This window comes from Lepeophtheirus salmonis, chromosome 12 (assembly GCF_016086655.4).
Source record: "Lepeophtheirus salmonis chromosome 12, UVic_Lsal_1.4, whole genome shotgun sequence".
Taxonomy (NCBI): domain Eukaryota; kingdom Metazoa; phylum Arthropoda; class Copepoda; order Siphonostomatoida; family Caligidae; genus Lepeophtheirus; species Lepeophtheirus salmonis.
This window is the reverse complement of record NC_052142.2, coordinates 6603046-6722778: the sequence shown is the minus strand read 5'-3', so window position 1 is coordinate 6722778 and position 119733 is coordinate 6603046. Positions and strand designations below refer to the sequence as shown.

General features: G+C 31.7%; 1 protein-coding gene and 2 long non-coding RNA genes across 16 annotated transcripts; 2 read left to right on the top strand and 1 right to left on the bottom strand.

The window, feature by feature from the left end:
- Positions 1-28313: 28313 nt before the first annotated feature.
- Camta (Calmodulin-binding transcription activator) lies at positions 28314-105601 on the bottom strand. Of its 14 annotated transcripts, XM_071891936.1 has the most exons (16): positions 105328-105550; positions 101984-102092; positions 101801-101921; positions 85093-85184; positions 77172-77375; positions 64459-64530; positions 55886-56027; positions 50852-50898; positions 50626-50799; positions 50467-50574; positions 50322-50411; positions 49983-50272; positions 42828-43257; positions 41512-41630; positions 34593-34634; positions 28314-28962 (listed from the first exon to the last, which is right to left on the bottom strand). In XM_071891936.1, the coding sequence occupies exons 5-16, from the start codon at positions 77361-77363 to the stop codon at positions 28959-28961; spliced, it is 1710 nt and encodes a 569-aa protein (XP_071748037.1). In that variant the 5' UTR covers positions 77364-77375; positions 85093-85184; positions 101801-101921; positions 101984-102092; positions 105328-105550; the 3' UTR covers positions 28314-28958. The 14 variants fall into 14 exon arrangements, 9 of the variants coding, with proteins under 9 accessions (XP_071748037.1, XP_040578006.1, XP_071748032.1 ...); XR_011782419.1 differs by lacking the exons at positions 101801-101921; positions 101984-102092 and adding an exon at positions 35898-36041 and having other exon boundaries at positions 105328-105585; XR_011782421.1 differs by lacking the exons at positions 101801-101921; positions 101984-102092 and having other exon boundaries at positions 41512-41647; positions 105328-105585.
- LOC139906682 (uncharacterized) lies at positions 59966-62520 on the top strand. The gene is made up of 2 exons (XR_011782426.1): positions 59966-61172; positions 61228-62520. It is a non-coding gene; the product is annotated as an uncharacterized lncRNA (long non-coding RNA).
- On the top strand, positions 82045-85308 carry LOC139906683 (uncharacterized). Its single transcript, XR_011782427.1, has 3 exons — positions 82045-82150; positions 82295-83984; positions 84059-85308. It is a non-coding gene; the product is annotated as an uncharacterized lncRNA (long non-coding RNA).
- Positions 105602-119733: the final 14132 nt, after the last annotated feature.

Below are 119733 nucleotides of genomic sequence, written 5' to 3'. Positions count from 1 at the left end.
GTGGTTTTTCTGTTGGCTTTAAAACTGTGAAGAACTATGTAGCATAAGCATGATCGGATGACTAATTTTATTCTATTTAATAACATCATTTAAGATGTTTAGAGCCAGCCCCTATCTGATATTATTAGAGAGATCTATTTTGACCTGTGGGTTTCCATTTAATGGGCCATTCGCCCCAACTGATCTCCAATGCACTTTGAGGATGTCGTTGGATAGCTTTAATCATTTTATGAAGATGATGTCGTTGTATTTATGAAGGTCCCTCTGAATGCTTCATGTATAATATTTTGAAGGATAATCCACAAAATTTGCTCCCTTGTACCAATAGAAAATACCAACTTCCTAGTGCAACTCTAGGTCCAACATTCCGAGTCCCCCTCCAGTCATTGGTAAGAAGAGTTTCCATTGAATGATTGATTTTGGAGTGTCCACAAACTCTACATACCTCTTCAAATCCTGGTCTTCAATTTGTCGAAAGGGGTACGTCGTAGAATACGATTTAGTCTCGAAATTATTTTCATTTTCCAAAGTTTTATTTTATCTAGAACTCCCAAGTTTTTTCTTCTAGGTTTCTATTATTGAGCGAGATATCCTCTCATTTATCCGATTTATGATCTGGAATCTACAGTCATAAAATTAAACCTAATTGACTTACCAATGCTTTTTTAACGAGATAAGTAGCACTATTTTATTTTCTTGAGTTTGTCAATATCTACATTATTATGTTTTTTATCATTACTTACCAAACCATACTATCTTCCATATTATTTTAAGAGCGTCTCCAGGCTAGCACTTTCTTTGTCAAATGTGTTGTGTCATAGTATCACCATGCAATCATCTGCAAAAAAAAACAGGTTCGTTAATTTCTCGTTTTCCAAGACGCTCTGGAGCTTTGTCATTTTTATTTGTAGGGTTCTCACTGCCTTTGAAAAGAGACTGGTACTTATGGAATCCCCTCAACGCATTCCTCTTTGCAATTCTACCAATGGGTCTCCTTCTATATGAATGACTAATTTTGTGTTGGATAATATATATTTAATTGTGTTGCAATGTAATTGAGTATTCCTATATTTTTCATCTCACTTAATATGAATGTATGTTCAATTGAATTGAAAGCTTTTGTAAAATCCAAGAAAAGAAATGAAAAACCTTGGGTTCTCTGCTCTGAGCATTCAACAATCGATTGGAGAAATATTACTTCATCTCCCGTTTGTCTGTCCTTCCTAAAGGCAAATTGAGTATTTGGGTTCCTCTTTTTGTTATTGGTTTCATATGATACGTCCGATATCCTCTGTAAATTTTAAATTATATCCCCAATATAGTTGCCTGCTTCCAGTTCAGTTTCTATTTTTTGTACATATTATTATAGGAGAAGGAGCTATGGTTCCCTTTTTCGTCCTTTCCTCAGACCCATTTCCTAAAAAAATATTCATTATATTATTCAGCCAGAAATTTGACTATTTCTGGTATCATCGATTGGATTACTACTACATCTCAAACAAATATTTATTTGCGCAATACCCGCATACTTAGTTTTAAAAGTTAATATTTAGGCTAAGGACGTTAAGGAGGAGCCCGTATGGCGTATTTTCTTAATTATTTTTATCTATACTACCATGGTAGCTATGTATATGTCCGCCTAGGTACCCAAGGGTCTTAACCTTCGATACTCATAAGCCTTTCTTCACTCTGTCTATGCAGGAATTCTTGTCATTTGAGATAATATCTTATAAATTCAAGGTTAATAAAAATAAACGTTGATACCATAATACATGTACGATTGATGTTTGACTTCCACCACGCCTTTTACTATTGACGTCATATAGTATGAATGGTTGCATATTTTGTTAAAATCTGTCTTTCTGACCAAACAGTCGGTACGATACATCAAATTGGAAATACTAGCAATCCCGATTATATAATGGTCTAACCTTGGATTTCTATAACCCTTGGTATAAATTGAAAACATCTTTATTGTTGTAATTCCACTTATAAGAAAAGTACTAAACTGCTTTTACAGAAATAGTAAGTCATTAAATGGGCACTCGAGTTTTTAAATTTTAGTGAGGTTTTTTGCTCTATATTTAACCTTTAGTTGAATACCCATGATATCGGGGATATCAATTTGTAACAACTATGATGAATAATACATTTTATAGTTCTAACATGACAGATGTCCAGTAAGAGAAAATTTCCCGAGCAAAAGTTCGAGACAGGAAAATTGTGTGATATATAATGATTACATCTTCACTTTAACGTCTTAACTACAAATTTTATTTTCATTGAGGATTTTATCCATTTTACAATTTTGTAAATTAAGTGGAAATACAAAATCTTTATAAATTTAAAAAAATCGAAATAAAATTTCCTTAATATTGCAACATACGTTGGGCTGAAGAAACCAAATATGTTTAAATACATTTATTATTATAAACATATTAACTTCATAAAATAGCACTTTGTATCATTTTAGATTAACTCATATTTTTGATAGAGTTAGCCAAAATCCTTACCTTTCCCTACAGATACATTACGTCATAAATGTGTTTGTTTATTGTAACATAGAAAACAAATTGCTCAAAAATTTAAATTACGCCCGCACGTATACATATAAACAGAAACAGTAATATTTTTATGTCCGAATATTTCAATAATATTGTTAAATTCCACGAAATTCTAAGTGAATTGAAGACTGAAGACCTTTTTTCCCGGAAAAAAGAGAAAAATATAGTTCTTAATGAGGGTGAGAGCTATATTTTAGTTATGAAACTGATTCCACGAATATCTAAAGATCACTTCATTCTTTCCTCCAGGACGAATGCTCTAAAAGTTCCAGGCTAAGAGATATTCTTAGACAACGAAATACATTCTGATTGTTCAAGGGTTTGCTCACTCTTTTTTCAGCATGTTGATTGGTCTGTGAGAGTATTAACAAATGAAGGGATTTCGAAAATACAAGATACAGCTACAGGGGATGGAAGAATAAACTGCCTGTTGCTGTTCATATCAAATCTTCCAAAATATATCTCCGTTCAGGCTCGGAAACGTTAAAGATACGCATCTAAAGCCACTACCTCTGCTAGGACATCAAGTGAAAATGAAGCCATCATTCAAACAGGGCGACTATTTGTCATAGCGCACTACGTCATTGATTTCAATAATTGTTGTTCCAATTGTCAATTAAACGCTTATTCATTCAATAATGGAACTGAAGACTTACTTTAATTTTACTACCTGTTAGAATTATCTCTAGAATTCATTCCAATTTTTTTTTTTTTTTTTTTTTTTTCAATGTTAAAAAGGATCTGTTCTTTGTATCCTAAGAGCTTCAAAATAAGCCTCATGCTTATTTATAACATTATAACAGAAAACAAGACCCAAAATTTACCGAGAAGATTTTTCCACTGCTAATAAAATTATATATATCATGGAAGAGGAAGAGTAGCATAAGAAGTTACTTTTATTGATATTTCCAGTGTGTTCGTCGTTTGTTAAACTTAATTGGACAAAACAGTGCTTTACTATTTATCCTGACCTTGAAGCGTCTTAAAACTTAATTTAGAATTAATACTCAAATGAAACAGGCGTATCAATAGTCGTCTCACCCCAGATTAGCCCTAAATACATATAATTGTATTGAATTATTATTTCTATTTTTACCTCCCCTTGCATTTACATTTAATTTTTTATTTACTCCGTGAATTATTTGACTTATATCAAAGATTTACATTTGATTTCCTATCTTATCATATTACTTCTTAACTGATTAAACAGCGAAGAAACTATGCATGTGTGCTGCACACGAAGTGAAATTCACGCACATATTATGTTCGATGAATATTCACAAAAAAAAAGAGATGCATAAACACAGAAATTAAATACATTTAATAATTAAATTAAATTAACACTTCAGCAGTCATTCTTTATTAATATTTTCTGCCCTATTTACTCTAATTCGATACCATTTTTCCTACTTTTTCTTTTCCCCACGGTATCAAACTAATCCTACTTTTCTTTGAAGTTTTAATTTGGAAATAATTTCATTGAAGAAATATAACTTGCCTGAAATAAATAATCAGATAGAACGACTACGTTGGTTACAGGTACACAAAATAATTTAAATCTAAATATTACATACTCTAACTCATCTTATTCCCTTATGTCACATGACAATTTAATTTACCAACAAAAATTCTTTCGTTACTGATATAATTTATTGTCGTGATCTCCCTATATATATTTCTTTAGGAACGCACAGACAGATCTAATAACTATCCTCCGTAAGAAGATAGAGCTAAGCTGAATGGTGAACAGTGATTTTGTGGAGTGATTTTACTCCAACGGAATACTAAAAAAAAATAGATTACATTACTAATGTTATCCTCAGAATACTTTTTAACCATAACGTACTATACCGTGATTACAACATGAAGGTGTTATACAAAATCTACTATTATATTAGTTTGTATTTGCATTTTGACTTATAACAAAATAGAAATAATATAAGAGCAAATGTTGCTCATGCCGACGGTATCCTACCGACTGCACCAATTTGTAGTGTCCTTTTATGTTCAAGAGAATTGCAATCGTCGAAATGGCTACTACAAAGTTACTTATATTTTTTAAAAGGATATCTAGTAACAAATGTCTAAGAAGTATTTTATCTTTGGATGTAAATTACGTTGGAGACTACTAACAATAGGATGTGTATTATGTGCTTAACAACCTACATTAGATTTAGATGTTTACATAGGTCTTTGTAAATAAAGCGAGGAGTTTCCTGTAGTTGTGCAATGCACTGTATATTATAATACTTTGGAGAAAATATGGTGATTACCTTAACATGAGCATGGACTCAAGAATTTATAGAGTTTGGGTATAGTACTACCTTACATATTACATTCAAGAATATTCCAGATCATATTCATCATGTGATACTCGATACGCGCACATGATAATATGGCCTCGATTCCAGATATGATTCATCTACATGATGATACAAAAACCTCTCACTCAACGATAAACCGGCCCCTTTACAGTAGTTATCATACATATATATTCAATCATTAATAATATACAATTATAGACATACATTCCTGTATTACTGAATTTAAATAGATAATATATATATATATATATACTAAGAAAATTAATTCCAGAAATATAGAAACAACAAAATAATCGATGATCCCGATTGCGACGATGCGGCGACACTACAATATACAACCAGATGTTCGTAAATAGATAGATACAAACCTTTCAACTATAGAGTAATCATACTCAATGTTATACCTTAATATAACTTATATTCGTATGTCAACCTATCACATTGAAAATATATGAAAGGAATTCCCATCAATTTTCAAATCACCTGATTTTAATACAAACGTGTTACCATATTATAACTAAAGCCTTTCTAATCTCAGGAGACTGCCCCTTGTGTTACTTATATCCATTAAAGAAGTATTTGATTTTATGCTAGTTCATTATTTATATAGTCGCCATTCATCCTTGCTCCATATGGTGCCAATGAAAAACGGATATCAGAGACCTTGTGGAGAATATCGAGTACTAAATGTGTCCGCAGTTGCAGACTGTTATCCCCTCGTTTATTATTTGGAAGAGCTACTATCTTTTTAACAGAGTTTCCAGCATTTTATTGATCATGTCCCATATGGACTTAATTTTTGTTACTCAAAAACTCAAAAAGGAACAGCTTTTCCTAGGTCAGAAGCAGTTAGGACTCCATTAAATTTCTTTTATTATATTATTGATAAGGATAATATAAGACCGGCAAGAGAAAAAGTTCAGCATAATATTTAATTTTCCTCGTCCTACATCTTTACGACAAATGCATGAGCTCATTGTTAAGATAATTTTATCAGATTATTGACCTAAAATTATGGATCATTTTTATTAAATGATAGAAATGGTGCGTCAATATACAAGGAGTATTGAACATAAATCAAGATAAGGAAAAAATCTTTGTTATTTTAATTTATCATTAGAATTTGAGTTATTGTTGTTTAAAATTGAAAACGTGTTTTTTTTTCAGAGGCTCATAGCTCCAAAAATTATATATCCAGAAAGTGTAAAAATATATCATTTGAAAAGGATAGGAAAAAAAATTGGGAGTTTCAAACCTTTTGTCGCACAAGTTGTGATAATTAATTAAATTTGGGCCTTCGACATGGGAGGAATACACCATTTGTCAGATGAAACAATTATCTTCCATTTAGATGAATCCTCTCAATTTGCCGTCGGAATCAAATCCGGAATCTGAACTACTGATCCTCCAAAACTATCATTTCTATCTTATGATTGGATATTCTCAATCAGAAGTAATTTTCTCCCATGAGTACTACCACCTCGTTTTACGAGTTCTCGCTTGAGTTCCATTACTTCTGTTTTATTTCTAATAATAACACTTATTTAAGTGATTACTATTTACTTTTCTTGTAGGTAAAACAGTAGAGTTGCTCATTTATGCCGGTGTATTTGAAAAAAAGTTGAAAATGAATATTGGCTAGATAAGAAAACTTCATGTAGTGTTCCTAAAAGACATATAACATTTCATACATGATTATTGACAAGAAATATAACAAATTTTAGTTAAATTTATCTATTAAAAGATTCAATTATTATGAAAAAAACGATTAATTTTTACTTCTTTTTGTAATTTGTATCGAAATAAAGAATGATGCTGTGCATTTAATCGTTAAGGATATAAATTATATATATTTTTTCTGTAACATAAAATTATTTTAACTATCTTTCTTAAATAAAGATTTATTTTAGAGGTTCCACTTTTAGAAACATCTGCTTAATAGATGAGATATTCAAAATCAGTATTCGAATCCTTACGTTAAAAATCCTATCACTAAGAAGAATATCAATATGAATATCCATGCTTCTATGCAAAAGAAAAAATCCTCGTTACTGAAACGTTGCAGAGCATGTTGTTTTATACCTAGGAACAACTTTTAAAAAAGTAACAGCTATTAACAAATTAAATCATAACAAAATTTATTATAATTCCATTCTATAGCAATGACTAATAAGATAGTGTTTACACTTTCTTCATGAAGTTATTATATTTACGATATATTTATTCAGTTTTCTAGGGCCCGAGTATGACACACCATCTCTTGGAATCTTTTGAATCAAGTTTTTTACATTTCACACCCCATTATATTCAAAACCTGATTACTATTCGTTAGTGCTCATAAAAAAAGTAGCGTAGCCCTGAGGATTGGTTGCGGAGTTATAATTGTAAGTCCTTCTTGGACTCAGAGTATAATTTGGCATCGACATAGAAGAAATTCTAGCAAATTTCATAATTTATATCCTTTTGCCTTGCTCCCTAGTAACAGCTGATTTTAGCTGATCTAATGAAAATGACGATATTTTGGATCATATCGGTTAATACTTCTTCTTAATTATCCCTTTCATGTCGTGGGTTCTTTTCTATAAATCAATTAAAAATATATTACTTGCGAGTTATCGATCTTTGTTTAGAAAATGAAGAAAATTTATGTCGAATATAGTTTATGATTAGTGAGCATCCCTATGCATGTAAAGTGCTCAAGGTGATTCAATAAACCTGTTTTATAGTATATATTATTCGGAGATTTTGGTTTTGTGTTCATAACTTTCATAAACTTGTTTTAATTTTGAACATACAAATTTTTTTAAAGTAAAAAGCATCATGAGCGAGATAACAGTGATTTTACTATTAAAATGAATGTTTTAAAAAATTTACACAACCGTATTAAATTTTTGTTTATACAAAATTTACAGCATCTTTATTATTGCACTTTATATTTTATATAAGGAACTCCCAATATAATTGAAGAACCATACTTTAACTGTTGATGACGATGAGGCAGGAAGATAACTTAAGGAAGGAAGCTGATTTAATATAAGAGGGCTTGAGGTAAGAAACTGTTATAGTTTGAAAGAGGGCTCGAGATAAGAAATAGATTTACTTGGCATTATTGAACATATTTATGGTATATGATTTATTTACTTTAATGACTTGGAAAAAAAACAGTCTTGAAGTCTAAATGAGAAGGGAATAAAAACGCCATGCTCATTCATGAGATTTTCAAGAAATTTATTGAAGCTTTCCCGTGACTCATGAGTATATATATTGGGTTGATTAATTGATTCTCAATAGATCTTTGTGTTCTAAAAGTAAGACCATTTTCCTGATAATGAGTAATTGCCATCATAAAAGGAAAAGTTATTTGACACACATGATTGAGATGCTTTCCTTCATTTAAGAGCTTCATCCTGTTGTATTCTTCATCAATTCAAGAAAAATGTCAAAGAACATACATTTCGAGAGAATCTTTGGAAATTGTCTCCATTTTTAGGGACTGATACCAACTAAATCATAACTTCTTGGGGAGAAACCCACTTAGAGCATGGACCTATCTTTTCACAGGATTCTTGACGCTCTAATTTACAATTGCATACGATTTCGAAAAAAAAATTAAACCTATTTCTTGCTCTTCCTCGTCCACACAATGAAGAGTCACATCATGATGAAAAGTATCTCATGTTATCCCTCAAATTTGAACATAAATCCCAAAACAGAACAAATATATACTATTTGACTGTTAATATTTATTAAATAAATAAATAAAAGGGAATTTCTCAATAACTTGACTTTTACTCAAGCGTAATTTCCACTTAACTAACAACCAGCCTTGGATATGGAATGGAAAAATGAATGGAGTGTTTGCTTTCCATTCATTTTATTGTTATTGTTTCTAATTCCTACTTTTTTTTCAAAAGATTAATACTTTTTTTATTATGGGTATAATTATTAGTATCTTTCAGGGTGTCTAAAATAAAATTATAGATCTAATTTTTGTCTAAAATTATCAATTACTTTGTAAATGCATTACTTTTTATGAAATGCCTCACAGCACACCATTAGGAAATCAGTGGACTAGGAACTGTTTTGTATAAAATAGACATTCTAGGTTGAATTAGAGTTCCATTTTCTAGATACCTATTCATTATGTTAGTAAATACTTTAATGAAATTTGAATTTTATGTAATTCACAAGGATTAATTTAGTGTAAAATCAAATACATTCACGAGGATACTTGTAAATATGTAAGGAGCAATTTTTGGTGGTTCAAAATGTTTAGTCTCAGATTATGTATCACCAGGGCCGTGATGTTAGTACCAAGTAGGGCGAAATTAATAAGGTCTCGAATTTTTTAAATGATATCATAGATTATTTTTCGTTCCTTTAATTCCGCAAGTGGTACCATTTCTGCGGTACCAAATACAACAAATTTCGAGATAGAGTAGCTATGGCACTCTTAGACACGGCTGGATTGATTACCTAATACTGCATGGATCACATTCGAATACAAATAATCCCAAGGAGCATCCACAGCAAACATACAAAAGTAAAATATAACTTCTCACTCTGATATTTAGTATAAATGGTAACAGGTGACAAAGATAAGATATTGTGATGTGCAAAATAATTTCTTTGACTAAATACAAAAGTTTCAACATCTAGCATACCTTGCACACTGAACCAGGGCACTTGAGGCTAAAATCCTTGTTTCTGAGGCCGTCTAAATACAACACGCACAGTTAAGAGACTTTCTAGTAATCCTCACGCTTATTGTTGTGTAGAGACTTTGGCAAACTGAATTGCTTCATTTCTCCTTTATTGGTGACATCCCCGATATAAACCAGCAAGTCAATTAAAACGTAGCATTGATTTTTTTCTGTAATGAAATAGTTGAATCTTCGTTCCACCAATTTTATTTCTATCATCGAGTGAGACTTTTATTGTTGATGGGGGAGAGTATAACTACTTATGGATTTAACATAACCATCAAGGCGTCAGACTGGCTCATTATTCTTACGAATTAAAGGAGAGAGTGATTTTTATGTGGAGGATATAGTAGCAAAGACTCACGATTATTTACTCTTGTAGATCAAAAAGAACTCTCTTCCTGCAGGTCTAAATAAAACAATCTTGAGATACATAAAAACAATGCAAATTTTATAATTGAATTTATAAAGGGACTTTTACCCATCTATGGAATAACTTTTAAATCTTCAATGATTTTAAAGATAACTTGAGAAAACTCTATCTTTTTTTCTTTATCTTTTGTAATTTAAATTAGTTATCTTTAGTGGGATATTTTGTATACGTGAAATAGTAATAATAATTAAAAAAATGTGATGTTGCAAGATAGACTGTACGATTATGTGGTTTCTTCTGTGGATATCCAGGTGTGACCAAATTTTCTTACCCAATATAATGTTCTTCATGAATGGATTCACTGTCAATCCGCTGAACAGTTTTACTGCCTGTTTCTCTTTCCTTTTCAGCCTTCTCTTGGATTTTTTTTATAATTAGCAATCGTAATTCTTCGCAATAGATTTGGGATACCAGAGGCCGATCAAAAACACCATATGATGAAATTCCATCTTTTTTCATTGACTGAAGTAATTTATTATCTTCTTGGCTTTTCACAGCATGTTCTATATTTTTTGTCCTAAGAGGAAAACTTATCTGCAGATCCATTTGAAGGTCCTCCAATTTCGAAAAAATATAATAACACTATTAAACACATAATTCTTGAAAATGCAAAATTGAATACTTTTATCGTAACGCCAAGGCATTTATTTATACTTGTGGTTCCCATGCATCCTAATATACAAATATATATACAATTATGATTTTACAAGTTGCAATATCTGTAAAAGTGCAACTTGTATAAGCAAATTGTAAAAGTTGAAATTTCTTCGTCTTAAAATGCATTATTTGTTTAAAACATAGATAATTCTAATTACCAACTATTAATTGATACTATTTTGTTTCGATAAATTAAAATTACACGGTTATTATGTAATTATGAGGATTTTAGGGGAAAAATAGAATAGTAAAAATGGTAAAGAAAAAAAAAAGGAAGAGTGACAAGGTGGAAAACATATTATGGCATTGATTGTTCGTCAATTCATGAGTCTTGTCTATTATGAATCATTCAGTATGTCTTATGATATTATGATTGGTAATGGAGACTAAAGTGATTAGTACTTCTTTCATTCGAACCGCTATCGTGTTTGTTTATTTATCTTTCATCTTAATGTATATTATATTGGTGATAGGTATTATATTTGCCATTTTTTCTACTTTTTTTTTCTAGCCGTTTATTTCCAATCATATATTTCATTGACTTTTTTTTTTGACACCATTATGAATAATTTAACTGTGGGCATTTGAACTGAAATAGGTAGATTGTGCAATGATGTGCGCCAAGTATATACTTTATCTTAAATCTTCTCCTTTTCTTAATTGTAATTTCGTTTAGAATAATTGTTCTTAGAAGTTCCCTTGAAATTTTAACACAACCCCTCATTTATTCATAATTTTGAGGGGAAGAAGAAGAGAGTGTGTGCAGAATCATGATTAAGTTGCTTCAACTTATTTCAACAGTCCGGAGAAGTGAGTTTGGATCTCTGCAAATTAGTCTTACGTATACAGAGATTTTTTAAAGTATAGCTGAAAAGAAAAGTTCGATACATATAAAAAAAAAGCATTTCATAACTTTTGAATCTGACATATTCAAATATAAGCATTGGATGATTTTAGTTTTAATTAATGATGCCTTTTTGTTGGGATAAACGTCGTAAAAACGGAAGATGTCAAAAATATATTCATAACTTAAATCTGCATTGTGGTTCATATTCGAATGCAATCACTCACTATGAAAGCTACAGATATATTAGTATCATTTTCCGATTGGCTGTGATCAGTCAATTCTTATTATGGGCTTTGTGTAACTGAAACAAATGTAAAAAAAAAAAGCTCTCAGTAATCCTAAAATAATGGAAAAGGGAAAGAAAATCGTCATTTATTATAGTAAATACAATTATGCTTCTATCATCAAAAATGAAAGCTCTATTGAATAAATCTATGTTCTTAAAAAAGTTAAAAACTACCTACTACCTACCCTTATAATTTATCCAAAGTGTTTTGTTTATTAACTTAACAATGAACGATGCTAAAAAGTTGAAAGATTTTTAGGGCATTATATTTATTATTGGGCATTGGTTTTATGAGGAAAACTGCCTTCTTTAATAGAGTTTTTGCGATGAGGAGAATAGTTAAATTTGTTTATGATTTCATATAATTTTGTATCGAATTTTTACGTAAAATTGTAAATGGTTATGTATTGGAAGAAATAGTGTAAGTACAAAGTAAATCCAGCAGTGATGTCTCATATGCCAAAATGGTTGGCCATACCTACAAGTAACTTTTGGTACTACCAGGCGAATGATAAATATTTGTGCATCGATTAATCATATGGTTTTATTAATCTAAACTTAAGAATACAGGGATATTCTTGCTCAGATTTAGGTTCAGGGATGTTTAGTTCATTGTCTCCGTGTTGATTAAAATTCAATTTTAAAGAAGAAGATCAAAATATGGAATTGATAGTAATACTTAATCATTCTGGTATACAAATGGGTCTTGAATAAAAAATCTTGATCTTTTCCTCGATTTACTGGAGTGCAACCCATGAAGTGAATATTTTCTTTGATAATATTTGATGTTGGCCTACCGATGAAATGAATCTAAGAATCATCTCCTTGATCACATCTTCAGATACTCATAGCCAATGGTGAAAATCAGGTTTAGAATGGGCATGTTAAAAAAAAAGAAACCGAAAATCAACTTGGTAATTCTGGCAATTTGTAGAACGTTTTGGAGGAGAGAAAGAATAATCTTCATGGCGCTTTTTTGGAGCAGCTACAATCCGCTGTCACAAGAAAGGAAGGAGAAAAGGATATACACAAGGACATTTGCTAGAATTACTCGGATGTCGATCCCCAATTCTATTATGAGTCCAACAAGGACTTACAATTATAACTATGCAACAAATCCTGAGGGTTACACTTTGTATTTTATGAGCACACACGAACGTTCAAACAGGCTTTAAATATAATTGAATCAATTTAGGAAAGGTATTTAAATAATAATGACAATTGCTAAGGAAAATAAAATTACTTCTGTGTACAGCCAATTATATATTAAAAGGCCAGCAAAACAAAAAAAAAAACCGCTAGATTTATCTGCTTGCTCATACCAAAAATTTAATGTCCATTGTGAATGGTAATATCGCATCGTTGCTCTATCTTTCCTTGTCTCCAGTTCCTTTTTTTAAATTATGAAGTTTATATACTTTTCCAAGGAATGAATGAAATATTTATGAACGCCATTCGATTGCCTGCCAAGTCCCTTAATCAAAGTATATCATAAAATCACACTTGGTTATACTATCAATTTCTGACGAATATCGAAGATTATCTAAAGAAAAAGTTATATTTACTCTAAATCCTTCGGCCAATCTCTTTCTTGAACCTAATAAAATCCTCATAAGCCTCTGAATATTTCTTGTGTTCCCGTGTATATAGTTAAGTTGAAGCATCCCAATACAAAGATGATAATCTCTGAGTATCTATCAAATAAATAAGGCTTCTGAATCTTTTCATTCTATTGGGGCCAAAAGATAGGCTGATTGTATCTATAAGAGGTCATGGAAAACCTGCAAGATAATTTATGAATTTTTTTGTGTGTATCTCAGATGAAGGATTTTAGATATATATTTAATAAGAAATTAAAAGAAATAAAATATAGAAATTATGTTTGAAATTGTTTTCCTTCTTTACAACTGGTAGAAGTAAAGCTTTAATTAGTTCTTTAGTTTTAGAATCATTGATAGGAAGATACTCATGTCATATATATCTCGCCATTGGAGGGAATAGTCCTATGAAAAATCCGCCTACTGTATACAAAATGTAAAACTAATCAGTCTTCAATTATATTAAAAAAATATTTAAATAATTTATTGACAATTTGCAATTTTAATTTATTTATAAAATGGTTTACTACTAATTTTATGTTGCTTTTTTTATTATTAGCTTGGATATATCTTGCAGCACTATTTACTTTATCTATTTGGAATTTACATTAAAAAATTATACGGTAACTTTTCCCGGGGAAAATTCTTTATATGTAGCCTGTAAGGGAAACTTCGTGCACACCACTAATCAAATTTGATTGGGAAGCTTGGTAAAAGAAAACAAATATCTAGAAGTGATATTGGCATACAATGGGAGCAAGTGGATCATTTCAAAAAAACACAAAGGTCAAAATTAACTTATTTAAGGAGATACGTAGGAATTGAGGCCTTGATGATATAATTTATGTCTTGAACTGCAATGAAACAACTCCTTTTGTGATAGCAACGCTGAAGCGGTGCCTTCAGCTCTCCTTGAACCCAAAAAAAAGACCAAACCCAATAAATATAGATATAGTGGAGCTATGATATTGGGGACGTCACAGCCTATTTCTAAGCCGACAATAAAACCAGTTGTTGTTTTTTCTCCACCTCCCCCCCCCCTTTTTTTTTAAATGAGAGCGATGCCAGGGATGGCACGTGAGATCCCTGACGTTCCTTCCGGTACGTCTATGCCTATGAACATAGTCATATTCTGATCCATCAGATAGCATAAGAGTGCTTTAGCAAGCTGTTATTTTTGGAGTTTTAGGTTCTCAATTGTGTTCATTCCCCTTGAAATCATTAAAACGATTAGATTTCAGTAATATGGGAATGGGGATTTGGGATATGGGGTATATAATTGTACATTATTAATGATTGAATATATATGTATGATAATTACTGTAAAGGGTAGGTAAATCGCTGACTGAGAGATTTTTGTATCATCATGTAGATGAATCATATCTACAATCGAGTCCATATTATTATGTGCACGTATCGCGTGTTACATCATGAATATGGTCTGAAATAATCTAGAATGTAGTAAGTAAGGCAGTGCTAGAACCCAAACTCTATAAATACTTGGGTCCATGCTATGGTAATCACCATATTACCTCCAAAGTTCTGTAATATAAAGTACATCACACATCTACAGGAATCTCTTCGCTTTATTCACAAAGGCCTATGTAAACATCTAAATCTAAGGTAGGCTCCTAAGCACATAATACACATCCTAATATTAGTAGTTTCCAACATAAGTATATCTAAAATTGAAATACTTCTTAGACATTTGTTACTAGATATCCTTTAGAAAAATATAAGTAACTTCATACTAGCCTTTTCCACAATTGCAATTAACTATAATATTGAAATGCCTTATGAAATTTGCTCCAACAATTGAATGATAAATATCCTTAATAAGAAATATTCAAATAAGAGTACAACGCAGCCCAAAGTCTAAATTTATTGAACGCTGCCCATAGGGTATCCACAAGAAATTGATCTTTGAATACAAGGTCTGTAATAAAGAAAAGGTGATGACAATAATCAAGTCGACGTTAGTTGTCATTACATCTCGTGTTGTCGTTTCTTGACCAAGAACATGGATCATAACACTTATGAGCCGTAGTTACAAAATTTGTTTCATAAAAACAAAGTCCAGACAATAAATTTTGATCTCTTGATTGGCTATTTTTTTTTCTAAATTCATTATTTGGTTTATATATTATATAGAACATACATAAATAAACAAACCGGAGCAATTGCTTAAAAAGAACATAGATAAACATTATAGTTTATAATTAATAATCCGGTGTAGAATTTCAACTAATATTCTAAAAATCCACATTCAAATTAAGAATCATGATAAATATTTGTTCAAATATCTTAACATCCTTTTTGAAATACTTATATGATTCCGTGAAGTCGATGGACGGTACTGGATTTCTTCTCCTGCAAAATTCCATGACTCACATCCTGATTTAGAAATGTTTATTGTGAGAGACACATAGTGGGATGAAGCTGCAAAGATGAAACCTCTCAACTCATCCTCCCGAGTAGGCTGATTGTTAGTTAGTCGGGTGGCGATGAGGGCTTTACAATTAAGAATTTCAAAGTCCAGAGCCTTTGTTACCTCAGAAGTTCCACCCTTCTTCTTTGAAATTACAAAAAGAACAACACCTTTACAAAAAAAGATTCGCTGTTCGTCACCCCTTGTATATTTGTGGATAGAAAATATTTAAGGATATAGATGGCAGAGCAGTCCACAAACGCATGCAGTGTGTTGTTATATAGTTTTCCACAGTTTTGCAGGCCCTAATATATTTAATACAATCTGTGGCGATTTGTATCTGTACGGTAAACTTTTTATTATCATTTATTCCCCTCATAGAAGACATTATTTTTATTTTCCAAGCCATAGGGAGTCCCAAACGTTTACTATACAGCTTGCAGTGACCATTCACAACTGTACAAAGCTTTAGGGGGACTCTGTACCTCTTTTTAAAACATAAAACGAGTTTTTTGATTTGCAGCTATGAAAAGAAGTGGAGCCGAGGGGCATCCCTGACAACAGCTCTTTTCTAAAAAGACCTTCCTGGCTCGCTAGTCCATCCAATGATATTGTCGAAGTGCCGTTATATAGCAAGGCACGTACGGTGTTAAAAAACGTTTTGGAACAAACTTTTTTACAGATCTAGGAATTTGCCTATGTGAAATAGAGTCGAATGCCTTGCAGAAGTCTATTGCCATTATTGGTCTAAACTTCTTCCTACTTTCCACTGTGTCAATTGCAGCTTGAATATTGCGTGAAACATTGGAAATTTTCCTATTTTTAAAAAACCTTTATGTTCAATCCCAATTTTTTTGTTAAGAATTGGTTGCATCTGTTTAGCCAATACTCCAAAGAGAATCCTAACTAAGTTTCATACATTGAATTGACATCAGCGTGATGGAGATAAGTGATTTATTGGTTTTGTATATCTAGGACACTGAATTACTCAAATCAATAAAATAGTTTTCTTGGCATAGAAAACAAAGTACAGTTGATTTGATTACAGATAAGCTCTAGAATTTTAATCAAAAATCTGTGATAGAGAATAAAAGCACTCTCTCGATGTTCCTTTTATTCAAATATTATCGCTTTTTATTGAAATAGAGAGTTCTTATGGTTGTAGTTGGAGTATAAGATTATTCTAGACAACATCAGGAGCAACTGATGTATTATTGAGATAATGAACGATGATCCACGAAGTCAGAAGTCACCGATACAGACATTGACGGGAATGGGCATCCATACAATGAACATTCTTTCTATTAAAGAAAATGAGATCAGCAGAGTGATACATAAGAACGATAAGAACCTCGTCCAAAGGAGTAGATTCCAGAACATTAAGTTTATTGTATTAAACGTGTGCTGAAAATATCCAAATGGGTGCAAAGTTGAATAGAGATTATCTTGTTACTTCTATTTGTTTCTTTTTTAGTCACCAGGATTATGACCAAAGTAAAAGATTTATATTGATAAAAACTTTGTAAGAACATTAGATATAGTCACAGTAAGAGGCCATGAAATTTTGAGAGGTCAATGTAAAAAATATATAACCGAACATAACTTTACAATAAATTAAGTTGCAGAACTCAATTTAAAAAAAAAATGAAACAAACATATTTTTGGAATAATTAATAAGAACAATCATATTTTGCTCTTACAATCATATCTTTTTTTTTTTTAAATTACGCTCACTGCAATTTAGTCTATATTCATATCCCTAACAATATCATAACTAAAGACGTAAATAAAAACTTCCTTCCGATACTGAATCATTTTTATCAATCACTTCAATCGGTTTTTGGGCTTCTCTTAGATTTTTCATTCTTTTAATAGTAAGGGAGATTCCATTGGCTATCTCTAATCTAGCAACCACATCTGAAAAGACACTCTTAATTTACGATCATTTACTCTTTGCAAGTCATCTTTACTAAGGGATAGTTACACACTTTTTTTTAGTTTTTTAATTCTAAATAGAATCGTTTAAATGTATTTTTATCTGATCTGAGTAAATATTTCCTAGAGATAGGATCTGTAAGAATTTTATGCCTACTTGGAATATCCCACTTTATTTCATAAAAATAGGACTCTTCATTATTTTATTGTAATATACACCTTGCTTATCTGGTCCATCTTTATTTAAAAATTTTGTCTTTCCTTCATTGCCTTCCTACACTCCTTCATCCCTCTGATCAGTCAGTTTATCTTTTGGGAATGCTGTCCTTCTTTTTAAGTAAAGAGAATACTTGCTGATACTGTTTCATTTACACGATAATCTCAATAAAGTAAATTTAAATATTACTTAATGTATTACATTGAAATCCTTTCTAGCACTCAGTTTCAGATATGTTCACACATCCTTTAATTACGATGAAACTGTAGTATAAGATGGTGAAATAAATATCAGAAGTAGATTTGGTCGAGTTTGTTTACCTTCAATATCCAATTTCACTACAATTAACCATTAAGACAATGTATAATTAATTTTTTGACGACGACAAAAATTATTAACATTTTCTGTGGCAATACAATTAATTACGATTAGAGACTTCTAAATTTGATTATCCATCTCAAGAGGTGCTCTAATTGGGAACTTTGTATTATACAAGGGACGACTACCAGGCTTCATGAGAGAGTGGACTCTTTCATTAGGAAGGATTTAAAGAAATTGAAACTGAGTAAAATATAAAATAATATAAAAAATCTGTGATCTGTCTCTTTGTAAATATGTTGAACGAATTGAAAAAAAAAATGACGTTAATTCCAATGATGGGAAAGTTATTGAGAACCTTCTGGAAGTATTAGGAGCTATCCATTCTATCACAGTAGAGGTAAGTAACGAAAAGAAAGTTAACGTGTGTATCATTTTGGACACTCAAATCTGTCATTTAAGCGGTACAAAGTCTTATGTGTCGATGCCTTTTTTCCTTAAGAATCATAAATCGGAAAGCTTGTGCGTAATACTTTTATGAGTATAGAAAAACATTTTCCAAATATGGAAATCAATGCTACTCTCAGTAGAGTTTTGATATTCGATCTGAGATTAAGTGGTTTTGAAAAGACTTTCCATTATGTCAGTCAGTTGGAAAAAAAAAAATTCTGAAAGCAAAAACTTAAATAAGTTACTTCTATAAAAAAAAAATTGCAATTATATTGACGTATTAACGTTTGGGTAGATTTTCCCCAAAGAGATACTTTTCTTCAAAATGAAACAAGAATCAAAGTTAAAAAGGAGCGGCTAAACTACATCATCAAGCCTTAAGTTAATTAATATGAATTTTCAATTGTACAGTAGATCACAAACGCAAACGTCATATGTGTTTTTCCATCATAAAAACAATCTAAAAAAAAATTAAACAAGGAAAAAATATCTTTTTTTTTACTTCATATAAATTTACATAAAGGCCAATATTTTAGACATATGTGAGTCAATTATTGGATTTGTATTCAAATTTGTAGAATGAATTAAGACACTTCTTAATTTTACATGTGGTTGAAAAACTTTATTTGATATAAGAGACTTATATTACCCCCGATATGGCCTTTCAAATATATTCTGTCAGTTTCTCATTTTTTATTGTGGCGATAAACTTTGGATAATTTAAATGTCATTTTAAGTTAAAATTTTGTAACATTTATTATAGCATCTGTAAAAGAAAATCAAATGTTTAAAAGGTAAAACTTCTAAGCCTATTATACCTATTAAATCGGTTGTCAAATTTTATTTTAAGACGCATATTACGTCTTCATAGAAGAAATACTTAACAATTTGAGACTTTTTTAATAGTTTTCTATAATTATTTAAGAACAAGAGTACAAAGTGTAGTTTAAGTATGTTCTTTAATCTGATGAACAGTGAAGTAAATCACTATAAATTTATAAGGTGACTCGTTTTTTGGATTTGGTAATCTAAAGAATGAATTTTCTTTTCCTTAGCAGTTGCCTTTATTATTTAATTCCTCATTAGTGAATATCCTATCTTAAATAGATTAAATTATATTCGAGCCCTGATATAACATTCTTGTGTGCATATAAAAGACGGAGCATACACCTAAATATTTGTTGCAGGGTTATTATTGTAAGTCTTTCTGGACTCAAAGTAGAATTGGGGATCGATATTGTAGTAATTGTAGCAAATATCTGTTTATTTTTTGCTCTTCTTCCTCCCATGTTAGAGCGGAATATTGCTGATGTAATGAAACGTCATGAGTCTTATTCTTTTTTTCCTGCAAAACACTCGTCAAATTTTAAGGGTTAATATACTGATTTTCCTTTGTACACAAGATTTTCATCACTGCCAATGAATCTCCTTCCCTTTCCTTTTTCTATTTTATTATTATGATCTTAATACGTTTATGTAGGGAGAGAAGCAGAATGCACTTTTTTTCTTTTTTTGATATTTTTCATGCTGTTATACAAAAAATATTAATAAACGCATTTCCACTCCATCGGATTGAATGAAAATTGATTGTATTGACATAACATTCTATGATATTCGGGAAAAACTAGTTTGTTTATCACTAAAAAAAATATATGCATAAACAATTGAAGTTTTAACTAATTATGATATAAATAATGCAGAAAAATGTGTCCAAATCCCAACAATTTTATGCACTACTTGACTATAATTCGTATTTATAAAGTATTCATTTTATAAGTATGAATATATGAATATTGAACGTCCCTCATGCAAAAATTAAAAGAAACAAACAATTTATATTGAAGTATCCAAGACAGAAAAATTGCATAATATCTACAAGCTCAACAGCCTTTTGAATAATGTTTTTAAAAAATTCTACTTGCTTGTTATACATTTATGTTCCGATATGAAACGCCAAATATGAAAAGATATGAAATAATTTTTTAGATATAAGCAAGAGAGAACAACGAACCAATCAACTCCAATCATCAATATAATATATTCAAATAATGTCTAGACTTAGACTTTATTAAACTAAAGTTAGTGACCGATACATGGTCTTAAATATTACAATTATAGATCCGACTTATTGGAATATCAAATATATAAAAAGGTGTACAGCAACACCTTTTTCTAATAAAATACAAACTTTGTCATAATGAAATTCTTTAATAGCAATGGAGTTCCTATTAGCAAAAAACAAAATCAAAATACAATGCAAAGTTCCAATGTGATATTTTTCTACATCATTTTGTTTAAGAATTTCATTAAGAATAACAAAACGAAATTAATTTGTAAAAGGATAAGTAAAAATATAGATTTTATAGATAATGTTAAGGTGCAGCTTTTAAAAAAATTTAAATAATCTAAAGAAATATGGATGACAGTTATTTATAGCAATTTTTAATATATATTAATTAAAACTGCGATGATTTGTAATTATAAGTGTAAAAGCCAGGAACTATTATTTCGCGTTTTCCAATATATTTCAAGATATGTTGATAATGAAAATGCTCAGGAGTTGATGATTGAATCACTGGAATTCTAAATTGGAATGTCTTATTGGTTGACATTATCATGGATAGATAACCTGAACATAAAACCAACCACGACCATATATATTTTCGAAAAAGTATCAGTTGCGTTATCCAATATATACACTAGCCTCTGAGAGGTTTGGACTACCTTCGATCATGGCGTTAAACTGTCTCAAGATATTATCAATAAAAAAGCTGAAAATAGATTCCTTGATTTAGCTACAAAATAATAGGAACAGAACATTTCTTACGGGTAATAACTAATAAGTAAAAGGGATTCTGATGATTATAGTTACAAGTCGTATTCAATTGAATTTAAACTCTTCAAGGACAAAAAGTTATTAAGGAAAAATAAAGAATGAATTTTATTTATAACAAATTGAAATACTCATAGTCGATGTGAACAAGTGTAATACAATTACATGAATAAAAGAGCGTGTAAAATATAATGCACAATCCATTACTTAAGTACTCCCTGGTTTATGTATATCCCAAAAAGGAGGACCCGGTAGAGATGGGGGAATATCGACCCATCACTATTTTGCCTCACGTGACCCACACATTTCACAACGTGATTGCCAATCGTTTGAAGCAAGTACCGATCAGTGAGTGTCAGATACTTTTTAGTGAGATAAATGGATGTTCAGAGAACTCCCTCATTCTCAGAACCCTACTACAATTAGCCACAAAGTCAAACAAGAAAAAGAGAGTGGCAGTGGCCTTTTTAGACTTTGCAAATCCCTTTGACTCTGTCTCGCATGAGTCATTGTTGAAAGCCAGCACAAGGTTAGGCCTCCCACCCTTACTCTTGAAATATTTAACTAATGTCTATGGTAACAACTTCACAACCCTACATGGTAAGGAGAATATAAAGTTCAAGTCAGGCATCCTGCAAGGGGATCCCCTGTCGGGGTACCTCTGTCACTGTGTATTTAATTGGTGCCTAGCAGAAATAAACAAAACAACAAAGATAGGTTTTATGGCTTATCAACTAGGTAAAGAAACAATAAAATATTTCCTTTTCGCGGATGACGCGGTCTTAGTTTCAGAGGATGCTAAAAGCCTCCAGCAAATCTGTGTCGTTTTATTGGATCAATGTAAGAAAGTAGGACTAAACGCAAACTATAAAAAGTGCGCGTACACTTTAGATTGAAGATAACTCCTAAACAAATAGCTATTTTATTGATGCAGGCACTACACTGGTCATAGATGGCCAGAACGTTACCCCAATGGCAGTAAATTAAACGTATAAGTACCTTGCAATGTATTACTCGCCGTTGGGAGTCAGCTATGTCAAAATATTGGACTGGTTGAGGGATGGGATAAGAAACTTTTAGGTCAGTAAGCTCAGGATCTTCCAGAATACTGTTGGTCGAAGGTATCATCTCATCCCTCGTCTAAACTACCCACTCATATACGCAAGATGCAGGTTTACAATCAGGTGTGCCCTCCTGATAAGGAGATTAGTAAGAGAGTGGGTAGGGCTCTCCCACGGTACTCCAAAAGAGTTGTACCGTGCTCGGGTGGCCGATGGAGGGTTGGGACTGAAAGAGCTTCACATTTCCAGCCCGGCCCTAGCAAACTTTGGAGCTGGGTCGCTTCGGGACAGTAAGGATAAAACCATCATAGAGGTCTGCAGATATAACAGACTTATGCTGGAGTTAGGGGAGCTATCATGCTCCTCCAGTGATCAGACCTCCGAGTTGTAAAGAAAGGCACTTTATTATTCAAAAGTAGACACAAAGGAGCTAGAGTTAAGTCAGCAATGACATCAAAACTTCTCTTTCTTGCTGACACGGCTATGAATGTTACAGACAAAGAATTTGCCCTTCCGTGCAAATAATGGGCGGGTCCGTTAGCACTAAAGCAGAGCAGTCCAGATTCAGGACACTGGAAGGGGTAAATAAATGCACCTTATGCCCGGAAAAGGTAAAAAAAAATCTTATCTCATATCCTCCATACATGTCCAAAATTAAAAAATGCGTGGACAGAAAGACATAATCTCATTCAAAGAATGATTGTGAGCTCCCTCAGCCAGAGGGGAATTAAGGCCTGGGAAGGTAATGTTGTGCCGGATGAGGGATCGTGCTTCAAGCCAGATATTATAATTTTTAAGGGTGGCAAGGTTTATGTGAAAGATCCGACCATTGTATTGGATGCGTGTGAACTTGCAGATCGAGAAAAAGATAAAAGACATAAGTACAGGACGTTGTAGTTTAAAAACTCATTAATTGCGTATCTTGAACTCGGTGACAAGTATGAACTAAATGATATAATTGAAATACCTGTACTAATAAATTGGAGAGGGGTAATGTCTAAACAGGACTATACTGACCTAAATAAGGCTCTGGGCATCCCTCCGATGTTTATTAAATGGATTCACAACAACCAACTACTTCGAATGCTCTATACAGAATGTATCGTAATATGATGCAAAGGCTAGGGTTTTCAAATAATTGATTTACGTACATCTAGTTCTCCTCCCTTTTCCCCCAATTCACAAGGAGGTAAAGTAGGGAGTTAGGTGAATAAGTAACTAATATTTCGAATTAAGTTATTTTAAAGTTGCAAAATATTTCTTTCTTTCTTTTTCTATTTTATTTATATATGTTCTGTTTTTAAAGTGAATTTATGTATTTCCAAGCGTAGCTTTTATTCATTTTAGCTCTCACTCAGAACAAATAACAGTAAATTTTAGCACAGTTTTGTAAATAAAATATTAAAGATAGGGGCAAGAGCCAATTATCTATTTTAACACATACTTCCCATACCCGACCGTGGGCTTTTATCTTATTTTAGTCTCCTAATGACCGAATCAGTGTGAATTCGTACTACCGGTCATAGGAGCACACCGACTGATATGTTTTTATTTTTCTTCAACTAGATAAGTAGTATTTAGACTAAAGAAATTAAGTGTGATATTCTTTTTCAGCCAGTAGCCCGCTTTCCAATTCATAGCGTAGGTAAAGTGGGTGAATATTTAAGTTTAATTAATTCATTTAAAAATATATATGTATATTTGTTCTCAATTCTATATTTACTAACACAATATCTTTAATCTCTAATTAAATACTGGATGGCAATTGGTGTATGGAATTACAGTATGGAAAAGTTTTTAAAAATTTTAAACAATGGAGAAATTATACGTTTTCAAACATTCTGCAAGGGGTTTAATCGGATGGCCATCTGACACTTAATAACATGATGCACAAGTCGGAGCCAATGCCGTTTTAAACTATCATTTTCAATACTAAACTATTCTAAAAATTATTTCTGATTATCCTTTTGATATATTTTACTTTAATGTACATTGTTTTTATTTTATTTTACATACATATATCTCAACTTTTTAAATTTTCATGTATGAATGTAAATATTTGTATTAAAACTGAATATATGAAGGGAGGCAGAGAGAAAATAACTATGGGGAAAATGGTCCACAAGGGATCCATGTTTAGGGAACCAAAAAATAATTAAAAGACCAAGATAAGTCCCTGTTCCGAAAAAAAACAAAAATTCCAAAACATAAACCTCTCTAGCAGGCGAGGGGTGGCCCATTCCCAACAGAACAGAGGACCGTGTTTCTGCTAGTTTCAAGTCTCCACCTTCCTTATCTAATGTATCTTCTATAAGTACTCTATATGAAAATTTCTGTATAAATAACCTGACGTGAGTGTCACCATCAGGGTAGTGTGACTTCTATTAGGGGTATTGTTCATTCATGAACATTAGTTAATTAAATTTTAGTCTAATTTTTCGGATGCAAGAGCATCTCTTAAGCACTTTAGAAGAAGCAATTTTTAAATTCTGGCAAAAAAAACCTTCTATACCGAAAATTAACCTTTCAAACACAAATATGTATTTCTTTCATCTATTTTCAAAGTAATGAGAAGAAACTGGCTAATGTATTGATCATTAAAGCCTTCTTATGCTTAAAGAAATGCTTAAATAACCTTTCAATTTTATTAGTACAGTTTTAAGTTCATATAAAAGGTAAAAGACTACTAAAAAGGTCAACTTTTTCTAAATTTGTATTTTAACGTGTGAACTCAGGTGTCCTATTTTTAGGGTGACCTGTTTATTCGAGCTTTCGTTGTATTTTATTGAAAAAGTTAATGTAAAGTTACAATCTTCAGTTAGGTACCAAAATGTGACGAAAATGCCTGGATTGCTGCATCTACACAAGTTTGATAGATATTCATATAACTGATCAAGTTATATACAGGTATAAGATCATTCAAAGGTGCTGCTGAAGGAAGCGGAACTGTAAACCACCAAGACAGGTAACCAAAAATACAAAATAAAAAGCGATTTTGTTTCTGCTACTGTCCAGTTACAAATACAGTACCCTTAGATAATTCTTGAAATATATTTTTGATCAGCAGATCGCTCTTTATAGCATAGATAAAGCTTGCTTTGTGCAAGGCATTATCAACAATTGAGGTCCTTGATATCACAATAAAACAATGACTTATGCTAAAAAAATAGATAAATCCAACACTCAAATATTGACCAATAGTACTAATGAAAAAAGTGTGCCCTGTGAAGTGTGCTAATTCGTCAATCAGAAATACCTACTTAAAATAAAAAAAAGTGAAAACTTGCGCACTACGCATTAAAATTTGACTTATGTTTTTGTATCTGATTCTGACAATGATTTATAATTCTGGGCGGGGGGACTGCAACACCCTAAAATGTGGATATTTTTCTTGTTAGAATATAAACATAATATTTACATTGTAAATATAAATTTTTATTATATTAGAAGGATAATTTATAAGAAAAAAGGACGTAAAGTTTTCCTTTTATTTATTTTCTGGACTGAAATTGAATAATGTCTATTATATTTAATAAATGGTCTAGGCGCGACCACTTATCACAAAAAATTTTATAAAACATTATAATCTTTTTTGTTCATAGAGATATTTTATTGTAAAACATGTTTTTAAAATAACGCACCGATATTTTTTTTTCTTCATACGTGTTTAGAAGTTGCAATTGTACTAGAGGTAAACGTTAAACAAAGAAATTCTTATTTAGGGGGCAACTCCATCACTCTAATGTCCAACCTTACATATAATGGGCCGCATTGTCACTAGAAATATATTCATGGGCCACAGAACATATTAAATTAAATTTCATGAAAAATGGTTGCATGAAACAAAACTTTTAAGATTTATACCAAATCTCATTTTTTATGATAAAACTGCTTCAAAAAATGCCATTCTGGTAACCTTGTTTTTGTGACAATTTTACTTTAAAAAAATACTGCTTGAAGTGAGAATGAGTAGTAGGCCACCATTAAACATAAAGTGGGGCATAGGTTGGACATCCCTGTTGTATAGAATCACAATTCTGGAACATTTCTAAAGTTTAAATTATTATGTTGGATAGAGCATAGCCACTAGCCGTAATAACTACATATAACTAGAAATTAAATCTATATTCATAGTCTCTACACTCAAATGACTCAATAGTACTTATATAGGCTATAAAATGTATTATTATTTTAAAAATTAATTCCACTACACACAGATATTAAATGCCTTTTGTTATTAATCCTTGCATTTAAAGAAGTGCCTCTAGTTAAACATAAGAGCACCAACTTCCATTGCTTAGATATTGTTTAGGAGAATAATTTCATAATAATTAAGCTTAATCATAGATGTATGAATGAAATATTTTTCAATATAAATTGTAGAGTAAGAAGCAACGGATATTAAACTGTTGTTCCCTCAATTTAAGGAAAAATAATTTTAAATTGTCTCCTTGTTTAAATTTTCTCTACTCAAGAATGAAACAATAATTATAGCAGCTTTAGAAATTAAAAAATACTGATGCCAACTACAAAAAAATTTGGTGTGAGAAAAATGAATATAACATTTCAACTACAATTATAGTAGTTCTAGGACAATTGGCAAAAACATTTTTTTCGTTTAACATTTCGCCGAACAGACATTTCGCCAAAAATGACCATTAATATTCTTTTGCATTAAAGTATTCTTTAAAATTAATTTATTTAATCATAATAATTATATAAACGGAATTTATGGTTCAAATTTAGTTCGAATCTCTACAGTCGTAGTACTTTAAATAAATTAAATAAAAAACAAACATGACAGCATCTCGAACGGAAGAAGTGCTAATCATTACTCCGTTATTAATTAATTATCATTAACAGGTCACTGATCCTGCCTAATATTATACGTGTTCGTTAATCCATGAGTATTTTCTAATATGAATAATCAATCATGCCGAATGATAATTAATTGATAATGGAGTAGTTATTAGCCCTTCATCCATTCGAGTTGCTGTCGTGTTTGTTTATTATTTAATTTATTTCAAGTAATAAAACGGTAAAAGTTCGAGCTACATCCAAATCATGTACTATTGTGTTGGGTTTATTGAATAATAATTAATTCATTAAAATATTTTTATGCGCAAGAACACTAATTAACTTAGCTATATGAGATAAATAGTATGTGAACAATACATATTTATCATACTTAGATTTTAAATTTAAATTAAATATGTAATCGTATATATCAATAAATTAAATATGTAATCGTATATATCAATAAATTAAATATCCTTTTTCGGCAAGATGGTCCTTCGGGGAAAAGTCCGTTGGAAAAGTATCCTTCGGCAAAACTTCATTCAGTACAAATATTTTCAATTAAAGGTCTGTTCACTTATAGTCTTATAGTAAAGTACTAATTTAGTTAACCAATTCGAAGAGTAAAATTTGGTGCATCTTTTATGCATAAGAATAGTTTGCATTTTTTTTTCCTTGTATGATTTTCATTATTATAAACATTAGAAATTTATATCTCCAATGGAGACGAGATAGTTTGATGAGGACATTACTCGTTGATTACGCCTTGTAGCAAACATTGTGCCATGGCATAACTGTACGAAAGAAAAAATAGTATGATGAATAAGTTTAGTATATATTGCAAAATAAAGCAAGAAACAAATTAGATGAGAAAATGTATTTTTATTAATTATCATAAATAGTAATCATAACTTTTTATACTTCGTAACAAATGATAAAATGTATTAGCAACATCCGAACTGAATTTCATGGCGCAACATTTACTATATTTATAATGTTCTGAATGCATAAAATTGTTTAATATCATAATTATTAGTATAAAGCTTATAATATACTGATGCATAGGAGAAAATTCGATATTAATAGTATATTAAGTAATGCACCGTATTACTTTTTCTATAGAAAAACATAAAGTTAAATGTTCACATGGGCTAAGAAGACAATCTTTTTGAGCAACCACAATTAGGTTTGCCACGTATTATTACTATTACTTTAACCCGAAAGCTCGTGTCTTAATTTGAGAAGGGGTTATTTACTTATAATCCAAAGTAAAATGAAAAAGATCAGTGACCCACGGTTTGTTGATTATTCCAAACATAAAATGAAGGGGAAATAACATCAGTTATTTGCAGTGTTCCATCATTGTTAAGATAGTTGCTGCATCCAGTCTGAATCTGGTTATCCTCTTGATGATCAATATTTGACAGCCCCCTCATCTTAGAGGGAGTGACTGAGTTATTAGATGAACTAGATTCACGTTTTCGACAAGAATAGCATTCGCGTTCCATTACCTTCATTATAAAAAATTAATCCTTTAGTATATTTGATATAATAGGTATCTTTAAAATTATTTTTTCTAAAAGGAACCATGCCTATGGCACTATAGTTAAATACATGCATTTTCTAATCAATAAAAAGCATCAAGCTTACGTATAATTTAAAAAAGTTCATGCAAATGATTTTATAAGAAATAGATTAAATGAAAAAATGCTTATTAGGACTTAGTAAATATACCAATATATTTAGAAAAATAATATAAAATTATTGAAATACTAAGTAACAATTAAAACTTTTCTTAACATATATATAACACAATTACATCTATATTTACTACAATTATAAGAAAATGAGTACATTTCTTAGAAGTAGAATATATAAAATATTACTTATTATAACGAACATTAAAATGCACAAATATGAAGAACTATAATAATAAATTGACACAAAAAGATTTCTCGATTAATGAGAAGTTTGAAATTATAATCGAATTTGCGCTCTCGTTCCACTTACTAGCTTGACAATTATTCTATTAACCCATATTTTTTTTTTTATTTTTTTTTTTACATAAAAGTGGTTTACGCGAATCACTCTTTTGAACGATTTTTCCTTCGCTTCTTTTATTATTTTTCTTAAAGGCTTTTTTTATGACAAACGGCTATAGAACAAAGAATATATATAAATTCTTTGCTTTAGAATTAAATAACGAACTTTTGACATAGCCTCACATTTTTAGATTTTTATTATCTAAAAACGTAATAAATCAGGGCTTAAATAAAAATTATAACTAAAAGAAAGAAAAATCATTCCTATTCTGTAATTTTTGAATGAATACACTAATAAGTAAAATAGTTAATAAGGCATAACGTTATTTTTGTTATATCTATCAACCTTTCTTTAAACGAAGAATACAAAAGAAAGGTCAGAAAATCAGTTTTTATTTTCCGATTCTTCCCAATTTTAAAATTATTCTTCAATATTATTAGGTAATTGTTTACAGGTAAAGACAACTAATACGAGTTAAACCTATCAACCTTCATAACGCTAATAAAGGTGTGTTATCTGGGCACATGCAGGCGATAAATTATAGTCCTGCAAACGTCCCTGCTTATCACATCTAGCATGCGTTTCTAAGAATTTTTCATAATGGCATCTTCAAACGTCAACAATTCCTCCATAAAAAAAATTGTGGGTTTTAAAATGTATCTTGTTTTGGGGTAAAGAAAATGCCACCTTTGTCATTTTCGAGCTTCGAAAATTTAATTTATTGTGGTATTTTTACTCCTACCCACAATACACATTTTAAATCACAACACTTCTTCATTTTGAATTGAAGTTTTGTTGAGGTTTTGAAGATTAAAATATGCAAAAACTTTGAAAATAATTTTTTTTTTTACACGTATCACCTGTACACGTATGTTAGATGTGGTAAATATAGAGAAATAAATGTATAGAAACGACAAAGGGATTTCGATTGGCAGTGTGGCAGTAAGGGTCTAGTAGAATAAAAACTTCAGTCGGCAGTAATTAACTTCAGCTATCGCAAAGGATAAAACAAAGTTACTGTAATATTTTCAAATACGAGTGTCACAACATACGAATGTTTATTAAGATAAGTGATCGTTGAGAGTTGGCGACAGAACGGAGAGACACTTCAAATATATTTTTTTTAACATTTCTTTTGAGAGACATTGCTTTTATCTGCGTACTCCGGTCTAGAAACAAATTAAACTCTTATATCAAGTTTTTATTTTTATTATTTATCTATGTGTATTAAGGTGTTGTAAAATTTCAACATAAGCTTCTTATTATACCATTAGAGTCAATCAAAGTTTCATATAATTTATTTAGTTGGAATTGCCATAAATTAATGTAAGAAAAACAAGTTATATTATAAACCTTTTTTCGGTTGATATCTTTGCTAAATCATTTGTCTGTAGTGTCAACTCTAGGAATTTCATTCTCTATGGTGGTAACCCAGCTTAAGATTTGTAGGAAAATTTACAACTTACAAAACGTTACAAAAAAATTTTTTAAATTTTTATGCCATAGGAAAAGCTCTTTGAAGAGAGAATAATTATTTCGAATTATCAGAGAAGATGCTTTAGTTAAAAAAATAATTAAAAAAAGGCTTGAACTCTATCAATTGTTATGAAACATAATCTTAGAAAATTTATGTAAATGTGATATTGCTTATTCAGAATACTGCGAAATATATATTAATGTTCTACAAAATTCATAGTACGCAGAGTCAGTTGCTCCAAATCAGAAAAGAGTCAGCTGATAGAAACAGCTGAAGAAAAAATACATTGTATGTTAGCTTATCCCTAAAAGTGAGACCTGTTAAATTAAATCTTTGTAGCTAACGTAGTTTCACCAGAGTTATTGAAAAAGAAGTATTTCTGGCGACCGTATAACACTCAAAAATCTTGTTATTGGGTTTCTTATATTACATATGCATATTTAGGGAGACATAAACATAAAATCAGCTCCTTTTTTTAAGGTTCAAGCATCACCCTCAGATGAGTCGTTCTGATTCTAACTAATCGTTTTTGAAATAATTAAGATTATGATTTCTTTACAAACTAAAGATAGGAACTATCAAGATTTTCTCGAATGTAGGTCTGTTCAGACCATTAGTCGTAAAAATTTGAGTAAATTTCAGGTACCCAAACTTTCAAATCTAGACTCGAAACCAAAATTAGACAGAAATGCTACCTTCTAAATATATAATAGATTTATTAAAACTAGGATTAAGTATTAAGCAATAATACCAGCTTTTTAAGATCCGCATAGTCCTTTGGATTTTTTTGGGATCCGTAAAAGTTTGAGTACTGGAAGCCGGGTTGGGTGTCAGATCTCTTTCAATAATACTGGTTTACTTATACCTGATCTGGGTACTTTAGATCAATATCCAATACCCGTCCTATCTCTATACACATCTAAAATCTTTCTTTTTGACAACTCTAATGATCCCAAAAATTCCATATCTCAAATTTTGTGAGAATACAATTCGCCAAAAATATTATGGAATATATTGATATATGCATATTACGTGTATAACACAATTTATTATGATAAATACTCTTACTCTCTAAGCTTTACTAATTTCTTAATGATAAATTTAGTATTTTTCTTGTCATACAGTTAAATTAACTAGTTTTTTTGTACGATTATTACTCGTATTCCTTAATGATAATCATGTATATTGCCGTAGTGTGTAATTCGAATAATATTGCTACTTAGTGACTTTTGGGATTATTGGAAGGAAAAAATTGTTTTTCCCAGGAATTATTAATCTTCAATCTTATATTTACTTCTTATACTATAGTAGACTTAAGTGGAGCTCGAAATTTATAATTGGGAGCAAATAGTGTGAAATTTATACTTGGGAGCAAAAAGTGTGAAATTTATTTTAGGGTTACCAAATTGTATTTATTCACAAACTAAGTATATAAATATATACATGTTCATTTAATAAATTATGAGGGTCGGGGGACCTATTCGCTTCGGCCTATTGTAAACTCCGCCTGTTGTAGACTGATATCTTGATTAAGATTCAATTGTCGTATTTTTTTTAAATTTATATCTTTCGTGTGCATTTATTCTTAATTGTATAACTTCAAAATACTACAATGGTAAATTTAGTTAATTAGGAATAAGATTAGAACAACATACTAGTGATCATTACTGGACATAATTAATAAAACATGCACTATAAAAAAGAAAAATCAGTAATTTAAATATATAAGCTAAGAAAAATATTACATTGCCCTTTGATATATTAGGCAAACTTATAGAGTAAGAACAATATTTATCATTATATCCTTATAAATTGTATGATAATTAGAATAGTGTTTCATGAAAAAAAAAAATATAATTTAGGAATTGGGAAAGAAAAAACTACTGGTGGATGTACTCTTTTTTCTCCTCTGTTCATTCTTCAATTTATCATCGTATTGTTAACATCTCCTTAGATGAAAATAATACTATAATGGTTGAGGGCCCGGATTTTTGTAGTTGCTACCTGAATAAATATATTTTACTCTTGAAGAGATAGTATATAAATATAAAGTATAATCACGAACGGGTTTACTCATGAATGACAGGGAGTATTGTTGATGAGTAATAAGTGTAAATCCTTGTTGGACTTGTAGCAGTAGAGTTGAGGATCGACATAGGAAAAATATTATTGTTAGATACATATTGGATTTTCTGTTTAGGTCCTCCAATTCATAGATGCTTGCACCTAATTTAATGAAACTTCATGACAGCTTAGCTGCCCTCTCCCAAAACATTTTTGAAATAGTTAGGGTGATCACAATAATTTTTGATTTAAAAAAAAAATATTCCAGTGGGTAGTAATATTTTCTTTTATGAACATCTCCCTCCAAAGGAAGAATTCTGGGCTATTTTTAGTGCAAATTGTTTTAAAGATGCAAAATATAATAAATACTCGTATATATGGATCTATATATAACAATAATATTTCGTCAACATTTATTCTATTCTAAATGTAAAAGGTTTTTCCTCTTCATAGCAATAATTCATTTTCTTTCTATCCTCCTCCCCCCCCCCCATATATATATATATATAAATCACGGTGATGTAAATACAGTGAATTTTTTAACTGCCCTGTTTTTTGAAATTGGTAAACTGAAGAATGAATTTTCTTTTCCTTAGCAGTTGTTATTATTATTTAATTCCTGAGTAGTGAACATCCTCTCGTAAATGGATTCAATTGCATTCAAAAACTGATTAAACATTTGTGTGTGTTCATAAAAGACGGTGGGTAATCCTGAGGATTTGGTGCAGTGTTATAATTGAAATACCTTGTTGGCATCAGAGTAGAATTGGGGATCGATATTGGAGTAATTCTGGCTAATGTCTTTCATGATTTTCTTATCCCCCTCTTCCCTTGCACAGCTGATTTTAGCTGATCTTGTTTCACACTTTCCTTAAATTTTTTAAGGTTTCCATGTTGATTTTCGTTTTTTTAATATACCCATTCTACACTGGATTTTCATTATTGTATATATATATATATTGTAACAGGCAACTGATGTTAACAAGGGTCTTAAAATATTATTACCATAAGTTTTTTTCCGCCTTGTCATGGCACCCCGTCAAATCATAATATACATATATCAATACATTTTTGCAGAGATATCTTTCAATGCTTTAGATTATGATTATCGATATTTTTAATTCTTAATTTAATCTATATTGTTGCGAAACAAATAAGGGAAATCATCTGGCTAGGTTGTAGAACGACAGTCAATGTAGTTAAATAATTATAAGAATGACCTTTTTCATTATATATCTTAGGTTAATGATTAACATTTTTAGTAAATAAAAATATGTAAATGTAGTTATCATTCAAATATAATGATATTAAAATATATTGTTTAAATAAGGTCAATTTTGTTTTAAAAAAACTCTAAAGGAAATTTCAATAATCAAAATTTATATTACAAAAAAGAATAATGGATTATTTTGTTATAAGTAGTTTAATATTGATTATTGAATTATCATAAACTATTTTACGGTGTACAATAAAGAATACAATTATTATTTTTATTTTGGCAATATTAATGAGCTCCATTTTTTGACAATAATTTCTACAAATAAGGCAATTGCTTACTTAGAAAATTCAACTGTCGAATATCGATTTGATAGAACATTTCTAGAAAATAATATAAAAATAAAATAAATATTATTGGTTCATGATTTATACCTATTTAAATAATATATATTGATAAATATTCAATAATAATAATGTTTTTTCTGTGTGTATAGATGTCCAATATTTTTTGATATAATGATGATAATAATTACATAACAAAAATAAAAAACCAAGATTGTTCTTTTTTATGTATCTGAAATATGGGAATATAACTCACTTATTATATATATGCAAAAAATTTAAATATTTAGCAATAACAACGTGGGAAGTCTTAATAAGGTGTAATTTAATAAATATTTTATCCTTAATTTCAGTAATATTAGTAATCTCTTAAATTTTTATTGTTTTTGGAATTAATTTGTATATTACCAAGAACACATCACCTATTTATGCATTTTCCTAATGTGTGCTAAAATATGACACAACTTACATCTGATTTTTTTAAATCCCAACGTGCATTACTTAGATAACCAAATCAATGGCTATCTTTATACGTTTCAAACCCATAATGTATCTTAAATTATTTTTTGTTGAGTGTGTATCTTTTTTAGTCAATAGAATCAAAATAAAATTATTTTACTGGATGAAAAGATTCTATATTATCCCGTTTGCTGTGAAAATTATGTGGCACTGATGTCCTTCTGGGTGTGAAGGGATTTATTTATCTTAAAAAAATCAGTTTAATTATTATTTTTTAATATATGTATATATATTATAACGTTGAATACTTTTATTTTATATTTTATTTGATAAAATATTATAAATGATACAGTTGTATATCATTTTTTTAAATGTTCCTATATTAGGTCAGATGGAGTTGCACTGATTAAGTATATGTAAACAAAATAGTATTTCCTTTACTCCATCTGGCATAGGAATCTTCTTTGAAGTCTATATACATGATATATATTTTATTTCTTGGAACAACCGTATCGCAAACCTACGCATAATGAGTTCAAGGGAATAAATTATAGAAAAATTTTAAAAGAGATATTTTTGGAAGTAATTTCTATCATTTACTTAACATAAATGGATAAGTTATACATACAACACAACTTCTTTTTGTTTATCTTCTCATGTAAAATGCACAAATTTGGTCTGTATTATTATAAAGTTGTACCTCCATTAATTTGAAAATTTATTTTATAAATTTTGTTTTCCATCACCTATATTTTATGTATTATGTATATTGAATGTATAAATACCATTGGCATTAGCATAACAAAGGATATTACACAGAAAAAAACTATAGTATAATATTACCCTCTTGTTGTGGTTTGTTTGAAAAATGGGCCTGACTGCAGCTTGCAGAGTTCGAGCTGCAGCTCCACAGGCGAGAGGGGGTTTGAAAAGTGCAATTCGTGGTTTCATCACGTTGAAATCTTGGAAACGATCGTTAAATTGTTCCTGCAATTTTTCGAGGCTAATTTACAATTATCATAATCGTAGTAGCAAAAAAATGTTCAAAAAAAAATTACTGTTATTGGTCAGTGATTCCCCAAATTTCTGAAATTGTGCACAGAGATCAAAAGAGAACAGTTTCTCTGAATAGCTGCTATGTAGTGGAAACAGGTTTTTTCTGTATTGACGACTTTGTAATTGCAACTATTTATACCATTAATATCTTAATTACTTCAGCAACATCATAATTCTTTTTTATCAACGCATATAATTTAAGTGAAAGAGAGCCAATTTATTTTCTTCAAGCTATTATTTATTCCCATAAGGGGTATCCTTACCCATTCCCTACTGTTTCCAATACATATGTAAATTTAAGTATGATTAGTAGTCCAAACTTCAAAATTTTACACAAATTAATTTTGGAGAAGAATATGGATGATTCATTTAGGAAAATTTTACCGGATGAAAAGAATTCATGGAGAACAGGAAATAAGATTTAAAGCACAAATCTAGTTTGCCTTCATCAAGTTTTATTAATAAAACAACGCGTGAAAAATACTTCTCAGAGCCCTCATTTGATCACAAGACCGTTTAATGGGATTTCAAGCGTGACTATAAAGTGAAAAAAATTTCAAAATGCCTCGCTGGATCTTAAAGGATGAAGATTTTTAAAAAAGTCTTCAGTGTAGGCGTATAGTAAATTAATTTTTGTACCTCATTATCTGCTTATAGGATGCCCTTGCAACTTATTCAAATGACTACCATAAAGTTCCCCAAAAGAAAAAAAAGAAAAAAGCAGAAAATTCAATGATAACCTAAATGTTATTCTAAGAGAAGGTTTTCCTTTTGTCAGGGTATTTACAGCAGATACAATCAATACTTTTAGGATTTATGATAATTGATGAAGAGAAGAATAAGAAAATTAAACAGAAAGGAACTCCAATCTTCGGTTTGAAAAGTTGGGAAGAAAATTTGGTCCTTTAAAACAGGGGTTAAGTTAATAATGGTTGATGGAAAGAGACTGATAAGGAAAGCGAACATCTTGAACCATTTTCATGAGTATTTTCAAAATATTCCAAGAGGGATAGAAAAAACTTCCCACATGCAAAGAAAGGCACATAATCTTCTCAGAAGACAATATTGGAAATTTTATAGACAAAAACTTTAAACCTGATAAAGCAAGTAGGTATCATGCAATATTTGGAAAAGCTTATGCCATAGCAAAGAATGAAATCTGCCATAATTAAAGTTTTTTGAGAATTTTCTGGAGAAGCAAGGTCGTCTTCCAAGTGCGTTGACTAAGGGAAGAATTGCTCTTATTTTAAAAAAAAAAGTAACAGAACGGACATCCGTAATTGGAGGCCCATAACAGTGCGTAATAAATCATAAAACTATTGTTGAAGGAGTTTCAGGGGAGTAAATTGAGCCAATTTTAAACATAAAATACGGTCCCTCAGAAAGATGTTTTCTTTGTGGGGGAAGAATTACTGCTGTTTCATGGAACATTCCAGCGGCATTGCAATCTGTAAATGAACGTCATATGTATAGTGCTGTCATAGCTATGGGTTTTTCAGAAGTATTCAACTCTAACAAGCACGTTTTTATTATAATACTATTAAGACAATCTTGCTTAAGAAATCTTAGAACCTAATTAAAGCCTACTTTCTAATTGAGCCTCAACAATATATATAAGTGGGGTGGAGAGTAAATCAATTGAATTAAAGAGAAATTGCAGACAGCTTTGCTTTTCGTTGCAGCAATTGAAAAACTCATTAAGATTATCAAAAGAAAATATTGTGGATTTGGTATTCAACTACCATCCAGTAGGAAATTAATTGAACTGCATGCAGACGATTTGACTCTTATTGTAGGGGCTTAATCGGAGAAGCAACTTCATACAAACTTCTCTTAAAATGATTCGAAAAGTTTGAGATAAAGTCTGGGCTTGCAGTCAACAAAAATAAAGCGGAAATACCACCAATTGGTTAGTGGATTCGATGTCTTACACCAAAGCTCGAGATTAAATGATACGCCAAGATTTAGAGGTCGAGTGGGCCAAACACAGAGTAACACTATTAAACTGGACATCACGTAAAAATTTGATCTTCAAATAGTTAGAGAAGTTGAGAAATTTTAACTTCAAAAAAGGATCGAATTATATAATAGAAAAGTAAATCTATGGATCTTGTATAAAGCTAATTCATTTCCGATCATCAGAGAGCCTTCGATTAAGGAGGAGAAAAGTTGGCTTGAAAAGATATATTATAAATCATACATATCTTCATTAAAAAGAAGCTATTGGAATTTAGAAGTGAACGATTTCTACTATCTACTCTAAAGTTTTTCAAGATTTATTTTTTTTAACTTAACTGTGAACCCAAATGTTCGTTTGGAGGTGAAGTATATCCTCGGGCTTCATTTATGAATTGATTTTGTTAGGAACGAAAATAATAATTTCTGAGGTTGTCCAATTATCTTCTTTTATTGGTGAAGCTCATTAAGTTCTGTGAATGATCGACATGATTTGTTACTCCAACTCCACAATTGACATAATACATCAAAATATGGAAGGAGGTATTTCTTTAAATAATCATGAAAATCAGATAAACATGGAGCGGGTAGCATTTTGACGTAATTTCGTTGCCGATATAAGTATATAGAAAAGAGGATCACATTAAATTTCATTCTCCAGGATCGTCTTAGGCTTCTTTTCGATTGACAGAAGACACTCATAAATAATAATAAAATTATAAATGAAGACGAAGTGTCTAAAATTACAAAAAAGAAAATAACCTTCTAAATTTATTTATTTAGGAGTCAAATCAATAAAAGTTTGTTTTAAGAATATTAAGAGGCAAAATAGAATACACTTTGGAAGGGATTTCAATGAAAGAGCTATATATATATATATGATATATATATATATATATGTTCATCTATATTAAACATGATCTTACAGAAGTATGCAATGATTTCATACAATCTATAGAGTAGACCGAATGGATTTTGAAGTCACAGATTTGGACGTTAAATGATATCTGCACATTGAATGAGACCTCCATTAAATGAGACGATATTCAACGAGTAAGCTACAATAAGCTTTTCGAAAGAGATGAGATCCCTGAACATCATGTTTATACCAATGTCATAAACATATATTATATAAATGGAACTATGAGTGGGCTCAGGTCCATATATCCAGATGTTCTGCGAAAACCATCCCTCTAAACCATCCTTATTGTCTTACCAGTAATTAATTTGATGTATATATATTTATGACTAAAGCTTATAACACCAACTGTTTTCACTAAAAAGTGCTAAATCCTTTTATTTATTCCTCCTTTGCCCATGAAGTAGTTTCAATGTAAGAAGTTTGGTGATTATGATTCTCTTTTGTTTTGATAATATTTTATTAAGTATTAGAAAAGAAGAAGGAATGTTATGATAACTAATGCAAACTACGCAAAAAAAATAAATTATATTATTTTCCTTTTAATACGTAATCCATGTCTTAAAAGTTGTCTGGAACTTTTAAGGGAACCTTTCATTTTTTTTAAATTTTGTAACTGAAAGGAAAGGAAAAAGCAGAAGAGGATGTTGCAGAAAATGATGAGCAAGTAGCACATGTATATATCTTTATTGCATTTTCTCTTTTACAGGTAAATGTCCCGAACAAATGCATAAAAAAATTACCATCCATATAAAAAACCATTTCATAACTTTTAAATATGACATATTAAAATATAAGCAATGAATGATTTTAGATATAATTAATGATTGCCTATTTGTTGGCTGGACCGTTTAGTCTTTATGTATGCACAGTTTTCTTACTACAAAAGTTTATTATTTACAAAAGATGATAAATCCCTTGATATAATATCCAAGATTACAAAATATATCAACAAAACTATATTTACAAAAACAGTGTCCTTACATATTAGTCGATAATTAAATGTAAGGACGAGAGTTTGATTGCTAGCTTTCTACCACAAGATCTGTTTTTTCTTCTCTTTTCTTCGTTGTTATTATTTACAGTTCTCCAGTACAAGAATAGTGACAAATTGGGCTCTAATATTCCTTCATCTCCCTCCTCCCGCCATATCAGGATATTAATTTGTATTTTACCATGTTTATGGTTGTACATTAGTACTAGTTTCATATATTTTCTTTGCCAGTTAAATTTTCTCGATATTAGTTCAATATTTGGGGATGGTTCGACTTTCTGGTATACATGGTTATCATCCAAGCAGGGAGTTTCAACAAGAGACGCGTTATATTCTTATATATTTATTAGGCTAGTGTCATTGTTGACTTGGAGAGTATTTTGTGGAGTGTCATGTGCATAGATATAAATTTTATTATTTTGGAAGTGGCCCTGGATTTGTAGTTTCTACTTGAATATATGTTTTATATTTTGCAAAGCAATAATCATTATTCTTATATTTTCAACATATAATTATAAAAAAAAACACTAGTGCGCAAAGACGAAAATAATCACTGATGATTTCTTACAGAGTTATAAGTTTAAGTCCTTGTTTGACTCCGACATACTATCAACATATTAGAGTTGATTCTTAACTGAATGGATTAAGCACAGATAATATCACCCTCTTAAATATTATTATACTTCAGTCTATCTTTACTGCAATAGCTCCTTCATACAAAAAAATGAAACACGTATCGGAATTAAAACGGCTTAATGTTCGAATTAGTAAACATTTAATCAGAAGTTCGAACCATATAATTATTAGGCAATTGAATATAACGTCATGTAATAAACATCGAAAAGAAAACAAAAAAAAAAAAACATTACTAAGACGGTTAAGTTAATACCACGACAACTTATAAAATAACCCATGAATAAAGTAGGCAAGAGGAATAACAATTAAAAAAGGAAAAACATTTGCGTTGAATAGTGCATTAGTGAACCAATCTTTAGAGTATTTAAAGAAAGGGAAAGAGAATCAGGATGGAACTTACGTTTAAACTCAATATATCTAAAATTATCTGACAATTTTTTTGAAATTTTAAATGAAATTTAGTAAACTAACCATACTATCATATATTCTATTAAATCTATTTTAATTAGATTGTATAGAAAAACTTAGGAGTAAAGTATTTTTATGTTTGGAACTTGTGTTGATATCAATGTTAGACAGAAAATTAAATCAGATTTTCAGATTCTTTCTTGACCACATTTTAACTGTTTTAATTTTGTTTTATTGTTATAAACGATAAAAAGAATGTTTTAAAGGTAGTTTAAAGCATTATTCAATGCTCAATAACTCACAGGTTACCGTATTGATAAACCAACTACTGTTTAGAGTTTATATGTATGAAAGGTTGTTTATTATTAATTTATCGTACATGTATATTTTAACATTTAAGAAGTTAAATTCTAGTTGAAAACATTTATCTAATTGGTTAAAATAATATATAGACATTATATTAACTTTAATTAATCAAAATATATTACCTGATATTTAGTTTTTCTCCTTTTGATGTTAATTCCATCAAAGAGAAAAAAGCACAAGGATGACAATCATAAAGGAGCATCAAATGTTGAAAATCCATCACAAAATATTTTAATCCATCCTAGGAAATCAAATAATCTACACACCTGATTACTTATACATTATATATATATATATTTCAACCTTGAACATTTTTTGGATACGTTAACTCATTTTACTTCCTTAAAACTCTTATATGGAAACATTCATTGTGTGTGTAATTTGTTAGTTAGTTTAAAAAAAGTGTAGATAATAATAAATAAATATGGCCTAAATAGTCATGCTTAGATGTTTCAAAATTGTTAAAAAAATTGATTCGATTTTAATGTCCTTAATATTTGACCCGAAAAAAATCAAACTATTTTCTGCTTCGATTATCACATACATACGTTATTAAAAAATATGATAATATAAATAAATATATATATATATATATATAAGAGTATGTATATATATATATATATTTAAAGTAATAAATCATTCCAAAATTGAATTTTACATTGTGATTTAAGATAGGTATAATTAAGACTCCTTGTATTAAACCACAAGAGTACATATAAACAATCATATTTTCCAAATTCGAAATTAGTTATGCCTTTTCCATTTGCCATTTTTACAAAACTATCTTCAAAAAATACCTTCGAAAATACGTTTCTAAGATTGATAGAAATATTAAATTTTCTTATAAGATTATTGTCATTCCCCTTCCTATGTTTCCAGTATTGTATATAAATATGTATAAATAGCCAATCTTAAAGAAATTAATTCAATTCAAAGTGAAGATATTTCAATTAAATGTCCTTAATTTTTTTTATTATCTAGTATTGATACAGTTTGATAATTTTTGAGATTAAGTTTTATTCAGATCGAAATATTTGACATTGAAAGGAAATTATTTCTTAAAAAAAGCCAAATACATCTAGTTATATAAATATAGTTTATAATATTTTTTAAAGATAATTTAATAAAACAATTGTGGATTCAATTGATTGCTATTTGCTAAAACTTTATTATTATATTTATACTCCAAACATAATATTTTGTTAAGTGAATTTGACATTACATTGAAATTTTAAATCGAAACGAAGAAAAAAATACTTTAAAAATTAAAATATTAGCTTAACGATATAAATATGATACGTTTAGGCATTTCTTTTGTAAATTGAAATATTTTTAAAAATTCACGGGTGTCTTATTTTCCGAAATTATCAGTTCTATCAAAGGATTTCTTATATTTCTTTATTGGATTATAATATAATAATAATAATATGAGACTTACATTTTGCCAACTAAAATTTGAGCAACTGTTAGAAACATGTTGATGGTCCCGAGCTGAACTGTTTGAGCAATTTTTTGAAGAAAAGGTTATTCCACCTTCGGTCGAACAATGTAGAGGATTGTGCATTTCATGACAACGGACATTTAGTTGATTAGGTGGGTTTGAATGGTTCGACAGATAATGAAAATCAGAAAACTCCTTTAAAATATCAAATGATTCCATTCCATGTACATCAAATTGTTGTTGGTCTGAAAAGTTATGGTTAGACAATGACGAGGCTGAAGAAGCTGAAGAAGAACCTGATTGGCTACTCATGAACTCCAATGGATCCTTAGGAGCACAACTACTATAGTTATTATTCGTCATATGTCCATCTATCAATTGATTATGATGCATATTCGCATCTTCATATTCCAATGTATCATTAAAACTAAATAAAACATAATTTTATCGACCCAATTATAGATTTAAATTTAAATAAGGAATTGACTATTACATTATTAAATATTTTTTGATAACATAATTCAGTGAGATCTATATAGTATTAGAGTGTATCACTCACATAATTGAACAAAATATAATAGCATAAAAATGGTTAGAGATGTAAAGAAATGAATTCGTATGAGTATGTAATTTATGATAGAGAAATTTAGAACTTTAGTAAATAAGACCTGTCGGTATTGTAAAAAAAAAAGAAGAATCTAACAATCACCATGGTAATCCTAATAATTTGAAGACGTTTAGGGGGAAAGTAGTTTAATCGAATTAGCTTTAAGCAGCTATGAGATGAAAGAAATACACAAATCCCACTCTGTATCATGCAAGGACATAAGTAGAAGTTACCTCTTTCTCCATCCTCAATTCTAATTTGGGTCCAACAAGGAGTTACACTTTTAACTCCATAAAAAAATCCTTACTGTTACTCTATGTATTTCACTGAATTGCAGTGAGTGTAAATTTAAAAAGGTATATGTAGGTAATAGCAAAATATAGAGCCTTTTATTTATTATTCCTCCAAATTTTGAAAAATTTAATGTATCTACGAGGGTTCACTATTGTGTGAATATTACATTTTTCATGGCAAATCTTCATACTTTTTTTTTTTTTTTTTTTTTGATTTGTTATTTCTCTGGCATGGCAAGCAATAACTCGTCCTAAAAACATAAGCTCATAAAGACAATTGTCATATTTTTATTTAAAAAAAACAACAACACCGATTTATTAGATTGAAATAGTCGAATGTATACTTATACTTAAAAAAGAGGCCTTTGATAGGTTGGATATTGGAATAATAACCTATTTCATAAAAAGTATGATTTACGATCTTCACCGACGGATTTTTTATACAGGGAGATCCATAAGTCTTACGACATGAACTTAATATTTCTCCTAGGCGAGTTTTTATTTTTAAATTCTGTTTATTGCGTATAATTAATTCAAACTCCATATTTTTTTTTATTATACAAAAAGAAAATTCTAAAACCTGTTCTTGAGCTTCTAACAACTACATCATGAACCCGAAGTGCTCCATCATTTTGCTTCATTTGGAAGAGAAGTGCTGTAGGCCATTACCAAGGCCTTAAAAGACCTCACTGTATCCAAGAAATCGTTCCACTACGTCATAAAGTGGTATAAGGAGACTCGGAGAGTATATGACAGGCTCAGGGGTGGTCGTTTTAGGTCCATGAGAACACCCAGGTTGATCAAGGCAACAAGGTCGAAGATCAATAGCAAAAAGAAGCGTTTAATGAGAAAGATGCCTCATGAGTCTGTTGTTTCTCGAGAAACCATGCGTAGGGTGGTTAGAAAAGACCTGAGGAGGAATAACTATCGTCTACAAAATAGGCAGCTTCTCAGCAATGCAACAATGGAGAAGACGCTCACCAATGCAAAGGTGTTTCTGAAATTCCTCATTCCTGTACGCGCGATTCAATCATTTGGACTGATGAAAATATCTTTAGCGTGGAATGGGCATACAATAGCCTCAACGAACGAGTGCTAGGTCAGAGTAGCGAGTTCAGGGCCCAAAAGCTAGCCTTAGTGATGGTATCGGAGGGTGTCGCCTCTTGCAGGATCAAGACGTCCTTGATCTTCATTCCCGAGGATGTGAAGGTCAATCAACGTTTTTATCTGGACAGATTAAAGTCCAAAGTACTTCACTGGATCCAGCAGGATGGATCACCTTCTCATGCAGTAAAGTAGGTTCAAGAGTAGTGCCAAAGCTACTTTCGAGCACTTTTGGAGTAAGGACATGTGGGCCCTTCTTTCTCCAGATCTCAACGTAATGGAATTATACATACAGTCTATTCTGGAGAGGGAGGTAAGTGTTACTTCCTACCGCAGCGTTGACGACTTGAAGACCGTCATAGTGGTAATGGGACCCCATAGTGAAGGAGACCATCTGTACAGCGTCTAAAGTAGTTCTGAAGCGTCTAAGAGCTGTAGTTACCACAAATGGTGGCCACGTGGAATGAACTGACCCTAATTTTGAAGGAAATGTATGCTTAAATTTTAACACTTCTTTGAAACAAAGAATATTTTATGTCCCATCGATGTAAAAACTCTTTCTTTTGACATCAATAAGCTCAATTGTATTTATATATCATACTAGTACTGTTCTTTCCGACACAGTTATTGCTTATAGTTTCATATTATACAATAACGTTTTTGTATTAATTGACTTAAATGAATACACCTCATATGAGGTCACTTTTCTTATTTTAAACTATTACCAGACAACTTAGATAGGAGATGACTTAAAGTGTATCGGATACTATATGTCAGTCTACAAAGTTTTCAGCTGACCTAAAATATAATTTGTATCAAACAAATATTTTATTTTTGTAATTACCTTTTTTTCATATTAATTATTATGACCTTTGTTTTAGGAAATATTAACTATTTTAAGAATATTTTTTGACATAGATTTCATTTTTAATATACCTCTATTCTTATTACAATTTTTGAAATCCCCCTCCTCTCCAATTAAGAACCACTGATGTAGGTGAATCAGTTGCTCGACATAATTGTCAGTCATAATGTTAATTCGTTTGATTTGCACCTCTCTAGAACTTTTTTTGTACTAATTAGACTTAAATGAATGCACCTCATTTGAGCTCGCATTCAATATTCTAAACTATTATCAGACCACTTGGACAGAACTCGACTTAGAGGACATCTTTGACACAAAACACGTTGTTTTTCTATCATATACGCTGGGTTATCAATAAAGATGGCCTGAAAGTTTCGATAAGTTACTGTTTTGAGATTACATAAGGAAAATTGGTTGTTGCGTTTTCTTTTTTTTAATAATTATTTTCATTCTTTACCAAATTTTTGTTGTGATCCCATCTCCCCTTAATAAGAGAAATGCCTAAAAAAATTGTCCCTACGTCGGGATTGAAATTATTAGAGCTATGAAATTTGGAGCTATCTATCAAATGACAACCAAAATATTTTATCGAATATGTTGTAAGTACCCTTACCCATCCAAAGTCAAATAACACTTAGTGTCCTTGTTCCAACATTATGAAACTGAATGCATAAACACAACATCTGACTCGTGATGATTCTGACAACTTTAACTTTACCACAGACCCCTTAAACGTGCTTGTTTCATGTAATACAGATTTTTCCCATGGTAGATAACCCCAATTTCTCAAAATTTATGGAAGAATATGGCGAAACAACCGTGCCTGGTAGAAGGACTCTATACAGATTAATGAAGATTATCAGCAAAGATGTAATCTCCAAAATTCAAGTGAAAATTGGAGTTAAGGATGTTTTCATAGCTGCTGATGAGACTAAAGACAATCAAAATTGATTAATGATAGCTATATTGATGTCCCCTTTGGATGCCTGTTTCTTGGGTAGTCCTTATCTAATCAACATAATGGACATAAATATTGCAATTGCTAATAATATTGCAAATTTTGTCATTCAGAGTATTCAACAAACTCTTGGTTTGTACTGTGATGAAAATAAGATTAAAGTTTTCATCACAGATGGGCATCTTATTCTAAAAAACTGGGCGAAGATCTCAGAAGAAGCTAATTCGAATTGAAATATATTACTTGTTGGGATCATTGACTCCATAACAATGCTGAAGTTGCACGTAAAGAATTCACAAAGACAAACTAGATTATTTCAGAAGTAAAAAAAAAGGTTTTTGAATACTAGACAAAGAAAACATAGCTTTACTGTTTCTTACCCAATTCCCTTACCTGTAGCACTTATCGTTGCATGCTAGGAACTTGGTTAAAAACAGTGGATTACTATTTCTATAACTTCGAAGTAATAAGGAAATATTTGAACGGCCCTTATGAAAATACATCATCGGTCGTTAAAGATAAGGAAATTATAAATGATCAGTTTATTTATGAAGAATTATCAATAATTAATAATATTCTCAACCCAAAAACTAAGACCATTACAGCTTTAGAAGGGGCACTCCCTTTACTTGTAAGCTTGACTATAGTTTAAAATTTATCTGTCGAAATGAAAATTCAAAAACCAAATTAAATTCATATTTTTTTTCTTACCAATACTTCCTTCATTTAATATCACAAATATACGTTAAGATACTTTAATTTATAAATTTAATAGTAATCTACTTCTACGGGTAAAGTGAAAACTATAAGTTTCTGATTACTCATTGTATAACCTGTCATTTTAATGAGTTTAATAAATATTTGTTAACAGATCCATAATATTGAAATTGGGAAGTTTTTTACGAAGTAAATCAAGTATTTCTTAATTGAAAAATTACACTATTTTTTACATTAACACTAATTGTTAATGAGATATAGAGAATTCCCATTTTTAGAGCAGAATCACGCGATATTCTATCTTTTAAAATCATAACATCATAGGCAGACTTTAATCGATAGTACCTTATGTGTTGCTCCCGCCCTTTCCTCGCACTCGCTTGTATCCCCAGCCCTAGTTATTATTATATGTTTCTATTGGGCAGGCTTTGTAAATGCAATATTAACAAACCAATTTTTGTTTTTATACTGTTATAATTATGTAGCGGGTAGGGAAGATTAGCTGGTACACGCCAGACCCACAGCATTAAAAGTGATGCCAAGGCCACAAATGAATTCGTCTAACAAAAAGCTTTTTGGTGGTTATTAAGGATGATTTATTACTCAAAAAATGAGCCTTTAACTTCAATGCACATGTAAATTCATGTTCTGAAAGGGAAAAACACGGAAATAGTATATCGACTATGACGTCACGCTCCATCGGCAAAGGGAAAACACGTGGTGAAAGACCCTCATGAGTCGAAATATGCATAATTGGCATACCTTGTATAAGCGATAAAACCCTCGCTCCCTCTCCTGATTTATTTGTTATTTTTTTATTCTGATATTGTTTTTTCCCTCGTTATAAAAGAAAACATGGAATTTCTTCATATTATAAAATTGACAATAATTTGTTGTTTTTTTAAATGGACTTCTCTTCAAAACAGTAAGCTTAAACATAATTAACTTAAGTATTATAATGTCTGTATAGGTCTTTAGATGAAGATAAGCTTAAAAAAAGCAAAAAGGTATAACTTTTTTAGTTATTCAGAAAAAAATTAAGTACACCTTTTTGCAAGGTTGTGCCCGTTCTAGGTTCAGTCGTTCTAAGTTCCGGTTCTTTCGTTTCAACAGTTTCAGTTTAGGCCTTGGTTCCGGTCTTCAGTCTTGGTTGTTGTTTTTTTTTCATACAGGCTCAGTTTTGGTTTAGAGACGCTTAAAACTAGAGGGATCGCTAGAAAATTTGGCCCCAGGAAATAATGTTAGATACAGACATGGGCCACAGGTACCTTATATACAGGATGTGTTGTGCCCCAAGTTCCAGCAAGGGCCCTAAAAACTAAGATTGCTAAAGACAATGGTCTTCAAAGAGGGGCCATAAGCAGAGGATAGGGGGGCACAGGATGACGGAGAATTAAGAATTGCTTTCAGTGTACACATGCATAGTAAACATATTTCGTATAAAGGGCCTCACCTCAAAAAAATGTATTAGTGCAGGGGGGAGGGTCTTGTCATAGTAAATTTTTGGGAAACCCTGGCTTAAGAAATATTATAGTTATCATATTATAGGGGCCCGTCAAGCTTAGTAGCGGGCCTGGATCCATAATCTACCCCACCTCTTCCTTCTTCTGGTGCCTAAAACCACTTTAACAGATCCATAAGTATCCCTTATCTTTTTGGAGCTCAGATACAACTGTATCATCCTGGTGACGTAAAAATATCATTGGGAAATGATGCAATCGCACCCACAAAAATAAACTCTGAAAATAGACTTATTTATTAAAGCTAATTTATTTTTTACACTATATATGGTATTTTTTTCATATATATTCTCTATAAGGACAAAATCACAAGAGGTGATAAGCAATATATTATGGTCTTGGTTCAACTTAGTCGGTTCTGGTTCTAGCTTTTCAAAAGCTGGATCCACTTGAATCGCTAGACTGATAAAGATACAACCTTGCCGCCTATTTGACCACATGAGTAGAATTAAAAAAAATATAACATAGTTTTGAGTACATTGATTCTTAAAACGTTATTGTCCATCGTGTGTGAAGGTTGTGAGGGGGGCTTTAGATCCTCAAGATTTTATATACCTTGTAGTTTAACAAAACAAAAGTTCCCCCCTCCTCTTGTACAAATTTTAAGTTATGACAATGGTGCAGATTTCTCTAAACAATAATCTTGTACTTTGACATTTATTTAATTGACCCACAATGTGTTCAATTTGAAAATATATGAAGTAGAAATATCATGTCCCATTAATTTTATCAAAGGAGCAAATAAGTTATTGAGTTTTAATATATTTATTGTCGACCTCTTATTAGAGTAAATAATACATATATCGACCCAAATACAAATATATATACATATATAATCTTTCATTACACAAAACAAAATGAGTTTGCCTTCACCTTTTTTTAATTAAAATTAGGTCGTTATATCCTCTGAAAAATTTAAAAAACAGACAAATTTGATTTGGTTCAAAAATTGAAAATAAAGATTTGCTGTGGAAAACCTCATGAACTATTTCCTTTTTATAGAATTTTTTTGTAAATAATTTTATTATACTTTTCTATAATAGATGTATATTTTACTAACTGATTTAGAATAAATATTAGTAGAGTACCTTATATCAGAAGATTTATGAGTTTCAAAATCGCTAAAAGCAGATTTAAAATCCAATAGGGGTAGCTGTTTTTCGGATTTTGCGGCACATTCGGAGACCAAGGAATCATTATTAATGAAGTAAGAATCAAAACCTTCATTGAGAACGCCATTCATACCAAATTCAGAAAGATTAGAAAGAGTTCTTACTGCGGAAGCAACTGGAGAAGTTGCAACCATCAAAGTAGATAAATTCGTTTCGGATTCAATAGGTTCAGTTGTTCGTAAGAGGTTAATTTTCTTTTCTTCATTCTGAGAAAAAAAATATATTATTGTTTCATTTTAATATTTTACAACTTACTTTTAAGCCAGATTTATTACATCGTTCGAAATCAGATGTTGATGATACGTGTGCGTATGAAGCATAATAAGATGAATCTGTTTTGTAATACTATTATAGAAATTAAATTAAATCGGTTGAATAAATCAATGATTACAATTATTACATGATTAGAAATATTTTGACTTTGTTTATGAATTGTGATGTGTGGTGACATGCGTTGATGAGAATTGGTGTTAACATTCCTTCCTGATCTTGACCTTCTAGAAGATATCTATATATTAAATATAAATATTATCTGTTATTCCTAAATCATTAATATAACCTGTGTACAAACATCATTATTAGCTTCTGCAGTCTTACAAAAATGAGGACACAGTTTATCAGGGTTAGTTGAATCGGGACAAGAACATTCTATCTTTTTATTAATTGTATCTGCTCGTGCTGTTCTTTGTTTTTCCATCAATTGAGTGACAATAGTATTGACCGTCTCTGCTGTCTATAAGTAGAAAAAAAATGAATAGAAGGGATAGTCGATAAAACTCACTCACAGATATTTCTAGTTCGTTGTTTAAATCTGGCTCTTCTTCACTAAAAACTGCAAAGATATATTTTAAAATATTATTTTTACCATTAATATCCTTGTAATCAAAGTAGTAATTTTAACTTATTTGTTATGTAATTTTACATTAAGACCTGATTGATATAGATTTTATTTCTTCAATAGATTCAATAGAACTGATTTACCTAAAGAATCATTCAAATGACCCTCATAGTCAGAATAAGTACCCTGTACTTCTACGAAGCTCAAATAATTTTATCTATTTTCAATGACAATTTAGACAGAAATTGGTGAAGTGATTTAAAAGAAGAGGGATTCATTTTTTATTCAATCGCCTAGCTATTTTTATCTCAAATTAAATACATAGACCAAATGAGGAGATTTTGCCTAACAGTAAAAGTGAATCTCTGTTGTTAATAAAAAGTTACGAAATTTTGTACAAAAAAAATTACAAATTTTGACAAATGCTATGCCCATCATAAAGAAAAGAATAAAATATAATAATATAACATTGAGTTATAATAATTCCAACACTAGTCACAATATATTTAATTCATGCAAATTAACATTCAACTCAAGTACATGTTTGTGTCATTCAGAAGTTGTTATATGATATATTTAAATTTTTCCATAGATTTAAAAAAAATTAATTTTATGCAAATTTATCATTATGGTTCAGATGTAGCTTAATTATATTTCCTTACGAAAATATTAATTTGGTAACAATATTCTAAAATTTCCTTGAATGAGTGTGAATTATTTGATATTATTTATAATAAAAAAAATTAATAGAAGAGCAATAACGACTTTTTAATACTATAAAAAATATTAAACTGAAGCAAAATTCATATTTACAAAAATACTATAGCTCTGAGAAAATATTTAAACTTATTGAATTTCTTGAAACCATCATTGTAGAACGACAATCGTATCATGGTAGGGTTCCTTCATGGGAGAGATACAAAAACGTAATGGATAATTTTTCATCAATATTAAGTTTATTTGCAGATATCAACATGGGCTTCAAAATAATATTTGTACATCTTTTCAAACTTTCAATCATATAACTCAAAAATAAATGTTCTTGAGTCAAGAAATATCAAGAATAATTAATTAGTGCTATGGCCTTGATATATTATTTGATATACATTTTATGGAAAAATCTATAACTCTTAAAATAATTAATTTTTAATGTTCCAAGAATACAATAAAAATACTACACTTTTGTAGTTTTTTTTTTTTGTTTTTTTTTGCTGTAGAAAAAACAGGATAATATTTTCATTGTCGCTTTGCAAATTATTTTTAAAACTTTGTAGGAGTAGGGAATAGGGAACAAAGATTAAAATTATCATTGAAAATATATTAGGTTGGAATACATTTTCGTAGCCATAAATTCTTTGAAAAGGCGCACAATTGAATATATTTGTAGCAGATGAATCATTGAACAACTTTTTGTTAAAATTTTATATTTTCAAAATGATATTTGGAAAATTGTTTATTTAACAAATTGTCAAAAACAGTAATATAGAAGGAGTAATATGAAAGTCTCTATTAATCAGTTCAATTAAACTGTTTTTTTGTTTTTTCAGCTTCTTCTTCTGTGGTCGCTTAGATATTAGTTATATCTAAAGAACTCTCTCCTATTAAAAGATTATTGCAGCTAGAACAATATACTTTTTTAGAGATCGACCTTCCATAACCCGCCGATATAGGAAAGTGTAGCATTGAGAGCAGTATCTTCATTGGCAAACCAAATTTCTGTATAACAAAGCATAACCCAAGTCTCCTTCCATTCCAATTAATTGGCTTCTTCAAATATATCGATAACTCTATTATTGAAACTATGGTATATTTTAAAAAAACTCTCAAGTAAAGAACTTTTTTTGTTTGAAGAAATTGTGTTATTGAGATATAATATTTTGCCTTGTTATTGTTAATCGGTTATCGATTCAATTTCTATTTGATCTATAAAAATTGAATCGATAAGCCACAGAAAAAGTATAGAATACAATTGAATTTTATTTCAATATTGATTTTAATACACATACTTTTCTTTTCCAATTACAATATATTAAATATTTTCAATCACTGTATTAATAAATGTGTGTTGAAATTAAAGTTACATATAAGAATATATATATTACATAGTTCTTGGATTATAAAACTTTAAAAAAATATATTATTATTAATCTCTAATTAATAATTATATATAGATAATAAATTTGATCAGGGAGTGTGAAGGTGCACGTTTCTTAAATAGTCCATAAATGATTCGATAAGTAAGTTTTCGAGATTTTTTCTCAAGTAAAAATATATACATCTTAAATTGTGAAGTTTCAGAGTTTATTTTTAGTGTATTTTGAGGTATCTGTGTTAAATATAGAATTTGCCCCTTTTCTTTGTGGATTTTCTGAAACTCTAGACTTAATATATTATTCTGTTTCTTCTTTTTGTTTAAAAGAGTGTTAACGTCATCCGTAGAGCTCACTTGTATATGTATATAAAAATTATTTCACTTCAATATAAATCTCGATTACATTTCACATCCTCGTTAGGATATTTCTTTCTACTATGATACAAACTTTTCAAAATAATATATTGAAGAGCTTCTGGTCCTGAAAAAAGTGTTATAAGCATTAGTAGTCTCTTCTTGTGACCTTGGTCTGGACGCCTGCCATCTAGACATCTTCATATAGTTGATATATGTTCGCTCTTATACCTTCAGTATAAAATTCATCGTATTTGGAGGATCTTCTAGCATAACCGGTGACAACTCCAACTTCAGGAGAAAAAAGTACAAACCCAAAAAAAGTTATTGGATAATGTAGACAATGTCGTCTTCAGTCAACCACAAAAAAATACTTGATAAATCATAATTATAAGGTTTCATACATCAACACCCAACATTGTAAAGCAGCAAACTCTGAACATCCTTTTCAAAAAAAGTTGGTATGAAGACATTAAAGATCTTTCAAAGAAGGGCACTCCTGGTAAGACTTACACCCTTCGATCAACACCGAATAGAGACAGCATTCGGCGTCATTTTTCTTTAGATCTACATTCAAGCACAAGCAACGAAGTAAAGGTGGAGCACAATCATTTTCTACAGGACACCAGGAATGGCAATATTATTATTATTTATTTATTTGATTACCTCATTATTATTATGCAAAAGAAAAAAAGTCGACACTACATATTATAAATAAAACATTTGCAAAAAAAGAAATGAGGGAGGCGAGAAAAGAAATAAAAAACCTCACCTAAAAGACATGGTTAAAAAACAGGATATGACAAATAATCATCTAAAAATATAAAACAATCACAAAACGGATTTAAAAAAAGCTTAATTCGTTAGAAACAATGTAGGCTATATTTTTGCAGAGTTTAACATTTTCAAAATTGGACCTTGCAATCATATTTTGCAATAGATTTGGATCCAATTCTAAGCAAAAGAGCCACGTGGTTTAAAAACATAAAAATTTTCCTCTTGGATCGGCTCTCTCCCTAGATAGTGGGTGAGTCTATTAAACATTACAGACAATATCAATTGAATTTCCTTGAAGTTACAAAAGATGTTATGTATACCTGAGATGCCTTTTAATAAAGAAATGTACGTTATAATTTCGTGACCTAATATATAGGTAATTCTTAAATTTTTAGCAATATCTTTTAAAAAAGGGAAAAAACAAAACAAAGTTTGTGTAAAGACGGTTTAGTAAATGAAATACAATATTTAAGTGTATCTTAAAGAGGGTATGTAACACCACAACGACCTAAAAAAAATAAACAAAAATGAAGAAAGAGTACATGCAACCACCGTTTCCCCTTTTATAATTTCTAAATTTCGCTTTTCTTCACAAAGATCCCTTCTTTAGTCATTGTCATAAATGCTAAATAGCCAAATATATAATGTTTTTAGGAATTTGTCCAGTTAATAAACTACGAATCTTTAAGAGTATCTTAAATAGGGTTACTACATCTATCGTGCGTGTAAAACAATACGTATACAGGGGTGTCCGCAGGGGGGCTGTAGGGGCTGTTGCCTCTACCCAAATTGGAATTCTTTTAAAAAATCACTTCTATAGAAAAAGAAAGTAGGGTTTGTTTTCTAAAAAAAATAATTATAATTTTCCTTTATAAAAAAACGTCATTGAATTTTTAAAAAAAAAGGTTCATCAAGGATTTTTTTAGGATTAAAAAAAACAAAGTCACCCCCCTCACCCAAACAAAAACAACAAAAAAACCTGCAGGACGCCCTTGTCAAATATGTATATTAATATTAATATCGAGTTATTTCATGAAATAACTAGAGTTAATGCATATGTACACGTATACACGCCCAATAGATCTGGTAACCCTCTTTAAGATACACTTAAACATTGTATTTCATTTACTAAACCGTCTTTACACAAACTTTGTTTTGTTTTTTCCCTTTTAAAAGATATTGCTAAAAATTTAAGAATTATCTATATATTATGTAATGAAATTATTACGTACATTTCTTTATTAAAAGGAATCTCAGGTATACATAACATCAACCATTATAGAATTTAATATTTTTGATGATTCAAAACTTATATTATCCTTTTTTCCATAACTAAGAAAAAATTGACATCTTGTTATGAATGTATTACTTAACAGATGTTAATTTACTTGATTGTAAGACACTATAATTTTACTTTTGTTAGTTAAGTAGATTATCGTATTCATCATAAAAAAAATAATATACATATTTGTGTTCTTTTTTTCATTTTATCAAAAATATTTTCGTCCATACGTTACTTTAAACTTTTCCAAAGATTTATAAAATATACCTAGAACATACAATTTCAATATGTTATAGATTTTCCCAATTTGAGATGTTTAAGTAACACATAAACGTAAATTGACAAAAATTTAATCTATTAAAATTCTGAGCAAATATATATTTCCTTTTAGTTCTCTGAACTATTTATTAATCAAATAAAGAATTATAAGTAAGATTGTAAATTAATCGTACAATTAAAAGTTATATAAATCTTACACATTGGTTTGAGTTGTGAAATAAGTTCCTCTTTTGTCCATTCCTTCTTCTCACCCCAAATCGCTACATTTGAGGAAATTATAAATTTGTTGTCATCGGGATAAGGAACATTGAGGTAATGTACTAAAACAATGTCTGGGTTCTAAAATTATTAAGAAAACGTCATATAACAAAAACAATTAAAATTCTTTATATATATGACTTATAAGATTTCATGAATTAAATAAGGTATTACATGTTATTATTTTCTAGTATGATTCCTTAGGGATGTGAATATTCTCTAAATTGAGAAAAGGCTTGTCAGGGGTGTTGCTAAAAAAATTTGTATATTCTCATCAAAATTTTAAATATATCTGACATTTCCTATATAAATATATTTGAATACACGAATAAATTCTTTTTACCGATTAATCATATTTTAAATTTATTTTAGGGAAATCAAAATATAAAATTTAATTTAAAAATCTGTCTCAAGTACCCATTGTCGATAGTCAACTAGGGTCAAGATGAATGCAGAGCTCAGCATATATATATATATATATTTCAATTACCCCAAAAATATATTTTATTTCACAAAAAACAAGGAACAAAAAACCATATAATGGATCGTTTTCTAAAAAGAAAGTTGCACATAACTGGAAATGACTGACTGTGAAATGGAGCCTTCGACCACCAGCTCAGAATTGGCATCAAAGGTCGTAAGGTTCGATACTAGTCGAGCTAAAAAGAGAACATACAACGACAATTACATAATATTTGGATTCATCATTACTATAGATGCAGCAAGTATGTATGCGTCATGAAACTGCCAAATCAAGTTATGTGAAGTTTATGTACGTTCCATAAGGCAATGTATGCCCTATCCCCTTCTCCATCTATTTTACGACTATTATCTAATGCGTATGCGCATAAATGTGTATGAAAAAGAACTATATAATTCTGAATAAAAATACCCTGACTGTGACATTCATCTCAGGGTATAAATTTATTAATACCATTCTGGTGGGATTTCAATATTCTTAAAAATAATATACAACTATATATTACTCTTCCACATCTCTCATTCATTCTCTCAGTCGTTCTAGATCCTCTTTTATGGGCTGTATTGAGTTCAAATTGTCAGACAAAACAGTGCAACGAGGATTGGATCCAATCTACGTGACTACCCTACTGTCGGATCGTCAGAGAGGCTAACCCTACTAGATGTGAGTAGCCTTTTCTGTCGACTTTGTCTTCAAAAGATAGAGCAGTTTAGGCTCTGCTTAGTTGTGGGCCTCTTAGAGGATGCAATGGACCTGATGTCGTTGTCAAGGGATGGGGTGTGTACTTGTTGAAGGATCATATTAATCGGTGGGGCTAAAAACCACAGGACTTCTTATAACTCCAAGTCCACCCCTTAACATTCACCCCCTTGTCTCGTGAATGCATAAAGCTGTAGGGTGTTCCTTTCCCTCTGCTCAACGGACTGATTGCTCGGATCGTCCACTGATGGGTGATTGTGCACTTCCACAGAGTGACATAGAGAATATATTTATTGGAAGACAACTTAATATTTTGAAATGGGAGGATTGAATTGAAATAACGATAATAGTACATGTACTGATGTTTGGTTGCAACTTTTGGAAGTACTTTAAAAAGCCTTGAACATTGTTAATTTTATCAATGCAGGCGCCGTTAAGATCCGACTGTTTTCTATTCTTTACGAAAAAATGGAGGTAGAGCATCAGAGCTTGCATCTACAGCTATTAGTTAACTCGTTCTCGTAGGAAAGGTTTTGGGCCGATTGTATGACTAAGGATAAAAGGTCTAAGTCTCACTGAGACAAAATAAATTTGCATTTGCAGAGCTGCTGGTAGATGAGCAATGGTCTGCGCAACTCTTGTGTTTGGCTAACCTCTTAAACTCACCTCAATGAGCTGAATATTAAAATGCAAGATAAAAAAGAAAACTGAAGATTAATTTTGGAGTAAGACAACAAACAATTCTCCTAGTTGTATCTAGGAGAAAAAAAAACACAATTTTTCAGTATACAAAAATATATTTCACTCCTTCTTCGGAGCCTTTTCAATTGTAACCGATTGTAATAATTATAAATAGAGGAAGTACATAATCTGACATTTAAACATTTTAATATTTTTTTATAGGAAACTTTAAATACATTAGTGGTTGTAATTTCCTCCCGATTTCCTATTTAATCCGACTCTCTTGGTGTTAAATTTCCGAATCCACTCTCTCTCTCTCTGGTCCATTTCATCAATTACGTATTTGAAGTAACTTTTTCAATTATTTCCACTTTTATATATTGCATCTTGTAGGGACCGGTGAAATGTAATCCAGTGCCTTCTTCTCCTTTATTGATGTAATTAACATGTTCTGTCACTCTGTCTTTTAATCTTCTTCCTTTTTGGTATATATAATGGGCTCCACAGTTGGGTTTTTAGCAAGTAATGCAATATATTACTCTAGTTGTATCACAGTTATCCAAATGAAGAATATGGAGAACAGTTTTTGATCGATTAGCACAGACTTCTTTATTAATATCCAGAAATGGGCAGAAATTGCATTTGTCCTTATTGCACTTTTTGAGCCCCACATTTAAGCTGGTAGGTCTATCACTTGAAAGTTCTGAAACTTTGGCCTTACATATCATAGATTTGGGATCTTCTGGTCGTTTAAATTGTTGGAAATGGAAATATTTGTTTCATTGTGGGATCTCTTACTAATGTGTTCGAGTATTTCTAAATAATTTGCGAAACACTTGGTAACTGTGGTTAAAATTTGTTGGGAAATACAACTCGATTACATTCCACTTTGACACTGGGCTTGGATGTTTCTTCTTGGTATTGGCAAGACTCTGTCCAGACAGACTTAAAAAAAATTAGTTACAAAAGAAATCTTCCATCCTTCATCTGATAAACTGAACCACTTCATATCTAATCTCATACTCTCGCGTTCTTTTGTTGAACAGGTCAAGCTTATATGTTGTTTCTGTACAATGTACATCTAAACTGCAACAAAGTTCAGAGTTTCATAAAATAAGAATAATTGAAGATGGAAATTGTGACGAGTATGGTATTATATATCAAACGTGTTTTTTTTTGTAGATCTGATGAGAAAAATTGGTTAAGCAAAATATGTTGATAAAGGACTTTTGATAGAAAATGTTATAAGTCATAAATTACCTCAAAGATTATCCGAATGATTATAACAATGAAGAAGGGTTACAATCAGCCTAGTTCGTCTACATTGTATCCCTGCTACATTGTTATTAATAATTCGGATAAGCTCTTTAAAATATCTCGACGAACGATTTAATTAATATTTTTCACGTAGTTTTATGTGCAGTTTCACTGGGTCCGTGTTCCATAGAGTTTAAGGGAATTGGAAAACCTAAATGACAGGTCAGTACCAACGCCGGTGCAACTGATGAAGATTAGGGAAGATCGCACAATAAAAATGAGATTTAGTGACATGGAATGGGACAGGTTTTAGATAAGAGGGGGAAAAGAGTACCCCGTGTCTAAAAGTAGTGTGGTTGCTATACTGCTACATTGCCGCATAACTTATATGTGTGAATAAGACTTTACAAGCCTTACATGCATCAAGAACAAGTACAAGAAGTGACTGAGGACCAGAAGCTCTTTTTCCGTTTCTCATTCAGCTATATCAGGATATGGCAGCTGTATACATCACACCAGGCGTATTTCTCCCATTAATGTAGAGTCACATCCCTTCCTTTTTCATTTGCTGCTTAATTGTGTGAGTATCTTCCCCCTGCAATTTATTCTACTGTTGTTGTATCGCTTGAGCGGTCAAAAAAGCTTGTGAAACTCTCTGTAAGCCTGAGTTTATACTATGTACTGTTTATGCCTATCTCGTCTAAATAAACAGGAGATTTGCATTTCGGATATGTAGTGCCATTTTTAATCATATTTTACACTGGGCTGTGTTGAGAGTTTATGTACTTTTCGAAAGATCCAGACAATTCAACCGTTTTTTAATTAGGTAGCGGTGCTAATATCAAGTTCCTGACGACTCCCACACGCTAATAATATACCATTAAAAGACAGTTAATCCATTATATCACCATCATTTTAGTCCAGAGTTAACTTAGAAATAAAAAAATCAACAGATTCTCAACACAGAGAATAATGAAAATAAAACTCATGGGTAAAGTTCTCACGAATACCAGTAATATTCTGAATTATTTTCATGTTAGGTTCCAGAAAACAGTAGGTACAGAAAGGAAATGTTTTCCTAAAAGAAAATCAATCTCAAGTAATCCCGAGAATATGGAAAATAAAGGAAAATATCGTTCCTTACATTGAATTTCATATGAAAGATAGTAAAGCATCAGGTCCTAATAGTATTTCGGGTAAATTTTTTACACTCCAAAAAAAGGGGATGGAACAGATTTTCATCACTGGAGGCCAATTACAGTTCTCAACAAATCCTATAGAATTAGTTCCAGAGTACTACCTCGTCAAATGGAACCAATTTTGAATAAAAATATTGGAATTGCACAAAAAGGTTTTTTATAACACAGGAAAATATCGGATGTTTCTCAAAATATTCAGGCTATTCTTGACTCTGTAAGAAAAAGAGATTCATTTTATGAGATTTTAGCTGTTGATTTTTATAAGGGTTTTGATTCCATTAATCATCGGAAAATTCTTAGAGGGGTCGGGGTTTTGCATCCAAAGAGGTTTTTTAAATCAAGATTGGGCACTACCATATAATGACTCGATAAAAATTTATATAGATGGAGTGGAGCCTAAACCAGTTAAATTAAATAAAAGCTGTAGGCAGGGATGTCCTTCTACTACATTCCTTTTTATTACTGCGATCGATGAGCTTGTAGTAGAGATATCAAAAAAGTATGGTAGGGTTGGAGTATGTTTTGAGGGAGATAAGCATATCATTGACTTATATTTAGATGATGTTACTATGACAATGGAAGCAAATTCAGAAGCTCAATTAATAAAAGTAATATTAAATTTCTTTGGAAAATTTAGGAAGAGATCCGGTCTGGAGTTGAATTTGAGTAAAACTGCTATTTTGCCTCTCTGTTCATGGAGTCCTGCTCAAGACCTCAAAGTTGGGAGCTGTATTATAAAAACGAAGATTGATATATTAGGCATTACATGGTAGAGTAATTGGATCCACGAACATAACTGGAACCAAATTAAGTCAACAGTAGATCAAAAAATCAACCTCTGGTTTACTAGAGGTTTTCTTTAAAAACTCCATCAAGGGCATCAAAATACCAAAATCTAATTTGGGGGAGGCATGTCCATTTATCAATTATCCTTCCGCGAATATACTGTAATTTTTTTTTGTAGAAATGTCGGGGAATCCCTCACTAGAATGGAGAAGAACAATTACTGAAACCAGAATATATAAAAGGCTTATGATGGGAACCAATCTTAACAATGATGTAACCACGGCACTATCTGAATGGTTGGGTCAATGTGCTCAATGTGGCTCAATGTGTTATCTGGACTAATGATCCTGTCCTTAATGAAGACTCAATAGTAGATATTATTTGGAATTATCTGTGTAAGAAGTTTTTCTTTGGGAAATTATAGGATCCATCTATTTTGGAAGAACAGGGTATTAGCAACGGCATTTTAGCTAGGCATGATATTCACTCCTCAGATCTATTGAATGACTGAAGAATCAAGTTTCCTCTTGCGAGGAGTTCAGGTCTCTAAATTATGTCATGCCCTTGACCTTTAAAATGGCATTGCCTAATTTTGAAGTTGACACGGATATATTATGTGATCTACATAGGAGACGATTTAGTGTCCCTGAATACTGGAAGAGCAGAACCAAGTCATCTTTGATAGGAATTAATGACAGAAAAAAACTCCCAGTCAAATTACAGATCTCCGCTAATTGTATTTTTTTCTCGAAGCCTTGTAAGGACTGTGATAAGATATTCAATGACACAGTCCATGCGTTTGTAGATTGCCCGTCTTTAACCATTGTGAAGCAATTTATAAAATTAAATGTAAAAGGTTTGATAGGTGGAGATGAAAAGTTTCAGAAAGTGATTTTGCTGTTTGGACTTTCATGGAGAAAAAAAGGAGCTTCATCCCAAACCAAAGCTTTGATTTTGTTCTACTAAACTCAAAAGCTCTTATTGCGAGCAGGATGACGTCATATGAATCGATTGTTGAGGAAACAGTGAGGGGTATAATTTTGGCCGCATCTGCGAGATATGTGGCCTTATTGCTGAAAATACCAAACATAGGAATGGATACATGGACCACAGCATCAGAAGTGATCATGTTTATTCCATCTATGGGACCCAACAAGGGAAGAGTTTTTAACAGAATAATCAAGAATTTTAGGAAAACCTTGTTATAGTATTGTAATTTTATTGTTTTAATTTTATGTATACATTTAATTAGGAGATTTTATTTCATTTGATGAATTTGTTCGGCACGTATAATTATAGTAAATGTGGTTCAACTTCAAGCACTAAATTTAAACTATCATGTTTTTTATGTATCTTTACGTAATTGCCCTGGAATTTATTATTAATTTTTTTAAATTATCTTTTTTGTTGATATATATATTAATATGAAGGAACCGAATAAAAAAATCAATTTTTATCAATTGGAACAGAATGTATGTTGGGGTTTACCAATTATAATGAACATTTCAAAAACCATCTTTTCGGATCATTGGACAAAGTTGATTTTCTCTCAATTTATTTAGAGTACCATCATGAAAGCAAATGAAATGGAGGCAACACAAGTGAAGTAGATAAATTTAGCATAATTCTTCTCTCTCGCGTTGCATGAGTCAACAGACGTAAGCCACATTTCCCAGTTTAGTGAAAATGCAAGATATGCAGTTAATGACACTACATGAGGAAAGTCTTGCTGTTATTACTATGTAAGAGACAACAAGAGGGGAGGATTTATTCAAGTGTTTCAATGACTTCTTGAAAGAAAGAAATATACCGATGGATAAGCTAATTTAGTTGTGTACTGATGGGGCTCCATGCATGGTAGGCAGACACAGAGGATTCGTAGCACTTCTTCGTGAATATGAAAAGAAACACATCCTAAGTTTTCACTGCATCCTACATATGGAATTATTTCCTGTTTGGATGTATGATGAACAGTTTGGTGTGGTGATGTCGCTGGTCATTCAGTCGGTTAACTTTATTATTGTCCGAACATTGAATGATCGCCATTTTACGACACTGCAAGATAAAGTTGGTAATAATGATTTTGGTCTACTTCTGCGCAGCAATATGTGTTGGTCGTCAAGGGGGAAGGTGCTTTGTTGTTTCTGAGTTGTCTGAGTGAAATATTTTATTGAAATGAAAAACTTCTAGCATCCTGAGTCAGCCAACACTGAGTGGCTCACAAAGTTATAATTTCTTGTGGATATGACTGAACATCTGAACCAGCTCAAGTTGAAAATCCAAGGCGTTGGAAACACAGCCGAATCCCTTCAACAAGCAGTGTTTGCATTAGAAAAAAAAACTGGAACTCTTCATCTCCAACATTGAAACATGATGAGGCTTGAAGTTTCCAAGTTAATAATTATCCATACAGATTATACATAACAAACTCCGATTATAAATGGAATTCATATCAGTTTGATTGAGATGAGGGATTTCTCTATTATATACATCAAGGAAACTGAAGGACGCTAATCAATGAAATAATTTTTAAGTATGAGAGACGAAGCAGAGTTGACTTAAGGAGAAAATGACTCAAGAATTTCAATGAAGGAGAAATAGATTGAGGATGATATTTCTCCCTGTTTCTGTTTCAATCGACTATTATACCTTTTATGGAGCTACTTAGTTTTTATAGAGGTACACAATGGTTCTATAGAAGACCTGCTAGAATTTATGTATTCTTAAGTATAGAGCCAATAATTAACGAGGTCAGAAGTCGCACCAAGATGGGAAGGAGCATCTGCAAAATGAAGGGTCCTTCTATTAAATGAGATGAGATCCACTGAGTAAAGCACAAAGAAGCGAGCGGCCTTGAACAGATCATGAAGTTAAAGAGAGGATCAGCTAGGATATCCAAATGGAAAAATATGATCTCCTAGGAATAAGAGTAGATGCAGATCCCATTACTTGTAATCCAGGCGTAGGGGGAACTATTTTAAGGCACTTGACTAATAATATTAACTATATTCAATATTGTACTAAGGTAAGTGGTAAATTATAGTCTTCAATAGAATAATTAAGCAAATAATAAATAAAAAGAATACATATAGTTGTAGTTTACATGTGCTAATTTTTAGTAATTTAGCATTATCTACATTAAAAAAGTATGAAATACTGCATGTAACCCCAATATTTCCTGATATTAAATACCCAACTCTCCAGCTTAAAAATCTTATCCATAGTCCTATCAAAAAAATTATCCACATCTCCTAATTGAGGGGAGATACCTTATTCTCAATATTTTAAATTTTAATAGTTAAGAGTACTGAACTTCTAATCTTTATAAAAATGTAAATAAGTTTTCATATACATATACATTCTCAAAATAATACTTAATATTAATTTAAATATTTCTTAATTTTATTACCTGTAAAAGCCAATAACATCGGCGATGAAAAGTTGGTAATATTGCGCTGTGCACGTAACATCCATAAATACACTGTTTTAAATGGTTTTTATGAAAAGAAAAAAAATAATTAGTTTATTATTTAAATTCATATTATATTAAGTCCAAAGTTAATAGAAATACAAGGTTAGACCATCATGTATTCGGGCTTACTAGAATTTTCAATTTGAAGTACCACAAGGAAGTGGTGGAAGTCAAACATCGGTGGGAAAAGCGTTAGGGTATAACTTTGTATTTCTGTTAAACTTCGATTATGTCTTTTATCTTTATTAACATTAACTTTGTATTAATATACGAAGTAAAGTATAATTTTTGATGTTAAAAAATTTATACGATTTGGATGTTCAAACTGAATTGCATCGATTGTATAAGATTCACTATATTAAAAGCAGACAGTCCAAAGAATAAATATTTAATAGTATAATAAAATTTATTTACTTTAATAAATCAGAACCTGAAATAAAGTGAATTAACAAAAAATAATAAGTCATTTAAGGTTATAAATATGTAGTGGCAGCTCGTAGAGGGTACTGCAGAACTGCAATATCCTTCAGTATTTCCATTAAAAAACTATGCATAAAGTTTATGAATTGATTAATTAAGTAATTATAATTATTATGTACAATGCACAAATAGTAAATGAGTATAAGCTAAACTGAATATATAATAAACTGTTATTATCGTATTTGATGATAAATGTGACAATTATCCAAGCATTAAATAATAACTTTACCATATGTAAAGCAGCAGTGTATTAGCAAAAAAATGGAAATACGCCTAGAACTGTAATCGGAATTAATATTGACAGTTCACAAGTTTTAGGGTTGTATTAAGCACACACGAGTACTAAACCTTTTGTATACAAAGCGTGTGTGTAAAATCTATCTGTTGGAGCTGTGAATCTTTCCAGTTCCAATTTTTAAAGCAAAACCGGCATTAAATTATTTCAAATAATCAAAAGTTAACTCGATTGGAGACCTTCAAAATTGGGTACCCAACCATTTTAAACATGTGAAAAAACAACAAAAATAATAAGTAATGGAAATTTTAAGTATCTATTCGGTAAATATTTAACAATAAAATAAAAATATTCAATTTTTCACATCACATTATGTGTTAAAAGAAAAAAAAATTATTATTATTTTTTGGTAAAACAAAAAAAAAAGAAATAATTTTTAAGAGATTTCGAGCATCAAAAAATCTACATGAAGATCCTAAAGCAATGCATTTCACTCTCCATCCGAATTCTACTTAACTAAATTCCAAAATTTACTTTAAAAAAAAAAAAAAATGATATTTATTTATTATATACCCCTATAAATTCTTAACAGATGCCACTAAAGTCTTCCAAATTATTTTTTGTAATTTTTGATAAAAAAGTGCCCAAAAAAGATATAATTTCCAGCTAAATATGGTTTCATTTAAATAGTTCACCTTAATTTTTGATGAAAATAGACATTTAACTAATGATACTTCTATACACAGAAAAGAACCAGTTCGTGTTGATTATCCATAAGATTTACGAAATATTTATAATAGCCGATGAAAATATTGAATGTCAATTAGAAAAAATATAATGTTAAATACATTTTGTAAAGATTAAGAACTGATTATACATGGGATGAATTGCAGGGTGATAATTTATAATTTGGACGTTGATAAAAGGATTGAATTTATCTTAGAACTCCAAATCTACACATCTTTCTATCGTACGTTACGTTTTTTAGATATATCGGTTTCACATAATTCGTGAATAATATTGCAGTTAGGCATTTTCACCACTAATACAATCAGAAAATTAAAGGTCAAGTTTTTAATTATTTCAAAAATGTTTTTACAGATTCTGATTTTCGTTTAGAATTCGACAATTTTTTTATAGGCTGAAATTAATTAAAGCCCTAAAGTTATAAAAAATGATAAGATTGCGTAAAAAGTTCCAAGTAACTTCTAGGAAATATTATTGTACACAGATTTACCTCACTAACACAAAAATAACCCACTTTTTGTTGTTTGCTGTCGATTTTTCTGCTTCTTTTCTCATAATCAGTATTCTGAACGTTTATTGGTTAAATTAGTATTAATTATTCCTAAAATTGCTGAAAAATTTTAACAATCATAGAACAACAGTTCCATAGTTGGGAAGATATGGCTAACATTAAACTAAGTTAGGTCCTTTTTTCAAGTTTCTTTTCGGAGAGAAAGGTTGTGTGATACAAAAAAAGTCACGACATGTGTAAAGTATGCTAGAAGAATTGAAAAAATGAGGATTATTTTCATTGAAATCACTGGTGAACCCATCTTAAGAGAGTAGAATCGACTTTTTCTTTGAGAAGTTGTTTACAGGTTTGAAATAATGAAGAAATTAATTTCAGAGACTATAGAATCATAAACAAATGTTAATTATTATACTTCAAAAAATTACTTGAATTAATAGTTTTTTTGTCTGAAATAAGATGTGTGACGTTCTTATCCAACATTCAAATTGTAAGCACTATTAATATTATATTTTGAGTTTGCTACTACGGCTTCAGGAAACGTTGGGAAATACAAAGTTGAACAAAATACGTAGGAAATTCATATTTGATGAATAGGTCTATTTATTTTTTTTAAGATCGAATATTTTTCTTTAATATTGTAGTATCACCAACTGGATGTATTATGTATGATAATGTGAATGATAGTTGTTATTGTATATATATATTTATCAGATTTAAGCTATCATGAGTTATTGTTATTTTGATATTATGTTTGATGATAAATGATGTGTTGAGAGGTTTATTGCTGAGTTGTGTGTCTGGATATGATACGCGTATGATGAGTAATCACCAAGGCCAATCATCACATGCTGGGAGCATGTGATGAGGTGAATTGGAGAGTTCTAGAACAACTAGCATTAGACCCCAAACGTCTATAAATATATGTTATGATGTATGTAGGGGAATGAATCGCCAGATTATCTCCGAAGAACTAAGTAATAAATAAGGCAGTGTGCAAACGTACTACGTGATTCTTATTATCAACCCTAAACTCCAAAACAACAACTTAAGGTAGGCCTAATAGTTATCCCATTGAACACAGCGGTGTTCTCATTTGACTCCCACTAAATTGTATCCTGAGAAGGAATGCTTATCAAATATTGATCTTATATTAATCCAAACTAAAAAATATAAGTAAACTTTGTAGTAGCCTTTTCCACGATTCCTTTAAAGTAGAATCAATGCGCAAAATCACTGTCCACCCTACAGTTTTGTAAATTTATTTTGGGTAGTTTTAGATCTGACTGTAGATTTCTTAAAGAAATATGTAATTATAACCCAAAATAAATTTAAGTCAATGATAAAATTTAATGTCGGTTAAAAATTATTGAATTATCATGTGACTTAAGGGGAATGGGATGAGTTGGAGTATATAGACAAATTTATATATGTTATCTCTTTTGTATAATTATTTTGTGTTTATGTATTCAATTTTACATGTATATATTTATGTATGTTGGATCGAAGAATATAATCTGACATACATGTTCAATCCGACATTAATCTATAGCAGATATATATTTGGAGATGAATAATTAAATTGAAGGTTATATTATTAGAAGAACACAAATAAATAAAGGGGTAGAGATAATTAGTAAACTCATGTATCTATATATATTTCTTTAGACTAAGCTGGGGTGAGACGAATAGTGATACGCCCATTTGATTCGATTTTGAATCTGAAATAAGTTTTGATTACGCTTTGAGGTCAGGATAAATAGTAAATCGCTGTCTTGCCAAATTAAGTTTTTATAAAATTACTGACCTATTAGTTTTAACAATTTAAAGGACAGAAAATGCAGGCATCAGGCGACAATCTCAATCCATCGAGGTCACAGACCTTAACCAGGGAGCAGCTAAAATTGTATATTGGCCAACAGGTCAATAAAGCATCAAAACAATTTCAGGGGAACCAAAAGAACCCCCTGAAGGCGTATGATGGTAGTACTGACTTCCATTACTGGAAAATCGGTGAAAGATACAGGGGTGGATGAGATTCTCATGTGTAAATGGGCGGCGGAGGCCATGTGTGCTCCCGTGGAACAGACAGTCCGGCACATAGTCATGGACACATATTTTACCTTTGACGAGAGTTTAGGGGTCCCCCTGGAGATAGTCAAGGGCGTAACACATTTAATGGAGCGGTTAGACACCACCATTAATAGTGTTGGGGGGAAAGAAGAGGCGATGGCGGCCTTCCAAATGAGATTGCAGAGGACGGGGGAAGGTACTAAAAAGTACTTTTTCATATTAAAGAACCTCTGGCTTACGGCCTATGGTCCTACGAAAGACACGGACCATAGTGCTTTTAAGAAGTAGTTTTTGCAGGGCCTGTTAAATAGGGTAATTGCAAAAGCTACTAGGAAAATAAATTATGACCATTCTGAGATGACGGTAGAAGAAGTGCTTCGACATGTAGATCACTATGAGAGGGCGGATCAGGTCGATTATGTCGACCAAAAGGAATATAAGAGGGATTGGGGACGAGCTGTGCCAAGTAAAGCACCCAATGTAAATGCCCAAAGCCCCATTACGCCATGGTTGAACCCATGGAGGTAGATGCAATAAGTCTTCCCACGCAAGGAGACCATTGCTTGATCCACCCTCAGGGTCGTCACAAAATGAAGGATTGCTTCATAGTAAAGAAGTATAAAAGGGAGGAAGAAGAAAGACAGGGCGCTACTGCGGCACTCGAGGTTTAAACAGAAACCAAAGTGTTTTATCTGTCAAAAGGAGGGGCATATTAAAAGAAATTGCCCCTTGGCTAAAAATAAGCCGGAAACTCCTAAGGGGGAAGAACCCCCCTTAGGTATTATTTCCCAAAGCGACGCCATCGCGGACAGCACAAATACCAAAGGGGATCTGACGCATCCAAAAGACTTTGGGGAAGAAACTACAATGAGCAAATTTGCTGAATCGAGTTTAGCAAGCTTAAATCTGCCAGGTAGTCAGCCAATTTGGTTCTGGGCCAAGTTGGGTGGTATGCGGTTTCAGGGATTAGCAGACACTGGAAACCGGGCACTCGATCTTATTGACGAGGCATTATGGAGGAGGTCAAATACTTGCAAGGACCTGAAAAAGGCGGACATTGTAGTGGGTTCAGTAGGGGATAATAGGTTAGATATTATTGGTATTCCTACTGAACCGGTTGTAATCATGGTGGAAAATTTAGAAGAACCATGGAAGATAAACCCCTAGTAGTTCGTGGGCTAGGGGTGCCATTTATACTATCACTGAAAACTATGAGACAGCTGTCCATATCATTAGAATTAGGTGAGGATATCATTGCTGGGGTTGGGACTAGCGGGACAGAAATTCGGTTAACAGAATATCTGGGTTCTGACGAGGCAATGGAACTTGTCTCCACTTTAATGTTAATTGACTGTGAAGAAGTTGCTGAGGTAATTATTACTGAGAAGACGGTAATTCCCGTAGAGAAGACGGTAATAATTGAGGCTACAGCCAAAGGGTACAAGGTAACTGATGACGGCACATCAAATATTGTATGGTTTACAGCAACTGAAGAAGATTGGAAAATAAATCTTGAGTCACAATTAACAGAAGTGAGGATGACGAGGCGGGGCGATAGTCGAGTAAAATTAGTCATTTCGACTGTTGAAGAAGAACCCCGGCGGATAGCTCAGGAAGAAAAATAGGAACTATCCGACGATTGAAGCGTTACACGCCAACTCATGAAAATTTGTTAGCTTCAATGGAGATGGAGAAAATCTGCCCTCCATCTGAAGAACTTGAAAAATTAGACCCTAATATTAATTATTCACTAGTACTAGATAAATTGTTTCAATATATTGGAAAACCTATTAAAAGAGTAGCTAGTGAGGCGGAGAAAATTAAAAATGAAATTAATATTATGTTTGGGGGGAGAGTTCGAAAGAATGATTATCTGAGCGGTAATGAACGGGCACTAGTAGAAGAGTTATTATATAGATTTTATGGTATATTATCAAAAGACTCCTCCAATGTAGGCCGCACGGAAATATTAAAGTTGTGGTGGATACTAGTGAAAATGAACCGGTGAAGGCGAAGGTTAGACCTATGAATCCAGCTGTGGAAGAAAGTTTTAAAGGACAACTTCAACAATGGATTGAGGAAGGAATAATTGAACCGACCATAAGTGAATGAGGATCAGAACAAGTTAACAATTGTTTCCCCATTTGGGACTTATAAATTCCTTCGGATGCCTTTTGGACCCAAGAATGCGTGCGGACATATGCACGATTAATGCGTCAAGTTTATGGTCCACAACTAGACCGGCGAGGACTCCTCGGATTCTTTGATGACAATCTCATCTTAGGATGTACGTTCATGCAAACACTATGTAGATTTGCTGAATTTATGCTCAGGACTGAGAAGGCTAATCTCAGGGTAAAGGCTACGAAAACAGATTTGTTTACGCCTATGACGAATTGGTTAGGGCACAAGATAGGGGAGGACATGTTGCTCCGGCTGATAGACTAGTAGAAGCTGTTCAGCATTGGCCTATTCCTGCTAACAAGAGGGATTTCCAAACCTTCTTGGGCAAGACCTCTTATTATCGTAAATTTATAGCATCATATGCTAAAATAGCTGAACCAATTGCAAAACTTCTCCGCAAAGATGTAGAATGGCAGTGGGCTAAGAGCCAAGATGAAGCATTTAATGAATTAAAGAAAAGGTTGCAGGTAAAACCATTATTAAATACCCCAGACTTTTCAAAAGAATTTATTGTTGAAACAGATGCTTCAAATTTTGCCATTGGCGCCGTGTTAACGCAAATAGGGATGATGGTAAAGAACATCCGATTGCGTACGGTAGCAAGTCCCTTAATCAATCACAAAGAAATTATTCTGCAACGCAGAAGGAATTGCTAGCTGTAGTCGAGTTTGTAGAACATTTTAAGTATTTTATAATGGGAAGAAAGTTTGAAATCAGGACTGATCATCAACCTTTACAATGGTTCATGAAATCAGTTGCGCTTACTGGAATGTTACACAGATGGAAGGAGAGGCTTATGGAATATGAATTCGAAATTAAGTATAAGCCTGGAAAAAGAAATCAGAATGCTGATTCTTTGAGTAGAAGACCCGACCATGAAGAAGGTGTAACGGAAGAAAGTAAAAAGCCCAATGAATATGATTTCAAACTAATGAAAGCTATAGGCAAACCCATTGCAAATGTTGCTGCGGTAACAACTCGACGCAGGAAAAAGAACTTGATCAAGAACAAGAAAGGATCAAGGTAATAGAGCAAGAGATGTATTGAGGTACAAGATAAGGAAAAAGAAATCAATGAAAACGAAATTGATGATATCTCAACAGATAAATTTATAAAACTAGATTTTTATAGGTCACAAAGTGATGATACTTGCATGAAATATATTAAGGGTTTGTTAATGAAAAACAAAACGGTTGAGGAAATTAAAGCACAAGGTAATAAATTATTGTCGCGGGAAATTAAAGCTTATCTTAGAATATATAATCAATTACATTTAATTGATGGTAAATTGTATATGAAGGATAAGGAAAATGGAAATATGAGAATTTGTGTACCGGAAAAAGATATACGTACAGTTATTGCAACTGTACATGTACATCCTTTATCAGCGCATCCTGGAATGACAAAGTCAAAATTATTAGCTAAACAATATTTCTATTGGACAAATATGGATAGAAATATTGAGGATGAAATAAAAGGTTGCGAAGTCTGTGTTTGTGCAAAGGAAAGGAGACAAAGACCATTGGAAAAAATGGGACAAACTTCTACAGCCATCAATGAAAGATTCCTTGTATTTTACATGGATTTGATGGGTCTGATGTACAACGGTTATGCCAGTGATCCTAAGTATTTAATGACAATCACTGATGCATGTACTAAATTTCCAGAAGCGTTCCCCTTGAAGGAACCTACAGTTGAAAATATTTGTAAGATATTATTAACTGAATTCTTCCCAAGGTATGGAACGGGTATGAAATTAGTAACAGACAGGGGTTCACAATTTATTTCCAAATTAATGCGACAGGTGTGCGATGAGTTAGGAGTCATTAAAGCAGAAACTCAAGCTTATCAACCTCATACTAACCCGGTTGAAAGATTAAATAGGGATATTGGACAAGCTATTAGAACATTAATGGTCCAAGAAAATATCCCTGATAATAAATGGCATAAATGCCTAGGGGAGCCTTGGCTCAAATAAGGTTCCTAATTGTACCGAGGTTAGGGTATTCTCCATTTTTCTTAGTAACTGGAGCACATCCAGTGGTTCCTGCAGTTCAATTAGATTCAAATATGCAAAATGCTCCTACATCAGTTAATGAACTGGTAAATACAGTTACTGATGCGTTAGAAAAAGTTAGAGTCCAACAATTTGAAAGTCATTTAAAGAATAGAGGCTTATAATAAAAAAGTAGTCCAACAGGTAATTAATGTTGACGATGAGGTGTTTTTGTGGGCACCACAAACTGACAAGAATCGTAAATTGGCTACTTATCAAAACGGACCATTTAAGGTTCTAAAGGTAATAAACGACAGAATGGTTGAGATTAGAACAAACAAGGGTCCTAAAAAAGTAGCTAAGGACAGACTACGGGTAATATCGGGAAAAGATATTTCTAAAGAATTGATTCCCTTTAATACACCTCTCTATAGAACAGAAAGAAATAGACCTTCAGACTCTAGACTAACGGAAGAGAACGAAAGTAATCATTTAGATCGAGTAATTCAATTTTCATATCCTGATTCTCCTGAAATTCAAACAATTCCTAAGATTTCTACATCCATAAGTAATAAAGATATAGAAGATCTTCCAAAAAAAGGGATGATGAGGAGGAGAATGGAAAACAAGAGGATAAAAATGAAAATGGTAATATGGATGAACTCGAGGAGGCATATATGAGTGAAGCAGGAGCGGAAGAAATAAGAAAAGAAGTAAAGAATATGGAAGAATCGCCCAATAAGATGCAAGGATCTGTTGAGAAGAAGAATAAAAAACGAAAAGCAATGCCTGAATATAAACAGAAGTCAAAGAAATTATTAAGTGCCGCCTTTGATGAACTAGCTGCGTTGCTAGATGGGAAAACACGCCCTAAGTCATATAAAAGGAAACCAGTCAGCCCCCACGCACAAGGTAAAAAGGAATCGCGTATAGAGTCAAGTGAAGAGAGCGAGCTCGACTTGAGTGAAGAAGATGAACAGACTGAAAGAGAACTAGAAGATACAATTAATATATCTTCTACAGATGTTCCACAGGAGAAAGAGGGTGAGGAAAATAGTTTTCCTTAAAAAGGAATAAGTAATAAATATTTAATTGTGATTTGAACTTAAAAAGAAAAGAATTAAATATAATTAAATATGAAGTTACTTATTTTATTATTATCACTTACTTTTGTGTTTGAAGTTCTTCAAGTTAATTCAGAAAGTGAAATTAATGGAAAGGAAGAACTCGTCAATTCTATTCGAGGAAATGGGTAGAGTGGGAACTTCAGTACAATTGATAGAGGTCAGGACGGAATTACCAATGGTTAAAATCAACAGAAGAATTGAAAACGTCCTGGGGAGTATGCATGCTACAATTAAGTATATGAACATTGTGCGTATTCCCAAGTCATTGACGAATGCTCTACAACAAAGAATAGAATATATCCGCACACACATGAATGAAGTAATGATGTTATGTGGGTATAAGAATGACGGAAAAACGAAAAGGCAAGTGATAGTGGGCCTCGGAGTATTGGGAGGCTGGATGCTTAAGGGGTTGTTCACAAAGTTCTTCTCAAGTGATGATCACTCAAGGTATGAATCAGAGATATTGGATACCTTGGCACAGCAAGAAGAAGAACTAAGGGCAATCCGTGGAGCAATAAGAAACTTAGCCACAAAGTATGATACCCTTAAGAATGTCACAATGATGCTTCACAATCAGCTACAAGAAGTAGAAAGGGTTGAACCAATGATAATGGTGTTGACAACAATCTCAGAACAGATCAACAAATGGATCAGGGAATACAGGCTGGTATGACCGGGAGATTAACACCAGACTTGTTATCAATCAATGATGTGGGGAAGATCTTGGATATGGTAAAAGAAAGGAATCATGATGGATCAATCAGTCCAGTTGAAAGTGAGAGTATTGGGAATTTTTACTCTCTGCCTGTGCAACTGGAAAGAACGGCAAACGGATTAGATGTGGCGGTTCGATTACCCTTATATTACAAAGATAATCTATACGAGTTATATAAGTATAGGGAACTCCTGATGTCATATCGATCACCAATAGGAAAATATTTAGTGATTGATGACATAAAGGGTATTTATAAATTGAAACAGATGAATTAGTGGATTGTATTCATATTGAAGATATTCGTCTGTGTCCACATTTAAGGTTGTTCAGAATTGGACAAAATGGTTGTTTGCCTGCATTGATTCATGGTAACTTTAAATTGGCTAAGGGATTATGTGACATAATGTTACATAAATCGGATGACGTGTTTGTGTCGCAAATCAACGATGGAAAAATATTCGTGGATGTGCAGAAGACACAAAGGATCAAAGCGTCATGTACAAGTGGTTCTGGTAGGACAACAAAACGTCGAGAAGCACTTGGGTCCGGACAATGGATGATCACATTGCGGAATGATTGCAATGTGAGGATTGGTGATTACTTGATTGGAGAAAGACCAGTGACAAGTAAGATCAAGGTGAGGGTCGTGGAAATGATGATTCTGGATGAGGTGGAAGATGTTATTGCGGATTTAAACCTCCATGAAAGCTGGGTTTATGGTAATGGACAATCAAGCCTCAAGGACAAGCTAGAATTATTGACGGAACCTCAGAAAGCAATATCTATAGACAAGTTGAGGATAATGGCAAGAACTGCCAGGGTTGAAGAGAATCGTTTTTGGATATACGGTATAGTGGTTATTGAAACTTTATTAATCATTATATTTTCAGGATTCTTTGTGACGTTGCTCTGTAAGGTACGAGCTAGAAGAGCTGTACAGGAGTGAGTTAAATCCTGAAGGGCTGTATATCGGGAAAGAAAGACGAGGTCGTCTTTTCCTCAAGGAGGGAGCATCTGTAGTATCACCAACTGGATGTATTATGTATGATGATGTGAATGATAGTTGTTATTGTATATATATATTTATCAGATTTAAGCTATCATGAGTTATTGTTATTTTGATATTATGTTTGATGATAAATGATGTGTTGAGAGGTTTATTGCTGAGTTGTGTGTCTGGATATGATACGCGTATGATGAGTAATCACCAAGGCCAATCATCACATGCTGGGAGCATGTGATGAGGTGAATTGGAGAGTTCTAGAACAACTAGCATTAGACCCCAAACGTCTATAAATATATGTTATGATGTATGTAGGGGAATGAATCGCCAGATTATCTCCGAAGAACTAAGTAATAAATAAGGCAGTGTGCAAACGTACTACGTGATTCTTATTATCAACCCTAAACTCCAAAACAACAACTTAAGGTAGGCCTAATAGTTATCCCATTGAACACAGCGGTGTTCTCATTTGACTCCCACTAAATTGTATCCTGAGAAGGAATGCTTATCAAATATTGATCTTATATTAATCCAAACTAAAAAATATAAGTAAACTTTGTAGTAGCCTTTTCCACGATTGCTAGAAAAGGACACTACAATATTTTTTTTTTAATCCTATAATTAATTTTCTGATTGTCTAAGTGGTGAAAAATTAATATTATCCATATTAGTTTCGAATTACTAATCGAAGAAACCTGACGTAAAAGAGAAATGCCAAGATCTGTGTTTGATTCTGCCTTCAAAAATAAATTCAATCCCTCTATCTAATTTGTAAAAATAATATGTTTTTGTTTTTTATTTTATGCCTTGACTATCATAGAAATGCAAAGTTACATCTAATTACTGTTCAGATTATATTAATTGAAAATTTACAAAATTCCTAATCCATGGTACTTTTTTTATCAACTCTACTATTTAAGTGATTTGTAATGATATGAACATTGACTAAATAGCGGTGAGCGTAAAAACCACGCTTTTTTTCTTTATTGTAAAGTGAAAAATATATAATTTGAGGCACCTTCAAATGTCTTCGTGACAAGTAATGTGAGTAAAAGCTTAAAAATGAGGCAAATTTTTTCTTAATTTGTAAATCCTCTGTTTATTTGTATATTATTTTCTATGAATAATTTAATTTTGTAACAAATTAACTATTTGATTCAGTTGCACATTATTCATTTATATAAGCTTAAGATTTTAGGTTATTAGTTCATATTTGGCTCTTTAAATGGCGCACGTGTTGACCAAACTCTCCTTTTCTAAGGCACTGCTTATACCTAAGGAGTCAAGGGTCTTGAGTCCTTTATTTATGCCTAATTGGTGCAGCTCTATTAGACCAATAAGGAATTTGAAACGTTTGATCTTCTTTAAATAGTACCCTTTTATTTCATATTTTCACAATGCTTTTGGCTAAACATTATTTAAAAAGATAACTTCATTTTAATTAAATGACTTGGGAATCAAATATTCTGAATTCAATAAAATGTATGTTTCAATCAAATCTACAATAAGCATCAATCCAAAACGATTAAACTCAAAATTACTTATAATTGAAGTTAAATATAAATATTGTTCATCTTACTTCCATTCCTTGAACCTTCAGTTTCATATGATCCTCCCTAGTTGTTTTCCCATCTTTTCTTTTTTTCCAACAATATCCATCTCTTCTATAGCGAACTTTTTTACGAGAATATAGTAACATTGACCCTGATTTCGGTCGAATTTTAACCTCTTTTGATAACCACTCTAAATGACGATCAAATGCAATTAGCATAGATGCAATTTCCTAAAAGAAATAAAGAATAATTTCAAATTGTTTTACAAGTTTAATAAATATCTATATTAATAAAGTAAAGTTTGTCTTTCTGTCTGTATATAGGAAAACGAGTCACCAGGTTCACTGTATATAGTACTCCATGATCTATATAATAATATATTTTGATCTAAGAAATAACAATAAAGTCTTATTAATGAAATATTGTAGGCGTGTGCATATAGGCTATATGCACATGCCTGCAATGTTATTTATTTGTTATGCTATATCATATAGCATCCAACTTTTATACAGAGTGCACTGTATATAGTACTCCCTGGTGATTATCATGTGGTTGTGTTATGTTTAAAAATTAAGATAATAACTTATATATCATATTCCCAGTCTAATAATTTTAAGTAAACATATTTTACTTTTTATATTTACATAACCAACATTCAGACTGTTATTATATTCAATTATAATCGTAGTGTCTGCAAAAAGACTTATCAACATATATGTATATGTTATCAAAAACTAATATACAATAACTTTTGTAATTATATAAGTCCTCTTTAGAAAGTTAAATTTGATTTTTTTCTATGCGTACATATTTCATCCAAATTGGTTAAAAATTACATTTGCTATTGATTTCTTTTGATTCTTGCGTTTTCATATTATTTTATTTGTTGAGTCGATATTGATCTGTTATTTAATAATATTATTATATAATTTAATTTTTTATTTTAGCAGTTTTCTTCATATAAAAAAACTAAACCTACAATTTCTGAAAGCTTGCATCCTGTTCTTTTCAAATATGTATAGTTAAGTACATTCCCAAATTTAGCATTTAAAAATGATGATTGATACCGGATCATTTCTTAATTTCAAATAGATGTCGTGTTGTTTTTTTTTTAATTTTATAATTTATTATATTGTGATAAGTAGTATATCAGCTTAAAATAATTGTGCCATTATTTTTTTTTTTTTTCACCTTTTCTTTTTATTCTGACATTTTTTCTACTACCATTTTTTCCTTACAATTTTTTTCCTAAGACCTATTGAATGACCACAACATTTTATTGACTACATGGCAAAAATGAAAGAATGTGGGTCAGCACCCCACAACTCTAGTTAGAACCAATGACTATTAAACTTAAAAGTGAGTTCGGAACCCATCGAACTGTTACACATAATCCAAGTAAATCTTGACCATTTCTAGAGTATATATTTACCAAATTTCTTTTCTTTTGGGTCTTAAAATCCAAATTTATTCTTGAAATTTTCCATATTTTATGTGGCACATTACTCAAAATTGTTGAATAATTTTTATAACATCTATCCTTTGTTTAACCTCATATAAGTACCCTTTGATCCTTTTCATAAAATATTTTAACTTGTCCTTTTTCACCAATTTCACCATGTTTTATTGCTTAAGATATGACTTTTCATTGCCGAAACTAAATTTTAATGCCATCCTCCTTTCTTGATTAATTTTAAATACTCAGTAACAAGACTTATGTCAAAGGATGGACACTCAAAGTTCAAGGGAAAAATAGGACCATGATTAGATTTTTTTTGTTTGTGGGTTGACTAGCTTGATATGGCATATTTATTTCTTTATCATGATTAAGAATCAACTATGTATCACAAAAAAATGCTCAAAAATTTAAAAAAAATCTGAAATATAGTTCCTAAGAAAAATTACATAAGTGTAATCCCCCCAAAAAATTAACAAAAAAGAATAACTTTACAATCAACGCCCCCGATTTTGATAAATTTGTAATTTTTGTTTAAAGAAATATATTAATATTTTCAAGATTAGTAGAAATACCAAGTTATACCATTACGCTTTTCCAACTGATCTGTTACTTCCACCACGCTTTCTAATAGTGATGTCAAAGAGTATATACATCATATAATTCATAGTATTTTTGTAAATATACCGTTGTTATACTCTATGACGTCAAAATATGTCTGTCTTGCCCAGTAGTCAGTGCGTTACATCAAATTGAATATTCTGGTAAGCACAGTTACAAGATGCTATAACACTGTATTTCTATTAACCTTGAGTATTTTAAGTAAAACGATCAGCGTGTCTCAGATATTTTTAATCATTGTTGCGGGAAATGTGGCGTGCAGTTTAATAAGCTCAATAAGAATATACATATGTTCATCAGTGATTCCATTACACATCCGATCTCTCAATAATATTATGATTGCAAGAGGTTGTTGAATACTACAAAAATCTTCCAAAAAAGTGGATTTCTTCAAGAGCCTACATATCCACAAAAGATTAAACGTCCCTATTCTCCGGTGAGGACTTTTATTTTAAATACTACTTCAACAATCTTCGTTTATGTAACCACTTGTTTTTGATAGCATAAGAAAGAAGAGATATTAAGCTACAATATGCGAAAAATTCAGCGTTGTAATTACAGTTATTGAGTTAAAACAAATAGAAAACTTAAATTTTGACAAAATTTACTAGACAAAATATATTTTTGTATTATAAAAAAGTATTTAAACTAAAATTTTGTAGTAGAAGACAACAAGGGATACCAATAAATAAAAGTTTTGAAAATCAATTGGTTAGTAGTTGCACAAATTAAGTTAGCAAAGCTGTCAGTACAGCTATGAAGAAGCATGTTATATATGGTGATGAGAATTTTTTAGCTTCCCCGTTTTTTATAGTTGGTAAACTGAAGATTGAATTTTCTTTCCTAAGCTGTTGTCATTATTATTCAATTTATGTGGAGTGAACTTCCTTTTTTACAACATAAAATATATGATTGATTTTTTCAAAACCGAATTGAACATTTGCGTGTGGTCAGAAAAGACGGAGAGTAATCCTGAGGATTTGTTGCAGAGTTATAGTTGTTAGTCCTTGTTGGACTCAGAGTAGAATTGGTGATCGAAATCGGAGTGATTTTTGATAATGCCCCTGTTTATTTCATTCTTCCACTCCTCCCCTGTCACCGCTGATTGAAATTGATGTTATGAAACGTCATGGCAGCCAAGCTTCTCTCCTCCAAAACATTCCTCAAATTGTCAAGGTTACCATGTTGGGTTTTTGGTTAATTTTTTTAGCATGTCAAAAATGCTCCCATTTAGCATCATGTATTATACTCGTATTTTTTAGATATTAAAGACAATTACTACCTTATTTGTTATTTATTTATTTATTTTATTATAATAAATCTTTCTAAAAAATAGCTTTTTTATTTTTTCTTATCTACATAGTATCAAATAGCCAGTTCCAACAGATATACTTCATTTAGACGCAATTATTTACATATGTGGCCTTTTTCTACTTGACAATCTTAACAGGCGTTTTATTTCTAAAAGTTGTTGTCATTATTATTTAATGCTTGAAAAGGGAACATCATTGGATAAAGTAATAACTGGTGTGTGTGCTCATGAAAAACGCAGAGTAACAATGAAGGTTTTTTCGAGAGTTATAAGCAGAGCTGCACATAATGCTATTATAAAATAGAGCTTAGTTTTTTTCAATTGTCTCTTGAATGAGGGAGAGTGCCCTCTGCCTGTATATATGTTTTTATTTACCAAAGCTATCATAATTATTATTGTATTCTTTTTTATCCTCACTAGGCCATTATTAAGTCAATGGAGTCGCAAAGTAAATTTGCGATACAACATATTTTTCTTGCCTTAGATCAAACTTTATAAATGTATCCGGTTAAAAAATTAATTCAATTATTTTTTTACGATCAACTTTAGAAAACCTTTTAAAAAATGTCTACTTTGATTTTGAGCCGTGAACGTGAAGTGTGTCTATCATTTTCATTTTCGCCTCAAAAACAATTTTGAGGATTTAAAATGCTAACACAAAATGGAAGAGTTAAATAAAACACCACGTGATGTTGTTAAAAAACTACAATAATGACAAACCATTACTCTTTTATATGAGTTTACCAAAAGGATTTGTCATAAAAATTGATATTTATCACAACAACAGGTTGCGTGATTGGAGCTTGTGCTCCTCCAGATAGTATAAGAACTCATTGTTTAAGCCCTCTACCTTATAAATCTCGTCTAATTTAAATCTCTTTTCTACCTCTACCCCTCTTTCTATCCAAGCTCTCCTTCAACCTTGAATATATTTCCTAACTCAAACATTAATCCTACCTTATGTAAATTTCATACCTTAAACTCTCCTCTTACTTTAAATCCTTTTCATCATCAACCCCTCTTTCTACTCCAAGCGGTTCAATCCCTTAAGATGTTTGCTACCTCAAACTGTTCTCTTATCATAAGTCTGTATCCTACCTCGTGCTCCTTCTCTTACTATAAATCCGTTTGTTACCTCGAGCTCTCTTCCAATATTAAGTCCGTTTCTTACCTCAAGCCCTTCTTTCTATCTTGAATTTGTCAACTACCTCAAACTCCCCTCTTATTTGAATATGTTTCCTACTTCAAGCTCTCCTTTATTAAATCAGCTTCCTTCCCTAAGTCCTCTTTTTACCTCATTACAACAAAATTAGGATTAGAGAAAAAATATTTCCCAATAAAATCCTAAATATTGTCATTCAATTCTTGATATTACTTAAATAAAGGAACTCAGAAGTCAACTCTGCTATGTCCCATCCATTTTCTTTCTTTCTTCAATTCCGTATTTCTACTCCATTTTCTCTCTCCTTTTTTCTTTTAATGTGTTATCGGTTGCTCTTGCATAAACGATAAAAGAAAGGGGCCTAAAAAAGACTATTTTGTCATAATTTTTTATCATTTGAATAGATTCGAGATACATTTTTTCCGCTAGGATGTGTGCATGAAGTAACAGCTGAGTAGGTCAATAAATACTAATTTTCCAAATTTAAAACTAATACTTAAGACTGGGACTATATAATGGGGGCTCACGACTTCTTTTTCACTCGCACAATCTATAGATACTTATTTGTATTATTTAATTCTATTTTTATTTATTCTAGTCAGGAGAAGGAGGGATGCGAGAGAAAATAAATATGGATTTATTTGCAACTCCCTGGATCCTAACAACAGTTTGTTCCGAGGAATTTCAAACAATTTATCTTCCTATTCCTAACATGCATTCACATGTAGGGATCCACATTTTCTCAATATTTTTCATTGTCTGCAGAATTTCATTTTTTTTTTTTTGGGGGGCTTGGTTTTCCCCCACAAGGAATAACCTTTTATTTTTGAAAATAAATCCTATAAAAAAATCCGCTTGATTAACCTTTTTTTTAGAAAAAAGTCCTTAAAAACTTTTTTTACTTCACTTTTTATAAAAGAAAAGGAAAATATTTAAATCACTAAATTAATTTGGGGCGGGCTAATTTTCTTCGCAAATAGAAGTGATTTTTTTAGAATTGATCTATTTTGATGGGCTATATCCCCTCAAGCGCCCTTGCAGACACCCTTGCATTTGGATACCTGATTAAAATGCCTTTATCTCCTCTCTGTAACGTCAAGTTCCGTTCAAGGGATCTTCCTTCTTTATTCCTTACTCCCTGAATCAGATATCCAGGGAGTTTCCTTGTATCCTTCTCCTAGTAGAGAAGGATCCTTCAGTGGTATGTGTCCATTTTGTTAGTGAAGATAATTCTTTAAATGTAACAAAAATTTAATGTAATTTTTTCACTAATTGATGTGGCACATAATAAAAAAAAATAGAATATCAAATATTTTTTTCTAAATTTAAATTCGCTTTTTATGATTTCTCCGTGATTTTTTTTTTTAATCTTATTAATTCGTTCGTCATAATTTTGGATATCCAATTGTCATTTCATCCTAAATATCCATTGGATTGATTGCCATAGATGGAAGGACGAGCTAATCTAAATAATGTTGTCTTCGAACACAAACGAATATTACGAATGAAATTGTAGGTATAAAAAAATAAGAATCATAATCATTTTTTCTAATTATAATACTGATGGCATTCTACCCTGTATTGAGCCGTCTTCCTTCGATGTTGGAGATGCTCTAGTTACACACGAACGTTTAACTAATACTGGGTTAAGCTATCATCCATTACGACAATTTTCAGTTCGATTCAAACCAACTTTTCTATCAACTATGACAATTTGTTTAGTACCTTCCATCTCTCCGTTATATGACACCTCCGTTGATATCAATTATCGTTCCATGATGAACGCCACTACCAAATATCTTGTTCCTCTCGAACCCAATATGGTGCTACTTCCGACCCAGACTCCCTCATCTCCCCACTGTCTTACTGCAAACTAGGATTTGATTTTAGCCTACCCCCTGACGAAAGTGCTTCTGATGTCCAACACCTCTCTTCAATCCTGCTCAGACCATATTATTCAGTTGGCGATGTTAGTGTCTCTATCTTAGACTGGCTGAACACAAACCGACCTCAATCAAGTCATACCTCCAAAACTTCCTCTCCGGCCATTTATGTAATCTTTGACTAGACCAAGCCTTGTGAAACCGTTATTTTTGACATAGTTCATCGAATCCAGACCTTAGAATTCCTTTTATCATTCACCATGTTATTGGTTTTAATACAGTGGTTGTTTGTTTATGCCATATAAGATTTTATTTTTCATTACCTATGGTATCCCTGCCTTTACAAAACATGCCTGTTGTTTTCCACCTTAACTCCCTTCACAACAGATGGCCATGTCTTATAAGGTTGGTTTTTTTTAAAGAACCCTTCCTTCAATCCATTTCCTTATACATACTTATTTTTCGTCGTATACGTACAGTCCTTATCAACAAAGTTATTCATTTTCAAATCGTATTATGGCATCAAGTATTGTGAATGCATTTTCATTTATGTATATAATAAGTGTTGCTTGTCATTTGCATCGATTGTTGTTTGATAGCGTTCCCTCTTCACTACTTACGGTAATAGCGGGTCTAATAAATTTTTGAAAAGGGATCCTCCCTGCCAAGTCAGTCCAATGGATGGTTACTTCTGGTCTTTAACCTGAAAAGTCTATCCAATTTTCAAACATTTTGCAGCTCAAGATATGGACATGACATAAGGCTATCCAAAATATAATAATTGGTGTTTGTCATTTTTAATATATTATCTCATAAACACCCTATTGTGCTATTTTCTTTTTTTCTTTTTTTTGTCTGTTTGTTCGTTTGTGACATAATTTATAATATTAAAAAATAAATGTATACACCTTCCCTGTTTACTTAAATAAACGCATCCGGAGCTGTTTCAACCAAAGAAAAAGTCAAGCAATGACATCAATCGAGGTTATCTGTGTTCACTATGGACAAGTAGATGCAGCTCCTGGACAGTCACATATTTTCCGGCTCTTGGATTAGCCATGTTTGGGCAACATAAAAAAGTGATTTTTGTGGGGTAGCATAATTTAGATATAATTTTTTTTGTTCATATATCTCATAAAACATTATTGTCAAATGTATTGAATAAGACTATTTAAAAAATTCTTCTTTTTTTTCTTTTAGTTTCACATACTTTAATTGGCAGAATTTTTTCAGTTGATATTTTTTTACCCATATATAGGCAAAAAACACAGAGTCAATTATAAAAATTTAATACAACTTATACAGTTTTTTATCCCATAGTATGGCCTATATTTTAGTATTTAAAAGAAAATTTTAAAATAGTTGAAACTTAATAATAAAATAAACAGATTTGACCCCACGTCGCATTCTATCACACCCTCCCTAATTACTTTATTCAAAGTTTGTATTATTGTTATACATTGATAGATTGATGAAGCTTGTCAAATTTAATCCATATTAATAAAAACTTTACCTCATTAGTGTTCCACCTATGTCTTTGTCCAGGAAACTGATCAGACTTTGGAAGGCTCTCTAAAGATTCAGGAAGTTTAATAGGTTCTCCATCTATAAAATAATTATTATTATTGATATAATCCTATACGTTGAATTATTAATGACAATTTCTACAAAAAGTATAATTTATGTAACAGCGAATAATACGATATTTTTACCCAAGTATTGACATTAATTTTTATTTGTCTTTTATTAAGAGGTAAAAAGAAAATCATTTATTGATACCTTAATGTTTTCACTATTTACTTTGTTTCCTCGTTCCCTAATGGTTAGTGATGAAAATCGTGTGTATTTTGGGCATGTTAAAAAAATAAACATGTTAACCCTGACAATTTGAAAAATATTTTGGAGGAGAGCAGCTTAGATGTCATGACATTTCATTAGATCAGCTACAATCAGCTGTGACAAGGGAGGAGTGGGAGAAAGAAATATACAAGAATATGGGCTAGAATTACTTCGATGTCCATCCCCAACTCTGCTCTAAGTCCATCAAGGACTTACAATTATAACTCCGCAACAAATCTTCAAGGTTACTCTCCATCTTTGATGAGCGCACAGGAATGTTTAATCATGTTTTGAATATAATGAAATGTAGTAAGAAACGGAGTTTATTATTCATGAATTAAGTAATAATAACAAGGATTTGAAAATTCATTCTTCATATTATCAATTATAAAAACCAAAAAAAAACCTCACCCTGCTAAAAAATACACAGGATTTACATCATTATTATGGTATCGTATAAATTATCTAAAAAATAAAGATACATGATAACGTCGATTCAGTAAAGATGGTTTACTACCGCTGATAAATTTAATATAATAATCGAAAAGTATAGTTGTATAGATTGTGTTTAATCAAAACTGAAAAGCAAAAGTATAAACTTGCATGACTAAGCAATATCAACTCAGTCACAAAAGTTGACTAGGTCTGCAGTAATTATTTACAAAGGGGGATAACTTGAAACAATTAGCTTATTTTATTAAAATATTAATATCATCGAGCTAAGCCCATACTAGTCACAATTATGATATTTTCCTATTGGAACAGCGAGTACTCATTAGATCGTGTAACGCTCTAAATAAATATTCCCTTATCGAATATATATCTTCCTCTCTTGAAGTCTTTATTTCAACTACGTGCCAAAACAGAGGCATGTAAATAGAACGCTTCGTTATGTAACGGGCACCGAACCGGTACGAAGCTTTCGAGCCACATGCCCCCATGATCTCAATATCACAATTAAAAAAATCAAATTTACAAATACCATAATAATAACAACAACTAACAAACTAAGAATTCACAAACAAACAGAAAATATCAAACACCGAAAATAACATGTCATGGTACAAAATCCTTGAAATGACTAGGCAATCTTCGTTCGCAGTTGGGCCTACTTTCAAAGGCGTTATTTGGGCCCCTCTGCCCGATCTTGTCCACTTCTTTGGCTCCTCAGGATTAAGGTGATGCCTCAACTACCTTTCGCACGTCGTAAATGTGCCTTGGTATGCCATTCACGTCTACACTGAATTTAGAATTTATTTTTGTTATTACCCCTCTGTTCCATCTAGTCGAACATCGAGCTCTAGGAGGCTTAACCAATACCTCATCCCCTTTGGAATAAATGTTATAGGGTGCAATTCCACCTGTTCTGTGACTACTTTCCTCCAGGTATGGGTTCTGCCATTTCATCTTAAATAGGCATTCTGCTGGCATGTCTCTGTTCCCACTCACTGGTATCATATTGTACCAAAACGGACACTCCTCAATGGTTGCCCTTGTCTTGCCGCCATTGTTTTCACTGATCGATGGTGCCTCTCAATAATTCCATTACTGGACGGGCGATAAGCATAGGGGAAAATAACTTTCACATACCATTTTGAACCTAAGTTTCTAAGCATTGCTGATCTGAAACTGCATTCGTTATCAAGGAGAATCTCGTTAGATGTGCTTAATTAACTAAATATCTGGTTTATCATCCTCGTTATCTCCTCCTCACTTTCTCTCACTACCTCCCTCCACACGCCAAAACGACTCGTTCCACAAACAATAACAGTGAGAAACTTCTTCCCTTCCCAATGAGTATTGTCCATAGCCAAACGTTTCCAGTCCCTGTCAACACCAAAAGACCCTCTGACTGTTGTGATTGGGCGTGGATCTATGCCTTGGCAGTTCTATCATTCCTTCAGGACTTTTTCCACTTGCTGCTTTGTAACTTTTGGGCCAACGTTCCTCGAAAAATGTAGAGTTACTTCTCCTCCCCGGTGATGCTTCTCGTGGATTTTCTTCAGCCTTTCTGTGCATACAGGTGCATCATATGGTTTGCAAGATCGAACAATCCACACTTCCGCACTCTTGTTAACACGTCTGCTTGGTTCTTGGTTGTCGATACGAGTTGCACTTCCCAAGACACGTTGTAGGAATGGAAGGTTTCCATTAAAATTGCAAGCCGCCTTTTCACAAGCATCTCTGACACACCAGATACTTTTATCTTCTTGTCCTTCTACAGGGACGAGGATAACCAGGCAAACACTGAAGCTGAATCCATAAAAATCTTTAGTCGCCTCACATCCCATTTAAGTCCCATGTTCACATCTTTCAACACTGCTGTGAGCTCTGCAAGGTTGGTGTGATTGCCATCTTCTTTCTTTCGAAGCCATTATCCCTTTTCAATAGTACTGCCACCCTTTGTCAAAACCACTCGGTGTGCCATCGAACTTGTGTCACACCACAACTCAAACTCTCCTTCGCGAGCCACAGTCCACTTTCCTTTGACCGGATCATCTTTCTTAACATGACCGAGAACCTCCTCAAGCAGCTTCACTGATAGGGACCCTGAATCATCTTCCCAAGCTTCTGCATGACAACAACTTTTGATGAAGCTTGCAGCAGTCCTCAACCTCCCAGCAACCGGTTAATGTCCAACTAAATTCCCACATATAAAAAAAAGTTCGCTCTTCGTTGGCTGTGGGATCTAATGGCGAACTCAACTCCTTCAAATCTTCTGCAGTAAAGTTCGTTTCTTCCCTTATCGATTTTAAGTCCAAGTACTGTAGCATTCTTCAACTCAACTGGATCTTTACACTCGAGGCTGTAACTTGAGAGTAGACGTCTTATATCACCCACATCCACTTTTCCGTATTGACAATAATGTCGTCATAGTAATTGTCTGTTGCACCTTTCCAACCACCCCCTTCATAATTTGTGGAGCACAATTTAATCAGAAACCAAGCCTAGTAAGTTCATACTGCTTATCCTTTACCTAAAGTACTAGATATTTTCCACATGAAGGGTCAACTCTTATCTATATGTAGGCGTCCTTTAGGTCTAACAATGTGCACAATGGGTACCACCTTCTCCACAATCTTATTTTTTCATTGCACACATCAGCTTCGGCTCCACTACATTCTACATAATCATTCAATTCTCGAAAATCACAGACGGGTCTAAATTTGTTTTTCTTCTTTTGTGAAACCACTAACAGCAGTATCACGCCTTTATTGCCTTGACGGCAGGGTTTCAGCCATCTGTTTGATATCCACCAAGTAATTTCATCATCAAAACGCTCCTTAATTCCCTCCTTCATCTTGTATTCTGCCATTGTGTTGCAAAGGTTGGGTTCTTCTTTCCAATCCCACTTGACCACCCATTCTTTACCATCAAATGCTCCTGAAAAATTCCTTCCTACTATATTCAGGATTACTTTTTCACATGTTGCTGCCACTGCACTCATGTTACTGCTCCCCTGATCATTACCACTCGGTGTTCTATAAGTACATCCATCCCAATTATGATGTCTACACCTGGAATCATCTTTGAGCTTACTAAACACTCCACCCTGGTCTCTATACCGTTCAACTCAATGGGTACCTGAGCTACTCCATTACAAATAACTATTTTTCCATTGAAGGACTTCACTGGGTACCTTTCTTCATTTGAAAGGTTTGAAAAAGAGGGTCTGAGAATGGTTTGGGTGCACACTGTATTGAGGAGCCCTAACGCCTTCCTCCCATTAATTAAAATTTTTATTGTTGGTATTAAAGCGTCTGATCCTCGAATTGGGACGGTGCTTGCGCTGACAATAGCCCTCTTGTGTTTCCCTGGTCTAGACAATATAGTGCTATGTCCCACTCTCTCCCAAAGTTATAACATATTTTCCCCCTGTACGACTGATTAGGTTTTTGTCAATCTCAGTTTCCATGACCAGGCTTCACTCCACTTGCAACGAGCCCATACTGATTGCACTCGTCGTTCACGTTCGTTCTTGCGTTTGCAAGAAGCCCTCTAGAGACACCAACCACTTTTGACATTGGTATGGACTCTATATTAGGAGTAGCTTGGAGTTGTGCAGAAATATCGGGGGAAGCCCCATCACGAAAGGCACTATGGCTAGATCGTCTGTGTTCCCTGTCACGATTCTTTCAACCAAGGTCTTAATTTGGGTTAGGTAGACGTCTACTGACGTCCCAGGCTCCCACATTTTCTTCTGTAGTTCCGCGTAAGCTTCAAAACGACTTATGGAGAATGCATTTGTTAGGGCTTTTGCTATTTGACTTTCATTGTTCTTGTCAACGTTCGATAATTGATCGTAAACTGAGAACTCATCAGTTTACGAAGAGGAATTATTTTGCTCATGTCCTTGAACCCCAGCAGATCCTTGGCTAAGGAAGCCTGCTTCAACCAGGTGTTCACGTCTCCTCCGCCATTAAATTTGGAGATTCTTATTTTTAAATTATCCATCACAATACAAAAAGGTACATTAGTTGTAACGCTCTAAATAAATATTCCCTTATGAAATATATATCTTCCCCTCTTGAAGTCTTTATATCAACTACGCGCCAAAGCAGAGAAATGTAAATAGAACGCCTTGTTATGTAACGGGCGCCGAACCGGTTCGAAGCTTTCAAGTCACAGATCGGTCCATTTGTAACTTTTTTTTTGTAGATGTTGAGCTGTCACAGGCTAAAAATATGCATTTGGCTAATTAACGATGACTGACAAATTTTGAAAATGTTTTAGTGGTCACCCACCTCCTTAAAGTAGTGAAAATTAACGATTGTTTTGAATTTTTTTGTATTCTTTTGATATCTTCTAACCATAACCAGATATGATTAAATGCATTTCATTACTTTTTTTTTACAAAAGTAAGATATATTTCAAAAATATTCATATTATTTTGTCTATTAATTAGTTTCTTTGATTTTAAACAGAGTAAGAGTGAAGGATATTTTTTTAACCTACTACTGAGAACGTACATGCTCTATTTTTAATAAAACATAAATATTGAAAAATCTTTATAGTAACAAACACTCAATATTATCAAAGGGACTTTGATTTTTTATTAAACTTTTTTATAAACTCTTTTTATTACAGTAGGTCATCAAATATCTTTAAAAAATTAATAAAACTAGTTCATTTAATAATCTTCTTCTTCTTCTTTTTTTTTTTTAAAGTACTTGATGTACTTTTTTTTTTTTTTTTAATTGGAGAATCTCTTTTGATGGTCCTGGACTACTTGTAATTAATACTGTTTCTGCACTTCATCATTAGTAATTAAGGAGTTGAATTATTTTGTGAGAGCAATCCCCTTCTCAGCTGAATCATAAGTTGTTAGTGATTGAACACACCGCTTGATATTAAAATTAAAAGTTTCTGGGTAAGTTTGAAGGAAATCATTTGTTCAAAGTCGAGGATGTTTCTGAAACAAATTTTTCTAATGATAGTTTCCCCATATTATTTAAGTCTACTTTTATTTTTAATGGAATATTTGATGGATTAATGAACCCTTACAGAATTTATAATTGCTTCAGCCATTGTTCTTTTTTTTTTTTAGATGATCCTTTTGGGACAAAAAATGACAAGGTTATATTGTTTAAATACCAAGGGTACCAGGACATTTTATTGTTGCAGCTTCCGAAATTGCTGGATCTGTATTTTCAAAAAAAATCAAGCTGAACAGTAATTCAAGCTCTTGGCGAGAAGAATATATGACATCAATAGCTGTGAACCAAGCTTTTATATTTACTTTCACAATAAAAATAAAAATATTGCAAATTTCTCTTATTTCATTAGCATTGAGTTTGAATTGATCTCGAAACATATCAATCTTGAGAGTCCATAATGCTTTACTCATCCAACATGCTTGGTGCATAGCTTCTGGTTCAATAGAGTGTATACCTTGAGGAGGATTACCTCCAAGACAAATGCTAACAAGTTTTAAAAACTAATTTTAATCATTTCTCACTTGAGTAAACTAAAGTTTTGTTTTAGCAAAGCCCCTCATTTTCATATTTATCGATCATATCAGCAATGACTTTTAAACCATTGGTCATGGCTGACTTAAAGTATATTTAATCTATCTTTTTCCACTCCTTCGGAATTTTTTTTAAAAACTTGATGAGTTACCCATTTAAATGGAGCAAACACTCGGCTACAACAAATTCAATTATGTGATGTCGACAGGGTCCAAATTGTTGTATATTAACTTTATATAATTTTAAATAAAGGATGAATGTCCTTCTCTTAATATTGTGTAGTTTTAATTTGGTAGAGAGTAACCAATAGAGTTAAGCTTATTATTGAAATTTTCGAAATGTTGGGATATTTAGGTCACAAAACGACATAGATAAACTTATTACGAACTTTTATTTGAAAAAAAGGACCAGCATATGTCAACAAATTTTATAAAATAAACGAAAAAATTAATGTTTAGCAATATATGAATGAAAAGAAAATTTAATAGGAACCACTTTTATAAAGAAATTATCTTTGAAGTCATTTGAGGCGAGTGCAAAGGTAGATTTAACAAAATATGTGCATGTATCAATTTACTGTTACTAAGTATCAAAATGTTCCAGAGTTTATTAATTGAATTACATATAAAACATATAGTGTAATCTATGTTAATAATGCTAAGCTTGTCTGCCTTGATGTTAGGATCTAAGAAATAAAAATGTTGACAAAAAAGAAAAGAAAAGGGGGGAAATATATATTTAAAGAGTTGTATAACATAAGACACCTGCGAGATTTCATTTTTTTTTATACTCCGGAAATCATAATGACGTCTTGAGCCTGAGTGGCATAATCAAAAAGTAAAGAAAATATAGTACATTAAAATCTTAACATTTTGCCTTTTAAACTTCAACTAGTTAAAATTGATTAAATAACAATAGAATTTCAACAAAATGAATACTATAAATAGAAGTGTGGCAGAGCTTTCTTAATCATTAATGTGGGTGCCCTTAGCAGCAATGATGGATTCCAGACGGCGAATGGCTTGGAACTGGCTGTAGATGTAGTCCTCTGTCAAGGTGTCATAGTGCTGGCTTTAAAAGGCATTGTGGGCGTGCTTGGATGACTGACACTGCAGGCTTTCCCCTTGACTACTCCTTTTGGATACATGTCGAGGGGTTTGGCATCAGGGCTGTAGGGGACTAAAAGTGTCAAAAAAGAGTTCAAAAGAACTGATAGCAAACATTTTAAACTCATTCAAAAGAGCCTTGCAACCGAGGAGATGGATTTATTTCATTACTGGTTTCAAAAGTGGCCTCTCCCCCCTCACAAAGCTCTTTCTACCTACTTTTTTATAGATCTCTGGACAGACTTGTGTAAAACCGCGATATCTCTTGCATGGGCCATCATAGACTTTAGAAGATTGGCCTACGCTGTTTTCTTTAACTTTTTCAGGTCATGTTTGGCTTTTTTGACAGAGTCCTTTTGCCCTCTCTTACGTTTCGGGCTTGCTAACGGTGTAGACGGGTATCTTGGAGACGCCCAACAGCTTGGAGTGTACAAATTGAAGTTCGTCGATCACGTTCAAGTGTCATTTTCTCGACGAGTACGTAAGCTAGAGAGCTAATGTTTATTTTGTTTTTGTAAGTAATTGTTCATGCTTAAGTATATAGAAATATAAATAAATTTCAATCACTCAACATTCATTAATTATTAGATTAGTAAATGTGCAGATTTCAATGGACTACCGCATAAAAGTTTTACAGAATATACAAAAATGACTTAGATATTTCATTCATTTTTTCATGCTGATATCTCATACAATTTTGTACAACTCTGTTTATTTAGTAGATCCTGTCCTATTAATCCTATAACCCCCTGCTCGACCGTCTTGTAAAGCACATTTTGTGTAACTATATCTTACTGAAAAATGTGCTTTTATTTAATTCCACCTGCTTTAGCAATCTCTAATATTTGCTTGATGTATGTAATTTTACAAAAATCCGTTTGTTGTACACTCATTTTTAATTTGCATGTATTGCAAGTTGGGCTCTTCAGGAGAAGATAGCAAGATAGAAATCACTCCTCATATCAAGACACTTTTTTTTGAAATTATCAAGATAGGCTGTTTTTTCAGCATATTATAGTGTCTATTACCTTACAGACCAAAATTGTTTAGCTTGATATAATATAAAAAAGATTTAAAGGGGTCCAATAATTTTCGGAAAACATGCTGTACTAAACGGTCGATTTGAAACTTTAAGGTAATGGTAAAATGCACATACAATTCAAATGTATGGGGCACTAAAAATGTGGTTATTTCTAAATTGATACTTTGAAATATATTTCCTGTACAAACCTGCAAATTTGTATAGTCATTTTATGTACTTTCCTCCTTCTTTTCTCTTTTTTTAATTTGTATGAACGACGACGTCTAGTCTTGCAATTTTATTGATTTGTAACTGTTATTTGTGTTTAAAAAAGTGCTCAATTGAAATAAGTAATGGATAATAGATGGATACAAATTATTTTATAGTGGTAAGCCACCCACTTTTCTGGCCCTTGTACAAGAAAATCCTAAATAATCTTATGTTGAACTAAGTGATGATGATGAATGTATAGACGATCCTGATTATCATCCCACACAAGCAGAAGAGATCCGATACACTTCTTTTGAATCTATGAATGAGGAACAGGTTGCCTCAACATGCACATTTCCTAAACTACAACCCCATAAGAAGAGAAGAGGGAAGAATGTCCTTTAAACCGTTGGCTTGGCAGAGCAAGAGGACACCCCTGAACTTAGTTCACCCCAAAACTAAAACAAATGCAGGATAATCTAGAAGTATGAGGATATTGAAACTTTCCAGGTTCCTGATCCCAGATTTGAAATCCCTTTGGATTTAAAGATACAATTGCAGTAGTTCAAAACAATCTTCACTGACAAGATGATGAAAGATATTGCCCACCATACTAATCTGTACTCATACCAGGAGTTAGGGGATCCAATCAAGACTACCCTGAAGAGATTAAAGATTTCCTTGCAATACTACTCATCATGGGTGTTTTCACCTTCTCAGCCATAGATGACTATTGGCACAACGAATGACGCTTCAACGTGATAGCTGATATTATGCCGAGGAAAAGAATCCAGAAGTTACGCCGGTTCATGCATTTCAGTGATAACCAGCAGTGCAGTGACAGTCCAGACAGATTTGACAAAATCCACTTTTTTTTTTAGATGCTTCGAGAGCAAAACATGTATTCAACACAGGGCTTTATGTGCATCGGTACTGCTCAATCAAACCGCATCGGTGGAACTCCCTTGATGTCAGACAAAGAGCTCACAAAGAAAGGATGTGGAGCTTTCGATTACAGGTCTGCCGAAGGGGAAATTGCAGTCAAATGGCTTGGCACCTGTGTAGTCTTGTATTACTTAATACTAACTCACTCTATTCTATAATCTACACGTGCACTACATACATTTGAGACGCCGATAAACAAACAACAAAAGCATAAACAGACATAATTTTATACATACATATAATATAATACATAATGAGACTAATAAACACGGCATATTCCACATATCCCTTTCTATGCATGAATTCAACCTTACACATAATCAATGTAGATCGCTGGGGGCTTAGAAACTCGTCCCGACTTAGTAACACTTTCTTTTAGAACTGCTGCACCTGCATCTTTTGTGTCCTGATTAATTTCTTCAGATTTAGAATTTTCTAGGCGAGGAGATGGCATCTTATTTAAATGGACCGATTTCTTCTATACGAGCCAGTATCCGTTTCAATGATATAGGAACGTGGTGTTGAATTTCCTATAACAATCCGAGACTGTCTTCTATCTGGTATTACAACTTCATCTCCTTTCTGAAGAGTAATCAAAGGTTTTGCTGCGTGTCTTTGATCAAAATTAATCTTTTGGGCCGTCTTTTTATTTTCCTCCAACTGATGAAGAGCCTGGCTAGGTATTACTATTGGAGATAACTGGCATGCAGCTACAGGAACTATTGTGTTTAACCTTCTTCCCATCATCAACTCAGCTGGAGAATATTCATTGGAGAGAGGAGTAGCTCTATAATTTAATAGAACTAAATAAGGGTCCTTGCTACCTGATAATAGTCTTTTAACAGTTTGGACTGCTCTCTCTGCTTCTCCATTTCCTGATGAATGTCCAGGAATGCTTGTAAGATGACGGAAACCATATTCATTAGTAAATAGTTTGAACTCTCTTGATGTATAAGAACTGACGTTATCAGACCTCACTTGATCTGAGATTCCGAATCTAGAAAATACCCGTTTCATCCTATCATTGAGTTCGTTCGATTTTGTCGTTTGTAAACTAGCCACCTCAATCCATCTTGAATAATAGTCCACAAGAACAATGTGCTGTTTCCCATTTACTTCATAAACATCCGTAGCTATATATTGCCACGCCTTTGAAGAATTTTTGTTGGCATTACCGGCTCCGAATGATTTTTCCTGTTGGCTTGACATCTCCGGCAATTTTCAATAAGTTCTTCAATGTTTTCCATTAATCCCAGCCACCATATCGTGCTCCGAGCCAAAGCTTTACATTCGACAATACCTTGATGTCCTTCATGTATTCGATCTAACACAACCAATTTCATTGCAGAGGGAATCACTACCCGAGTGCCCATCATTAACAACCCTCTTACACCTGTCATGTCTGCTCAATAAGCGTAATATAGTCCAACAAGTCCTATAACCAGATGTTTATCAGGTCATCCTTCTGATGCATAGATCATTAATTTGTCTACAAACTTTATCTTCTTGCTGATGATGTATAATTTCTTCTAACTCGCTATTGGGGATAGGTATTTCCTCTAGTATATGATTTGCATGTAATTCCAATTCTTTGTAAAAAAGTATATTTTTCCTTGTTACCCATTGGAGATCGTGAAAGTGTATCAGCCTTATTCAAAATTTTACCAAGAACATGTATTGGGTTTAAAGAATATTGCATTAGCTTCATCCTCATTGTTTGAATCCTTACTGGAAGTTGATCAAAATCCTTCGTCGATAATAACGGAATCAACGGTTTATGATCAGTTTCTAATAAAATGTTTTTACCAAGAATGTAATCTGAAAATCTGTCACACGCAAAAGTTGATGCTAGAGGTTCTTTTTCGATTTGAGCATATCTTCGCTTGGCTTCTGAGAGACTTTTTTTGAAAGTGTACGCCACTGGTGCCCATCTATCATCGTGCTTTTACATGAGGACTCCTCCCAATCCATAAAAAGAAGCATCCGCTGAGACTTTCGTTTCTAACAACGTGTCGTATATTTTCAATACCAGCTTACTAGTGAGACTCTTCTTTATATCCTCCAATGCCTTCTCCTGCTCCGGACCCCAATACCATCCACTAGTAGATTTCAGAAGTTCACGTATAGGTTGTGTCCTGGTTGGTAAGTCTGGCAAGAGTTTCATGAGCTGATTGACAGTTCCCATCAACCCTGTAACCTCACTAACATTTTGTGGAGCTCTCATCATCATGATCGCCTCAACTTTCTCTTTTGAGCTTTCCACACCATTTGCTCCAACAATTTGACCCAAGAAATTTATTTGGCTTTGAGCGAATCGACACTTTTCCTTATTTAAAGTAACTCCAGCATCTTTTCAACTTCCTTAATGTTTGTACAAGTCGTTCATCGTGCTCCTCTTTTCTCTTCCCTAACACAACAATGGCATCCATAAGACAAACTTATCCTTGTTGACTTCACAAAATCCTATAGATTTCACTCTGAAACTTCTCAGGGCCTGATTTAATTCCGAAGGGTATCCTTTTGTACCAGAACCTCCCGAACGGGGTTATAAAAGTAGTAAGCTTTCTGGATTCTTCCCCCAAACACACCTGATGAAATCCTGTTGGCATCCAATTTTGAAAAAATCTTGGCTCCCCCATTAAAGAAATAGTATAATCCACTGTAGGAAGCATAAGGCGTTCCCTTTTCACAGCTAAATTCCATTTTGTTAGATCTACACAAATTCTAATTCTGTTCTTTCCTTTCGGAAACACTACCATAGGAGAACACCAGTCCGATGGCTCCACACACGCCTCAATGACATCTAATTTTACGAGCTTTTCCAATTCTTGTTTTACTAGAGGTAGAAGTGGGATTGATATCCTCCTTGGAGTCATGATACTGTAAGGCTCGACATTCGATTCAATTTTGATTTGATTTTGTATTCACCTTCCAACCTACCAAGTCCATGAAACATATATTTGAATTCCTGGAGAACTAATCGGATCCGTTGTTACTTGCTGGATAAACTTGACCACTCCTAAGGCACTACTGGCCTCTCTTCCAAGTAATAGAGAACCAGAAGAAAGAACATATATTTCTTCCTGAATCTTCCTGTTTCTTTTCTTAATCGCTTCTATGAACACCCCAATCACAGGTAACTTCTTATGATCCGGTCCATTCAGTAATTTTGTAGGCTTTCTTAATATTAATTTATTGAAATGATGATCATAAACGCTTTTGGGTACCACTTTTACATCGCCCCCAGTATCTATATTGAAATAAAGGCGTTTGCCTCCCACATACACTTCAGTTGGAAGATAAATTTAAATTGGGATACATTAAATGTCTATTAACAAGTATAGTCAATTAGTTTTTTGTCTTTAGCCTTTACTGCTATGGATTTTAAGAAGAGGACCATCTTCAAAGTATTCTACGTTCGTATATTCCAACAGATTCGCATTGCTTTTAATTCCAAAAAGGAACATTTATGGATTCAATATTACCTTTGTGGACTCCGGACGTATTTCCCTATTCCAGTGGTATCACTAAACTTGAAACTGTGTTATTCTTCGATCTTCTGTAGGGTCTTCACGTTAAGAGTTTTTGATATCTTCATAGGAGAGAGTCTTTGACACGAATTTAGAGGATATATCACCCAATTGGTTTATTTCTCTTAACTTGGGTTTTTCTTATACTGCTTCAGCATGTTTTAGTAGCTTCCTCAACATTTTCTCTTGTTACCAGTGACATAAAAAAGTCTTGATATTACCCTTATATTGACATTTTCTCGAGTGCATTTATTCAGCATTAATCCTCCACTGCAATAGTCTTGACTACCTTTGAGACGGTCGATCGGCCTAAGGACTTCCTTTTTGTAAATTCGGCTATGAAAATGACCTAAGTGGTTTCAAAAGAGTGATTGACAGCCTCAAGGATTTGCCTAACTAATTTACCGCTTCAATTCATATTGTGTGGCTACCTATACATGTTTTATTTAAAATTTACACAATATTCGTATCCCTAGGCATTAATACCCTAATGTGTATAAAATATGTCTTAGATAGCGGGAACGGTTTTTTTTCAGTCAGCAATCTAAATTAAAAAAAAATATTTTATCAGACTATTATCATTATTATTTAATTTTTGAAGACAGAACGTCTAAGTATAAGGTAATAACTAGGACATGTGCTCATGAAAGACAAGTTGCAACAATGAGGCTTTGCTCGGGCGCTATAAGTGTAAGTTATTGTTAGAATCGCAGTAGAATTGAAGATTAATATTGGAATAATTCTAGCCTATATGTTTTTTTATATACAGAGTTGAATTTGTGTTTATTTGCTTCCGCTCACAGGTGCTTTCAGCTGATCTAATCAAACGTCATAACAGGTAAACTGTTTTGTTCTGAAACATTCTTCAAATTCTAAAGATTATCACGTAAATTTTCGTTTGCTTTTATTTATATACCGGCATGACATATTTTATCTATCACTGTCACTACTACTATCTATAACAAAACAACTGTTTTATTAAATGACTATTTTTTTCTCGTTTTTTATCCTTAAGGCATTCCTACATAAGGATAGATGGAAGATTGTGCGGCTCACTTACCTTAACAAAAGTTGCAACCCTAGTAATGACTTAAATTTCACATGCGAGTAAATGATTGAGATTCTTATTCGTTTTAGTAGTTTCACCTTTTTCCTACTCGACAAAAATTTAATCTTGACATTTTCATCAAAATAATTTTTACGAATATATAAACCTAGAGCTCAACCTTCTCAGTCATATTACAAAACAAGGTTTCTATTAAGCTATGAATAACTTTCTTCCATTCTATACAACGTTTTGAACACTTTCCAAGACTGGACTATCGTATCAGATCTTTTCTTTCCATGTATCTTGAAAAATTGATTTTGCTACAAACTAAAACTGGAAAAAAAGGAAAATCTAGTCGTAATTGGCAAAAAAAATACTATTGAGATTTCAAAAGTGTTATTTGTTTTTCCAAATCTGTTATTGTTAATTAATTTTTTTATTTCGAAAATATCTAAAAATAAAGTAACCATGTGTGCCTGTGCTCCTGATAGAAGAAGAATAACACTGATGATTTGTTGGAGAGTTAATCGTCCTTTTACAGTCCTTGTTGGACTCAGAGTAGAGTTGAGGATCGATATTGGGGTAATTGCTGCCTATATCCTCGATATATACGGAGTAGAGTTGTGTTTATTTACGTAATCTCATGGCTACTTGTAGCCAATATAATAAAACATTCACGACAGTTCAACACTCTCAATAGTAAACAAACTACAACTTGTCGGGATTACCATGTTAATTTTTAGTCTCTTTTATGATTAAACTTACCAGCAATACATGTTTTATGGATAACTAATTCTACATATCAATTATATTGAATTATTCCAAATTATTTTAATAAAATTAAAAAAGGGAGTAGAAAACGATTTAAAAAAAAAAGAAGACACTTATCTCTTCTTCCTCCCTCAGACCTACTACTCACCCTCCCCTATCATAATAATTAGAGATATTCAAAATACTATTCTAAAAATGAGCCCAGCTTTTTGCAGTTGTAATCTGATTTAGGAACCCTGCCTAAATATATTATTTTATTTAGCAAAATTGTTATCATTTTTCTTTTATTCCTTTTTAGCTTCACTACACCATCACATTGTCAATGGAGTCCAAAAGTAAACTAGTGCTGGCAATAGTTTGTGGGAAATAATATGTTGCCTTCAACGAGACTACAAGTAAATTCAAACTTTACTTATTTTTCCATGAACTCGGAGCTTATGGACTTGTACTCATAACCAAAAAATACGGAGCATGAGAACTCGAGACCAGAAGGACCTGGACCATTATGACTCGGACTTTACTTTAGCACTGAAAAGATGGACTCAAATTCAGGTCTGAGTATTAGATCTTTACTCTTTTTTTAAAATTATATTTACTATTTAGAATTAGTAATTATTTAGTGAATATGAAGAGGATCTACATAAAGATGTAAATTAATTAATACGAATTATGTATATAAGTAGATATGGCTTTACTATTAAAAATATTTTTTAATATTTGGTTTCTTATAGTGGTTGTACCATGTGGGTTTTATTGATGATCCCCTTGACGAAAATTGTAGCAGCATCATTATATGGCATGAATGGATAACGTTATCGTTATTGATTCATCATTGTTTTCATCCATACCATTGAGACTTAATTGAAGTGCTTGGCGTAGTATTCACAATTATGAAACATTATTGCAGAGATAAGAATGCTTGTATTTTCGAGGTTATTAGGATTGCTTTAGGCGTTTGACTGCTCTTATAGAATAAGCTACTGCACAAATAATGAAAACTTTTCGTCTCTCGCCAGAGAAATCTGGTCCCAATACGTTGTTCAGACTTTTGACTTCAATACTTAAAATTGTTCTACTGTCAAACTTCTTAACATCTTCCAAATTTTTAAAATAAGGGCAACCTATCAACACTGCCCTTATGGATCATAGTTTCGTTTAAGACAAGAAGATTCTCATATTTTCAATTTCTTTCTTAATCTTTGACAACCATACTTACATTGGGATTCCATTGGCTTTGTGATGGGGTAGCACGAAGGAGTTGTATAACCAGTATAAAGTTCTATGAATTTTTGCAAGGTATGGAAGGTTATTAATATAGAGGGGGGAGATTTCAGGGTACATGCATCTTGTTTATATCCAACATAAAATTAAAAACATCAGGACTCGATTCAATCATATTCTAAGAATAAAATTTCAAATTATTCTCGTAAATACGACTTTTATTATGCTGTTGGAATTCGCATTTTCTAAAGGCTTGGCTCCCAAAATCACAAAGGCCACATGACAAAATTCTGGAAACCTTGTCAAAAATATAGACTTTTTCTCCTTCATTATCAGCAAAAAAAAAAATTATATATAACAATTATATAATAAAATTGAATGTTATTTGTTTTTTTTTACATTCATATTATTTTGTTTAAAACATGTTAGAATTCTTTAAGAAAGTAAGTAATATATTGAAATTATAGCTACAATAAGTCTTAGAATGAATACAGTTAAAAAAATTAAACTACCTATAATAAATTTTATGCAAATGGAAATATTTTGTTTGTTTTATCTTACCTTAAAATTATAAGAGATAAAAATGACTTCTTTTTTAAAAAATCTCAAATTATTTTTATTTAATTTTTAATAAAACCATAGAAGTGCTGTACCATAGCATATTAAAAGGGTTCCATTATGCCTAGAAACGCGGGGGCGGTATATTTTAATCTGTATTTTGAGCCAGTACTTTACTTGTACAACCTGAGAGCCGAGGTGTATTTTGGAATATTGGGAGGTTACTTGATGCTCAGGGAAGCGGCTGGGAGATTGCCGGCTCGGCTACTGACCCACAATAAAGCAACTACTTCCTCTGCATTAAAGAAGAGTGACTAATATAATACCTATATATTAGAATACTTAGATATACTAAAAAAAAAACCAACATGAAAATAATTCTTAAAATTTTACAGTCTTTATTTTTTGTCTTATATTAAGCAGAAGAGTTCTTAAATTTTTAATGTCTCGGCCTACGCTGGGAAAGCCTACTCAGCGTCGTTATTTAATTTTTAATCAAACTAGTAATACCCATTGCCCGCGGGGTGTGTCATCTATTACATTTAAATTTAATATTACTGTATTATTTCACTTCTTTTCTCCCTCACAAAAAACTAATTAAAAAAACATAATTCCAACAAATAGAAAAAACATAACACAAAAGGGGTTATGACACAGATCTTTTGTAATTAAAGGTATCGAAGATGCTTATATGTTAGGAGATGAACCCCTAAAAACACATCCATTTTTTTGAAATCTTTCGGAATTTGCTAATAAAAAATAATGACCTGGCAAATCAATAGCGAACCCATTTTTGGTGGGAGTCTGCTTATTGTTTTATCATAATAACTCCGTTTTCTACAAATCAAGGGTCTACATCCATTCTGAGTATCTTTAATCTCCTTCTAGTTTTATTATTTGGTCATTCCTCAGTATTGCTCTCCATGAAAGGCCAACACACATCTCTATTTGTCAAATACTCCAGGGCTATATATATTGGTTTTGGAAGAACATGGACCATAAAGTTTTTTTTTGTTGATGGAATAATACAATGAGCACTTGAACTCGAAATAAAGACCTAGATCCGAATACTTCTGAGAAGCTAGAACTGAGATGTGGCAACCCTGAAGAAACTCACTTTTCGTATTGTGTATTCATAGGTTCATTGAGCCCAAAAAGTGAAAGGATCTGCTCCATAATCGAGAGCTGATCCGAACCCATTTTCTTCAGATGAGGTCTAAAGCTCTTGCTGATACAAAACAGTTCCAAAGAAGCACACAAAAATCCACTCAGAAACCATTGACCCATTACTTGCTGAAATAAATCTTTAATTTTAATCCCCCAGAAATCACTGGAGTACAGGATTTTCTTTATCATGAGAATTTGAAAGACTTCCTCATAAACTTTACGTCTCGCGAAAACAGACACCAACTTTTAACAGAAGAATCAATATGGCTTTAACAAATTTAGGTTCAAGAAATTTTTCCAAAACCAGATTTTTTCTAGTCTTGTATATTTCTTCACAAATTTTCTCCGAAAAAGGTACGTGTCTTAGGTGATGAAAAATCTAAGGAAATATATTTTAACCTCCAGAGTTCCAATCTTTTAAGGAGTGTTTAAATCATTCTTATTTTATTTATTTCTGGAGCAACCGTGTTTGTATTTGAAACTTCAATTTCTAGTAAGGAAGTTGATTGACCGAATGTTATATCTATGAAATAATTTTTCAATCGATCTCCTCAATTTGTTAATGCTTTAGTTTTCAAATATTTTCAGTACTGTTGATTGACTCCATGGATACATTGAAGGTTTGTGCTAGACTGACCTTAAGAGGTAATCAGCATACATCAGGGATTTTATTTTTTTCTTTAAAAAATCCCTAAAGAATAAGGATTAAAGTGAATCCCCAAATATGAACTTTTAATGTTAAAAATTCTATCAATATTAATTATCTATTTTTTAATACTTGTCCAAAAAAAAAAAAAAAAAAGTTAACGGTACCTAGTATTGTTATTAAACCATCTATGAAAACAAATAGGCTGAAATTTCTCTAAATACCTTACATAAATTTTGTGGATTTTGAAAACGTGATATAATACTCTTACAATATTTTGGGAGAACCTTATGAGTACTGTGTTATGTTATTAAAATTATTAACTTAAAGCCTTTCAATGTATTTTTCCTTCTTACCTTATATAACGTTTAATAATATATGAAAACATTTAAAAAATGGCATAAGGTATAATATACTTACAATATTAGGAAATAAATACGAATAGATTTAGATACAATTTTACAAGTAATCAATAGAACATTCTATTATCCGAATAATTATACAATTTTATTGTAGCTTTTTAATAAGTAGGGCATTAAGTAATACAACAGGTTTCATACTAAAGTAATTTAATAAAATTCGATGTACCGTATACCTCCTTTTACATAAATTAATATTAAATTTGCAGAATAGTAATATATTTATCTGTAGCTTCTAAGGGGCACATAAGTGAAAATGATTGAGAAACATTGAAATGAAAAAAAAAACTACTGTGATCCCTATTTATTGTAACACACATTAATATTTTTATTTGAACAAATATTCGTAAATTCTAACAAATAAGGTTAGATTTTTCTCTAATTTGAACTTGTATTCAGGTAAATGCTCGACAGAACTTTAGGACTAAGTTTCATTATTCTTCTTTTTTATCAAACTGAATCTATAGATTTAAAACCTATGCTAATTAAATTAAATATTTTCTGCAAATTGTATTCAAATCCATAACATTAGATGAAAAATTATTCGTATATTGTTTATAAACTGACCATTATTGGTTCAAAGGAATTGAAATGTGTTATTTTGAATAACTGTTAACATCTTTTAGATAATTCAGTTTATATAATTTCAGCTACTTATTAACATAAAATTAAAGTCATCTGAAAAGTGAAAAATAAATTAATATATTTTGATATTAGATATTAATATATTTTTAGAATATTTATTTTATATATAAAAGTAATGGTATTTGTTTAAAATAAGTTATATATACAAATTGTTAAAATTCCCAAACTATGCCAAACTTGTTACCTAAAGTTTAATGTTATAATTGTAAGAAAATTTAATTGGACTGATGAGAAATATTTTTAGCTATAAATAAAGGCTAGTTTCTACCTTTTTATGTGTCGCAATCTAAATTGTTGGAATTATTATTTCTTTGAAGAATAATTAAGAGTTACTGAGAAAAACATGTATTGTCTATATTGGAAAAATGTCAATAAGAATCCTTATAAATTATATTTCGAGATAGTTACAAAAAATTATAACACTAAGCTTAAAGAGGTGGAAACAAGGGATGTACAGTATTCCAATTAATAAGACTTACATATCTTAAGTAATGTTTGATACAAAGACTAATTGAAGCAATATGTTAAAAAATACATTTTGAATATCTACACAAACACATGCGTATCTTCAATTTATGTATCAAAAGTTAGTTAATTGATAATGGTAGTCAATACTTTATTGCCAATATTTAAGAAAAAACATTTACACTTACTTGGTCCAATAATTATGGTCGTTATCTTATTATCTATGGACATTGTTCGATAATATGTAGTCATTCCCATTCGCATAGAATTATTTTGATGATTGTTATGGGAAATAGAATTGTGATGAGAATAATAAGAATGTGCCATAATGTTTCAAGAATTTTATTATCGCTCATAAGAATGAAAGGGGAGAAAAGTACCCAACGATTGAATACAACTCTCAAAAAGATTGATTAAATGAAGAAATAATCCCTCCCTACTTTCTCATGGTTTTAAGCGCACGCTTTTTTTATGGTTGTATACTTTGTTGGTATGTATCATAAAATGTTATTCGAAAAAGTAACAAACATCAAGTCTAAAAAAATATCAAAGAGCAAATATCTGCCCTTTCACTGTCACAAAATTAAAAGATGCAGAGGTAAAGAGGGGTTCACTAGAAATTTTGTAATTAACAATACAAAAATTTCATCTTAAATTGGGAATTAATTTTTTATTTATGATAATTTATAATAAATTACATATTTATCATCTCATTATATTATTTGGAGAATAATTTTACTTACTATATTAAATAATAAATTAAGAAAATATCAATTTAATATTTTTTTTTTCATAATTGTTAGATTTCAACTATTTACACATATTTGCTCGAACAACAATTTTAAAGTTCAATTAGACAAATATTTTACACACATATGTCTATTTTTAATTAATTGGATTATTCCATATTGTTATATCTTACTGATAAACAAGAATAAGGGGAAATTATTGTAATTATTACTGGATTACAACTTTCTAATACTACTGAGCATATTGGTATGATAATAAAACGTAGTAGGGGAAAATCTAAATAACAATAATTAAATCTTGATGAACTTCTAACCATAAACAAGGGGCATTAGTGTTCTAAGATTTTATCACACATATTTTTTTTGGTGGGTAGATATTTATTTGTATGTTCCTTATGTTATGTATGTTGATTTATTGTACTTAAATCCGTAAATATTTCTACCATTTAATAAAGAAAAGTTGAATAATTTAGAAGAATGGCGTAATTAACTTGTTACCAGATGCGTAAGAATTTTATCTTAATACTTAAATAATCTTTACAAACATAAGGAATTTAGGCTCTATAAGAAAAAGATTTATACTATATAGGTATACATTTAAGAGACTGAATAGTTCACTAAAATATATATAAAAATAAAATAGGTTCACTGTAGTGCTTACGAGAAGAGAATATAAAATATTTTCATTTACTCTTAAAAATCATCATTCAAAATCCTATGAACTGTTCACTTTTTTCATTTTTCCTTAGTCATAAAAAACATATTGTAAGGATTGAACTTCTTTTGCATTACCATCTACATGAAGATGAAGGGAGCTAGTGGAAACTCACGAAGAAACTGAAAAACTGAGACAAGGAGAATAATATAGGGATTTGTCTTGGCAGTCAAATGTTTCTTATGAATACACGAGATAGACTACCAAATTTTAAGTCGTTTGTTTGAATAGTTAATTAAATAACTACTCTTAGCCGTAATCTGATGAAATCAAAGAGTTTTTAACCACGTAGAAATACTAAAGAGTATTGTTTATGTCAACCTGTGTATTTCCTAAAAATACGTGAACTCTTTGTGTATATAGTGCTCCCACGAGGTACGTAAAGAATAGTAACGAAAATATTCATTTAATTCCCGGCAAAGAATCATAATTAAATTTCAATCGAATGTAGAAAAAAGTAATATTTTGATATAACTGCAGTAGGGAATTTACTCTGTCGTAGGGATAAATTATATTATTGAAGGAAAAGAATTCCCAATGCTTATACCTACGTAGGGATATATTATCTTTAATTTTTCAATAGTAACTAGGAATGTGAATCCCCACGGAGCCTCCTCAGGTAGATATACTTCATAAATCATAACATGTCTATGAGGGGGAAGAATTTTAAATTAGTGGCTCGGTACTTTTGGTTTATTAGTAATTTACCGACAGAACATTCATATAATGGATCTTTATCAACCCATTTTTTCAGTGAGTCCATATCTTCTCCTTTTAATATCATAGAAATACGCCTTGACGTTCAGGGGTCTCGACCCTTCGGAGCAAGATCTTTGTCTCACTCATTGGCTCTCATTTACTTTAATGGGTGGATCCTTCATTATGGAGATACATTTTAACATAAATTCCCGATATAGTGACCTCCAATCTCGAAGATCATCACATCAAAAATACATCAGTCGCTCAAGGTGTTTTATGAAATCCACTTATACTGGTGAATTTCTATATAGAGCAAGAATAATCAAATAATAGACCCGATAAGGAACTGAGGTAGTTCTTTTCCTCTATTCAAAGCTACTTCATTGAAAATCCTGAATATATTAATAAAAAATTCACCTTTATTTCTTATTGTACTCTTTTGAAGGAGCCCTTGTGTCCCCTTAATATACATAATAAACAAATTACTCATCTCTAACACACTTATAAGTGGCATCAATTTTATTTGGATGGCTGAACGTTTAAGGTAAATATTAGTCATATTAGAGGGAAGAGTTTGAATTGAGTTACTTGGTAGTTCTAGTTTATCACTGATGTACATAGATTTTTTCTTCGGTAAATTAGAATATAAGTATCTGCATCCACTCATTCTTCTAATGAATTCATTACTTTTCGATTGTATATTCTAGACATTCGCCTCTTACCTTAAATTTAAGGTACTAGGATCTTATCCTTTTGGAGGAAGATATCATGGCTCAATATTTGGATATCCCTTCTTTAATGGAAGCATCATTAATTATTTATGAAGATATCAATTAACATCAAAAATCGTGATAGTGACTTCTAACCTTTCTCAAAAATAAATACATCCGTCACTCCAGAACTATTTGTATTTCCAATATAGGGACTATTTCCTACCTCTGCTATTTTTAATAATACTAATTAAAGTTATTAATTGACACGTATCTCTTAGTTTGTAAAAACTACCCCTAACATTCTACTTCTCAGGACCTCCATCTTCCGTCGTACTGACTCCTAAGTCATTAATCTTCCAAGTTATTAATTCTAGGTATATTACCAGGGTAAGTACTTTTAATTCCTTGATATTTTCTTTCTCTTCTAGACTAAATTATAGATGTACTTTTAAATAATTATTTCTTTAAATTTAAATTTCTTTATTTAAGGTTTCAAATTTCTTTATCATATTTAAATGTTTATATAAATATAAAATATATTTATATATATATTATGTTGTTTAAATCAAATTAGGTGATTAATTAATAAAGTATACCTCTGAATTCTTTAAATCAATATATCAATGAATTTACTATTGAATTTACATTCGTGTTTTGAATATTACTACTTGATGACTTGTAGAAGTAGACCTAAAAAAATAAAGAACTAATTTTATGAACTCATTATGAGTTTATAGATAAAGTATATTTACACAACTTTATAAAAAGTAGAGTAAGTTACTGCAACTAATGCCAACATTAATTTTGGTATGTAGTTTTTTTTATTTATTGATGTAAAATTTTTTGAAGCCACAATCTGTATTTATCAGAAGTGACATTAAAATCTCGAGAAAAGTGATTTGGCTACATAACCTTAAACAACGAACACATTAGAATTTTCAGTAAAAGTAACTTCTTCATGCTACTCTTGTAGAATATAGATAATTTTATAAGTAGTGAAAATGTCTTCTTGGTAAACTTTCGCAGTTTTTTTTTTTCGTTATAATGTCATGGATAAGGCTTACTTTGACGTTCCTATGATACAAAGAACAGATCCTTTTTAATATTGACAAAAAAAAGCTTGATATCCTAGGAGATGTAGTGGATTTAGAAGCGTATCTTTGACGTTTCCATAACTGAATGGATATATATTTGGGAAGATTTGCAAAGAACAGCAACAGGCAACAAGTAACGTTTTTGAAGTTTGTTCCCCAACAATTATTGCTAGCCCAATTTGGACCGATTTTTCTGTCAAGACTACAGTCTCAGACCGTAAAATTCGTTCGGTCCAACAAAAATTATACCAGTCTCAGACCGGTCTAAGATTTCCAGACCGAACCCCAACAATAGTACTCCCCCTCATTAAGGACTTTATTTTTTCCTTTTTTCCGGAGAAAAAGTCTTCCATTCACTTAAAATTACGTGGTATTTAATAATACAAATCTTAATTTAAATATTCAAATTTAAGATTATTACAGTTTCTGTTTATATAATTGCTGGCATATTTTAATTATTTTAGCCAATTTGTTTTCTACGTCTTTAATAAACAACACATTTATGACAAAATGTATGCGTAGGGAAGTGTAGGGATTTTTAGTGGGAGCCCTGCATATCTGTGGCAATTGTATTTAAATAGCTTATAATGATATGGGTTGAACTTATAAGTAAATAACACTGATTCGAACATTAAACAGATGAAATAGTTCCGATTTGATCAGCACCTTCTCCTTTTTCAAATTTTCCTATGTCTTTCATTTTTTTTTTTTTCTTGAAGGAGAGGAAATCATAAGAAAATATTTAAAATTGTTGAAAAAGGAGAGGTTTTGTCAAAAAGTCCTCCAGAAATAGAAGGAGCTATTACAGTAAAGATGGACTAAGGGATAATAATAATAAAAGAGAGAAATTATGCGTGCCAAATGAATGCATAAGTAAACTCACATTTAGATTATGTCATTTTTTAATACTAAGAACTTCTTTTTTACGTCATTTTGCCTTTTCAGCACTGGTAGATTCAAACAAACATCTCTGTACTACCTTTTTTTCCTTATATATTGCACTCGTTTACCTTTACCTGAAATGGATAACCCCTTCACAGCCTTTGTAGCAAATTGTAAAGTATAATAGTTCTCAATTTATGTGTCGGCCTGACGAATAGTGTAGCATCCTTAGAGATGTAAATAAGAAGTACATTCTGGTGCGAGTAAATAATAATATCTATTGATAGGCTATGTATTCCAGAAAAATCTAATTATTTACTTTTTCTTATTCACTGTTGCTGTCATATTATTGCTCAATTAAAAACCCAAGTGGATATAACTTTATAGGCAATGTAGGGAGTGAATCTAAGTAGCTTCTAACTTGTAAAAAATATGCTCATCCAGTATGTAAGACAAAAGAAGGAAATCGAAATGAGGTCATAAATACAACTGACCGACTTAAATGAACGAGTAATGCAGATTGCCAACCAAAATTTGTATTATTATTTAACTCGCACTGGAAAGAAGTTTTATTTACGTCTCAAAGCATGCATTCAACGAATGAAAGATGAGTATAGTTTATGAAAATATAACATATTCATATACATATTTATGATTAAAAAAAAAGTAAGAATGTAGTCATATAAATAAAATCTCCGAGGCATTTTGCATGTAGCATCGAACGTGTGTAGTTAAGGCTCAGCCATGTAGTACTCTAGAGACTAAAATACTTTTGGGCTCATTAATCATAACGTCATTTTTTTTTTACTTTCTGAAGCTATTATTATTATTCTTTCATTCTTGAAGATATAACATTTATCAGCTATGTATTCAGTAACTACGTATATGTGTGCTCATGTAAACGGTGAGTAAAATTGAGGATTTTTGGTGTGGTTATTTTCTACATTTTAAGACAAAAATTGTCTTTTAGACAACGCCTAATAACTGAAGGAAATGTCCGGTACTACCAGACGCTTTGATATTACTTCATTTAGACTATTTTTATTATTTTTGTTGTTTCTACTGATCTACATAGAGTGAGAATATCTTTTAAATTCAGCTGAGGAGTTTTCTCGAACAACTTTTGTCGCACTTCTTCGTCGTTGATGCCGCAAATTATTAAAATAGCTAACCAATCTTCTGGCTTTTTTTCAAAAAATTAGTTATCTGCTCCTAAAATCTTCAAGTAACAGTAAAATTCATTGAATGTTTCCTTAAAAATAATTTGTATAGAGTAGCTGCTTTTTGTCTTTTTTCTTTGAAGTATTCAGTTATATCTTCTATTACTTCATTTAGAGCAGTGGTTCTTAACCCGGGTTCGGTCGAACCCAAGAGGTTCTGTGAGACACTCTCAGGGATTTGGCAAGCCCCCTGCATCCACTGATGCGACTGTCGACCAGAGAGACCTGGGTTCAGTATGAGTGTGCTGGAACAGGGTTGCATCAAAATAGAGCGAGTGGGATACCAACAAGAAAAAAAAAACCAACTGCGGTGGACCTGCTGTGAGATTCAAAAAAATTTCTTCTCTGTCTTACATTACAAATATTTAGTTACTTGGTAAAAATTCGTTATACAAAATAAAAACAGCTCATTCGTGTTATTTGTAAAATTACGCTTAAATTATCCATCATTGGCTGAAGGTGATTCGGCCATATTGCTATGTGCTAAGAAGCACCCCATCTTCAAATAGTTGTATAAGGAAACGGGCTCGGAACTCAAGGTACTTCTGTACCACTCTAAAGTTCGTTGATTATCCAGGGGAAAGGTACTTAATCGTGTTATTACCATGCGTGTGGCATCACTCCTGGTTTTGTGAGAGTACGGACATTGTCACGCAGATTACTTCAAAATTCTCAATTCATTCTCACTTTAGTGTAAGTACATGGTAGATATTTTGATGCTCTCAATGGACAGATGCAGCGCGGTTGAGCTAACATCATTATAGTCGAATACTGAAAACCTGAAAGAATATAATAAAAAGCTGCTTTTACTTAAACAATGAACATATAATTATAACTTTGCAAAAATTCCCCTGTTGGACGACTGTATTAGTAAGATGTTATCAAATTGTACCATACACTTTTATTGCAAAAATAAAACCTTGGTGATACTTATAGCATTTGTAGTAACATATTTTTGTGAGAAATCATTTTCAAGGATTGTTGACATAAAAACAGGGCAAATGAATAGACTCTGTTGCGAAAGAGATATGAGAGTGGAACTTACCAAGGTGAATCCATACATTTGTGAACTTGTGCATAAAATGCAACAGCATAAGACATATTGATTTGTATGTTTTGTTTGTTTTGTACCTTGAACACAGTGGTTTTTGGTTGCAACTGATGCATCGTTCATTTCATTTTACTATAAGAAAATGTATAATTATGTTCTGAAAAAATCGTATAGGGGTACGGTGAATGCACGGATGACGCTTGCAAGGTTCAGTACCTCCAATAAGGTTAAGGACCAATGATTTAGAGTCTTATTTTTGTGTGCAGGAATATCTACGATATGTATATTTTTTGTGAGGAATTCAGGTGAGCAACATGTCCATAATATTTATATTTGCTCTTCACGAGTTTTTCCCATCAAATAAGTTAACTTTACATAATTATTCCAGGTTTATAAGAAAACATTATAAGAATAATAAATCATTTGTACAAAAATAAAATGTTCCGGAACTTTTGATAAGAATAATAAATTATTTGCCCAAAATGCATCGTTTTGTGGCATTTCTTCTTAAAATTGAAAGAGAAAAATGCGGAACAGCATGTCTGTTGGAGTTTACAAACCTCTTATACCTCTTTGCAGTCTGCCACAAGCTTAATGTTAGTGTCAGGTGGAGAGTCACTAAATGACAGAAATGATCTGCAACATGCATGTTTCATTTTCTTCTTGACAGAAAATACATTGTACTTGCAACAAAATACAGGGCATTGCTTTCACCTGTAGTCGTCATAGTCTCCAGACCTGAAGGCTGCGAATCAGTGAGGACAATTTCAGGTTTTCAATGTCGACATCTGCCAACACCTCTTTGATCTCTGAGATGTTCATGTCCTTGAATTTATTTCTTGACCTTATTCTGATCTTCTTTTCTGCTCCCAGGATTTACCTGACACTCATGTACTAGTTGGCTCCACTGAGTTATCTGTAACAAACGAATCTTTCTTCCATGTTATCGGACAGGAACATTATAAACAATATGTAGACGAATTCTTCATCTGCTCCAAACAGTGAGCTCAGAAAGAATTGTATGTTAGGTTGCTAGAAAATTTTCAGAAAGTCAGACCCCTTTTAAACTCCTTCAGGAAGGACCAACAAGATAGTTAACTTGGTGACTAATTTCCTGATCACGTCCTTTTTCCTTAGTGCAACTGTTGGAGTTTTGATATCTAAAATATTCCTCGTGTACCGGACAAACTCAGCAAAATTAGCTGTGTCCATGAATATTGGTTTTTTATCTGAGTAGAATTTGAGGACTCTAATGGTTGGATCATAAAAAACTGCATCGGCCTGTTTCAAATTTGTCTTCTCAATAGCTGTAGGAAGAGGTGCCTAGAGAGGGAGTTTGTGTGCTTGCTTTACTTTTAATGCTGACTCTTTATGGTGAGATTCTCTTATACTTGCAAAGTCTGAACGTAATAATTGTTGGGCACCGAAACAATCCAATGGAATGTTGAAGAAGTCTTGCCTCTGAAAACCGTTATAAATGTTTTGAGCATCTTCTAGCTTTGGGGCTCTTGAAGAGTAGTTTCATCTCCTCCATAATAAAAGAGAGCTTTGATAATTGAGCTGGCCCCAAGTCTGAAGATTCTATTAGACTAGGGCAGAGGCTCAAGATGACTTCATACACTTCATCATTCTTCAATTCCTCTTTTCATCAAATATATGTCGATTACTTCCGCAACAGATTAAATCTTCCCCTGTGATTTTGTGATTAGATGGTAGAAACTCAATGGTGTTAATCCTGTGATAGTCTTTTGTTCAAAATATTTATACAAAATGCTCAAAAAACTTTGAAATTGAGTTCATCTTCTATTTCAAGACTGGGTTTGATTTCAAGACCCTTGACCCAGGTAGCTTCAAGCTTAACTAGGGATAATTTTGACGATCCAAGAAGAGTAACTTCTGAGGGGAGACTCTCCTGAAATAACTTCTTATATAGCTCTTCAGCTATCTCAACCTTTTCTTCACCGAACAACTCAACACCAATGGCCTTTTTAACGTTCATAGTTGTGTTGTAGCCTTTTACTGCTTTGGTGGGTGTAGACGTTGGTGAAGGTGAGGAGACGCACAACGAAAGATTTTTCTAGATTGACGGAGCAATGTCATCGTTCAACCGCAACAAATTAATCATGAATTTTTCAATTAGCTAACAAAACTTATCAAAATCTTACCTTTATTGTAGATCTCTGTTTATTAGGAGCCCATGGCCATGTTGCTTGTCAACCGACTTGGTAATGAAGTCATCATCTGTGAAATGGAGGCTGTATATTCTTTAATTCATAGTCATTGTCTAGATTGCCTCTTGGGTTATTTATTTCACATTTGATCTTGGAATAACTCTTTCCCACTTAGATCGGAGCTTCTTTTTTTTTATTGGAGCTCTTGATTAGGGTGCACATTGAAGCCTTGGAATAAGTGAAAACTAATACCTGGGTTCTTGGGGGTCCCAGCATATCCCTGTTGGCATCCTGGGGTACAGTATTTCAACCCCATCTTCTTTGAAGTAACAATTAGTCGATCCCCTCATCCAAATAAATAAGCTTTCTTATTCTATAACAGCAGTCTAGATGAATTAATAGCGTCTGTTGTTGAACAATACACTCCATTTTAAAAGAAAATGTACGTTCAAAGAAATAACTCTCATTTGATTTTTATAATATATTTAATGGATTTGTCTCTGAGCATGAGGACTTAGACTTTTATCATATTTGGTAACCTTTTAGCTTAGAGGCATTATGACTTGGACTTATATCGGACTCGAAAAATCAGAACTTGGACTCAGATCCATAATAACTTGGACTTGGAAAAATTCTGAGGGTTTATTCCATAGACAAAAAAAAAATGTTTGGACAAAAGAAGACTCGATACGGGGTTAAGTGTATATTAAAAAGTGACTGGCGTCTCCAAAAAATATATACAGACAAGGTCGTTTTCTAAATTTATTTAAAATCAAAAAAGTTATGGGCAAAAAAATATATAGTTGATAATTGCAGAGTTTTTTTTTAACTTTCAGATAAAATATTGCATTCGTAGATAAAATAGAATTTGTAGAAACTTGTCTGGAGATTTTGAATAATCTTTCAATTTCTTTTAATCAAACATGAATTCGCAATTTTTAAGAAGAAATTGCGAGAAAAAAAATAATACATTTTGGACATAGGATTTATTATTCTCATCAAAATTCCGGAACATTTTATTACATAAGTTTTAAAATATTTGCAAAAATGAACCCGATATCGAGGGTTATTTTTTCGACGACATTATTCTCAATACTTTTTTTGATTTTGCAAGTATAAGAAAATCTTGGTAACTTTGTGTTCCTCTTTACAATGCAAATAAACGCTATTTTCTACTTCTTTTTTTTGCAAAATTATAGCAAAACTATTTTATTTAATATTTCGTAGCAAAAACTTAGACCATGAAGACAAGGACACAGAAAAGCCCCTTCTATAGTATTCCATTCCTTTTATCATAGACACAATGCTGAGTATGTTTAGTCAGACTCCACTGGGACAAAATAGCAGTAAGAAGCGTAGGCATGGTAACTTGAAGTAGTGTCCGAATCTTTAAACAACTTGAACTCGCAAGTCGACTACAGCACAGGACATTATATTAAAATGAAGGAGTGTTCTGAGTGCTTTGGTACATCTAAAGATTTATGTTTATTCAGTCAAGGAAAACATCATTATTGTCTCTACTCTCGTTGTATTTTAAAAGATACTTTAGTATTAATGTGATATCATTGGACATATGTTTCATGAATTAACAAAAATGTAACTGAAATTATCATGTAAACAAGTATAATGAATGGTTCATATATTTATTTATCATATATTTTATTAATAAACATTAAATATTTTATTCGTCTATTTTATTTAAACTATTTATTCAAGAGTTTATTCCAACGATTGTGTCACTGTCTGACCAGTATTTATTCAAAGAGCTCAACACCTTTCCTTGCTGAAAAAGATTTTTGAAATTTATGTACTTGTTTGGTAAAGTGAACGAGAAGTATTCCACGGAGTGTTATGTTCTTAATTTATTTTAAATCCGAAAAATTTAAGAAATCATCATCTTTCCTCGAAGGGAAACATGGCATTAGGATTTTTTTTTTCTTAGTGATTCCATATCTTTTATTTGTTTCAGTCGCCTTGTCTTGCCAGATATGTCTAAAACTTTAGATATGTCGTCTATCAAAGTTGTCAACATATACTTTTCTTTTTGATTTATACTCACGAGCATTTAGACAACTTTCACATCCTTACATATGGATTCATAATTCATATAACATTTTCTTACAAGTAAAATTGTTTTTGAGTTTGGTTATTACAACTCACTAGTTATTATATATATTTATGAAGAATAATGATGATAAATGATGAAAATCCAGTGTAGAATAGGCATGTTAAAGAAAGGAACCAAATATCAAAATGGTTATACTGACAATTTGAAAAATTTCTTGGAGGAGAGAAATAATAATGCTCATGACGTGTAATTAAATCAGCTGTTAAAGGGAGGAAGGAGAAAAAGGATATAAGCCAGGATATTTGCTAGAATTACTCCAATGTCAATCCCCAATTCTACTTTGAGTCCAAAAAGGACATATAATTATTACTCTGGAACAAATCCTCACGATTACACTCCGTCTTTTATTAGCAAACACGAATATTAAATCAGTTTTTGAAAATAATTGAATCTATTTAGGAAAGGATGTTTACTACTCAGGAATGATATAATAATGACACTAGCTGAGGAAAAGAACATGCATTCTTCAGACTACCAATTCAAAAAAAAAAAACAGGCTAGTTAAAAAACATTCTGGATTTCCATCTCTGATGATGAAATCCAGGCGTGGTTTTTATACTAGTTACAGGGAAGGGAAAGGGTGTATTAATTTCAAAAATCATATTGAATAGTCAGTCGTTAAGAGGCTCTTTCGATATCTACCTTCTAAAGTGGAGGGTGATGTACTGAATTTTTGTTCTTCTGAATATACTCTAATTCAGTTGAACTGATTTTTTACGGCCTTCCCTTAGGTCACTTTTTGAATGAAGGAAGTGGGCTCCATAATTAGTTTAGATTAGTTTATTTCCTGAAGCTTCTTTCCACTTGCTCCTTCCATTCGAAGATTTGTATCTGGAGAGTGAGACACCTATTTACAAACACAAAAGTTTAGAATAAAGTACTGACGTGATCTTCCATTCTGTTCACAACTTCACAATGTCCCCCTTTTTATTCAAAAACCTATTATTTTTTGTGTTCTCATTCGAAGGATAAAATGAATGTGACTCGATACAATAAGTTCTCTTTTTTCTTCCGTATTTTAACTTTAATCTTATAAGAGAGGAAGAAATCTTTGTGGTTTTAAATTAAACTTTTCAACAAAGTGCACAGCACTCAATTGAGCTCCGCTCAATATTTTTGAGTAAGAGCGGGAGGGTGATCATTGATATAATTAACGAGTTCTATCGCGCTTATCATTTTAGTATTGCGAAAAATTCTCTCAAATTTTCGTTTATTTATATAAGTTTCTGTTACTTTTTCTGTTTATACAGCTTATGCATTAAAGTCAAAAAATTTCGAAAGATAAAGAATAATTTTAATTATTGCAAGAATAAACGGTTGAGGTTATGTCTCAAGATAAGCTAGAATCTTTTTTCCCATGCTGTATCCGTGCCTCTCTGCTGGTTGACAAATTTGCCCTCATGTAGTCGGACACTCTAAGAAGACTCAGATATATGTTCCCACAGAGAAACCGTCAGCTACTTCATTTTTGAAGATACTTTTGGAAAATAAATCTTTTTTTTTAAACGAATTTTCTTAACTGATATACAATTTTCTTATATTTTTTGATTTCAATTGACATAAGATCTAAAATCTTACGCAAGCATAAGTTCAAAAACTTGAGAAATCTTTGATCATGCTCAAGTTAATTATCAGGCGTAACTTGATGATATTACACGAAACCTCGTAAAGAGTTATTAACAAACCTATTTTAAATAAAAAAATAATTTGGATTATTATAAGCTATTGCAAATAATGTATGGTTATTACAAATTGTACAGCACAATGGAACTTGTAATATATTGAATTTAATTGCAATCATAAAGAGTTGTCAAATTAAAACAGCTATACAAACTATAAAATGAGTTGCCTCACGAAATTAGTAACTGAGTGGGAGCGCGCTCAGGATATCTTGAGCGGACTAATGGTCTGCTTTTCAATTATAATAGCAAATTTAATATTTAACAACACTCATATTCAAATATAATTAACATCCTTGAAACTAATAATTTACATATAAATATATTCATTTTTAATGTTGATAAGTGCAATCCAGATTTAAAGAAATATTTCGTAATAAAAATAAGAAATAAAGTAGAAAAATTGCCCTCTAACCTAATATACCTAGATTACCTATTTCATAAACGAAGATTTAATAATCCAGTAATTTGCTAAATGGTTTGCCTTATGACATATCATAGAAAATAATCATTTTACATAGTAATATTTTTTATATACTTGTAATTATTATATTTTTCCTTTAAATTTGGTTCAAGTAATCACAAAATGAATCTATCACAATATGCCAATAAATTTTTTCAAGTTTTTATACAATAACAATTATGTTTCCAAATTATATATTTGTATTTAAATACTACTAATATGGGTAACAGATTACTTGATTCATTCGCTCCTATTGGGGGAGGTTTAAGGTTGTTGCTTTTTTATCATTTTTTAAAATATAATCGCTTCTTTGAGTAATAAGTTAATAAATTATCTCTGCGATTTCTTTCTAACTGGGTTAAATAATTATCGGCTGTAATGGGTTGACGGGTCACCTGGACAAAGTGGTTAATTTTTCAATTTCCTTTCCGGAGCAATTACAACAAGTGGACCGTATTTAAGTTCTGGGCATCTGTAAGTGAAGACCCCTGTCATGATTAGCAAGACCTGAGAGCTTAAATATATATGAAATTTTTGCAGAAATGGTATGAACCCCTCTGGTAAGTCGACATTTCTGTTAATAGTAATGATGATAATTACTGATATCGTTATAAACTTATTTTTCAGCTGTTTCGGGCTCCCTTACTTTTTTAGAATCAGAATGAATATGAGATATTACTGATGCCAAATTATCCTCAATTATAAAAAGTTCATAAAATTCATCATATCAATTCTGTTTTTTATCCATTTTTACTATGAATAAAAACTTGATTTACACGTCACAATCGCATGAAGATGAGGTACATTCACTGGGACACAAAGTATCAGAGCCTTAACTTCCCAGCAAGAGTACAAAGCGGAACAACATAAGAATCAGTGGCAACACATCCTGAGGCAGATTTATCAATTCATATCAACAATTCTAATTCAAAGATAGGTGAAGTCAAACTTGCTGTAGAAATTCAGTTAGATAATGTCGTACAGGGACTGACACATCAACCAAACAAATTGCATACTTTCCTAATGAGCC

Excerpts from the sequence above, each read along its gene's own strand:
- Camta (XM_040722071.2), bottom strand. The coding sequence starts at position 105,466 with ATGGCACATTCTTATTATTCTCATCACAATTCTATTTCCCATAACAAT. Across the intron at positions 50,412-50,466 it reads GTCAAAATATTTCTAATCAT|TATTACAAAACAGATTCATC; the intron begins GTAATAATTGTA and ends TTTCTATAATAG. Across the intron at positions 43,258-49,982 it reads CATAAATCTTCTGATATAAG|TTTTAATGATACATTGGAAT; the intron begins GTACTCTACTAA and ends TGTTTTATTTAG.